This window comes from Pelobates fuscus, chromosome 4 (assembly GCF_036172605.1).
Source record: "Pelobates fuscus isolate aPelFus1 chromosome 4, aPelFus1.pri, whole genome shotgun sequence".
NCBI classification, from domain to species: Eukaryota; Metazoa; Chordata; class Amphibia; order Anura; family Pelobatidae; genus Pelobates; species Pelobates fuscus.
The window spans coordinates 86,306,017-86,438,002 of NC_086320.1; the positions used below are offsets into that span (position 1 = coordinate 86,306,017).

Genomic DNA, 131,986 nt, shown 5'->3' on the forward strand with positions numbered 1-131,986 from the left:
AGATTGATGATCTCAGCCATGGAGGCAGGGCCAGCCACGGCGAGACCGACTTGGCGTGGGGAAAAACGTGGGTTATATCACCTTTTCACTGTACAGACAGGATGGCTAGGGTTCCTAAATAGACACACCAACCCTCTAGTGCCAGGAATACAGGTTTGTATTCCTCACGCTATAGTGTTCCTTTAATATTTAAAGTGGAGACTCGTGTGAAAAAAATATTTAATATGCAATAGGGTGAATTTCAGGTATTCAATGGTATAATTTTTAGAGAAGTAGCTATTCCCCTTCAAGCAAAAATATATATTGTTATGATAATGCTGACATGTGAACACATGGTTCTGCTTGTAATGCTTAAAGGGACACTCCAGGCACCCAGACCACTTCTGCTCATTGGAGTGGTCTGGGTGCCAACTCCCAGTACCCTTAACCCTGCAAGTGTAATTATTGCAGTTTTTCATAAACTGCAATAATTACATTGCAGGGTTAACTCCACTTCTAAGTACCTCACTTCCTAGTTGCTAGCACAGGAAACCTGTGCTAGAGCGTCGCTGGACGTCCTCACGCTGTGTGAGGACCTCCAGCGTCGCTCAAAACCCCACAGGAAAGCATTGAAATTATTTTTCAATGCTTTCCTATGGGGAGACGTAATGCGCATGCGCGGCATTTCCGCGCATGCGCGGCATTTCCGCGCATGCGCATTAGGTCTCCTCGGCCGGTGGGCGAGATCAGTCTCGCCCACCGGCCGACCAAATCACAAGGAGGAGCGTCGCGGAGGCGGAGACAGCGGCGAGGGACATCGCCGCTGCCTCAGGTAAGTCACTGAAGGGGTTTTCACCCCTTCAGTAACCGGGGATTGGTGGGTGGGAGGGAGAGGGACCCTCCAGTGCCAGAAAAACGGATCGTTTTTCTGGCACTGAAGTTTCCCTTTAACTGGAGGAGCAGTCCTTAAACTCATTAAAATGTCAGACCAGTACCTTAAACTTCAGGATGTGACATAAACTGAAAAGCAGGAAACGAATGTATCCTAAGATTTCCAGATAGACCTAAAAGTATTCAAAACTACAATGTGTGCTGGCACTCAATCACGTCCTAGGTGCAGGTATTCGAGGTAAACCCCGTTAAAGCCTCATGAGCGCAATAAAAAAAATAAACATGAATACCGCACTCATAGACCTAAAAGTACTCAGTCAGCATTTCAATTGCAAATTTGTTGTGACCATTCTGTCTCATTGGGGAAAAATTAATCACAGGAGAATTTGCTACTAGGTACTAGAATAGTAAAAATAGACCAAGCTAAATTAAGGCAAAATGTGTGTTATGGAGAAAATAATTGTAAACAAGAAAAATGCAGACATTCACACTCCATTAAAATAAAATATACACCAAAAACTACTATACAGTAACTCTGTTTTAAATCTTTGTTTTATGCGTCCAAATAGGACAATAACCACCCCATGCAGGGGAGGATCATTTCTGATACAAAACATCCAAAAGAAGTTCAAGTGATCAAGAAAACAAGTTGGTAGCAATGCATGCATTAAAGAAATAAGTAAGCAACAGAATCTGTGTATGATCAACAGCTGAATCGATCCATTCACATTTTTGCTATTCTACAGCTTCAATGTTGAGTAGGTAGATTTTCTACCTTTTTCATCCTCTTGGTACCCACAGATTTTTACACCTGAAGCCCCTCTTAATATTTGCCCTACAGATTGGGGGCAATGCCGGTCTAGAGGCTTTGATATCATTTCCCATAGTTGATCCTTTATATTAGTGCCACGTTATGTTTGGGAATGCCACCCTGGGATCACACCCATGGGGAGCATAGTCAAAACTGTGCAAGCCGATGCTGATCCTCTTAAACTGATGGCCTTCGCAAGCTGAAAAAAGGGGGGTGCAGAATAAAAAAAGAGGTAAGGAGAAGTGTGGGGGAGGGGTCAAGGCAAAGTGAGGAGAGAAGAAAGATGAGAAGTAAATGAGAACTGAGAGGAGGAGAAGAAGACAAGGGGGTAAAACAAATTATGTCGTATGTTATGCCTGAAACTGGTGGCACATCTGCCCCCAGTTCGCCACGCTCTTCCGCAGTTACAAGCCTCTCCACTTCAGGCCATCTTTCCATCTATATTTCTCTCTGTCTCTCGCTGTTGTTGCTTTTAATGGGGATGTACATGCCTGCCACCAGAAAATAGGAACCACAATTTGCAGCTTTGAGGAGTCTGGGTATTACAGATGGTTTATAAGTTAGTGTTGGCTATACCTTCAGTTTGTATAACCTCAAATGAAAGAATGTTGTTACTGTGCAAATAAAAAACAGGCTTGACAGATCATTAGAGTGCCCACCGATTTCTGTTGATTGGTGATAATGTGAGGAGAAAGGATAGGTTAACCACCGTCTGGGTCGCATGAGGTTTGAATGTTGCAATCGAAGTGAAACATAAATAAACACAAGCAAACATTTTCAATCCACTTTAATGATACACCTTGGAGAATGGCCGTGAATATCTCTTTGCCCGGGCAAAGCTGCAGCCGCCTGAGGCTCTCTGCAGCCCTGACCATAACCACTTTCCAAGGCTCTGCCCCCCCCTCCAAAGCCAGGACCCATAAATATCTCTTCAACCAAATCCAACCTCCTGTGATGACCAGGAGGGCGACTTATATCCTAACGCCACCGGGGTTCTGGACTACCAAACTCGGTGGCCCCCCCAACGCCCACGGCCATCTCCAACATAAATTGAATCTCCAAATTAACCCCTTAAAACCGGAGGGCGTACTATTATGCCCTATTCTTTTTTTTTTACTTACCCGGTCACCGGCGATCCCACACCGGCGATCGCGGTTGTGGGGACTCCCAGGGAGTCCCCCGCGGCAGATCCTTCCTCCTGCAGCCCCCCCGGCCATGTGAGAGTGAGGTCCTTGCGAGGACCTCACAATCACATGGCCGGGTTAGCTGCCTGCTGCATTGCCAGCAGGGGGACTGCCTGTAATGACAGGTAGCCCCCCTGCTGGCTGGAAATAAAATAAAATTAAATAAAAATAAGTGTTCAAAAAAAATTATATACTAAAATCATATATATATATATATATATATATACATATACATATTACACATATACATACACACACATACACTGTCTAGGTGTATTTTACTATTAATATATATATAATTATATATATATATATATATATATTAATATCAAATTACACGTAGACTGATACTGATTAAATATATATATATATATATATATAATTATTGTTTTATATATATATATTTATATATAATATAAAAAATAAAATATGTAAATACGTAAAAAAATAAAATTGCAAAAATAATTAAAAATAAATAATTAAAAAATATATAGATGTGTGTTATTTCGTTCTAACTGTATTGTGATATTAATATATATTTATATCAAAATACATGTAGACCGAAATAATATATATATCTATATACATAAATATATACGTATATGTCACTATATATATACCTATATATAAATAAAAATATTTTAAAAAAATTATATATATACATATATATACACATACGTATATACCGTGTTTCTCCGAAAATAAGACCGGGTCTTATATTAATTTTAGTCACAAAAAACACACTAGGGCTTATTTTCAGGGTAGGGCTTATTTATTTACGGTAATTAATCCACCCCCTTTAATTAATCCACACACCCCCTCTAATTAATCCACACACCCCCTCTAATTAATCCACACCCCCTCTAATTAATCCACACCCCTCCAATTAATCTACCCCCTCTAATTAATCCACCCCCTCTAATTAATCCACACACCCCCTCTAATTAATCCACCCCCTCTAATTAATCCACACCCCCTCTAATTAATCCACCCCCCTCTAATTAATCCACCACCCCTTTAATTAATCCACCACCCCTTTAATTAATCTACCCCCCTTTAATTAATTCACCCTCCCTTTAATTAATTCACCCCCCCTTTAATTAATTCACCCTCCCTTTAATTAATTCACCCCCCCTTTAATTAATTCACCCTCCCTTTAATTAATTCACCCTCCCTTTAATTAATTCACCCCCCCTTTAATTAATTCACCCCCCCTTTAATTAATTCACCCTCCCTTTAATTAATTCACCCCCCCTTTAATTAATTCACCCCCCCTTTAATTAATTAATTAATTAAGTCCCAGACATAAAATGCAGGTATCCACTCACCGTTCAAAGAGTCCGACCACTGGGTGCCTCCGCTGGATCCTTCCGCTGAAGATCCGTGAAGGCAGTATGACGGCGCTGCGCACGTCGTCATCACGCTGCGCACATTGTCATCACGCTGCGCGATGCCGCGGCCGCAACGCTCCTCCCCCTCCTCCTCATAGAAGAAAGAAGTCCCGCCGAGCCGCAAAGGTAAAATGCCTAGGTCTTATTTTCGGGGTAGGGCTTATATTGCAGGCCACCCCGAAAATTCGGCTAGGGCTTATTTTCGGGGTAGGTCTTATTTTCGGGGAAACACGGTATATACATACATTAATTCTACATATATCTTTATGTAATATTTTTACAGAATTAGGTATCTTAATTAATTACAATTAGCGGGACCTGCCTGACAACCCATGCTGAAAGTATAGGGAATTTAATATGCTAGCACTATGGGGTACTGTTTTACTCGGGAGACTTCGCTGAACACAAATATTATATAAAAAAGAAAAAGGAAAGGAAGGACTAAAGGAAGCCCATATGGAGAGTAATATTGGAAAGGGAAGTCCCTACCTTTAATGATCCTAAGGGAAAACAATGGGTAATAGAGCAGATAGACAGGGAGGTGGTAATATACCAGTCAGAGGAAATTGTACACAAAAATAGATGCTCACTAAAAGTGGAACTATCTGGATAGTATCCTAATTGGAGGTAAAAAATCCCCCCCAAAAAAGTCTCATAATGAGTGGTCCAAGGTAGTAGAGATAACTTAATAAAGCCAGGGTTTAGAGGTAAAAAAAAAAGCCTCTATAAGGAGACACTGAGGAGTCCCAAAATCTGAGCCTAGACAGAAACCCCTGTGGAGGATAAACTGTCCCTAAGTACCTCAGCACAGTGAATAAACCACTAGTGCTTACTATAACCGAGGTCCCTACCTGTCTAATAACTTAAAACCAAAATAGATTGACTAACTTAATCCGTAAGTGCTACCAAAAGTGCTAAATAAATAAATAAATAAAGTCTAGCTCGACGCGCGTTTCGACGTTTCAGCACGCCGTCGTCAGGAGCAATGAACTATTGAGGTTCCCTGTAGCTGTTTAAATACCTCTAGGTGTAATCAGTGGTAACTGTTGCCGGCTGTGTAAAACACATAATTTGCCATGTGTGCTCGTTCCTTATTGGTCAGCCGCTTCCCTAATCCCGCCTCCTGCAGACCGCGTCATCTGACGCGGTACAGGTGTTCTGTCAGATTACTATACCTCGTCAGATTGCTATACCGAAAGTGACGCGGCCGCACCGGATGTGACGCAGCCGCACCGGACATGACGTTTCGGAGTAGGAGAAGGAGGAGCAGAGCGCCGCGCAGGCGCAGAAGAACAGGTAGGAGAAATTTTCCAACACGATACAGAGTGGGAGGACGCCTACTGCGTATGCGCGAACAACACACTGCGCCTGCGCCTGGAGCCACAAGGGGGGGGGAGGTAGGGGATCTAATGGGCCAGTGCGCACGCGCGCCTAAGTACTCCCGACGGGCACAGACAGCGCGCGTGCGCACCAGCGGGCAGGGAGATCGATTCTGCCGAATATTCATTCGATCTCCCTGCCCCACACTGCGCACGCGCCAACCCAGCCAGGACAGCCTCGGACACCGCCCATGCGCACTGAGGGGGTATAGAAATCTGATGGCCATATCTTCTGCTAAGAAATCTCCTACCCCCAAGTGCGGTGTCTGCATTCTGACATCTCTCAGGTAAGCCTCGCTCCCAACACTCTCAGCCATCAGCGGGGACTGTGCTGTATTGTGGGTAACTTGCAGTATGGGGGGGGGGGGGGTTCTGGACAGTATTGGGGGGAACTTTGCTGTATTGGGGGGACTGTACTGTATTGGGGGAGCTGTGCTGTATTGGGGGGGCTGGACAGTATTGGGGGGGTCTGGACAGTATTGGGGGGTCTGGACAGTATTGGGGGGGTCTGGACAGTATTGGGGGGCTGTGCTGTATTGGGGGGAGCTGTGCTGTATTGGGGGGGCTGGACAGTATTGGGGGGGTCTGGACAGTATTGGGGGGTCTGGACAGTATTGGGGGGTCTGGACAGTATGGGGGGACTGTGCAGTATTGGAGGGGTCTGGACTGTATTGGGGGGGACTGTACAGTATTGGGGGGGCTGTGCTGTATTGGGGGGGACTGGACAGTATTGGGGGTCTGGACAGTATGGGGGGGACTGTGCAGTATTTGGGGGGTCTGGACAGTATTGGGGGGACTGTGCAGTATTGGGGGGGTCTGGACAGTATTGGGGGAACTTTGCTGTATTGGGGGGGACTGTACAGTATTGGGGGGACTGTACAGTGGGGGGGGTTCTGGACAGTATTTGGGGGAACTTTGCTGTATTGGGGGGGACTGTACAGTATTGGGGGGGCTGTGCTGTATTGGTGGAGCTGTGCTTTATTGGGGGGGCTGGACAGTATTGGGGGGGTCTGGACAGTATTGGGGGGTCTGGACAGTATTGGGGGAGTCTGGACAGTATGGGGGGGACTGTGCAATATTGGGGGGGCTGTGCTGTATTGGGGGGAGCTGTGCTGTATTGGGGGGCTGGACAGTATTGGGGGGGTCTGGACAGTATTGGGGGGTCTGGACAGTATTGGGGGGGTATGGACAGTATGGGGGGGACTGTGCAGTATTGGGGGGTCTGGACTGTATTGGGGGGACTGTACAGTATTGGGGGGACTGTACAGTATTGGGGGGGCTGTGCTGTATTGGGGGGGGCTGTGCTGTATTGGGGGGGACTGGACAGTATTGGGGGGGTCTGGACAGTATTGGGGGGGTCTGGACAGTATTGGAGGGTGTCTGGACAGTATTGGGGGGGTCTGGAGAGTATGGGGGGGACTGTGCAGTATTGGGGGGTCTGGACTGTATTGGGGGGACTGTACAGTATTGGGGGGACTGGACAGTATTGGGGGGGTCTGGACAGTATTGGGGGGGTCTGGACAGTATTGGGGGGTCTGGACAGTATTGGGGGGTCTGGAGAGTATGGGGGGACTGTGCAGTATTGGGGGGTCTGGACTGTATTGGGGGGACTGTACAGTATTGGGGGGACTGTACAGTATTGGGGGCTGTGCTGTATTGGGGGGGCTGTGCTGTATTGGGGGGACTGGACAGTATTGGGGGGGTCTGGACAGTATTGGGGGGTCTGGACAGTATTGAGGCGGGGTCTGGACAGTATGGGGGGGAACTTTGCTGTATTGGGGGGGACTGTACAGTATTGGGGGGGACTGTACAGTATTGGGGGGCTGTGCTGTATTGGGGGGGCTGTGCTGTATTGGGGGGGGCTGGACAGTATTGGGGGGTCTGGACAGTATTGGGGGGTCTGGACAGTATTGAGGGGGGTCTGGACAGTATGGGGGGACTGTACAGTATTGGGGGGCTGTGCTGTATTGGGGGGACTGGACAGTATTGGGGGGTCTGGACAGTATTGGGGGGTCTGGACAGTATTGAGGGGGGGTCTGGACAGTATGGGGGGACTGCACAGTATTGGGGGGCTGTGCTGTATTGGGGGGTCTGGACAGTATTGGGGGGACTGGACAGTATTGGGGGTATGTGCAGTATGGGGGGGTATGTGCAGTATGGGGCGGTCTGTGCTGTATATTGGGGATGTCTGTGCTGTGTATTAGGGGGCTGTGCGTTAGATGTGGGGGGTTGTGCGTTAGATGTGGGGGGGGGGGGGCGGGGGCTGTGCAGTTTGTGGGGCCTGTGTGTTATATGTGTACAGCCCTGGTTTGACTACAAATCATTTTGTTTCAGAAATCTCAGACGCCATGGCCTGCTTTTTGCTAAGAAAGCCCAGCTATCTAGTCACTCACCAGGGGTGGATGAGAAACTGCACCCCAGCCAGAGGGACTGCCCCACATCTGCAACCAAAACTGTCTGTCACTGAATTCTGTAATCTCCGTGACATTGTGCATTGTGTATGTATGGTACTCCCAATTCTTACATTTAATACGGTGTGTCTCTCACAATCTTTGTGTCTGTCTGCTGTAAATATGTGGCACGCAAGTCTGCATGCACGGTGTCTGTTATGCCATTTTACTCTAACCATTATATTTTTGTGTGTGTCACAACTCTGCCAAGCATGTTCTCCTATGGGGCACGAAGTACATAAAGAGGAATGAAGAAGTCCACGTTTGAGGCTCGCGTCCAGGGTGGATTATTGAAGTGCCATCTGACACGTGACAGGTTTCTCCTGTTTGCACGGCGACTTCAACATTGTGTACTGTGATCAGAGGTAGGTAACCGTAGGCAGTCCACATGCTGTGAATTACATCTTTGCCAGCATTATGGGAGGTGTAGTCCAAAACATCTGGAATACCGAATGTGTATGAATGAAAAGTATGGTGTGTGTGAATGGTCAGTAACAAGGGTTGAAGCCTTGACGTGGCGTTACTGCTCACATGTGTATTCATGTGCCAATTCAACCAATGTGAGTCACTGTAATACTTATAAGGTAACCAAAAGTACTGTGATTGTGGAGAATGAAACGCCTGTATCACCTACACACTGTTTACACTGTGACCTTATCGCCTAAACACTGCTCATACTGTGACCGTATCTCCTAAACACTGCTTACACTGTGACCGTATCCCATAAACACTGCTTACACTGTGACCCTATCGCCTAAACACTGCCCATACTGTGACCGTATCTCCTAAACACTGCTCATACTGTGACCGTATCTCCTAAACACTGCTTACACTTAATTAACAGGTTATCGTTAATTCAAGACAAATTACTGTAAATGTAAAAATTGTTAAGAGTTTTAATCTTTTTAAAAGTTGCAATATACAAAAGTCAAACAATATTTTATTTCCAATTTAACAAAAAAGTGAAAAAGTATGTTATCCATGAATTAATTACATAATAATTGCACATGTGGCCGAATATCAGATATTGTTATTGTCAACCCCCTCTTACTCTGTCACCCCCCCCTCTCACTTTGTCACCTCACCTCATCACCCCCTCTCACCCACCACACTACGTCACCCCCTCTCACTCTGTCATCCCTACTTTCATCCTGTCCACCCCATATCTTACTGTCACCTCACCACCCCCTCTCACCCACCACACTAAGTCATCCCCCTCACACTATGTCCCCCCCCCTACTGTCACTCACCCTGTCATCCCCCTCTCACCCTGTCACCTCTCCTAATCCACCTCTCACTCTGTCATCCCTCCTTCCACCCTGTCACCTCACCAACCCCTCTCACCCACAACACCAAGTCATCCCCCTCACACTGTCACCCCCTCCCCCCCCCTTACTGTAACTAACCCTGCCATCCCCCTCTCATTCTGGCACCCCCTCTCACTCCGTCATCCCTCCTTCTACCCTGTCACCTCACCACCCCTCTCACCCACCACACTAAGTCATCCCCCTCACACTATGTCCCCCCCCTTACTGTCACTCACCCTGTCATCCCCCTCTCATTCTGTCATCCCCTCTCACCCTGTCACCTCTCCTCATCCCCCGCTCACTCTGTCATCCCTCCTTCCACCCTGTCACCTCACCAACCCCTCTCACCCACCACACTAAGTCACTCACCCTTTCATCCCCCTCTCATTCTGTCATCCCCTCTCACCCTGTCACCTCTCCTCATCACCCCCCATCACACTGTCACCCCCCTCTTACTCTTTCACTCTCACCCCCCCTCACTGTCACATCTATTCTCACACGGGCACCACTCTCCGCACTTTGGCACCTCCCTCCATACACACTGTCAACACTCTGGCACCCTCCTGCTCTTTTACACTCACCCTGCCACCCCCTGAAGGCAATCATTATACACACTGTCATAAAACAGAGCTTTGCCATAAACTCAGTGCCAAAGGCCACAGGCAGTACACAAACATACACTTGCTCAGAGAAACATACATACAGATACAAGGATACTCACTGCCAGACACACACTCTGGTAGACATTGCAACGATGTAAACAGAGACTAGCTCTCTGTATCCAGGGCTGGAAGCTCCCCCATCAATATATCTACAGCTTCTTATACACAAAGTCAACTGCTATTTTTTTTTTCTTTTCAATAATGGTGTTCGTGGTGGCCTCATGTATGAGTTTCGACTAAAGCCTCGCCAAGTCTAGAGCCGCCACTGTAGTACAGCCCTTCAGTATCCAATAGTCTCTTATGCAGGGACTCCTCAAATGGGTTTGCTCCTTCCCTCTGGAACTGTAAAAATAAAAAATAGTTACAACTCACCAAATCGTAACCAGAAAGCATATTACAATGTACTAATTTTATATTATAACAAACTACAATTTCAATGTTGAGGATTGGAGGCGTAGAATAGAAAGAATGGTAGAGCTTTTTCAATTTTGAATACAAGCATCTCTGTGACCCCTTTTAGTTTGTTAGAAATACCCCACAGTTTAACCCCTTAAGGACACATGACATGTGGGACATGTCACGATTACCTTTTATTCCAGAAGTTTGGTCCTTAAGGGGTTAAACATAGCGCAATCTGATAGTAAATGGTTCAAGTATCCACCATCGGCTGCCATTGTTAATACATAGACATTTTAGAGGGCTCTCAGTAAAATTAAAATGGTCAGAAATTTGGCAGGGAACTTTTTTGTAAAATTCAATATTGGTTAAAAAAAAGTTTTTTTCCCACCATTTTTTGAAGCTCAGCTTTGGCTCTAACTTAATCATTTCCTGACATTTAGGAGTATTCTGTATAACCTGCTATGTGGGGGGAGAACAAGCCGCGTGTAGCTGCAACGCTGCACCTAACCAAATAATTGAACAGGTTTTACATTATGGTAGATCATGTTAAAATGACATTGAATGTGTATTGTCACTTAAAACGTTTTTTGGGAGTGATTTAATAATAAACACATTTCTAGCAAGATTGGATCCATGAGGATTTAGAGTATGAATACATATTTATTTGCCTGATAAATATTTCATGCAGTGTGTGATATAACTGACCTTTATACTGGAGTAGGGCAGACGATATTTCCAGTCGAGCATTAGCTACATCTTCTGCAGAGGTCTTCACTGCCTGTATGGTTCTGGTCTGAAGAAACTCCTTGGCAAACTGTAATACATTATTACATTTGTAACAGCAATTCACATGTATGATGAATAGCTTTTACAATGGTACATGAATGTTTACCATAAAGATCAAAACTCCACAGCTGCTGGAATCCTCCTGGTTGCTGTGATGCAAAACATGGATATTCCATTGGGCTACTTCTTCTTCAGGAATATACTTCTCCAAGAACATACTATGAAAAAATAACAAGAAATTACACATAAGTTTTAATTGAACGTTGTGCACATCAGTTTAAGTGAAAAAAACTTTTTCCCAATACACACTCACCTCCAGTTGTGCTGTACTTTACATAGATAATTATGTTCATTTCCTAGTGGGTCCATTAGCACAATAACCTTCTTTGACATGATGACAATCTAAAAGATAATTCGGGAAATCACAAAATTTTCTTTATGACATTCATATTATTGGTGTATACAGCAGGTGTGTTCTGCGGTGTCAGAGGGATGTAGGTAAATATCTGTATATGTAACATAATTACATGAATTATAAAAGCACATGATAACACAAGTAAAGAAAGGTTAATTAACGTAGTCATATAGTAAATACCACTAGAATCCAGTGAGCCCCGAAGTTCACAGGGCACAGCCAGAGATCTTCCACAGGAATCCTCATCTGAAGAATACAGAGAAATCATTTTGTTTGTATTTTTTATAACATAAAATTGCATAACGAGGCAACAATGTGATTATTTGCTGAACTCATTACCATATGCTTACCCAGATTCCCCTGCAGTAGTAATATCACTGCAAATTTAAGATTTCTGTGGGAAAAGCAAGTCTTATGGCTTGACAGGTGTGTGTAGATCTGTGTTTAACAAAGCACTGACACATTATAAATACACATCTCTCTCTCTATGTATAATATGTGTGTGTGTGTATATATACAGTAGTAGTAGAAGGCAGTAGTAGTCAGAGTTGTGATAGGAGCACTTGGGCTGTGACTCCCAAGTTAGGGGAGTGACTTCAACAGATTCCAGGTGGGACATCTGAGATCGCTGTCCAGAAGAGAAGATATTGCGCAGAACCCTTCAACTCCCAGGCCTTTGGTAGAGGACCCGAGAATGAGGAATAAACATAACAACCAGGAGAGGGTGAGAAAATCAATTTTATTTTTGTTAATGTGTGTGCGTGTGTGTGTATGAATAGCAGTTATTGAGACAAATAACTAACCTTTCCAAGTCTATCCAATTTTCCAGAAAATAATGCCGATGAAACTACTGCATCAAACTGGTGAATAGGTTCCTGTTTAAAAAGATTCAGAGTAATAATGTAGAATAACAATGCAACAAACATACAACACAAGCATACACTAAGTCACACTTGCCTGATGCTTTCCAATCAGGTGATGAAGGTATGCATCAATCACCTGCATAATAGAGAAATAAAAATAAACAATTTTTTATTAGAGAATTTTGCTTTTTATACATTTTCTCCAGTGCAGACTCTTACCTCCTCAACCAGCCACTCTGTCCCATGCAGTGTTTTGAAAGACGACTTATATAGTTTGACTTGTCCGACAATAGCTTCCACCAGGTCGTCATCTTAAGCACTCCACGGCCCTTTAATGGAGGGGGGAAAAAACAAGAAACTTAAACCGCACTTAAGTTATTGTACTATTGGGACCCAAAGCTAATACAGGTCGAGTATGCCTTATCTTAAAATTCTAAAGTATTGGTTCCAAATACAGCAGCCATTCTGCATGAGCTCTCCTCATATATGCAAATATTCCTACATCAAAATAACCTATGTTCAAAAGCATTTGTGATAAGGGTGTCACTCAACCTGTATAGGTTCTTTGGTATAGTATTAACTTGTAGGGCTAATAAAACAAGAGCATAATGCCAAACAGCGGCAACTATAAACAAGGGCCAGAATGGCCAACTGAATGAAAAGGCCAGACCAACAGGGCACGGCCAATTGAATGACCAACAGGGTCTAAATAGAAAATGAAGACCTTTGCAAATGCTACCTCTGTCTTCCATGCTCTGCTGTAAATTCAAAGATGCAGAAGGCTTTAAAAAAAAAAAACAATATTAAATTTAAGCAACTACATTTAAAAAAAATATTGTACAAACAGAAAGAATATGCTGGGGATACAGAACAAGCACACTATATGCAATATATGTGTATGCAAGCTATTCAGGTAGGGAGTTTGGTTGTACCTCCGTAGTGCTATCCTGTCTCTTCTGGGCAAATTGAATCACCGAGGTCCTTTCACTTTGCTGCCCGGGGCATGTTGCTTGTTTACTCCTTCTATATGGCTTTATGTGGTTAATAGTCACAGTGTAAGCAGTGTTTAGGAGATACGGTCACAGTGTAAGCAGTGTTTAGGAGATACGGTCACAGTGTAAGCAGTGTTTAGGAGATACGGTCACAGTATGAGCAGTGTTTAGGAGATACGGTCACAGTATGAGCAGTGTTTAGGAGATAAGTTCACAGTATGAGCAGTGTTTAGGCGATAGGGTCACAGTGTAAGCAGTGTTTATGGGATACGGTCACAGTGTAAGCAGTGTTTAGGAGATACGGTCACAGTATGAGCAGTGTTTAGGCGATAAGGTCACAGTGTAAACAGTGTGTAGGTGATACAGGCGTTTCATTCTCCACAATCACAGTACTTTTGGTTACCTTATAAGTATTACAGTGACTCACATAGGTTGAATTGGCACATGAATACACATGTGAGCAGTAACGCCACGTCAAGGCTTCAACCCTTGTTACTGACCATTCACACAAACCATACTTTTCATTCATACACATTCGGTATTCCAGATGTTTTGGACTACACCTCCCATAATGCTGGCAAAGATGTAATTCACAGCATGTGGACTGCCTACGGTTACCTACCTCTGATCACAGTACACAATGTTGAAGTCGCCGTGCAAACAGGAGAAACCTGTCACGTGTCAGATGGCACTTCAATAATCCACCCTGGACGCGAGCCTCAAACGTGGACTTCTTCATTCCTCTTTATGTACTTCGTGCCCCATAGGAGAACATGCTTGGCAGAGTTGTGACACACACAAAAATATAATGGTTAGAGTAAAATGGCATAACAGACACCGTGCATGCAGACTTGCGTGCCACATATTTACAGCAGACAGACACAAAGATTGTGAGAGACACACCGTATTAAATGTAAGAATTGGGAGTACCATACATACACAATGCACAATGTCACGGAGATTACAGAATTCAGTGACAGACAGTTTTGGTTGCAGATGTGGGGCAGTCCCTCTGGCTGGGGTGCAGTTTCTCATCCACCCCTGGTGAGTGACTAGATAGCTGGGCTTTCTTAGCAAAAAGCAGGCCATGGCGTCTGAGATTTCTGAAACAAAATGATTTGTAGTCAAACCAGGGCTGTACACATATAACACACAGGCCCCACAAACTGCACAGCCCCCGCCCCCCCCCACATCTAACGCACAACCCCCCACATCTAACGCACAGCCCCCTAATACACAGCACAGACATCCCCAATATACAGCACAGACCGCCCCATACTGCACATACCCCCCCATACTGCACATACCCCCCAATACTGTCCAGTCCCCCCAATACTGTCCAGACCCCCAATACAGCACAGCCCCCCCAATACTGTACAGTCCCCCCCATACTGTCCAGACCCCCCTCAATACTGTCCAGACCCCCCAATACTGTCCAGACCCCCCCAATACTGTCCAGTCCCCCCCCCAATACAGCACAACCCCCCAATACAGCACAGCCCCCCAATACTGTACAGTCCCCCCAATACTGTACAGTCCCCCCCGATACAGCAAAGTTCCCCCCCATACTGTCCAGACCTCCCCTCAATACTGTCCAGACCCCCCAATACTGTCCAGACCCCCCCAATACTGTCCAGTCCCCCCCAATACAGCACAGCCCCCCCAATACAGCACAGCCCCCAATACTGTACAGTCCCCCCAATACTGTACAGTCCCCCCAATACAGTCCAGACCCCCCCAATACTGCACAGTCCTCCCCATACTGTCCAGACCCCCCCAATACTGTCCAGACCCCCCAATACTGTCCAGACCCCCCCAATACTGTCCAGTCCCCCCCCATACAGCACAGCCCCCCAATACTGTACAGTCCCCCCAATAACGCAAAGTTCCCCCCAATACTGTCCAGACCCCCCCAATACTGCACAGTCCCCCCAATACTGTCCAGACCCCCCCAATACTGCACAGTCCCCCCATACTGTCCAGACCCCCCAATACTGTCCAGTCCCCCCAATACAGCACAGCCCCCCAATACTGTACAGTCCCCCCCAATACTGTACAGTCCCCCCCCAATACAGCAAAGTTCCCCCCAATACTGTCCAGACCCCCCCAATACTGCACAGTCCCCCAATACAGCACAGCCCCCCCAATACTGTACAGTCCCCCCAATACTGTACAGTCCCCCCAATACAGCAAAGTTCCCCCCAATACTGTCCAGACCCCCCCAATACTGCACAGTCCCCCCCATACTGTCCAGACCCCCCTCAATACTGTCCAGACCCCCCAATACTGTCCAGACCCCCAATACTGTCCAGTCCCCCCCAATACAGCACAGCCCCCCAATACAGCACAGCCCCCCAATACTGTACAGTCCCCCCCAATACTGTACAGTCCCCCCAATACAGTCCAGACCCCCCAATACTGCAAAGTCCCCCCATACTGTCCAGACCCCCCCAATACTGTCCAGACCCCCCAATACTGTCCAGACCCCCCAATACTGTCCAGTCCCCCAATACAGCACAGCCCCCCCCAATACTGTACAGTCCCCCCAATACAGTCCAGACCCCCCCAATACTGCACAGTCCCCCCCATACTGTCCAGACCCCCCCAATACTGTCCAGACCCCCCAATACTGTCCAGACCCCCCCAATACTGTCCAGCCCCCCAATACAGCACAGCTCCCCCCAATACAGCACAGCCCCCCCAATACTGCACAGTCCCCCTCATACTGTCCAGACCCCCCCAATACTGTCCAGACCCCCCAATACTGTCCAGACCCCCCCAATAATGTCCAGCCCCCCCCAATACAGCACAGCCCCCCAATACTGTACAGTCCCCCAAATACAGCAAAGTTCCCCCCAATACTGTCCAGAACCCCCCCACTGTACAGTCCCCCCAATACTGTACAGTCCCCCCCAATACAGCAAAGTTCCCCCCAATACTGTCCAGACCCCCCCAATACTGCACAGTTCCCCCAATACTGTCCAGACCCCCCCAATACTGCACAGTCCCCCCCATACTGTCCAGACCCCCCAATACTGTCCAGTCCCCCCCAATACAGCACAGCCCCCCCAATACAGCACAGCCCCCCCAATACTGTACAGTCCCCCCCAATACTGTACAGTCCCCCCAATACAGTCCAGACCCCCCCAATACTGCACAGTCCCCCCATACTGTCCAGACCCCCCCCAATACTGTCCAGACCCCCAATACTGTCCAGACCCCCCCAATACTGTCCAGCCCCCCCAATACAGCACAGCTCCCCCCAATACAGCACAGCCCCCCCAATACTGTCCAGACCCCCCCCAATACTGTCCAGACCCCCCAATACTGTCCAGACCCCCCCAATACTGTCCAGCCCCCCCAATACAGCACAGCTCCCCCAATACAGTACAGTCCCCCCCAATACAGCAAAGTTCCCCCCAATACTGTCCAGAACCCCCCCCCCCCCATACTGCAAGTTACCCACAATACAGCACAGTCCCCGCTGATGGCTGAGAGTGTTGGGAGCGAGGCTTACCTGAGAGATGTCAGAATGCAGACACCGCGCATGCGCACTCGGGGGTAGGAGATTTCTTAGCAGAAGATATGGCCATCAGATTTCTATACCCCCTCAGTGCGCATGCGTGGTGTCCGAGGCAGTCCTGGCTGGGTTGGTGCGTGCGCAGTGTGGGGCAGGGAGATCGAATGAATATTCGGCAGAATCGATCTCCCTGCCCGCTGGTGCGCACGCGCGCTGTCTGTGCCCGTCGGGAGTACTTAGGCAGGCGTGCGCACTGGCCCATAAGATCCCCTACCTCCCCCCCCCTTGTGGCTCCAGGCGCAGGCGCAGTGTGTTGTTCGCGCATGCGCAGTAGGCGTCCTCCCACTCTGTATCGTGTTGGAAAATTTCTCCTACCTGTTCTTCTGCTCCTCCTTCTCCTGCTCCGAAACGTCATGTCCGGTGCGGCTGCGTCACATCCGGTGCGGCCGCGTCACTTCCGGTATAGCAATCTGACGAGGTATAGTAATCTGACAGAACACCGGCACAGACGGAGAGGTGTGACGCTGAGATCAGAGGGTGCCTGCATGTGGTCTGGCCAGTCTGACATCTCTTAACCGCGCCCCTTGTCGGCCGCGTCATATTACGCGGTCCTGACGTGGGCGGTGAGGCGTGCTGTGGGAGGTGCTCACATGCGGACACAGGGCAGTATCTGCCCACATAAATGTACTATAGTCGTCAAAGTGGCGATATATAACTATACATTATGATCAAAGAGTGAAGTGCTTAAATCACACTTTTGGGCATAATTGACAGTAATTGTAATATGTTATACTTGCATCAGTTTGAACACCTAAAGGATTTAGTGTCTTACAGTCCATAACAGCTGGAACAATAGATAATGTTATGTCAGATTCCATATATTCCCTGGTTTAAAGGTATAGTCATACATAGAAAACATAACATGACATGAAAAGAATATGTGCAAACTGTGGTGTATTTATTTACAGTGTAATGTATTGTATCCATATCAAAGGAATATTAAGGATATCCCTATGAGTTATTTACATCCAGAATGAGAGGAGAGAATAGAGATAAATTGAGCAAATTAAAGAAAGGCTGAGAAAGAGAAGCTCTCATTCAGGCCTGCGGGAGCAAGGGTTTTGAGTCTGTAGATCCAATAGGATTCACGCTGTCTCAATTTTTTATCACAATCTCCCTTCCGTTGAGTTTGTGGGACAGAGGGTGTCATCTATTTACTCACCTGCTCATGTGGCAAAAAATACGTTAATTCGGTCAAAAGGCCTCTGGAAACTCCAATTTCACGCCATCTAAAGACTTACCATCAGAATTCCGCTGACAAATTAAAATTCATGGGGATAGAACATATCCCACAAACTCAACGGAAGGGAGATTGGGATAAAAAATTGAGACAGCGTGAATCCCCAGGCCAAACACCCCTCCGTCAACTTCCTTACCGCATTCCAGAAGCAGTAAAAGAAAATATGTATAAAGAGATTAAGGAAATGTTACAGTTAGGAGTCATCGAGCCTTCAGATAGCCCATGGGCATCCCCAGTGGTACTAGTGCCGAAGCTAGATAGACGAGCTTTTAGACAAAATGGCCAGAGGCAAATATCTAACCACCATCGACCTTTGCAAGGGATTTTGGCAAATTCCTTTAGCCGAGGACGCCATCCATAAGTCGGCATTTGTCACCCCATTTGGTCTGTACCAGTTTAGGGTCATGCCATTAGGGTCATGCCATTCCTTCCAGAGGATGGTGGACCGACTATTAGATGGGTTTCCGGAATTCGCGTGCGCCTATTTGGACGACATAGCGATTTTTTTTTTCTTGCTTCAATTCTTTTGTTACCCTAATGTGTGCAAATGGGGACTTAACCTTAGCCATTGCTATCCCCAACTTCCTGGAGAAAGCTCTACCCATTGGAATAACCCTTGAAGCAAATGTTAACAGACCTAATAGTGATTGTAAAACTTTTAGTGTCACCTTCTCACAGCCCATTACCTGCTGGATTAGCGTCTTCATTTTCAGTATCTTATCCTCTGGCAACTTAAAGGAACACTATAGTGCTCTCAATTGTGATAGGTTAAGAGAGTAGTAGAGGAAATAAAATAATACTCACAAAGATAGAGCAGAGGTACTGCTCTATGGATAGGGGCTGGTGGTATGATCCCCACCTAGGATTTCTTGGAGTACTGGAACTTTAAAATTGCCAGTGGAAGTAAAAGTAACCAGGAAAGGTTAAAATGCCAGGAATAGGTAAAAAAAAAGTTTAAAGTGCATAGAGAGTGCAATAAAAAGAGGATTGGTACAATAAAGTAGCCAAAAAACTTTTATTGATCTAAAATACACAATAAAATACAGAATTAATAACCATAAACGCGTTTCACCATAAGTGGCTTCTTCAGAATGGGATAAAAGTAGTAACCTGGCAGGGGTTGTTTAAATAGGGCTATGTTAATTTGAAAATTGCGCCAAAAGTGTAATTGGCCAATCAGAGACAATTTTTAAAAACACTTTTAAAAATTAGGATTCAAAAGTATGGGAGTGATGTTATAAGGGTGATTAGTCCATTTAAATTATTTAAATGTAAAAACGAGGTGAGAAGGTTGTTTTTAAAACCAAAACCAAAAAAAAAAAAAGGTTGTTTTATAAAGTTCATAAAAAAAAAAAAGGTTGTTTTATAAAGTTCATAAATGTTGATTTTGACCTGTTCAATTTTATTTAAATTCCTCCATACAACCCTTATCTACATGCCTTTATTCTTTATGTTTGGACCTAACCAACCCTCATAATAATAATTTTAAGTAATTTTTTCATCTATGCCTTTCCATTTATGTATCTTGTATTCTGTGTTATCTTTTATTTAATTTTATTTTTACATTTATTTTCATTTAACATCTGTAATATATTATTACTCTGGGGTATAATATAACCCCTATTTAAATCATTATGTTTGGGATTATACTACCCCCTCTTCATGCATACTCCATTTACATATATATCTGTATCTCTGTACCTTTAAACCATCTCCTTATGTTTTTTTAGATATGTGAGGTTTTTTTTTTTTTTTTATGAACTTTATAAAACAACCTTTTTTTTTTTTTTTTTTTTTTTTGGTTAACCTTCTCATCCTCGTTTTTACATTTAAATAATTTAAATGGACTCATCACCCTTTTAACATCACTCCCATACTTTTGAATCCTAATTTTTAAAAGTGTTTTTAAAAATGGTCTCTGATTGGCCAATTACACGTTTGGCGCAATTTTCAAATTAACAGAGCCCTAGTTAAACAACCCCTGCCAGGTTACTACTTTTATCCCATTCTGAAGAAGCCACTTATGGTGAAACGCGTTTATGGTTATTAATTCTGTATTTTATTGTGTATTTTAGATCAATAAAAGTTTTTTGGCTACTTTATTGTACCAATCCTCTTTTTATTGCACTCTCTATGCACTTTAAACTTTTTTTTTACCTATTCCTGGCATTTTCCTTTCCTGGTTACTTTTACTTCCACTGGCAATTTTAAAGTTCCAGTACTCCAAGAAATCCTAGGTGGGGATCATACCACCAGCGCCTATCCATAGAGCAGTACCTCTGCTCTATCTTTGTGAGTATTATTTTATTTCCTCTACTACTCTCTTAACCTATCACAATTGAGAGCACTATTGCTGCTTTTTATTTTTCTATATTGGAGCCTTGGATCACCAGACGGTGCTGACGGACGTATCGCCGCTACAAATCCTATAAGCGGGGATTATACCGCTGTACGCTATCCACACCAGAGCTGGCCATAGCTCCCTCAAATGTGAGTTTTTTACCTCTTCTTATCTGCACACTGAACCACATCAAAATTGAGAGCACTATTGTCATTTTCTGTCTTTCCTTTCCGAGTTCTGGACTACCAGATGGTGTTGACGGAGACCCCCTCCCTACATATCCTATAAGCGGGGATTATACCGCTGTACGCAATCCACACCAGAGCTGGCCATAGCTCTCTTGAATGTGAGTTCTCTACATTTTGTTACCTATCACACCCTGAACTTTCATACTATACCATTAGTCGCCTCTACCTCTCTTGTATTTACATATACGGAACGGTCTACACTAGACGCATCCACAGAGGAACTCTATCAAGTATCCTAGACCATCTATTGGCACCCTATCAATACTTTACTGGACTATCTACCCTTATTTGGCGCAGCCCTTCCATATCTTTTTGTATCTATCCACCGAAGGACCCGAGGGGTTTTCCTTCATTTGGGTTGCTGCCTACCTTGACTAATTTTGTGATTACTAGCGCTGAATTCTTTTTGTGTTTACATAGAGAACTAGTCCCCAAAAATCCAAGTTAAAACTAAGATAGGGGAGTCGCCATCTCAACAGTGATATGTTAACTGACGGGAGGATAGGAACTAAACACCCGCTCCATGACATATCAGGGCAACTGGATGCAGTCATAACATACACCTGACCAGAAGGATATACTAACAAACCGACACAATCAAGCTCACATTTACTACACAATTTACCTTTGGAGCCACTTTCTATAGGAAATCACGAAATTGGAACCAGAATTATTAATTCCATAACAATAGAATTAGTTAAGCGAATAATTCCCTATACTGAGCTTCATAGCCTATGGGTCGAGTGTCTCTAATTATTGATGCTTTTTTGCTCTATGTGCCACATATTTTTGGTATAACCTCTCGTTTCTACTCAGCCTGTCATTATTGCAATTGCTTCTGCTTCAAAAGTACGCACACACCTACAATTGTTAAACCTATCTACATCTTAATGACTACTGTTATGAAGCTTGACGAATATCAAATGATCAAAAGACACTAATGCTCATTATTTGTACCATTATTCCACTTGTTTCTATGCACATGTACGCTGTTGTAATGTATGCATATGTTTCTGTACGCGCCTGAACGACAAAATAAAGAATTTACAAAAAAAAAAAATGTTTTATCCACTGTTAATGGAATTCCTAACTGACCAGCCACCCTTCTGAATGTTTCTAGCAAGTTCTTACAATTGTCACTATCCTTAGGGCTCACAAATACAAAATCATCCAAGTAATGCATTACTTGCTTCTGACCTGATTCATACAGAATAATCCATTCCATAAAAGTCGCAAAGGTCTCATAATAAGAACATGATAGCGCACAACCCATAGGCAAGCACTTATCGAAAAAATACTGTCCCTTGATTTTGAAAACCTAGCGAATTGAAGGATTCGGGAAGAATTGGTAGAAGTCGAAAGGCAGATTCTATATCCCCTTTTGCCATCAATGCACCCCTTCCACCCCTTCCACCTTATCAAAAGTTGAGTAAGACACTGAACTTTCTTCTCTAGAAATCATGTCATTTAAAGATCCTCCCTTAGGGTATGAGAGGTGATTTATTAGCCTATATGACCCGGGTTCTTTCTTCGGTACCAAACCCAGAGGGGATAACTTTAAAAAGGGGGGAACTCTCCCTAACTGTAACTCTCTACAAATCTTTTCTCAGGCTAAACTTGGTAACTCTAAAACGGATTTTAAATTTTCAACCCAACAAAATTCAACAGAACTATATACAGGTAACCTGAAACCATTTTCAAAACCTTCCTTAATTAATTTGGCTTTCTCCCGGTTTGGATAGATTGCGAGATAAGGTAGTAGTAACCTTTCCAGTTTCACTGGGCTCTGAGCTTTTTGGAAATGTACCACTTTGCTGACCTCTTTTTATAGCAGCGAAAATTAGATGCACACCTGAACAGGTAGCGCATTCGTGCCGGAATTTACAATTATTTAGCCACTTACATTGGGATTCGTTATAAGTCCAGCAAAAGCCTTTTTTCTGTGCAGCATTTGTAACCTGCTTATTGACAAAATTAGGCTGTCTCTGAGGTAACATCATGCTTCTGCATATTGAAATAGCCCACAGCACAATTCTGGATATTTTTCATCTAACACGCTAGAATAAATGCAAAAAGCTTGCAGCCAATTATTGAATGACCTAGGAATAAACTTTTTTCTCACCTCATCCCCTTTTTCCCTATCGGGTTTAGTAAATTCTCTAGCTGTGGGCAATAATGATAAAATATCAATATACTCCCCTTTCCATATCCTATCTTTTATTGACTAGCTTAAATGAAAACCCAAAGGAGAGCTTTCACAGCCTAACGCTTCTTTCATGCATGTCTCTTTAACTCTAACTTCTTCCCTCACAGAATGTGTCACTGTCGGATTAACTGTGACCACTTCTGTATCAGGCTCCCATACTCTCGCTAACTTAGGTGTCTGCAATAATTTAGTACGTTTTTCAAGTGAAGACACCACTTCCCTTAAAACAGTATTATTCACATTTGTTTGTAACTCACCCAGCTCATGACTGCAACCCGAGATATCCTGAGCTACTTCGCTTTCTTCCAGGGCCGGTACAAGGATTCTCTCCCCCCTCCCTCCCTGTAATCTTCTCTCCCCATCCCTCCCTGTAATCTTCTCTCCTCCCCTCCCTCCCTCCCTCCCTCCTTCCCTCCAATCTTCTCTCCCCCCTCCCTCCCTCCAATCTTCTCTCCCCCCTCCCTCCCTTTAATCTTCTCTCCCCCCCTCCCTCACTGTAATCTTCTCCCCCCCTCCCTCCAACCGTTCTCTCCCCCCCACTGTAATCTTCTCCCCCCTCCCCTTCCCTCCCTGTAATCTTCTCCTCACCTCCCCTTCCCTGTAGCGTGGCCAAGCTCCTCTCCGGTCTGCGACCCGGTTGGACTGACAGGAAGTGCACACTCAGTGTGCACTTCCTGTCAGTCCGGGCGGGTCGCGGACCAGAGAGGAGCTCGGCCACGCTACAGGGAAGGGGAGGTGAGGCAGTGCGGCAGCTGCAGTATTTAAAGGGCCGGCGATGGGGGCGCAGGGCGCCCCCTCCTATATGGCGCCCTAGGCGGCTGCCTAGTTCGCCTTATAGTAAGCGCCGGCCCTGCTTTCTTCCAATAGCCTAGGTCTATCCTCAGCCTCTTTATTGTTCTTCTTTTGTACGTATTTTTTGCTCTGTTTCCACATCCTCTTCTTGCTCTTTATTGGAGACGGTGAGAAAGTTTTCCTGGACCTCTTTGTTCTTGCCTTCGAATCCTGCAGGAGTCGCTATCACCAGATTTTCTTTCTTGCACTGGCCCTTTAATTTTTAGATGAGAATATACTGTTCCCTCCTCCATTATTTTTTTGTAAATCTGTTTATTGAGGTTTCAAAAAAGCATTTGTTGCAGTAATCGATACAATAAATGAATGAATAGCATGTCAGACGCGCAGGTCCTCGAATTTTCAAAACTGCCATGGAACATAAATATGTATTATAGAAGTTAACGGACAGTAATGCACCGGCCTGAGGGAGACCAGCCATGTCGCACACACTTATATGGGTCGACCAATAACATATAATATAACGCTTCATTGCCTATCACCTCCTAGTGTCAGTATGCATAACCCTGGGCGGGCTCAGAGTGTGTTACATGTCGCTGGTGCATCCTGCAATCCAGAGTGTCTGAGATATGTCAGCCGTGGGGATGTCACATTTATTCTGGGTCCCAGTCATAATCGATAAGGTTGGCTATGCAGGGGTGTTGTGTGGAGACCAGGCCCTCCATCAGATATGTATATGGGCTTGCGCGGTTTGTTACTGACATATCTACGTGTCTGCCGTGGAGGCAGGCATGTGTGTGAGAGAGGTGGATGTTGTGCCCCCTGTCCGTGTGCCGCCTGACCGGTCCCAACCAGGGTGCATGTATTCTGCAAGAGCGTAGGGTTATCGTGTCCGTGAGCGTGTTCGTGCGCAAGGTGTGTAAGCGAATGTCACAGATAGTATAGAAGAGAGGTGAATAGAGTTAAGAGATTAAGAAGAATGTGGGGAATATGAGAAGGGAGGGGAGGTAGAAGGTTGAGGAGAGGTAGGAGGTCTATGAGCAGTCCCGGTCAAGATCCGCGGGGTCGGACCCCTCTCTGTCCATCGCCATCCCGCTTGCTCTATTGTGGCCTATCCGCCACTTGACACGAACATAAACCATGGCCGCCACAGCTCCGCATTCCTGTCCTCCCTGCCAGTTAACGTGGCTTGAATTGCCTCTGCGCCCTGAATGTCCTCAACCCTACGGATCCATTCCCGAATTCCTGGTGCCTCTGTTTTCTTCCAATATAGCGGGATCAGGGCTTTGGCCGCATTAAGTAGATGGCGTAGGATAGATTTTTTATACATGGTTCTTGAGAGCTGCGAAATGTGTAGAAGGGCCAAAGCCGCGGACCATTCCGTCGCGTCTCCCATGATTTCAAATATCTTTTCTTTAATCAGATCCCAATATGGGGTTATCAAGCGGCATTCCCACCATATATGGATTAACGTGCCCCTCTCCTCGAGGCATCTCCAGCATGTGGGGGACGTCGTGGGGAAGATTCTGTGGAGCAGCACTGGGGTCTTATACCATGATGAGATTAATTTGTAGTTTGTTTCCTGGAATTGGGTGCTGATGGAGCTCTTATGTTGCCATAACAGGGCACTTTCCCATTGCTGATCCATGAAGGCGGTGTCCAGGAGTGATTCCCATTGTCTGCGGAACGTATTGTTCTCCGATAGATGTCCTACTAACAGGTGTTGGTAGAGGGTGGATATTGGTCTACTAAGTGTGGAGCCTCTGTCGCATCTCGTGTCGAACCATGTTAGGTCCCTGTGCAGCCGTACCTTGTCTCGCATTGTATTGTAGAAGTGTTGCACTTGCATGTATCTCAGAATGGTCAGGGGTGTCTGGGGCACCAGCCCCAGCAAAGAGTCCAGAGATCGTAGAGCTCCACCTCGTAGGATCGTGGAGAAGGGTACATATTCCCGACCCTCTGCAAAAGGCCACAGTCGTGGTGGGAATCCCCCGCCTATCGCCGGGTTGTGGGCGACGGGGAGTAATGGGCTTGGAACAGGGGAGATATGGGGTTGGTCTCTCACGCGGTTTCATTAAAATGGTGTCTGTTTTTATTTATTATTTATTATCTGGTTTGTTTAATTTGTAAATATGATCATCTGAAGGACATAGAAAGCCTTATGCCCCAGATGAAAGCCAGAAAGGGGGATAGACACAGTCCACTCTTGGAGTCTCGCATTGCCCCATACTGTAGCACAGTTGAGCAGTTACGAGACAGGTGGTATTAAATCTCCTCTGGACGATTTATCAGCTTATTCGGTCTTTACTGTGAGTGTAGAGAGCAAGAACCTGACAGGATATCCCACCCTCTCTCTACGCATAGTGCTGGCTGAATGCACCAAGCTGACAGACTGAGCAGAGGAAGATTATATAATATGGGGCTGCACAACAATGACGGTAAGTGAGAGTGGTTAAGAAGGTGGAGTGAGCCACCTAGTGGTAGAAATAGAGCATGAGAGGGAAGACAGACAACATGGATAAACAAATCAAAAGTAAAAAAAAATAGATGAGGTAAAAAATATGGGGAGAGTGGTGGACACAAGTAAGGTATGGAGAGATATAGGGTGAGGGACACATATGGATATGAACAGGGGGCAAAGTTCGGTATGGAGGGATATGGGGAAGGGATATCAAGTATCGAGTATGAACATGAACATCAGAAAGTAAGCTCTCCTCCTACGGACTAGTTGTTCACAAAAGCATAATAAACTGTTAAACAGTTAATTGGCTAAACTGGTAAGGCAAATGATTTTGCAGAAAATGTGGTTCTCCTACTGGCTGTCTCTTGCCACTGTAGTTCTTTCAGAAAGAAGCATTGAGGAACATTGATTGAGACAATCAATTTCTGTATGGACCAAAGAAAAAGTTACCTGCGCTCTCTCCTAAATCTCTGTGTATATTTAAACAAATGGAGGTAATTTAGTTACTCCAATGGCCATTGGAGGGAATGCATGCCTACCAACGTCAAGGCAAACCCCCTGAGGTGGGTCCTACATTGACCTTTCACCTTGCTTCCTTGAGCTGCTGGCAAATATATCTCTAATGAGACAGAGAGGGGTATTTTTTATATACACCCCTATACAAAACAAGTCCTGCGCTCACTCCCATCACTCCTGGGCGGCAGCAACAACCACAGTACACATCAGCCCCAATACATACAGTAAAAACCAAAGAAAAAGTTACATGCGCTCTCTCCTAAATCCCTGTGTATAATTAAACAAATGGAGGTTATTTAGTTACTCCAATGGCCATTGGAGGGAATGCCCGCCTGCCAATGTCAAGGCAAACCCCCTCAGGTGGGTCCTACCCTGACCTTTCACCTTGCTTCATTGAGCTTCTGCAAATATATCTCTAATGAGACAGAGAGGGGTATTTTTTATATACTTATTAACCCTTAATAGGGAACACATGGGATGGGCGGCAGCATTGTAACATAGCTGTGTGATACAAAAAGTGAATACAAATACAAAAAACAAATCCTGCGCTCACTCCCATCCCACTCCCATCACTAAGGGTTGGTTAATGTTTGGTTTCAATACATAGATGATATTTTCTTTTTTTGGACAGGGAATGTTGAAGAACTGCTGCTTTTTTAAAAAAAAGGTTAGATTTAAGCCTGGTTACCATTTCATTTACACTTAAGTTTGATCCTTCTAAGATACACTTCTTGGATGTCATGATGTCATGATGTCATGGTTTGACCTATTACAAAAACCTACTGACCGTACATCATATTTGCATGCTAGCTCTTTCCATACGTCACACTTTATCAGACATTTGCCTTATGGGCAGGGCCGGACTGGGAAAAAAATTCTGCCTGGGCATTTTTTTATCACAGCGGCCCACTAAGAAGGTGGCGGGGCAGAGAGGGCGTGTTTTGTCATCATTAATGACAAACACGCCCCCTCTCAAAGTGAGCATGTTGGTTCAATGCTCTTCCAGGGCAGACCATGCACAGAGCTCTGCTGAAGAGCTCTAGCATGAGAATAAAGCCCTGTATTTGTTCTGCACAGCGCAAGCAAATTTAATAACATGCTTGAACTGTGTTTCCTTGCAACTTGTCTCTGGTGTCTCTATAAATGGATACCAGGAGACAAAAAATGCCAGGAAAGAGTATTGTGCATATGTTTGGAGCCTGCTTGTGGTATTACGTGTGTGTAGAGTGAGCTGATTGTGGTGTGGTATTGTGTAATAAGGTCGGTTTTAGTTGTGGTGTTCGTGGTGTAATGTAATGCATATGTGGTTAGGGGCTGTAGAGAATGTGTGTATAGGGGATGTAGCAAGTGTGTGCATACAGGCTATAGTGTGTGTGTGTGTGTGTGTGCATAGGTGATGTAGTGTTTTTAGAAAGTGTGTGCTTAGGGGTGTAGTATGTGTCTGCTTACAAGGAATCTAGTGTGTGTATAGGGGATCCAGAGAGTTTAGTGTGTGTATATTTATATATATATACACAGTGGCGTACTGTAACGAAAATATACCCCAACACGCAGGATTCAACTCAACAAAAGACAACACAGAGGGAAGATACGTCTACCGGACCTTAGAATGGCCGGACTCGACGTATATGAGAGGAGTACAGAGTCAGGAGCGTTCCGAGGTCTAGGGCACAAAGAGACAGCGTAAACTAGGACTAGCCGGGGTCTGGTACACAGAAAACAGCAAGCCGGCAAACAAAACAGATAAGGATAAAGAGATAACGTAGTCAGAAACAAAGCCAAGGTCAATACCAAGGAACACAACTGAACACAACAAGCGCTAAAGGGAACTGAAACAGAAACCACGATAGGGCAAGGGACTAAGGGAAAAGGGTAAGTTTAAATAGCTTGTAAACTAATGTGATTGGCTCCTGTCATATCCACACACCCAAAAGGTAAGTGTATGGGGAGTGTGGCATGACAGGGGCCAATGGGAGCCTTTTGGAAATTTAGGCTCCCACTGTCTCTTTAAGAGCGCGCCCGAGACTCGCGGAGCGCTCTTAGATTCAGACGGGACACATGACCGCTTCTCGCGGTCACTGCCCGCCTTCCTATTGAAGCCGTCGGATGAGCCGCGCGCGGCTCGTGCAGCAGCAGGACCGCGCGTGGCTCGAAGAGAGGACCGCGGCCGGCCCCTGGATAAGGTAAGTAACGCTACAGTACCCCCCCCGAGGACACGCCCTCTGGGCGGGCAGGGCCAGGCCTGGCAGGAAAACAAGAATGGAATGAACGTACAAGGCGGGGAGCGTGAACAGCATCAGCTGAAATCCAACTGCGCTCCTCAGGCCCATAACCCTTCCAATGTACCAAGTACTGAAGTCGACCCCTAAGGAAACGAGAGTCAAGAACAGCAGACACTTCCAATTCCTCATGACCCTCCACAGAGACAGGAGAGGGAGGAGGAGTATGCCGGGTATAGCGGTTGCGCACGTAAGGCTTCAATAATGAGGTGTGAAAGACATTAGGAATACGCAGATTCTTAGGCAGACCCAAGGCATACGAAACAGGATTAACCTTATGTAGAATACGATAAGGACCAATGAAGCGGAGGGCCAATTTCATAGAAGGCACCCGGAGGCGTATATTCCGCGTGGAAAGCAAAACCCTGTCCCCCACAACATAAGAAGGAGCTGCTCTGCGATGCTTGTCAGCCTGAGCCTTCTGGCGGGCAGCGGAATCCACCAAAGAATGCTGAACCTGCCCCAAGTATTACGCAAACCAGCCAAATGCTCATCCAGAACTGGCATGCCCTGTGAGGAGAACGCAGCCGGAAGAACAACGGGATCCTGGCCATAGACAACGTAAAAAGGGCTTCTGCCGGAAGAATCATGAGTGGCGTTATTCCGAGCAAATTCAGCCCAAGGAAGCAGGTCAAACCAATTGTCCTGATGGTGAGACACAAAACAATAAAGGTACTGCTCCAGAGACTGGTTGGCACGTTCAGCAGCTCCATTAGACTGGGGATGGTAAGCGGAAGAAAATGAGAGAGAAATACCCATTTCCGAACAAAAGGCTTTCCAGAACTTGGAAATAAATTGGCTACCCCTGTCGGACACAATAGATACGGGAATACCATGTAACCAAAATACTTCTCTAGCGAAGATAAGAGCCAGTTCCTTGGATGTGGGCAACTTGTGAAGAGACACAAAGTGAGCCATTTTGGAAAACTGATCTACTATCATCAGGATGACTGTGTTACCCTTCGAAGGGGGTAATTCAACAATAAAATCCATTGACAGGTTAGACCAAGGTCTCTCGGGAACGAGTAATGGATGCACAGCCCACAAGGAACTCTACGAGAAGATTTCATACAGGCACAAGTAGTACAAGCATCTATATAGTCAGTGACATCCTTGCGTAAGGAATCCCACCAAAAATACCGAGAAACAGCTGACACCGTTTTGGAAATACCAGGATGTCCAGCAGTCTTAGTGTCATGATACAATGACAGAATATCCCGTCTCTGGGGAACATCAACGAACAGTTTATCATTAGGCCTCTCGCTAGGTGCCATGCTTTGTTTCGCTTGTATGGCCTGCAAGAGGGACGAGGAAATAGACAAAATAGTAGTAGCTATTATCCTGTCTGGGGGAATGACAGGAGTAACATCAATCTCCTGTTTTGTCAGCAGTTTCGAACTGTCTGGACAGAGCGTCTGCTTTAGTGTTGCGATCACCTGGCCTATAGGTGATAATATAATTGAGATGAGACAAAAACAGTGACCACCTAGCCTGCCTAGAAGACAATCTTTTAGCCTTGCTAAGGTAGGATAGGTTCTTGTGATCCGTAAATATGAGGATGGGATCCTTAGTGCCTTCTAACAAATGTCTCCATTCTTTAAGTGCTAAAATAATAGCAAGGAGTTCGTGATTACCCACATCATAATTCTTCTCTGCTTTGGACATTTGTTTAGAAAAGAAGCCACAAGGATGCAATGGCTTTTCAGGCGACTCTCTTTGGGATAAGACAGCACCTACCCCGATATCGGAAGCATCAACTTCAAGAATATAGGGCAGTGAGGGGACAGGATGCTGTAAAATAGGTGCAGAGGCGAACGTAGTCTTAAGAAATTCAAAAGTCTGAAGTGCCTCGGTAGACCAGACACGAGTATTGCCATCCTTTTTTGTCATACGGGTGATAGGCACTACAATAGAGGAAAAACCTTTAATAAAGCGCCTATAATAGTTAGAGAATCCAAGAAAACGCTGAATGGCTTTCAAACCTTGTGGTAGAGGCCATTCTATGACAGCAGAAAGCTTCTGGGGATCCATACGAAAACCTTTAGCAGAAATCAAATACCCCAAAAACTGGACATCGGATTGGTCAAATAGACATTTTTCCAGTTTACAATAAAGACCATTAGCAAGAAGGGTCTTTAGAACTGTTGTAACATGTCTGTGATGAGTATGTAAATCTGTAGAGTATATTAATATGTCGTCCAAGTACACGATTACAAATGTGTGAATAAAGTCTCTTAGGACGTCATTAATAAATTCTTGAAATACTGCTGGAGCATTACATAGACCAAATGGCATAACAGTATACTCGTAATGGCCAGATCTATTGTTGCATGACGTCTTCCATTCGTGGTCTTTCTTAATATGTATTAAATTGTATGTACCTCTAAGATCCAATTTGGTAAATACAGTAGCATGTTTGAGCCTGTCAAACAATTCTGTGATTAAAGGTATAGGGTATGCATTTTTGATAGTGATTTTATTTAGGCCTCTATAATCGATACACGGTCTTAAATCACCTTCTTTCTTTGATACAAAGAAGGACCCCGCTCCAGCCTGAGAAGAGGATCTCCTAATAAACCCCTTTTCTAGTGATTCCTTAATATATTCCTCCATGACACGGTTTTCTTGAACAGATAATGGGTACACCCTGCCCTTTGGGGGTATAGTGCCAGGCAATAAATCAATAGCACAATCGTAGGGTCTGTGAGGCAGTAATTTGTCAGCCTCCCTTTTATCTAAGACAGTCTTGAGAAATAAGTACTGAGGGGGTATAACCGTAGACAAAGGAGGAGTGGTAGGAACATTAATAGAATTCAAAAGGGGTGACTTCAATAGTACAAGACTCGTGACAAGCTTCGCTCCATGATTTTATTTGCCCTGACTCCCAATCGAAAATGGGATTGTGAGTACGTAACCATGGGTACCCTAACACGATGTGAGAAGAGGGAGATGTGATGACCTGGAACCGAATGGTTTCAAAGTGCAAAACCCCTGTATACATGTGTAACGGTACCGTTTCATGAGTAACAACTGGAGAACTTAGTGGTCTACTATCTATGGCCTCAACGGCCAAGGGTATCTCCTTCTCTCTGATGGGAATGTTGTTTTTCTTAACAAACCCCGAGTCCATGAAATTATCAGCTGCCCCAGAGTCAACTAATGCTTGTATGTGTTCAGCTATGCAACTCTCTCCCATATATAAAGAAACAGGGAGAAGCAAACGGTTAGGAGGCATAGATATCACACCCAAGGCCATTCCCCTATAAGGTCTTAGGTGTGAGTTTCCAGGAAGCACGGGGCATTCTTTTATCAAATGGTCTCTCCCACAACAGTATAGGCAGAGTCCTTCCTTTCTCCTATGCAATTTTTCAGTATCAGAGAGTTTGGCAACCCCTAATTGCATGGGTTCCTCCTCTGATACTTTGACAATCTCAGGTTTATCAACTCTGGGGTTAATAGGTGTAACCAAATGTCTATTCCTGTTTTTAGTATAGAGCCTGTCACGAATCCTATTATCTATATCAATGAGGTAGTCAATAAGGTCCTCTAATGCAATTGGAAGCTCCCTAGCTGCTACCTCATCCAATATAGTGTCCGATAAACCTTCCATGAATGCAGTAGTTAGCCCATTGTTGGTCCAATCTACCTGTGAAGCAAGGGTACGAAACTGAATGGCATAGTCAGCAACAGACCTAGAACCCTGTTTAATTCTCATTAATGTTCTAGCGGCATTCTTTGACCTTTTAGTTGTGTCAAAAGTTCTACGAAAAGCCGTAAGGAAACTATTGAAATTATGCACCATAGGTCCATTAGCCTCCCAAATAGGATTTGCCCACTCAAGTGCTTTATCGGTAAGTTGGTGCATAAGGAACCCCACTTTAGACCTATCTGTGTGAAAGGAATGTGGATACATCTCAAAATGGAATTCTATTTGATTAATGAAACCTCTGCATGTCTTAGATTCCCCTCCATACCTAGGAGGAGGTGTTAAATGAGCCGAAGTATTAGGCAAAGTAGATACTTCAGGAGGAAGGGGTGTAGGAGGGTTAGGTGTGGTTGCTGGAATAGTTCTAGATAAGAACGTATGGACAGCCTGGGCTATCTGATCCATACGGTGATCCTGCTCTACAAATATAGCCTCATGAGAAGCCATCTGCTGAGCTAAATCTGCGGGGTCCATGGCCCTATCGTAATGTAACGAAAATATACCCCAACACGCAAGATTCAACTCAACAAAAGACAACACAGAGGGGAGATACGTCTACCGGACCTTAGAATAGCCGGACTCGACGTATATGAGAGGAGTACAGAGTCAGGAGCGTTCCGAGGTCTAGGGCACAAAGAGACAGCGTAAACTAGGACTAGCCGGGGTCTGGTACACAGAAAACAGCAAGCTGGCAAACAAAACAGATAAGGATAAAGAGATAACGTAGTCAGAAACAAAGCCAAGGTCAATACGAAGGAACACAACTGAACACAACAAGCGCTAAAGGGAACTGAAACAGAAACCACGATAGGGCAAGGGACTAAGGGAAAAAGGTAAGTTTAAATAGCTTCTAAACTAATGTGATTGGCTCCTGTCATATCCACACCCCCAAAAGGTAAGTGTATGGGGAGTGTGGCATGACAGGGGCCAATGGGAGCCTTTTGGCAATTTAGGCTCCCACTGTCTCTTTAACCCCTTAAGGACACATGACATGTGTGACATGTCATGATTCCCTTTTATTCCAGAAGTTTGGTCCTTAAGGGGTTAAGAGTGCGCCTGTGACTCGCGGGGCGCTCTTAGATTCAGGCGGGACACGTGACCGCTTCTCGCGGTCACTGCCCGCCTTCCTATTGAAGCCGTCGGATGAGCCGCGTGCGGCTCGTGCAGCAGCAGGACCGCGCGCGGCTCGTGCAGCAGCAGGACCGCGCGTGGCTCGTGCAGCAGCAGGACCGCGCGCGGCTCGAAGAGAGGACCGCGGCCGGCCCCTGGATAAGGTAAGTAACGCTACACGTACATACCGAGGTCGCAGGGGTCACGGCATGTACGCCACTGTGGCCAGCCTCTTCTCCTGGGGGGCCCAGGAGCCGGCCACCTCAGTCTCCCCCGAGGCTGGCCCTGGTGTCACACGGCGGATGGGCTGGCGGGCGCGCAAGGAAGCAGTCTCCCCTGAGTGCTTCCTCTTCAGCTCCCTCACGCACTGCACTGATACCGGAGCCAGAACATGACATCATATTCCGGCTCTGGCATCAGTACGCGGCGAGCGAGGGAGCTGAAGAGGAAGCACTCAGGGGAGAGTGCTTCCTCGCGCGCCCGCCAGCCTGCCCGCCGGGTGATACCACTGGACCCCAGGGAATACCCTCAGCTCTCCCAAAGGTGCCCACCGCCATGTGTTGCGGCCCCAGCCCGGCGCAGAGTAAGCGTGCGGGGGTGGGACCCACGGATCAGTTTTCGCACCGGGGGCCCCATGGGTTGTGTGTACGCCACTGTGTATATATGAGTCTAGTGTGTGTTTGAAGGACCCAGAATGTGTATAGGAGTTCTAGTGAGTGTGTGTGAGAACCCCCCCTCACACACACAGCCCCATCACACACACAGAACCCCCCCAACACACTGCACCACACACATACACAATCCTTCCAAACACATACAATAGGGGTTCTGTGTGTGTGTGAGGGGGCTCTGTGTGTGGTGTGTGTGAGGGGGTTCTGTGTGTGATGTGTGTGAGGGGGTTCTGTGTGTGATGTGTGTGAGGGGGCTCTGTGTGTGATGTGTATGAGGGGGCTCTGTGTGTGATGTGTGTGAGCGGGCTCTGTGTGATGTGTGTGAGGGGGTTGTGTGTGATGTGTGTGAGCGGGCTGTGTGTTTGAGAGTGCTGTGTATAAATGTTAGAATGGATTGTGTGTGTGTGTGTGTGTGTGTGTGGGGTGTAAATAAACAAATAAAAAAATAAGCAGGCATTATATGCCCCCCCTCCCTTCTTACCTTTAGCCTGGGAGGGGGGTGTCAGGATAGGCACAGGGATCCAACACGCAGAGTACAAACAGGTAATAGGTACGTATACCGGACCTTAGAATGGCCGGACTAACGTAGGTGTAAGTAAAGAATGGTCTAGAGACAAGCCGAGGTCGATGGAACGAGAGAGCAGGTAAGCGAGAGACAAGCCGAGTCAAGGGTAATAGAGGTAAGCGAAGTATAACAAACAAGCCGGGTCAAAACCAAAGAGACAGAATATATAACAAGAGCACTGAGTGACTAGACAAGCTAGAACCACGACAGGGCAATGAACAAATGTAGAAAGCCCTACTTTATACTCTGGTTCCAGATAGGTAAGCACGCCCCCGACAAGTCCTCATTCGTGCTCGGGACTTGATTGACAGGTCGGGACGGGTTGTCGTCATGACGTCGGCTGCTGAGCGCCGCGTCATAAAAGGAAGTGGATCCCTCGCGGCCGGCGTGTAAACGACCGAGGGAACCGCGAGGAACGAGTGATTCAGCCCTTTTGGGAGGAAGAACGTCCAAGTGTCTCACCTCCTCAGAGGTAGAGACAACAGGTACCCTGACAGTACCCCCCCTCTCAGAAACGCCCACCGGGCGGAAGGAACCGGGATGGGATGGAAAACGGGAGTGAAAAGCCCTGCGGAGGCGAGGCGCATGCACATCCTCCTGAGGTACCCAAGACCTCTCCTCAGGTCCATATCCTTTCCAATCAACCAGATATTGTAACTTCCCCCTAGAGATTCGAGAATCGATGATGGAGTTGACTTCATATTCCTCCTGTCCCTCAACCTGAACAGGACGAGGGGAGGATACAGTGGGGGAAAACTTGTTACAAACTAGAGGTTTCAACAAGGAAACATGAAAGGAGTTCATAGAAGGAACCTTTAAGCGAATGTTTTTGGTACTCAACCATACTCTATCACCTGGAACAAAGACTGGAGCCGCCCTTCTATGCTTATCAGCGTGTTTCTTGAACAACATAGAGTTATGCAGAAGAATTTGTCGAGTCTGATCCCACAACTTCCTCAAATTGGCAACATGAACATCAACCGACGGTACCCCTTGGGAAGGAGAAACCGAGGGAAGAATGGAAGGATGAAAGCCATAATTCATGAAAAAGGGGCTAGAACGAGTAGAATCACAAACGAGATTGTTGTGTGCAAACTCCGCCCAAGGAATCAGACCAACCCAATCGTCCTGGTGTTCGGAAACAAAACAACGCAAATATTGTTCAATCTTTTGGTTGGTGCGTTCAGCAGCTCCGTTAGACTGAGGATGATAGGCAGAAGAGAAATTCAATTTGATACCCATTTGAGAACAGAATGATTTCCAAAAACGGGAAACAAATTGGGAACCTCTATCGGAAACAATTTCGGAAGGTATCCCATGTAAACGAAAAATCTCTCTTGCGAATATCTCAGCCAATTCAGGAGAAGATGGAAGTTTAGGTAAGGGCACGAAATGTGCCATCTTAGTAAACCTGTCAACCACCGTGAGAATCACAGTCTGTTTTTTAGAAGCAGGTAAATCGACAATGAAGTCCATGGCCAAACAGGTCCATGGTTTCTCAGGGATCTCCAAGGGATGCAAAACCCCACATGGAAGTGTCTGAGGTCGTTTAGTCTTCATACAGACCTCACATGCTTCAACAAAATCCCCAATATCTTTACGTAATGAAGGCCACCAGAAGTCTTTAGATATTAGGGAACACGTCTTGCGAATGCCAGGATGCCCAGCCACCTTACTGTTGTGAAAGCATTCTAATAGTTCCCGTTGTAGCTCAGGAGGAACAAAATACCGTGCCCCGGGGCCCTGTCTAGGAGCCAGATGTTGTAACTTCATGATCTCGGCAAGCAACGGAGAATGAATCCTGAGACTCGTGTTGGCGATAATATTACACTTGGGAACTATAGAAGACAAAACCGTCTCAGATATAGTAGAAGGCTCATGTTGGCGAGACAAAGCATCGGCCTTAGAATTCTTAGAACCAGGTCTATAAGTGAGCACGTAATTGAAATGAGTGAGGAACAAGGACCAACGAGCTTGCCTGGCGGACAAGCGTTTAGCCTCCCCAATATAGGACAAGTTCTTGTGATCCGTCAAAATAGTAACAGGATGTAAAGTCCCTTCCAATAAATGTCTCCACTCCTTCAAAGCCATGATAACAGCTAGTAGTTCCCTGTCACCGATGTCATATCTGCTTTCAGGCCCAGACAATTTCTTGGAAACAAAACCACATGGATGTAACGGTTTATCCACACCTAACCTTTGAGACAAGATAGCACCTATACCTGTCTCTGAGGCGTCTACCTCGAGTAGAAAAGGCAAAGTCGTATCGGGGTGAACTAAAATTGGCGCAGAAGCAAAAAGTTCCTTGAGTGTCTTGAAAGCAACGAGAGCTTCAGTAGACCAATTCTTAGTGTCAGCCCCCTGTTTGGTCATATTAGTAATAGGAGCAATAATAGAAGAGTACCTTTTAATGAAGCGCCTATAATAATTGGAGAATCCAATAAACCTCTGAATGGCCTTGAGACCCCTGGGTAATGGCCAATCTAAAATAGATTGGAGTTTATCCGGATCCATCTTAAAGCCTTCCCCAGAAATCACGTAACCAAGAAAGTTTATCTGAGATTGGTCAAAACTACATTTCTCCAATTTGCAGTACAACCCATGTTGTAGGAGTTTGCGCAATACCCTTCTGATTGTCTGTGGTGGGTCTCAATTTCTCTAGAGTGTATTAGTATATCATCCAAATATACAATAACACAATCATGTTGAAATTCCCTAAGAACTTCATTGATCAGATCCTGAAATACTGCCGGTGCATTACAAAGCCCAAAGGGCATTACCGTGTACTCATAATGCCCATAACGGGTATTGAACGCTGTTTTCCACTCGTCTCCCTGCTGAATTCTCACCAAGTTATACGCCCCTCTGAGATGTAACTTGGTGAAAATCTTGGAACCCTTTAAACGATCAAAGAGCTCAGTAATCAAAGGAATCGGGTATGCATTTCTAATAGTTATTTTATTCAAGCCTCGATAATCAATGCAAGGTCTTAACGTGCCATCCTTCTTATTCACAAAAAAAAAACCTGCCCCAGCAGGGGAGGAGGATCTCCTAATGAATCCTTTGTCTAGGTTCTCACGGATATACTCCTCTAAGACTAAGTTCTCTTTAGTGGATAAAGGATATACATTGCCCCTCGGAGGCATAGTACCAGGTAGAAGGTTAATCTTACAATCAAAGGACCTGTGTGGAGGCAAAGTATCAGCATTCTTCTTGTCAAAAACTGCCCTTAAATCCAGGTACAAGGGCGGTATTTGCATATCTGTAGACTGGGTAGAAATAACCGGTGTATTAACTACGCAAAGTGGTGAGACTTTCTGTAAACACCTGCTCTGGCAACCCTGACCCCATGAAGTTATCTCCCCTAGTTCCCAATCAATAATAGGGTTATGTTTCTTTAACCATGGATACCCCAGGACTATAGGAACAGAAGGAGACGAGATAAGCATAAGAGATATAACCTCCTCGTGTAAGATACCAACAGTCAAGTTAACAGGTATGGTCTCACGAGAAATAACAGGTTCAGATAATGGTCTACCATCAATAGCCTCAACGGCCAGAGGAGTATCCCTTAGCTGGGATGGGATAGAGTGTTTAGTAACAAAAACTTGGTCGATAAAGCTCTCAGCAGCTCCGGAATCTATCAATGCCATAGTTTTTAGTACTCCCTTCTCCCAAGCTAAAGAAACAGGTAGCAAAAGTCTGTGCTCTTTATAATTGTGTATAGAGGACAAAATAGAAACACCCAAGGCCTGTCCCCTAGAGAAACTTAGGTGCGAGCGTTTCCCGGGCGATTAGGACAATTTAGGCGTAGATGCCCTCTTACTCCACAATACATACACAACCCCTCCCTTCTCCTGTACTGTCTCTCCTCTTCTGAGAGGCGAGTATTGCCTATCTGCATAGGTTCTGAAAAGACTGGAATTGTGGATTGAGAATTTTGAAATAAGGGAGCAAGTTTAAAGGAAGATCTACGAGTACTATCTCGAGTGTTCTGTCTCTCTCTTAAACGTTCATCAATACGAGAAATTAAAGAAATTAAATCCTCTAAATTTTCAGGGAGCTCTCTAGTAGCAACCTCGTCTAGAATTACATCTGATAACCCGTTTAAAAATACGTCTATATAAGCCTGTTCATTCCACTTAACTTCTGCCACCAATGACCTGAACTCTAGTGCATAATCCACAAGGGTTCGGTTATCTTGTCTAAGGCGCAACAGTAATCTAGCTGCATTGACCCTTCTACCCGGAGGGTCAAAAGTTCTTCTAAAGGCAGCGACAAAAGCATTATAATTATAGACTAACGGGTTATCATTCTCCCACAGAGGATTGGCCCATCTCAGAGCTTTATCAATGAGTAGAGTGATAATGAATCCAACCTTCGCCCTATCTGTAGGGTAGGAGCGAGGTTGTAATTCAAAATGAATACCAATTTGGTTTAAGAAACCACGACACCTCTCCGGAGAACCCCCATAACGTACAGGAGGGGTAATACGGGAAGAAGCACCTACAGTGGCTACTTCTAGACCTGAACTTACAGGAGAGATGGACGTAGCTCGCATCTCCTCTGGTGGATTACTAGAACGAGATAATAAGGCCTGCAGCGCTAGAGCCATCTGGTCCATTCTGTGATCCATGGCGTCAAACCTAGAGTCGGAAGAACCAACCTGAGTGTTTGTACCAGCAGGATCCATGGCCCTGTCGTAATGTCAGGATAGGCACAGGGATCCAACACGCAGAGTACAAACAGGTAATAGGTACGTATACCGGGCCTTAGAATGGCCGGACTGACGTAGGTGTAAGTAAAGAATGGTCTAGAGACAAGCCGAGGTCGATGGAACGAGAGAGCAGGTAAGCGAGAGACAAGCCGAGTCAAGGGTAATAGAGGTAAGCGAAGTATAACAAACAAGCCGGGTCAAAACCAAAGAGACAGAATATATAACAAGAGCACTGAGTGACTAGACAAGCTAGAACCACGACAGGGCAATGAACAAATGTAGAAAGCCCTACTTTATACCCTGGTTCCAGATAGGTAAGCACGCCCCCGACGAGTCCTCATTCGTGCTCGGGACTTGATTGACAGGTCGGGACGGGTTGTCGTCATGACGTCGGCTGCTGAGCGCCGCGTCATAAAAGGAAGTGGATCCCTCGCGGCCGGCGTGTAAACGACCGAGGGAACCGCGAGGAACGAGTGATTCAGCCCTTTTGGGAGGAAGAATGTCCAAGTGTCTCACCTCCTCAGAGGTAGAGACAACAGGTACCCTGACAGGGGGGGGGGGGGCGGCACTCGCAGTTGCACACCATCCCTGGTGGTCCTAGTGGTTAGTGAACTCTAGCCTGCGGCAACACTCCGGACCCTGCGAGAGGAACCCGGCGGAGCTGCAAGATAGAGCTCCGTCGGGTCCTCCTCTCCCTCCCCAGCCGCAGGTCTATTCAAGTGGGCCAGTGAGGGAGATATTTGATCTCCTCACCGGCCCGTCATTGCAAACAGCGGGGCCAGCGCTAGGATAGTGCCGGCCCTGCATAGACCGGCAGAGGATGTCCTGTAACCTCCCCTGCCGGCCTCGGCCCATAGCCACCGCGGGACAGTTCGTTAGGACACGACGGATAGTATCGAATGAGGGTGGTTTTGACAAGAGGTATGAGCTTTTTCCTCTAGGGGAAATGGGACTGAGACATTGGTGGAATGTAAGAACAGGGTCAAGTTGTTATCCAGAGAACAACTGTTGCAAAAGAGACCAAGGGATAAGAATACCAGTATTCCGTGTGTAACTACTTACTCGACACAATCACAAGAAACCAGACACATTGTAAATATGCATTGGAAAGTTTTGCAGTCTGATCCAAGGTTCCGATTATGTTTTAATGAAAAAACTTTATTTTCATTAAGGGGTATAAGAATTTTCGGGATCGATTAATGCGGAATGTGGATTTGGAGGAATCAACTGTTAGAAAGGAAACATGGCTCAAGGCGACAGCGGGTATGTATCATTGTGGACACTGTATTAATTGTAGTGGGGTGATAACGGGGGACTTTTTTTGTACACCCTAGGACTGGTAAAAAATATCCAATCAGGGAATTCTACAATTGTCAAACGGATTTTGTGATGTATATGCTCAAGTACCCTTGTGGCCTGGCATACATGGGTGAGACCACAAGAAAATTCACAAACAGGATCAGGGAACATAAGAGCATTATTAGAACTAATAAAGTCCAATCCCCAGGGGCCTGACACTTTTTTAGAGAATAAACATACTTTTCCCAATTGAGATATATGGTTTTGCAATCTCTTAACCCCTTAAGGACCAAACTTCTGGAATACAAGGGAATCATGACATGTCAGACATGTCGTGTGTCCTTAAGGGGTTAAACCCATGGTGAGGGGTGGATCAAGGGAGATACTGTTGAAGTGACGTGAGTTACATTGGATAGATGAGCTTCAGACGTCATACACGAGAGGCCCCAATGAAGAGCGAGATCTCTCTCCATTTCTGTGTTAGGCTTTGCATAATGTGGTAATCTTCTCTGCCTTGTATAGTTTTTATCTTTATTGATTGATTTTATTTTCACATAATTCTTTTAGACTTCGATGTTGTAATATATGACTGCATATGATTTTGAATATACGGACATTTAGTGTTCCTGAAGAAGCTTTATGGAATTTGCATGGGATGCTTTGGATACAATACTTGGAAGCTCTTTCAAGTTTTCTATGATTTACTCGATAAAGCTACTTGGGCCAATGACGTGTGGAACATCATGATATGAGTTCACTATACAGCAATTTTGTGTGCTGGTTAAAAGTTGTTATTCTGGTCTGATTATTTATATTTGATAGTGTACATTATAGATGTTATGAGCATATCAATCGTTAGATTGGTAACAACAATTGTATGGAACGTATAGCTTGCAGCCCTAGGATATACAGTCATATTCAGTATATTCAAAAACCTTTGATTTGGGTATTATGATGTTGCGGCTCTATGAATGTTAATTTATGTATTTTACCCAGACTCTTGTGTATATAGAGGATAAGATGATTAATACTTTAGCTATTCACTTCATGGTGCATGATAGTGTTTTTTATGTGTATGGATATGTTTTGGGATCGATTACGGATTTGATGTCACTTCCGGTTTCGGGCCTGCTGAATTACTGATGGCCATCAGCTGTATGGGAGCTATATAAAGGGATTGTGATAAGTTATGATACAAACACCCTTAAAAAAGGCAGCCAGTAGGTGCCAAAACGTTGGGGCTATTGGGGACTCGTGTTTCAGCCACTATAGGCTTGTGAGAATTGTAGTAATTATTATTGTTTATTTAATTATGCCTTTACATTGTCACTTTGTATTTTTGCTTTATTCTTATTGTACCAAATGTTGGTCTAATAAAGTATTTGCATAACTTATCTAGTGTTTCTAGTGTGCATTCTCTTTTGTGATATATTATCATTGCCCTGGCATATTATCAGATTATATTTCAGTCAGTGTATATTATCATTGTTTTGGCAAATTATCAGTGTCAGTGTATATTGTCATTGTTATGGTATATTGCCAGTGTTATAGCATATCAGTTAGTGTATATTTCAGTCAGTGTATATTATCAGGAAAAGGCAGGAATTTTAAATAACTATTTCTCCTCTGTATATATTAAGGAAGAACCCATGGCCAGGGCCGGTGCAAGGATTTTTGCAGCCCTAGGCACAGTGCCTGTAGGCAAAAGCCTACAGGCACAGGCTATAGACACCAGAATCACTACATTATGCTGTAGTGCTTCTGGTGACTATAGTATCCATTTAATGTGAGGTAAATTAGAGATTAGTGCCACTGATAATATATTGGATTGCCTACTTACCACCAGATGAGGACAAGAGGCTGATGATGGGCTCAGTCTGGCTCCACAGGTCTGGTGTAGAAGAGGCTCTCTGGAGACTGTTTTTAACAGTGCTCACAACAATTAACGAACAGGAAGCAGCTCCATTTTTTAGGGCCCCTTACACAGCTCAAGGTCTGGGCCCCCAGGGGGCATACGCCTACAATGCCCACCCATAAATCCACCTACATGGCCCATCCATGAGTAAGGGATGTAGTGTGTTTATAGGGGATGTAGTGTGTGTTTGCGTGTAAGGAATGCATTGTATGTTTCTCTGTGTGCAAGGTTTGTTTCTGTGTATGTAATTGAATGCAGTGTGTGTCTGTAAGGGGTGCATTAATTATGTAAGAGAACGTAAGGGATGCATTGTGTGTTTCGGGTGTGTCTGTGTGTGAGTAGGAATGCATTGTATGTTTCTGTGTGTGTGTGGGGGGGATGCATTGTGTATGTGTGTAGTGTAAAAGAAAGGGTTTGTGGGGTAGGATAGGGACTGAGAGGGGAACAGCTCTTTATTTTTTTTTTTTAAAATTCATAGTGCTCTCCCCTCCGGTCAATTATTGATTTCCCCTTCCCTTCTGTCCCTCCGTGTTCTCCCCTTCTGTCACTTAGTGCTCTCCCTCGGCCCCCTGTCCCTCTGCAGTCCCCCCTTGGTGGTCTTCTCACTCCCCCCTCCCCCTCTTAGTGGTCCTCCCTCTCCCAAACCCCTTAGTAGACCTTCCCCTACTCCCCCCACCCCCTTAGTGGTAATCTCCCCACCCTTAGTGGTCCTTACCCTCCTCCCCTCTCCTTAGTAGTCCTCCCTCCCTTAGTGGTCCTCCCTCTCCCAAACCCCTTAGTAGACCTTCCCCTACTCCCCCCACCCCCTTAGTGGTAAATCTCCCCACCCTTAGTGGTCCTTACCCTCCTCCCCGCTCCTTAGTAGTCCTCCCTCCCTTAGTGGTCCTCCCTCTCCCAAACCCCTAGTGGACCTCCCCTCCTCCTCCCTCAGTGGTCCTTACCTCCCCACCCCCGTTCCCCCTGTGTTCCTTCACCCCCTCCCCCAGTGGTCCTGACTCACCCCTCCCCTAGTGGTCCTTACCCTCCCCTAGTGGTTCTTACTTCCCCCTCCCATAGTGGTCCTTATCCCCCCTCCCTCCCCTAGTGGTCCTTATACCCCCCTCCCTCCCATAGTGGTCCTTATACCCCCCTCCCTCCCATAGTGGTCCTTATACCCCCCTCCCTCCCATAGTGGTCCTTATACCCCCTCCCTCCCATAGTGGTCCTTATCCCCCCCTCCCTCCCCTAGTGGTCCTTATCCCCCCTCCCTCCCATAGTGGTCCTTATCCCCCCTCCCTCTCCTAGTGGTCCTTATCCCCCCTCCCTCCCATAGTGGTCCTTATCCCCCCTCCCTCCCCTAGTGGTCCTTATCCCCCCTCCCCTAGTGGTCCTTATCCCCCCTCCCTCCCCTTGTGGTCCTTATGCCCCCCTCCCTCCCCTAGTGGTCCTTATCCCCCCTCCCTCCCCTAGTGGTCCTTATCCCCCCTCCCCTAGTGGTCCTTATCCCCCCTCCCTCCCATAGTGGTCCTTATACCCCCCTCCCTCCCATAGTGGTCCTTATCCCCCCTCCCTCCCCTAGTGGTCCTTATCCCCCCCTCCCTCCCATAGTGGTCCTTATCCCCCCCTCCCTCCCATAGTGGTCCTTATACCCCCCTCCCTCCCATAGTGGTCCTTATCCCCCTCCCCCTCCCCTAGTGGTTCTTATCCCCCCCCTCCCCTAGTGGTCCTTACCCTCCCCTCCTGCCCATGTAGCGTGGCTGGGCGGCGCGGAACACGGGACAGGAACCTCTGTTTCCTGTACCCGGCCGCCGGCGGAATGACAGGAAGTGCTCACTCAGTGAGCACTTCCTGTCATTCCGCCGGCGGCCGGGTACAGGAAACAGAGGTTCCTGTCCCGCGCTGCCCGGCCACGCTACATGGAGAGACCGGCAGGAGGGAGCGCTCTGCGCTTCCCTCCTGCCGGTCACTCAAACCCGGCCGCCCTCCATGCAGCAGTGCTGCGCCGCCTGCTAAGTTGTGCCCTAGGCGGCTGCCTAGGTCGCCTTACAGGTGGCGCCGGCCCTGCCCATGGCAATAGATGTGCAAATGATTGCTACTAAAAACTTGCAGAATAATTGTAATTGTAATTGTAATTGGTTAACTCAAGACAAGGTGCTGCAGCAACTAAAGAAAGTTAATATAAACAGAGCTCCAGGGCTTGACGGTATCCATCCACGTGTACTTAAGGAACTAAGTGTAGAAATAAGTGAACCTCTGTTTTTAATCTTTCAAAATTATTTTCTTTCAGGCAGTGTTCCGGAGGATTGGAGGAAGGCAGATGTGGTTCCTATATTCAAAAAGGGTTCAAAATCCTTGCCTGGAAATTATAGATCTGTGAGCTTAACTTCTGTGGCTGGTAAAATATTTGAAAGGTTATTAAGGGATAATATTCAAGAATTCCTTGAGAAGAACATGGTTATCAGCAAAAATCAGCACGGTTTTATGAAGAACAGGTTGTGTCAAACTAACTTGATTGCATTCTACGAAGAAGTAAGTAGAAGTATAGATCAGGGTGTTGCAGTGGATGTGATCTATTTGGATTTTGCCAACGCATTTGATACAGTTCCACACAGAAGATTAGTGTTCAAACTCAAGGAAATCGGTTTAGATGAAAATGCTTGTTCTTGGGTAGAACATTGGCTTAAAAACAGAATACAAAGAGTTGTCGTTAATGGTAAATTTTCAAGCTGGACAGAAGTGGCAAGTGGTGTCCCTCAGGGGTCTGATCTGGGACCCTTCTATTTAACATGTTTATGAATGATCTTGAAGACAGCATTGAAAGTCATGTTTCAGTGTTTGCAGATGACACAAAACTTTGTAAAATAATACAATGTGAGCAAGATATTACTTTGCTGCAGAGGGATTTAGATAGACTGGAGGACTGGGCACTCAAATGGCAGATGAAATCTAATGTTGAAAAATGCAAAGTTATGCACTTCGGCGTAAAGAATACACAAGCAACATATACCCTTAATGGAAGCGAATTAGGGATAACAACACATGAAAAGGACTTGGGAATTGTTATAGACAATAAACTATGCAACAATGTGCAATGTCAATCAGCAGTGGCCAAGGCCAGTAGGGTATTGTCATGCATGAAAAAGGGCATTCATTCTCGGGACGAGAATATCATTTTGCCTCTTTATAAATCACTGGTAAGACCACACATTGAATATGCTGTGCAATTTTGGGCACCTGTTCTAAAGAAGGATATTATGGCACTAGAAAAAGTGCAGAGGCGAGCTACAAAATTAATAAAAGGAATGGAACATATCAGCTATGAAGAAAGGTTAACAAATTTAAACCTATTTAGTTTAGAAAAACGTCGCCTGAGAGGGGATATGATAACATTATACAAATATATTCGGGGCCAATACACACCATTGTGTGGAAATCTATTCACAAACCGGACTTTACATAGGACACGAGGCCATGCGTTTAAACTGGAAGAAAGAAGATTTCGTGTAAGGCAAAGGAAAGTTTTTTTTTACTGTAAGAACAATCAGAATGTGGAATTCTCTGCCTGAAGAAGTGGTTTTTATCAGAGTCCATACAGATGTTCAAACAGCTAAAAGATGCATACTTGCAAAAACAGAAGATTCAAGGATAATCTTTCAATGTATGGTAATAACTGCTTGATCCAAGGATAAATCTGACTGCCATTCTGGGGTCAAGAAGGAATTTTTTTCCTAGCTTGTTGCAAAATTGTGCTTCAAACTGTTTGTTTTTTTTGCCTTCTTTTGGATCAATGAATGAAAAGAAATAGGAGTGGCCAATCGATAATGCGGACAGAGCAGGGGGTAACCCTAATAGTAAATTGGAACAAAAAAGAGAGAAATCTGTCCTATAGGATATAGATCGCAGTGTATGCAATAGGTAATGAACAGTTAAAATACCCTTTAATAGAGTGGGGTAAATACAGTGAAAACTAATATAACGAAAAAGGTAAAGAGGAAAGTGCAGAGACACACACGGAAAGGAAAAATTAGTGTGTCAAAAAACAACTAAATACTACGTGTAACTACTATAGGTGCCCTAATGTCATAAACTGGGCAAGTACTGTAAGTGCCGCAATTAATCTATATGCTGGTAATTAGTACCACAGCGGTAACTATGATCGGTATGGTGACAAGTAACCCAACAGTAGATGAGGCAGATAACAGTAAGGGATATCAAATATCACGGGGTAACGGTAGTAGTATACGTATAGTTTTAAGATAAAACAGTACCGATGTCCTACATAGAGTCAGTACGTCCCCAAAGATATCTCAATTGGAGAGTAGGAAAGCCATGTATTGACATGGAGAGTACCACCGACCAATCTTTAGCTCAAACCACCGGTCCCTAAATGGAACCATTTACTAGGGTATACAATCCTAGTGGGCAGTGTGAGAGAAGAGAGTAGTCGGGTATCGGTTTAGTGGAGGGGGTGAGCCGTATACCGACTAGAAGAATGTCAGATTACAGTGTGCCTCCCTCCGGGTTAAGCATACATACCCATAAAAATTATGGTCAATGAAGGAAAAGGTCGAGGTTATTCCCCATAGTTGCCGATGTTAGGCGAACTGTATGGGTAGATAAATTTTAATATCACAGGTTAGTCGTGTTTCTTAGACTAACTTGTTTTGACCTATGGTTGCCAGTGTCGGACAGACCAAGGTGGTGACCCGATAGTAAAATCGAGACAAGAAGTATCCTTACTCGACTACCTTACTATAGTTGGCTATCATTGCTGGTGTTTGGATATACAGTAGACGCTACCAAGTAGCCCTCTGTTAAGTGTATAAATGTCTGTATGATAAGCAGAATGTTTAAGTACAGGGAGGGTAGAATGGTGCCTTCGTGGGTACCAGGTATAGTAAAGTGGTAGGAGACAAGGAAGAGGGAAGGGTATGTAATAAATGTTTGCCCTAATAGTTCCTTTTCAAAGGTAAAGTTAATATTGTTGTAATAAAGTAGTATCCTGGTTGATACTAAAGGTTACTGTTCGTCCGGAGCTTAATTAGGCAACCCGTATGTGTGAGGTAGTAAACCGGGGTGCTGGATGATAATAACAAGTATCGCTCGAGTACAAGGTTTTGGTCAACCAAGAGATTTTCGTAATAATGTCCGAGGAGTCAGGGTAACCTTGAGGTGGTCTCAATATAGTCGGGACGGTTCATCAGTACAGTATTTCCACCTTTGTCAGCTGGTTTGATAATGATTTCTGTCTGTTTTTGGAGATCTTTAAGGGCCTGCCGTTCCATAAAGCTGAGGTTGCTACTACCGAAATTGTGGGTCGGAGCGGATTCAAGCTCTTTCAGTGACATCTGGACGAAAAGGTCTACATGTGGTGAGTCGGCAAAGTTTGGTGTGAAATAACTTGCTGATTTGAAACTCGTGAGGGGTCTCGAGAGATCACTTTCGACCAGGAGGGTGTCCAATGTTCTGGATAATTCGTAGTCCTCTACTGAGAGACCCATTTCGTTAGCCATCACTTGATCCTTTTTGGCGTGAAAGATGTTCAGGGCTAGTTTCCGTCCAAACAGATTAAGGTCCTTAGACCAGGTAAACTTATTGCAGGTAGGTGTGGGTACAAAGGATAGTCCCCGATTCAATAGGGATAGGTGGTGTTTGTTTAATGGAAAGTCTGATAAGTTGATGATTTTGTTAGAGGCTATTGTCTCTGGGTACGGTTCTGGTTCTTGTATCCCCAGCGATCCCTGTCTCTCAGGCGTCCCCGTTGCTGTCGCGGTTGATCCTGTTCTAAAAAAGAGTTTGAGGAGGGATTGGTAGAAGTCTGAGAGTTTGCAATATCAGTGGATACTGGGATATCCAGAAACGAAACTATCTTATCAGGGTTTTTGAGTATGCTTTTGTTACTGGTATTTGAAGAGGACCTAGGGTCCCTTGAGCGGTCACTGTTGCGATTAAAGGGTGATCTCCGTCTCCTTTGTGGAGGTTGATCCTGGTCGGACCAATCCGTCTCGCCTGAGGAGGAACCCTGATAGTTATTGCGCCTTCTAGAGTATTTGGTAGAAGGCCTGAAGATTGTGCCGTTTTTGAAATCCTTGAAGTCCCGCTGAAATTTATTGTGTTTTTTGATTTTTAGATGGTGTCTGAAATTATTGATGTTCTGTTGTAATTTATTTTCCATTGGTATGAAAAGAGCGTCAGTGTTGTGGTTTTTTTATTCCAACAATGTCATTTTTGAGTTTGGAGTTGATTATTTCAAAATTTGTAGATTCCAGTCTAACCAGAAAATCCATTAGTCTGGTCGAGCAGTCAAGCAGGATAGAGTTCCATTCGCTTAACTGCTCGTCCGTCTGGATTTTATCTGGTAGTAATATCTCTGGGCGAAGTCCTCTGGGAACCAATTTCTGTTCCAAATATTGCTTCAGACTGGTTAATTCCCAGAGGCTTCGAATTTGGTCCTGATATGTTTTTTGAATGTTAAAAAAGGCAGTATTAATGTCATCAGTGATTGCAGCATTAAGGTTGAGTGGATTCGTAGAAAAAACGTTAGTTATTTCGTCATGGCCTAGGTTATGGTCCCCTAGACGGTCCAGAAGGTCAGTCATTAAAAGATTTGTATTCGGGTGTTGCCGTACAGAGCTTAATATTTAATAACTGTTCTTGTGTTGGTACGATAACCCAATCTAGTTTAAAGAGGCCAATTGGTATTAAAACCTTGGAAAAAATGAATGAAAAGAAATAGGAGTGGCCAATCGATAATGCGGACAGAGCAGGGGGTAACCCTAATAGTAAATTGGAACAAAAAAGAGAGAAATCTGTCCTATAGGATATAGATCGCAGTGTATGCAATAGGTAATGAACAGTTAAAATACCCTTTAATAGAGTGGGGTAAATACAGTGAAAACTAATATAACGAAAAAGGTAAAGAGGAAAGTGCAGAGACACACACGGAAAGGAAAAATTAGTGTGTCAAAAAACAACTAAATACTATGTGTAACTACTATAGGTGCCCTAATGTCATAACCTGGGCAAGTACTGTAAGTGCCGCAATTAATCTATATGCTGGTAATTAGTACCACAGCGGTAACTATGATCGGTATGGTGACAAGTAACCCAACAGTAGATGAGGCAGATAACAGTAAGGGATATCAAATATCACGGGGTAACGGTAGTAGTATACGTATAGTTTTAAGATAAAACAGTACCGATGTCCTACATAGAGTCAGTACGTCCCCAAAGATATCTCAATTGGAGAGTAGGAAAGCCATGTATTGTATTACTACCAGATAAAATCCAGACGGACGAGCAGTTAAGCGAATGGAACTCTATCCTGCTTGACTGCTCGGCCAGACTAATGGATTTTCTGGTTAGACTGGAATCTACAAATTTTGAAATAATCAACTCCAAACTCAAAAATGACATTGTTGGAATAAAAAACTACAACACTGACGCTCTTTTCATACCAATGGAAAATAAATTACAACAGAACATCAATAATTTCAGACACCATCTAAAAATCAAAAAACACAATAAATTTCAGCGGGACTTCAAGGATTTCAAAAACGGCACAATCTTCAGGCCTTCTACCAAATACTCTAGAAGGCGCAATAACTATCAGGGTTCCTCCTCAGGCGAGACGGATTGGTCCGACCAGGATCAACCTCCACAAAGGAGACGGAGATCACCCTTTAATCGCAACAGTGACCGCTCAAGGGACCCTAGGTCCTCTTCAAATACCAGTAACAAAAGCATACTCAAAAACCCTGATAAGATAGTTTCGTTTCTGGATATCCCAGTATCCACTGATATTGCAAACTCTCAGACTTCTACCAATCCCTCCTCAAACTCTTTTTTAGAACAGGATCAACCGCGACAGCAACGGGGACGCCTGAGAGACAGGGATCGCTGGGGATACAAGAACCAGAACCGTACCCAGAGACAATAGCCTCTAACAAAATCATCAACTTATCAGACTTTCCATTAAACAAACACCACCTATCCCTATTGAATCGGGGACTATCCTTTGTACCCACACCTACCTGCAATAAGTTTACCTGGTCTAAGGACCTTAATCTGTTTGGACGGAAACTAGCCCTGAACATCTTTCACGCCAAAAAGGATCAAGTGATGGCTAACGAAATGGGTCTCTCAGTAGAGGACTACGAATTATCCAGAACATTGGACACCCTCCTGGTCGAAAGTGATCTCTCGAGACCCCTCACGAGTTTCAAATCAGCAAGTTATTTCACACCAAACTTTGCCGACCCACCACATGTAGACCTTTTCGTCCAGATGTCACTGAAAGAGCTTGAATCCGCTCCGACCCACAATTTCGGTAGTAGCAACCTCAGCTTTATGGAACGGCAGGCCCTTAAAGATCTCCAAAAACAGACAGAAATCATTATCAAACCAGCTGACAAAGGTGGAAATACTGTACTGATGAACCGTCCCGACTATATTGAGACCACCTCAAGGTTACCCTGACTCCTCGGACATTATTACGAAAATCTCTTGGTTGACCAAAACCTTGTACTCGAGCGATACTTGTTATTATCATCCAGCACCCCGGTTTACTACCTCACACATACGGGTTGCCTAATTAAGCTCCGGACGAACAGTAACCTTTAGTATCAACCAGGATACTACTTTATTACAACAATATTAACTTTACCTTTGAAAAGGAACTATTAGGGCAAACATTTATTACATACCCTTCCCTCTTCCTTGTCTCCTACCACTTTACTATACCTGGTACCCACGAAGGCACCATTCTACCCTCCCTGTACTTAAACATTCTGCTTATCATACAGACATTTATACACTTAACAGAGGGCTACTTGGTAGCGTCTACTGTATATCCAAACACCAGCAATGATAGCCAACTATAGTAAGGTAGTCGAGTAAGGATACTTCTTGTCTCGATTTTACTATCGGGTCACCACCTTGGTCTGTCCGACACTGGCAACCATAGGTCAAAACAAGTTAGTCTAAGAAACACGACTAACCTGTGATATTAAAATTTATCTACCCATACAGTTCGCCTAACATCGGCAACTATGGGGAATAACCTCGACCTTTTCCTTCATTGACCATAATTTTTATGGGTATGTATGCTTAACCCGGAGGGAGGCACACTGTAATCTGACATTCTTCTAGTCGGTATACGGCTCACCCCCTCCACTAAACCGATACCCGACTACTCTCTTCTCTCACACTGCCCACTAGGATTGTATACCCTAGTAAATGGTTCCATTTAGGGACCGGTGGTTTGAGCTAAAGATTGGTCGGTGGTACTCTCCATGTCAATACATGGCTTTCCTACTCTCCAATTGAGATATCTTTGGGGACGTACTGACTCTATGTAGGACATCGGTACTGTTTTATCTTAAAACTATACGTATACTACTACCGTTACCCCGTGATATTTGATATCCCTTACTGTTATCTGCCTCATCTACTGTTGGGTTACTTGTCACCATACCGATCATAGTTACCGCTGTGGTACTAATTACCAGCATATAGATTAATTGCGGCACTTACAGTACTTGCCCAGTTTATGACATTAGGGCACCTATAGTAGTTACACGTAGTATTTAGTTGTTTTTTGACACACTAATTTTTCCTTTCCGTGTGTGTCTCTGCACTTTCCTCTTTACCTTTTTCGTTATATTAGTTTTCACTGTATTTACCCCACTCTATTAAAGGGTATTTTAACTGTTCATTACCTATTGCATACACTGCGATCTATATCCTATAGGACAGATTTCTCTCTTTTTTGTTTCTTTTGGATCAACAGCAAAAAACAAATATGAGGAGGGCTGAACTTGATGGACGCAAGTCTCTTTTCAGCTATGTGACTATGTAACTATGTAACTATCATTGCTATGGGATATTATCATTGTTATTGTATATTATCAGTCAGTGTATATTATCATTGTTATTGTATATTATCAGTGTCAGTGTATATTTCAGTCAGTGTATATTGTCATTATGGCATATTATCTTATCATTGTTATTGTATATTATCAGTGTCAGTGTATATTTCAGTCAGTGTATATTGTCATTATGGCATATTATCAGTTAGTGTATATTATATTATCATTGTTATTGTATATTATCATTGTTATTGTATATTATCATTGTTATTGTATATTATCAGTGTCAGTGTATATTTCAGTCAGTGTATATTGTCATTATGGCATATTATCAGTTAGTGTATATTATATTATCATTGTTATTGTATATTATCAGTGTCAGTGTATATTATCATTGTTTTTGTATATTATCAGTGTCAGTGTATATTATCAGTTAGTGTATATTATATTATCATTGTTATGGGATATTATCAGTTAGTGTATATTTCAGTGTATATTATCAGTGTTATGATATATTATAAGGCCAGATGTTACTGTTCCCGTGTTAGTGTGACTGGCCCTCCTCCCCTCCCCTCCCCCTATCTCACTCACACTCACCCAGCCAGCTTTGGTGTGGTAGGGACACACAAGGTAAGTGGGTGTGAGCTGGCTGACAGTGTGAGGAGGAAGTCCATGGCCCGGGCTCCATTCCTGTCGCTCTGCCTCCATAGTGTGAGATCAGTAAGAGCGCTGCTCATTGATGCAATGCGGTCTCTCTGGCTGTAAATTGAGGAGGAGGAGGAGGGGGAGCCAGCGGCTGATGGCTCAGTGCCAATATAACTTATCCTGGAAGCTGCGCCGAGCGCAAGCATGTATCGGGAGGAATGGCTGCTCCAGGAGACAGTGTGCCATCATCGGCTGCCTGGCCGTCCTGCTGCTCGGCGCTCTGCTGCTCTACTCGCGGTCCCTGGCCTCCACTCTGCATGGACACGGCCAGCCTGTCAACACCAGACCTATCATCGGTAAGAGACCCGCCCAGGGGCCAGCATGGACAGGCATCCCTGGGATTGCAGGATGTTGGGTATCACAATGTATCACTGGCTACCACTGACCATCTGAGTGTCATGACTCTGTATGATGACCAGGGACCACAGCACCAGAGACAGAGGTGTAGTGATTGGCCAATCCAGACATTAAAATTTAAAATGCATTTAGTAAGATAACAGGAAAGAGAGAGTGCTGAGAGAGAGAGAGATCACACTACATTTGTGATCCCAAGTCTTCTAATAAAGAAGCCCATATTTTATTGTATCACTATAAATAGTTACACTAGCTTATCTCCTTAATTTACAATTTCTCTGTTACTAAAGTAGTCTGTTCTAGGCTGATTCACTTCTAGCAATCAATTTCTATTTATTGTCCTGCTATTACTATCACTAATTCAGTCTATTTATAAAGAAATCTATTCTAAATGTTACAAAATTTCAAAATGATTTATAGATAGTATTTATCCTACTATAGGTTGAATAAAATAAAATCCAGATATTTCAGATAAATGTTGGAATTACTGTGGAATGATTGGCTCGCGTTCACATGTTTTTTTGGTATTGAACAAAACACAATTTTGGCAGGAAATACATAAATTAATCCAAAAAGTAAATTCTAATATTCCCGTACTCACAAAAAATTGACAAAATTACAATTGGACATATCCTTCTACCTGCTACTACGGTCATCCCCAGATACTGGAGGTCACCAACAATCCCCACTATTAAAGAAGTTTTTAATTATATACTAGAAAATAAGGGGTACAAATTGGTTCTCAGGCACTCCCCTTCCCCTTTTTTCCTTCTCGGTTTCTTCTTTCTTTGCCCCCCCCCCCCCCCCATCCTACCCCCCCCCCCCTCCATTTCTTTATCTTTTGTTTTATTTATTAACATTGCAATTTAATTGCATAGTTCACTTATACCAATATGTTATCACAATGAAATGGATTATAAAGTGCCTGTTCAATACTTTCATAATTGATTTACATATGGACTGCATACATTGATATTTACTCTTTTAATGTACAAAATATATGGTATTTTCTTTTTTATTGTAAAAATTATTGCCCTTGTAAAAATATATCTTTAATAAAATATATTTGAAAGAAGAAATAAAATTGGTAAGGTAAGATGACTAACATTTTCAAGGAGGATAGTGTATCTACATATTGAATGATACAGAATAAATGGTATCAGAATACAACATGATTTGTTTGTTTTAACTATTGTATCTTTTAGCGTTTAACAGTAAGCCTTAGAACAAGCTCTAGTTGTATTAGACTTTACTTTCAAAATAAACGTTTTCAAGTCGTTGTGTTCTTTAGAGCTGTATTTACCTTTATTAATACATACTGTGCAGTTAGTAATTTTTATATTTTAGTACAACTTGTTCATCTAGCAAGGAAAACAAATTAACAATACTCAATTGCTCCTGTGCCTACAGGTAGCTTTTCCGGTAGTACTACTTTAGTGTACATGGCAATTACAGTGTTATTTGAAGTGCTCTCTGATGGATTGTTGAATTCTTTTCAAACCAGATTTTGTGCTGGTCATTATTTGGAACTTTCGGAATTTTGAGGTTGACAATGGCGAATTGACAGCAGTAACTCAAATTATTAAAACTTGTGGTGCTCTGTCTGCTTCTGTAAAATTACAATAGTATTCTAACAGTGTTTTCATAAAAAAAAAACCTGGTTCTCGTTAGAATAACCCTTTCTGTGGTGGTATTTCCCTCAAACTCAAACAAATAGAGAAAAGAGCAAAAACTTATTTTACATTCTTTTAAGTTCTCCCCTTAGCCCAATCCTCCCTGGTTTCAAAGTGAAATGCTGCACATACAGACTCTAGAAATATGCATTTTCGGTTGTTGACGCTAATCAAATGCTTGTTGGCAGATGGCATTTCCCATTGCCTGAAGGGGAAGGTAGACTGTCACTCCTCCTCGCCGAGAGGGGAGGAAAGTCAAAAGGGGCAGATTGTTGGGAGGACAGGGGTAGCAGAAGGAGGAAGCTATGCCACCATTGGCTGTCTGCTGCCAGCATGCTGTGTCTGCTGGCATCAGACGCCAGTTTTGCACAGAATTTGTTAGCCAGCCCAAAACTCTTGACTCCCAATAACACTGCCCAATGAGGAATTACACTTTCGGTCATTGATGAGCTCAGCCAAAGAAACGGAGCTTGAGCAGGAAGACTGCTGTGGAGGCTGAAATGTAAGTAAATCCTCTTTTTAACTCTGGCAGCACTGGCCCTGCTACCTAAACAGTAATTAGGGCACTATAGCATTAGGAATACATATTTGTATTCCTAACACTATAATTTTCATTTAACCCCAAACCAAACTTCTGGAATAAAAGGAAATCGTGACGTAACACATGTCATGTGTCCTTAAGGGGTTGAAGGAACACTATAAGGTCATGAACCCCATCATGTATTCTTGACCCTATAGTGTTAAAACCACCATTTAGGAAGCTTGCCCATGCAGCGCGTGGAGATGCTGAATGGCAGTGGTCACTACAGGTGTCCCTAGGGGGCAATGTAAATACTGCCTTTTCTCAGAAATGCCTGAAGGTAATGATTATGCTCACCACATTAAGCTGTAGTTGTTCTGGTGACTATAGTGTCGCTTTAAGTTTTGTTAAAGGACCACTATAGGCACCCAGACCACTTTAGCTCAATGAAGTGGTCTGGGTGCCAGGTCCATCTAGGGTTAACCCTGCCTGCTGTAAACATAGCAGTTTCAGAGAAAGTTTACATTTTGGTTAATCCAGCCTCTAGTGGCTGTCTCATTGACAGCCGCTAGAGGCGCTTCTGCGCTTCTCACTGTGATTTTCACATTGAGAAGACGCCACCGATCAAAGAAAATCATTGAGAATGCTTTCCTATGGACTGACTGAATGTGCGCGCATTCGGCGGCAGAGGGAGGAGAGTCCCCAGCGCTGAGGGAGCCCGGTGCTGGAGAAAGGTAAAATATTAACCCCTTCCTCCCCCTTCAGCCTGGCGGGAGGAGGGGCCATGAGGCGGGGGGGGTGGGGGGGCGACGACTTATTAATACTATAGTGCCAGGAAAACAAGTTAATTTTCCTGGCACTATAGTGGTCCTTTAAGGACAACTACACATGAAATGCTTATTCTGTTTATACATACAAGATTACCTTGTTGCACTCACTTGTACTGGAATCAGAAACAATAAGTTCCATTCTCACCTTTCCACTTTCATTTACTAAACACCAAATTGGGAATTGAAGGCTAAATTTCAAAATTTAGGCTAAAATAGCTAACAGGGGTTAAAGACAAGTTGGATAATTTTACCAAATCAGTTATTTTGGCCTAAACCTTGCAATTAGTTTTTCAGTTCACTACAATTTATTAACTGAATACATTTATTTTAGACTTTGTAGAGGGAGCATTCCATAATCCCTACTTCTACCTTGATGTCCGTGTTTTTCTGTATTTTTTTTCCTCTTGTGTTCAGCTTAGTAGTTAGGGGCTAGAATTAGGTTTAGTGTTTATGGTTACTGCAATACACATGCACACATTCCTTGCTACTATAGGTCTGTTGAATGTGCACAACCATTCTCACTGAAAACAACTGGGCAAATGGAATGAAACCAAAGAGGTTTCATTCCCTCCGTGGTTTCAGCAGGGATAGTTGCAAATGCAACAGCAAATATTACTTTTACATTAATGCATTCTAAAATAATTTAAAAAAAAAAATCTTTAAAATGGGGTCTCAATGCCAGCTTGAAGTGTTACTTAAAGAGAAAAATTAAAGGAAGAAACCCTTCAACTGCGCTACCAGCTGAACTGTCATTTCAAGACATAACTAAATAGCTAACAAAGGCCACGATATCGTTTTTTTGGGGATAAATATCCTTTTTTATATTTATTCATTTATTTTTGCTGTGCAAACGAGTACATTCAGACTTGCGATGCCACAACAGCAATGGCATGTTTCCGATCACATACACTGTGATATATTGGCATGGCATAGAAAGCAATTGCACAATTTTATGTGACTAAAAATACAGTAATAATAAATCAGGCTAGGTCATCAAGTCTAACTATAAGGCAACTGTCATGGACAGTCTAGGCTTAAAGGACCACTCTAAGCACCCAGACCACTTCAGCTTAATCAAGTGGTCTGGGTGCCTGGTCCAGCTAGGGTTAACCCTTTTTTTTTTATAAACATAGCAGTTTCAGAGAAACTGCTATGTTTATACTGAGGGTTAATCCAGCCTCCAGAGCCTCTAGTGGCTGTCTCATTGACAGCCGCTAGAGGTGCTTGCGTGCTTCTCACTGTGAAAATCACAGTGAGAAGACGCCAGCGTCCATAGGAAAGCATTGTAAATGCTTTCCTATGCGACTGGCTGAATGCGCGCGCGGCTCCTGCCGCTCATGCGCATTCAGCCGATGACATCGCAAGGAAGGAGGAGAGGAGGAGGGCGGGAGGGGGTCCCTGAGGGTGGGGGCACCCTCAGGGCACTATAGTGCCAGGAAAACGAGTATGTTTTCCTGGCACTATAGTGGTCCTTTAATATTTATCAAAAACGAACTTTAAAACAAGTAAGGCTAGCTGAACAGGAAAATCACGTTCCAAAGTGTTTTTCTTTTTTTCTTTTTTCTAAAAACACCTTTGACACAACTGGGCAATCCCTAAATCCTGGACTGGTAGGCGCGCCTTGAGGATTGGTTTGGAAACCACTGAATTAAAGTAAAGAGTACTAAATAACATGTTAATGTAACTTCCATGAGAAAAATTTGTTTAATTTTTTTCCACTAGAACTAGGGATATAAACCTACTGCTGCACTACACCAGGTAGAGATCATAAGAGTAGATACAATTAAAATATTAACAAAGCACTTGTCAAAAATATTCTATAAGTTGTGGCAAAGTGTCTATGCCACAAGCCCCTGGAGAAGCCTGCTAGCTAGCCCCCTGCCCAAGGACTATGGTCCGTATACAAAAAAAACATTCGGGAGTTAACCTGCCTGGCCTCCCTAAGAGACTTCTCCGCAGTTCCCCTGGTTCGGTACCTTTCCTCTCCCAAATTCAGCCAAACGCTCGCTCCCTGGCAGTCATTCGCACGGACCAACTCATGAACATACTTCAGCGGTACTTAGTCGCGATCTCTCTGGAACTGTTTTTGGCTATGCGACCTTGTGGTTCCCGGTCATATTGGTCCAGTGTTTTGACCCCCTTGCCGACCTGCCAGGAGAGCATTTTTTGGAGGGAAGGTGCCCAAGACTGTAAGGAACAAACGCTCCCTGAGAGCCAGGAGGAGTACCCCTTAGTTCGTCACAGGAGCTCCCGAAAGTTGGGAAAAAGCACTAATCGCCCTGCAACTATTTTGGGTTTAGTACCACATGTGCAGCAGGTCAGAACTTTGCCCTTGTGGCATATTCCCATCACTACATGGATCTGAGCACTATTTGGCCAATTTAGATGCTCAGATCAGGGTTATTCAGGGATATAGGACATGTGGGGGTATTTATGTGTATTGAGTTTGTTTTTGGGGTTTTTGTGTGTGTACCCTCTGTGACCTGGAGGTAATTAGTTTACTGGTTATCAATTCAATTTTATCCTAGACACAGAGATGCCTGGGAGGGGTTATGTGGAATACAATGAAGAACCTATGCAGGGGGTCTGATTTATAAATGTGTGTGCTTTTGGCTGAATAAGCCAGTTCATTTTGTACCCTTCATTAAGTCTCGAATGATGTTTGGGTATGTGAAAGTTATAATCACTGCTTAATAATGGGACCTGGGAGAATCTACAGCGGAGGTACCACTCTGGTTACAGGCGCTCCATTACAAACCTAGTGAACGTTTAGGGAAGATCATGGGAGTATGTGCAGAATAACATTGATAGGGGGCATCCCTCCAGCCCTCCGTGTCTCGGAGGCCAAGTCCTTTCCCCACCAGGGGTAGTCGGAAAAGCTGAGTGGTAGCTGTTGTTGGTGGTGTGATCCTCCTGGTCAATGCAGAGGGGCCCTGCCTCAGGGCGGAGGTATGCAAACAGTAGAAAGATGAGATGCTTGAACAATAGCATCATCCTAAGGGGCTCTCGCATCTCCGGAAGTAAGGTTCTCTCTCCCTCTTCCCGCTGTTTTGTCTGGGTGGCTTTAGCACGCTCTCGCAGCCTAACCCAAAAGGCCCGAAATATCTAGTCCAGACGAGATTCAAAGAAGTCGCAATGAGGTTCCTGAGATGGGCTTACGCCGTGCAAGACAGGTGGAAGGGCATCTGCCATCTTGTATAGTTGGAGTTGCGGAAAAAGTGCAGCTTGTAATGAATGGTAAGTGCAGCTTGAGGCAGTCCAGTGGGGACCAGGATATGCCCCACCGGTCTGGGGGAGAGGGGTTAGGAGGGCAGCGGGACTCTATAGCTGCATAGTGATCTGAAGGGTGAAATTGACTGCTACTCCCCAACTCTGTCCCCAGTAGGCCGTAGCGGTGGATCTCTGGCTTCTGGGAGGTTAAAAGTCTCAGGTAAGGTCTCAATATGCTTGACCAGGAACCCCCGATAGGAGAAGTGGTCTTTAGTGGGAGTATTAGCTTATTAGTCGGGAGTAGCACTCTAAAATCAGCCAAAGAAACAGGAGCTCGTGCACCACATGTCTGGATATCTCGAAGGTTAGCCTCCGCCTCAGATATATATATATTTTATATGTTATGTTTTTTAATATTCTAAAATAATCATTTTAAAATGTTCTACAAAACATATGAAATTATTAGAAAAGCTTATCTTAAATCAAAATATTAGATATTACTTGTGCTATTTATTTTTTCTTTTTGTGCTTGTGCGATATGTAGGTTCCAGAGCACCCATGATCATGCCCATCATGCGATGGTAATGTTGTCTACAACATGGAAGTACAGTGGAGTACAATTTTTAATTTTTTTACTTCCATTTCAATGCAGTAGCATTTACTGGAGTGTGGTAACAACTAAATTGAGTTGGGTGTTCCTTTAAGTTATTACTACAGTGAAACACACAAAAAAAGAAAAATGAAATATGTTTTTAAAAACTGCTTTTATTTATAATTCTATAAAATATTGAAATATTGTTTGTATTAAATATTATTGTATTTTTTATCAAAACACAGACCTGAAGCTAATGCATTGGTGTCTATTGCTATCCTAAGAATTTTCTAAATTGCCCCATTTTTACAACTCTCCTTGTAATTATTGTGCTTGATAGCAACATGTTTTAGGAAAGAACGTAGCAGATAACAATGAGTCAGTTCTTTTGCAGACTGGTTCTACCAGTTACAGTTGCTCTGAACTTTATATTGGTTTGTTTTTCAAAGAAAAATTGTATATACAGTGGGAAAGAAAAGGCAGTAAGCAGCTCTAAACACCTAATATGTGCTATCCCTTACACCACCATAAAAACATAAGCATACATACAAAACAATAGGTGGAACCGCTTGAACCTTTGATAATCTGTAAAACACACTGGTATATACAAAATAGCGTAGTATATCTATACAATAATGTGCAATATGGAAAATAAATGGTAGTTACACTCACAAGGTTGGAGTCATACCATCATATGACTCTTTTAGTATGCTCCTTTGGACCATTCAGAGGTTGTCCAGACCCTTATGCAGCCAAAATCTTGGTTATCTTCTTTATATTTTTAGTTGATGTTTCAAAATAAAGTTGTAGGATATCCAAATATTCTCTGAATAAAGTCATTTCTTGAGAGAATATTTGGATATCCTACAACTTTATTTTGAAACATCAACTAAAAATATAAAGAAGATAACCAAGATGTTGGCTGCATAAGGGTCTGGACAACCTCTGAATGGTCCAAAGGAGCATACTAAAAGAGTCATATGATGGTATGACTCCAACCTTGTGAGTGTAACTACCATTTATTTTCCATATTGCACATTATTGTATAGATATACTACGCTATTTTGTATATACCATTGTGTTTTACAGATTATCAAAGGTTCAAGCGGTTCCACCTATTGTTTTGTATGTATGCTTTTGTTTTTCAAAGAACCACGTAAAATCTTAGTTTAAAGACTGTGGAACGATAATGTTTAAAAAACATGTTTTTAAGATTTGTAATGCCATAATATCAACTGCAATGTGATATAAAGGAGCAGTCCAATTTGAGATGCCATATATCAAGGGTACCCAAATGGTAGATCCCCAGATTTTGTAGAACTAGAACTCCCATGATGCTTTGCATGCCTTTAGAATGACAAAACATCATGGAAGTTGTAGTTTTAAAACATCTGGGGATCTACCTTTTGGGCACCCCTATATCAACAACCGTGTGATTTAAAGAACTACGTACATTTCTCACTCTGTTTTGTGAATGAAGAGCTACTCAGACATTCAATAGTGCCCTTATTCGAGACTTCGTGTTTTAAACCCTGACTGTAGGGGATAGGAAGAGCTAACGGGCTGCGCATTCAAGACTTGGAGGTTAAACCGTTTCTGATTAAGTTGTTATGGTGCCTCCCTTGAAACATATCTTCATTGCATTCTAGAAGATATCCAGAGCAGGAGGTCATGTTTTTAAAATTTGACTATAATGCTGCCTTCTTAATTATTAATTTAACTAGGAATTGGGAAGGTTGATAGAATAAATACTTAGGTCTCAATAATGAATAGCCTAAGTGGCAGAATCTAAAAAGCATATAACCCACTCAATGTGCCCTCTTGCAGATGCATTCATATTAGAAACATTTCTGTGTTTTGTTTTCCATTAACTTAAAAGGAACATTCCAGCATTATGAAAAAAACCTGTATAATGCTGAAGTGTACAAATTGACATTTAGATTACTTCTCCGAACGTTGCAGTAAATAAAGAGTTAACTTGCCTTAAATCCAGCGTAAGATTGTCATTTGCCGCAGTTATGCTCTCCAAGATCTCCTAGTAATCTGGTGCTTCTCATTGCGAGAACATAAGGTGACTAATTCTGGGCAGACAGGCCTGTACAGCAGGTTCTGGGCCCCATATTCTCACGTTGAGTTGTTTATACACATGATATAGACACAAATCAGCAGAAATGTACTTGATAAATCATTAAGGACATGTTTTATTTTTCTATGAATTACAGGACTTGGCATAAGTAGTTACTTTCTTTTGTATGGAAATGCTTGTCAGAGAAGTGGTGGTGCGAAGATATTAATGACAGATTTTGTGTAAATACACAAGATGTTAACCATGCATGACGTGCACCACAAATCAGTAACCCGAGTTTGTTAACAAATGTACATGACTTATGTTGTCTGAATTCTTATTTTGTTAATATAAATTTTAATTTATTCAGCGCAGGTTGGTACAATAGACACAACAAAAGCTGCTAAATAATATAATAATAATAAAAATAATAGTGAATTGTTAGTCCTATTACAGCGATCCAGTATTTAATTTCACATCTTAAATTGTATTACATAGACATTCTTGCCTTTTACAGAGGTGTTTTTGCAGATAAGGGAAAGGGACACGAAAGGCACCATTACCACAACCACCAATCCGGTGGAGTGTTATCCAAGAAAATAGTTTTTTTGAGGGGGCTATATTGCATGATTACGGATGAATGGTTTAAGACTCATATTGCTCCTTTTAAATATGGGTCCTAACTCAAGCCCTTTATCTCTCTTACCTCCAAGTAAGGTTGTTCAAAAGTTTTTTAAATTCTGACTAGCTGCATATGTTTGCATATGTTTCCATTAACATCTGCACAGTGTTTGTTTAAAAAAATAAATAAAAAAAAATCATGGACGCTGTTAGAGGCTTGCATTCACTTGCACAGTTCTGTCTTCTTTATTCTGTTTGGTTTTTCCATGAATGAGAAGCAACATGTGGCTGAATGGTTCATCAATGTGATTCTTTGGCTCATTTCTGTGATGGATTCCAAAGCATGTAGATATCATGCGGTTGTTTGTATGCTAATTATTTCCTTCATTTATGGGAAGCTATTGGTTGTGTGAGATATTTCAGACACTAGGTTGAAGTGGACTGAATATAATCTGTATGAGAAAACACGTGAAAGAGACTCGAGACTGTCACATTGGGGTTTCGATTTAATGTAGTAAAATATTTCATAATAAAGCACATTGAATAAATTATATATAATATGGGTAAGTACGTGATTTACAGAATTCATTTGTGTTTTACTTTTAACATTTGTCTAATGGCCATATGTTGATTGTGTCTTGCCGTTTCAGGAATATTGACACAGGAGACAATTTTTGAAGAGTGGGAATTGCATGGCTCATCGTACATTGCTGCCTCTTATGTGAAAAGCATTGAATCTGCAGGAGCAAGAGTCATCCCTATAATGTAGGTTTTGTGATCAAGTAGAGAGTGAGTTGTGGTGTGTTAGGAAATGACATGCAGATAAATGCGCAAATCTCTAAACCCGGTCAAGTAAGGGTCATGCGCAGATCTCCAACTCTGTGCAGTTCGGATCTTTTTTCACTCCTCTCCAAAAGAACCAAAAAAAAATGTTTTCTAAAGATAAAATCATTATGAAATGCTTATAAAAAACCATTGACATTACAACCTGTTATAAAGATATCGTGAGACAAAGTAGGGACTACTTCAGCACCCGGGGTCTTTGAAAAATATTTAAAGACCTCAGGAGGTGACAGAGCCATGTTAAAGGAACACTACAAATGCAATACTTATAACGGTGCACTGTAGTATTATAGTGCCAAGAGTGCCTTTGTATAGTACTCTGTGACGGTAGTCACCATCACCTGGAGCTTCAGACAGAATATTTATGTAGGTCACTGGACTATTCTTATGTTTTAGTCACACTGTACCCATGAAAGATGCAGGGTGTGTATTGTTGTTTTGTTGTTGTATGTTTTGTATGCTCTCCTGTCCTGCTGATGCTTGCTACCAAGTTGGTGTATTTGGCTGTGGAGCCTGCACAGCGCCACCTGTTGGTTGCAAGGATCTAGCAACAGTGGTATGCACTACCTGAATAGCAAGGATTGCTAGTTTGCATATTCAGGTAGATTTGCATATTGCGAATTCTGAAGGCAGGAGAGATGTTTCGTGTTTATTATTGACTTCCACACCCCATTATAAATATGTGGTAATGTTATTATAAGTTCCTGTATGTTTGGTTTTTTATATGATTTGGTTAATTGTGTTTTATTGACTCGCGCTTGCAGGACCTCTCGCGGGCGGCTCCTTTCCTATGGAATAGCCTGCCTATCGCCATCAGACTCTCCCCTAGTCTTCAATCATTTAAGAAGGGCCTTAAAACCCATCTCTTCAGGAAAACTTATGGCCTCCCAGAGTAACCTCTACAGGGCCGCCATCAGGGGGTGACAACCATGACGGTTGTCACGGGCCCGGCGGTCCTGGGGGGCCCGGACTGCACTGCTAATGCTCTGCATATCCGGGCCCCCAGCCCTTCAATCTGCACATATATATAGCGAGTACCGCTATGTATACATGCCTCTGCGGGCCCTTCTGTCTTCACACTCACCTCCCACTCCGGCATTCTCGCGAGCGGCTGTAAAGCGTTGCCGCGGCTGTAAAGCGTTGCCGCGGCAACGCTCCGCAGCACGCAATGCATGCCGGGCTCATTAAGGAAGTAGAGCTGGAAGGGAGAGATGAAGACTGCAGGGCCCTTCTGTAGAGTTGAAGGCTGGACCAACTGCTGAGCCACCGACTGGACCACCAGGGAATCCAGTGTCCCCCCTCCCTGGCTACAGGTAAGAGGCAGGGAGGGGGGAAATACTTTATTTTTTTTTAAATCAAAATTGAAAGGAAAACAAAATACCCTTACTGCATTTATCAAACATAAAGACACATTCACCTCAAAAACACAAACTGCATTCACAAACTGCATTCACTAAACAAACACACACAGCATCATCTACACAAACACACAAATGCATTCACTACACAAACACACACAGCATCATCTACACAAACACACAAAATGCATTCAATACACAAACACACACAGCATCATCTACACAAACACACAAAATGCATTCAATACACAAATACACACAGCATCATCTACACAAACACACACAGCATCATCTACACAAACACACACAGCATCATCTACACAAACACACACAGCATCATCTACACAAACACACACAGCATCCACTACACAAACACACACAGCATCATCTACACTAACACACAAAATGCATTCACTACACAAACACACAGCATCATCTACACAAACACACAAATTGCATTCACTACACACACACACACAATCCACCACACAAACTGCATTCACTTCACAAACACACACAGCACATTCATTATACACAAAGCATTCACTACACAAACACATACAGCATCATCTACACAAACACACAAACTGCATTCACTTCAAAAACACACACACCACATTCACTATACACAAATCATTCACAACACAAACTGCATTCACTACACAAACACACACAGCATCATCTACACAAACACAAATTGCATTCACTACACACACACACACACACACACAATCCACCACACAAACTGCATTCACTTCACAAACAGACACACCACATTCACGATACACAAAGCATTCACTACACAAACACACACAGCATCATCTACACAAACACACAAACTGCATTCACTACACAAACACACACACCACATTCATTATACTCACTGCATCCACCACAAAAACACACACTTTGCAGTCACTATACACTGCAGCAACTATACACATTGCATCTAATACAAACACTACATCCACAACACAAACATACACTGTTCATCCACTATACACACACTACATTCACTACACACTCTGCAGTAACTATACACACACACACTACATGCACTACACACACACTCTCTGCATTCATTATGCACACTCTGCATTCACTATACACACAAACAGTGCATCTGCTACACAAACACACTGTATTCACTACACACACTACATCCACTACACAAACACACATTCTGCATTCACTATACACCCTCTACATCCACTACACAAACACGCACTCTGCATTCACTATACACACACTACATCCACTACACAAACACATTCTGCATTCACTATACACACACACTACATCCACTAGACAAACAGGCACTCTGCATTCACTATACACACACACTACATCCACTAGACAAACGTGCACTCTGCATTCACTATACACACACACTACATCCACTAGACAAACATGCACTCTGCATTCACTATACACACACACTACATCCACTAGACAAACATGCACTCTGCATTCACTATACACACTACATCCACTACACAAACACACTCTGCATCTAATAAACACAAACATACAATCTGCATCCACTATAAAACACCACATCCACAATATCCACACCCACTTTACTCAAGCACTTTGCATCCATTATACGCACACTAAATTCAGTGCAAACACACTTCATCCTTGTGGGGGCACTCGGAGGCGGGTCATGAGGGCAGACACAGCCGGGCTCAGGGGTGGGCCCCGGGGGCCCAGACTTTGGGCTGCGTCAGGGGTCCCATAATTTCTGATGGCAGCCCTGAACCTCTACCTTACATACCTGTCTCTTGCTCTCTCCTATAGGGCATTGTTTTACTCTCTCCTCCAGCTCTGCTTCACTCCCACCCTATTTGATTGATATTTCCTGTCCTAACATGTCTTATACCCCACCTCCTAGAGACTGTAAGCTCGTTTGAACAGGGTCCTCTTCAACCTATGGTTCCTGTAAGTTTTCTTGTAATTGTCCTATTTATAGTTACATCCCCCCTCTCATAATATTGTAAAGCGCTACGGATCTGTTGGCGCTATATAAATGGCAATAATAATAATAATAATAATAATAATTGAGTTGATGTAACGAACATATGTTAGTTCCTTGTGGAACTTGTGTCCTGTGTGGATTTTTAGGGATCCCAGTGACAGAGTGTTCGGACCTGTTGGCTGGCTGCATGATCCCGCTAGCCCTGGGATAAATCAAGAGAGCTAGGCCTGACAACCGCAAGTGCCTTTGTAAAGGCAATAGCAATCACTGTAAGCAGAGCTGCAGAGGAATTGGCAGAGGGGACGAAACCCGCCTGGAAGGAAAGCTGCAGAGGAATAGGTAGAGGGGATGATACTTGCCTTTTGGGTGGAAACACTCCAGATGGACCCCAGTCAATTGTCGGTGAATGGGGCGGAAGCATTCCATAGTCCCTGCAAGCAGCTATGAAGTGGATAGGTTGGAGGTAGTCGGTCGGAGTACAGGAGCTCTGTCGCATACCCAAATCATTTTAGAGTGTTTTGACTTTTACCTGGGGTCTGCCAAGCCTATTCCTCACCTTCACACACTACATCTGACCTTCCATTTTACTGTTGGCTGTAGTGACTATGGTACTTGCAGTGTTCTTATAATGCTGATGCTTGCTACCAAGTCGGTGAATTTGGCTGTGGAGCCTGTACAGCTACAATACGCTTACATTAAAAAAAAAAAAAAGAAGAAATTTCATGTGTAAGCGTAATGTAGTTGGATAATTGTTCAGGATCGCTACTTCCATAAAGAAGGGGATCTGAAAATGTATTTTACATTCAATCATGTCATATAGTATTTTCTATTCCAAATAAATAAGGAACTGCACTCATTTCCATCACTCTGAGCCAGTGTGCAACTGAACCAGGACTCAGCACCAGGTACCAAATACAATATGCAGAAAGTACAAAGAGCTTCAGGTTCCACAATGTTTTTACCTACATGGTCTTTGTTCAGCTTGACAAAGACTGTGTAGGTCTAAACGTTGTGGTGTGACATTGGGTTTCAATAAATTGTTGTTCTGAACCTAGATGCAATACTGACGCCGGCCAGTAGGTGGCGCTGTGTGTGGAGAGAGACAGGGATAGAAAGTTACAGCATCTCCCTCCCTGCCTCTCTCTACTCACTGATCCACAGGGGAGCAGCTCTGCACAGAGAGTCCAGCCAACAGCTCCCTGTAATCCTGGTTAACGCCAGCACTCCTGTTCCTGCCTGGGTTAACGCCAGCAATCCTGCTCCTGTCTTGTTAACCCTCCTGCAAAAACTGCTCCTGTCTTGTTAACCCCTGCAAAACCTGCTTTAACTTTGCTCAAGCCTTCACATCATTCATCTAGTGTCAACGCTTTTTAAAAGACTTTACTTTTCACATTAAGGACTTATTTCTCAAGATACTGCCTTATTTTCTGCTTCTGTTTTGCATTGGGACTTTTTCAATTATATTTACTTGCCTTATAATAAAGACCTTGAATTTAAAGACTGTGTCTGTCCAAATCTCTGCATACTGAGCCCATTCACCCCAAACCCGTGACAGAAATAATCATCTCTGATATTCTTAATGGAGCATATCGTGATAGTGGTTGGAGCAACAATAGCTTCTGCTGCAATTTTGCACATGTTTTCAAGCTATAAATAGTTGTCTGTGGTGTGTTTGACATTTGCAATTTATATGGAGACCAGAGAATTTGAGACTTTATTTTGGGGGATGTGGCCATGCTGTACCTTGTTAAAAAGATTGTAATACAGGATATAACATGGTCAGACCATAACCCAATCATATTGGATTACAAAGACGCTTTTGATAAGTTTCGTAAAGACTGGCGATCGAGCGATTATATATTATATAAAAATTATAATATTAAACAGATAAAAAAAATAACCAAACTTTTTTTTGTGGAAAATGATAATAAGGAAACATCAGATTCTGTAGTATGGTGCGCTTACAAAAGCTTAATTAGAGGCAACTTGATGGGGATGGCAGCTAGAATGAAAAAGAAAGAAGCTAAATGAATATAAGAAACATAATAAAATAATACCTTCTACAGAAATAGCAAAGAAAATCAGAAATAGAACAGAACTTAAATGTACAGTTCTCCAATAAAATAGCAAAAACTAGAATTTTTCAATCTAAATAGTATCAAAAAGGCAATAAACCTGAAGCGCTTATGACTAGTAAGTTGAAAAAGGAAAAAAAATAAAAGTGATAACTAGAATTAGGGATAAAGATACATACATAATGGCCCCATAACAAATAGGTGGAGCATTTGAATTTTTTTATAGAGATCTATATAGTCTACCACAGGATTTATTTGGTAATTGAAGAAATCAAAAAATTCTTTGAAAATATAAAAATTCTCAAAATTCAACCCGACGAAATAGAAGTAATAAACCAACCCATATCAGAAACAGAAGTTATTAAAGCAACAGATAAACTTAAAGAAAGAACTGCCCCAGGACCAGATGGCTTTTCAAATAGATTTTATACAATTATGAAAGATCAATTAAAAGAAGAACTGGTGAATGTTTTTAACTAGATGATAAATACAGGAAGATGCCCTGGAGAGTTATTGAGAGCAAATATCGTTCCAATTCCAAAACCAGATAAAGATCCAGAACTGATAAGTAATTTTAGACCAATTTCATTGATAAACACAGACCTAAAAATATTCTCGGCGATTCTTGTGGATCGACTGAAAGTTGTCATACCAGATCTTATTGACAACGACCAAGTTGGTTTAATTCCAGGTTGGTCGTCAGTTAACAATATCCAGAAAGTAATAGACATTTTGGAGGCAATAGAGACTAAGGGGAACCCACTCATGCTCATATCAATAGACTCAGAGAAGGCGTTTGATAGGGCCTTTATGTCAGCCACATTAAAACAATTTGGATTTACAGGCCCAATTTTAAAAGCGGTTTCTGCTCTCTATGACTCTCTACAGGCACATGGGATCTGGATTTACCTCTCAAATTTTTAACATCAACAATGGGACAAGACAGGGATGCCCTCTATCACCATTGTTATATATATTAGTGTTAGAACCTTTAGCCATTTCTATAAGACAAAATAAAAAAATTATAGGCTATAGATACCCGCTAGGGCAGATTAAACTAAATATTTATGCGGATGATATATTACTGATACTTGAAGAGCCAGAAACTTCTATTCCGGAAATGTTAAAGGAGATAAATAGCTACTCTAGAGTATCCGGTTATAAAATAAATTTAGATAAGTCAGAAGTCATAGCTAAGAACATGTGTAAGAGATCAGTTAATAATCTTATAAAAAATTATGGACTCCCAAACAATGAAATACTTGGGAATAACTATTATATCATAGGTAAAAAAAAGTTAATAGAAGCTAATTTCTTACCCTTATTAAAACAAACTAATAAAAACCTACGTGGTTGGGATTCTCATGGTCGGGCAGAATCAATATACGAAGGGCCTATATCTTGCCAAAATGGATCTCAACAAAAACGGTATAACTGAGGCAAGATCCAAATCACATGTAATTAGAGATCTAACAACTTGGTGGGATATATTTAGAAAAAGAGTTGGATTAAAGAACAGAATTATAGATTCACTACCAATTACAGTGATTAACGATATGCTGGATAATATTAAGATGAACTCTTGGAAGAGCAAGGGAATAAACAAAATCATAGATATAACAGAGCATCATAAAATTAAGCCCTTCCAACAAATAAGAGAAGCATTCTGTATCCTACCGAAGGATATCTTTAACTACCTTAGAATTATAGGGTTTGTCTAAGCGTATATGATTAAGAATAGAGAGTGTAAAAATATGCTATCTTAATCTGTTAAAGTTTTATATAAGTTAAGGCATGATAAACTTTCCGGAGCAATTGAAAAGTGGGAAAAAGATCTTCATAGACAACTAGAGGAGGAAAGTTGGAAAAGCTCTTTTAATAAATTATATAAACATGTCCACTGCTTAAATTTGACAGATTTAGAGTTTAAACTTTTGAATAGATGGTACTTAACACTGAATCTTTTAAATAAAATATACCCAAACACATCCGACAGATGTTGGCGGTGCAATATTGATGAGGGCACTTTATTACATATATGGTGGTACCCCCAACCGATATATATTTATTGGAAAGATATCATTACACTAATTGACTTTATGATAGGAAATAAATTGGCAATTGAGCCGGGAATAATTCTATTAAATTTAAATAAGTCAGAAATGAAGATAAAGGATTCAATGTTAATTTTACACATCATCACAGCAGCTAAATTACTGATAGCAAGGAAGTGGAAAAATTTACAAATTCCATCTATACGAGAAGTGATAGCACAAGTAATTTGGCAAGCAAAAATGTAAAGAGGCATCTTGGTGAGCTTAAAAAAATGTTATACACAAATAGAATATTGGGACAACTAGATGGATAAATAAGATTTTTTCTTAAAAACGTCAAAGGGTCTCTCATCTAGAAAAACGGAAAAGAACTGGGAAGTGGATAAAAAGATGAATAGTATATGTAATGTGGTGGCAATAAGACAGGATCAGACGGGTTAATCGGGCGTATAACAATATAGATGACGATAGTAGTTTGATCAAAGAGACGAAAGGGCTCTCTCTCTACAAATAAAGATAAGGGACATTAGATAAGTAAGTGAGTTTATTAGGGTTATGATAGGGATAATTAAGACAGGGATGGGGTAAGGGCGGGGGGGGGGGGCAGAAATAGGGAAATATAGGAGGAAATAAAGGTTAATCCCATGAGTTTTTTTGTTTTTTTTGCTTGAGTTATGAAAAGAAGAAGGCCTTTTATTGTGGCCAGCCTAAGGCACACCTGTGCAATAATCATGCGGTCTAATCAGCACCTGTATGATGAATGGATTATCTTGGAAAAGGAGGAGTGCTCACTAACACAGATTTAGGCAGATTTGTGAACAATATTTGAGAGAAATAGGCCTTTTGTGTACATAGAAAAAGTCTTAGATCTTTGAGTTCAGCTCATGAAAAATGGGGGCAAAAACAAAAGTGTTGTGTTTATAATTTTGATCAGTGTATAAAACCGTGGCCAAAAGGCAAAGACATGTAATTTAATTTGATTCAGTTAGATTCAATTTAGCAGCTTCTGTGATCTGATTATATTGGTCACATATCAACTAAATGGCTACTTATTGGTTTGATATTGGCATCAAAATAAATTCATCCTCTAAATTTGGCACCATAGCTGCTAATATGTTTCAGTTTGATATGCAAATAAAATTACAAATGATAATGCAAAATTAGGGTTCTCACCAACTTCAAATGAATCAAGTATAGTGGGATTCCGTTGTATCTTTTCTATTCCTTGATACACAGGTATCACCACTGGAACTTCTTGCAGTAAATCTTTGCAGATAGACTAGACCCTATTTCTTGATCTTAATCTTGTTGTGTCAGATAGCTTGGTGAGCTGCTGTCACTTCTTTGCTTGTTTTTTTGAGTTTCTGTACCTTCATGGATCAGATATGTATAAAACTTTATTTGTGCCTTTTTTTTCCTTTTCCGCTTGACATTTTTCCCTTTTAATTCCCCCTTTTACTTTTAAATTATCCCAAAAAGTAAAAATAAACTAATTATATATACATTCAAAGGGGTAGGGGTCTAGTTTATTATATATTGTTTTTCTTTGTCACTGAATTAATATGTTAGCTTTTTTTTTTTCCTTAACCCTTTTCCCTTTCTCTCTGAATAGCCTTTTCTTTTTGGGAATGGCAGCAATTTAGAGGAATTTTCTCTCTTTCCTTTGGGAAAACTGCAATCTCCTTTTTTTTTCAAATTGTTTTCCCTTCGTTGTTCTTCTTCCTCTTTTCCTTTTTTCTTTTCTCTTTTCTCTATTTTCTTTCCTCTTTTTTCTCTTTTTATTCCTTTTATACATATTGTGAGTCTTCCTGTTTCCAATTACCCCTGTCTGGTTTCCCCCATCAGTCACTGACAAATCTCCACAGAAGGGTGGACTTGTAGCATAGAATAAACCGTCTATAAATCTATTATATTAAACTTTCTTGTTCGGAACTTATTCCTCAAATTATATAAAGTAGCTTTATTAACTCATTAAAAAGCTTAAATAAGGTAGTTTTTGTAACTCAGGAGTGTCTTGCTTCCAGACTTCAAAGGGAAGGCATTTTCAAGTGAATTAGTTCTGAGCACCAGATATTTATGCAATATATCTCCTCCGATCTCCTCACTCAAGAGCTCCGCTCGGGACCATCTTGGAACCCTCACTAGGGAGAGAAACTGATGTGGCAGCTCTCCAGTTTTTCAGTGCCGATGGAAGGTATTACCTGCATGCTGCCACCCGTAGTGCCGCAATCACGGTCTCGCTTGCTGGATCCACTCGTGCTGCAAGATGCTACCCTGCCTCGTCCGGCTTGCCGTAGGCTTCCGGCTTGCTACGTCATCACGTAGACTTGAAGGCCTGCATACTTAGTATTTTAATGGGAAATGGCTTCTGAATTAGTCTTAGGGAGGGGTTAATAGTGCATTAACTTAGTAGGTGAAAATAACCAGCGTATTTATTATGTATATATGTTTCTATATTTATATATTATCATTATGACATTTTAGTAAAATTGTGCAAACGTGATCTTTTAGAGCAGACATTTTCGAGCACACTGAGATATGTAAGTAACCATACATGTCAGAACTGTTTGTGATATATGTGACCGACGACAGTACATTTCAGAATGATATATATTCTTTCAAAATTACTTTTTTTAAACATTTATTCCACGTGTGACTTAGTGGTTATGGTGCTTGGAGTTTCTTTAACACTGTTAGTATTAGTTGTACAGCAGCTATCATAGAGCTACAACTCTCAAGTTTTGTCAACTATAAGACAGGCAAAGCACCATGGGAGTTGTAGTTCTACAAGACCAGTAGACATTTTGTCTATTCATTCTATAAACAGTTTTAGCACTTAAAGGTAAGCTCTAGGCAACGTAATGTCTTCATCTTAATTTTCTGGTTCCTGTTCCATTCACCAATATGTTGTTTCAGTGAGTGTAATGTTGGCAACTGTACAATCTCATTTACTACATCTTTTATGCTATTTTTTTTTAAAGGATCAATCTTCCTGAGGAAGAATATGTGAAGATATTCAATTCCATTAATGGGTAGGTATTGACAAAAGTTGTTTTTCGCATATTACAATACACTATCAGCCACAACATTAAAACCACTGACAGGTGTAGTGAATAACTGATTATATCATTACAATGGTACCTGTTAAGGGTTTGGATATATTAGCATCTCTAAAACAGCAAGTCTTATGATGTGCTCCTGGTATGCAATGACCACCAAAATTGATTCAAGGAAGGACAATCGGTAAACCGGTGTCAGGGTCATGGGCGCGCAAGGCTCATTGATGCATGTGGAGAGGGAAGACTATCCCATCTGGTCCGATCACACAGAATAGCTACTATAGCTTAAAATGCTGGCTATGATAGAAAGGTATCAGAACACACAGTGCATCACAGTTTACTGCATTAAGCCTTTGTAGCCGCAGATTGGTGTGTTCATGATGACCCCTGTCCACCATTAAAAGTGCATTCAATGGGGGCATAAGAGTTAAAACTGGACCATGGAGTGATGGAAGGTTACCTAGACACATTTTCTTTTAGATTGGGTGGATGGGTAGGTGCCTGTGTGTCTTTGCCAGGGGAAGAGATGGTAGAAGTATGCACTATGGGAAGGAGGAAGTGTTATGATCTGTGATTTGTTCGGCTGTCAAACCTTGGGTCCTGGCATTCGTGTGGATGTTACTTTGACACATACCACCTACCTAGAGATAGTTGCAGACCACGTACACCCATTCATGGCAATGGGTTTCCCTGATGACAGTGGCCTCTTTTAGCAGGATAATGCACTATGCCACACTGCAAAAATTTGTTCAGGAATGGTATGAGGAACAGGACAAAGAGTTCAAGGTACTGCCTTGGGCTCCAAATTCCCCAGATCGTAATCCAATTGAGCATCTGTTGGTGCTGGAACAATACATCTTAAGCTCTTCTGGTGTCCATGCCTCAATGCATCAGAGCTGATAATAGGCAGGTGGTTTTAATGTGGTGGCTGATCAGTGTATGTGCTATGAAACAATGAAGTAGTTTGGATGTTATGTTTTTCATTAGAAGTTAAACTAAACTGTTAACAAAATGTGTTAATTCTCCTTCATCCATATGCAATGCATACTTCACAACAGTCCCGGATTCAGAGGGACAATGCCAAGTTTGGGTTCCTGCCCCCCATTTTGGGTTTGTTACCTGACATCCCACTTCTGGTGAAACCAAAGACAAATTCCCTTATAAGTAGAGCTGTAAACAGACACCAAAGTGGTGGATGTTCAAACATAGGATAAGGGACATCAATTAAAAATAAAAGATTCTTTATTAATAACTACTTTAATGCCTTCAAATTACTTTCTTAGAGTAGACATCTAAGCCCTCAGTTTGTCTCCTCACTCTAACTTTTTTACCCTTAGCATCCTCTATAGTAGGCTTAGCTTCCTTCTTTTTGATATCACTGTTTCTGTTTTTTCACTTTCCTTTTGGAGGCCAGTGTTTCGAAGGCTTTTTAAGTGTTTATAAATAAAGTCTTTCTAGTTTTCAGTTGGTGTCCCTTATCCTGTGTTGTGAACATCCACCACTTTCTTCTTTTTTTGGTTATTTCAGTGTTATGTTCTATTTTTGGGATTAAGTGTGTAAGCAACACTTCTTAAGTCCACTCTCTCCACATCAGGTGCCCTTTGCTTTAAATTCCCTGCTCACACAGTGGAGGTACAGTATTCTTCCTACAAAAATGGCAAATGTATTGATTAAAGAAACACTCCAAGCATAATTACTACTCTTTTCCTTCTGGTTATTGTAGCTGTAGTGTTTTACTTAAATTGATGAGCTAGAAACCCACCTCTTCAGCTCACAGTTCTCCCAAAAACAGTAATTTTACTTACCGTAAATTCCTTTTTTCTTAGTATAGTGGCAGTACTTACAAGTGGGATGTTCCTTCCGGTGTTGGACAAGAAGCTCCCCCTTCTTTGAATAATATAGCTGTGCTCCGCCTGCTGCCTCCATATAACCTGCAAGATTGAATCACCCGCCAGTAATAAAAAAGAACCAAACGGAGACAGACTAATGCAAAAACATTTAATCAAATGAAAGAGGAGGGAAAGCCAGTACTGCCACTATACTAAGAAAAAAGGAATTTACGGTAAGTAAAATTACTGTTTTTCCCTTCGTATAGTGGCAGTACTTACAAGTGGGATATAGCAAGAACCCTGCATACAACAAAGGGTGGGGACTCAGCAGGCCACAGCTTGCAGCACCTTACGCCCAAAAGCAGCCTCAGAAGATGAAAATATGTCCAGCCTATAATGCTTGATGAATGTATGCAAGGAAGACCAAGTAGCTGCTTTGCAGATGTCTTCAGGTGATGCTGCTGCTCTTTCAGCCCAGGAGGTTGCCATAGCCCTAGTGGAATGAGCCTTCAACGGGAATCTGAGAGGAATCCCTTTGGAGTGATAAGCCAACTTGATGGTATCTGTAAGCCACCTAGCCAGAGAGGGTCCGGAAACAGCACGACCCTTGTACTTGCCTTGAAAGTAGACAAAGAGATGATCTGAGGATCTAAACCCTTGAGTCCTCTGAAGGTATATCTTCAGGGATCTTCTAACATCCAGGAAATGCCACTTTCTTTCCAGATCCGATGTAGGAGATTGACAAAAGGACGGCAGAATAATAGGTTGGTTAATCGCAGCCCTAGAGATAACTTTAGGCAAAAAAGAAGGCCTGGGGTGCAGGACCACCTTTTCCTGATGGAAAATGGTGAACTCCGGAGAAGATGACAGAGCTCGGATCTCACCAACTCTCCTAGCGGAGGTGATAGCCACCAGGAAAGCCGTCTTGAAGGTTAGTAGATTGATGGGGACCTCAATCAACGGTTCAAACGGAGGTTCACAAAGGGCTTGAAGAACCAGAGACAAATCCCAGGTAGGAAAAGGCACTAATCTGGGAGGCCTCTTTAATCGTATGGACTTAACAAACCTTCGGACAAGCATGTTTGAGGCAATGTCACGAACCAGGAAGTGACTTAGAGCCGAAATTTGGCCCTTGAGTGTAGAGACCCCTAGGCCGGCTTCAAAACCATCCTGTAAAAAAGAAAGGATTTCCGGGATAGACGTTCTGGCAGGATCCGAACCTCGAAGAGAACACCAGGTTCTGAATTTCACCCAGACTCTGAAATAGATTTTCGAAGTGGACAAGCGGACAGAGGATAACAAAACGTCACATAAGTGTTCTGAGAGACCATGACCCTGAAGGATCATCCTTGCAGCAACCATGCTGTCAGGCGAAACATTTCCAGGGTTTCTACTGGAAGAGTCACATTCTCTAATAAGGTGGAAGAGATCGGGAGAGACCAACGTGATATGGTCATATTTTCCACTTCTGAGAACCAACTTCTGTTTGGCCAGAAGGGCAGGACTGCTAGAATTCTTGCCTTCTCCCATCTTATCTTCTGAACAATCCGGGGAATAAGAGCGACAGGCGGGAAAATATAAGCCATGTTGAAGTTCCAAGGGATCGACAGACCGTCTAGGACATCTGGGTAGTCTCCTGCTTGGAGAGAAGCGAATCTCTGCACTTTTCGGTTTCTCCTTGTTGCCAACAAGTCTATCTCTGGCCTGCCGAAGCGGGAAACTAGCTCCAAGAAAACCTGGTTTGATAGCGCCCAGTCTGCCTGAGACCAATGACTTCTGCTGAGGTCGTCTGCAATAATGTTTAGAGACCCTTTGATATGGGTAGCTGAGATTGCGAGAAGATTGGTTTGGGCCCAAGACATTATACGGTAGCAGAGATTTTGGAGAGCTTTTACCTTCGTGCCTCCTTGGCGATTTAAATAAGCCACAGTGGTGGCGTTGTCCGACTGAATCCTCACCATCCGATTGGTGATGACTGAACCGAAGGACACCAGTGCCTTCCAGACCGCTAGTAATTCCCTGAAATTTGAGGAGGCGCCTGCCTCTTCCTTGTTCCAAAGACCTTGATGGAATTGAGAACCGAGATGGGCGCCCCAACCAGTCTGGGAGGCATCTGTGGTTATCGTAATCCACTGTTTTTGTGCAAAAGATAGGCCTTTTGAAATGTTGCTCCTGTCTCTCCACCAGTTTAGCTGTTATTTTACCTTTCCGGATAGGTGGAAGGGAGAGTCTAGATCTTCCTGTTTTCGAGTCCATTGTGAAAGAATGTCCCATTGCAATGGTTTTGATTCTGCTTTTGCCCAAGCCACTGCTGGGATTGCAGAAGTGATGAGGCCTAGCAAACTCATAGCATCCCTGATTGAGCTTAGGTTTCTCAGCAGCTTTAATACGGCTTTTAAGATCCTCCTTTGTTTCTCTATTGGTAAAAACAGAGACAGGGACTGTTATTCTACCCGAAGGCCCAAGAATTCCAGACTCCGTGACGGATTCAACTTGGATTTTTCCAGGTTCAGGATCCAACCGTGATCTTTTAAAACCTTCATCGTAATCTTGAGATGATATTTTAGCAGTTGTTTCGATTTGGCTTTCAAGAACCAATCGTCCAGGTATGGAACAATCGAGATACCTTTCAGACGTAAGACTGCTGCTACGGGTGCCAGGATCTTCGTAAAAACTCGAGGAGCTGAAGACAGGCCAAAGGGCAGAGCCTTGAATTGCAAATGGAGAATCCTTCGCTTTCTTGTAAGAACCGCAAACCTGAGAAACTTCCAGGAAGATTCTGAAACCGGTACATGTAGATAAGCATCTATTAAATCTAATTTTGCCATGTGATCTCCTTTTTGTAAAATGTGCGTTACAAACAGAATACTTTCCATGCGGAACTTCTGGTACGGTATGCAGGTGTTGACTTGTTTTAGGTCTAGTATTGGCCGAAAGGATCCGTCTGGTTTCTGAACCAGGAACAGTCGGGAGTAAACACCCTGGAATTCCCAACGTTTGGGTACCTTCTCTACCACATCTTTTCTTAAAAGAAGAAGAGCTTCTGTTAGGAGTGCTTCTGTTTTTGTCCTTAAAGGATATACTGATAGTAGGAAGGAAGGTTGTGGTTTTGTTGAAAACTTTATTCTGTAACCTTCTGAAATTGTTCTTATAATCCACCCATTTGATGTACTCTATTTCCACTCTTGGGCGAAGAACCGAAGGCGTCCTCCCACTCTTTTGGCGTCAAAACTTCCTCTTTTTGTCTTGCCTGTTGGATTCATGTCTAGACCACTGGCTGCTGTTTCCACCTTGTTTTTGAAACCTTCGAAACCGCCCTTGGTAACGAAAGGATCGCTGACCCTTATACTGAAAACGTTTATATCCCTGTGATCTTGTTTCCAGAGGTAGGGCTTTCTTTGTATCCGACATTTGTTTAATAATGTCTTCCAAAGGTGTTCCAAAAAGTTTGTTCCTCTCAAAGGGTAATTCACACAAGGCAGCCTTGGATGCTGAATCCGCTGTCCATGTACGTAGCCAAAGAGCTCTTCTGGCCACTGACGACAATCCCATGATTCTTGCTGCTAAGCGCATAGACTCATCAGAGGCATCCAAAAGAAATTCATTAGATAACTTTAGTAGGAACATAAGATGGGAAGGATCTGAATCTGATTTTCCCATAAGAGATTCTTCCAGGGTTTGTAGCCAAACGCTCTGAGCCCTGAGAACCGCTGAACCTGCAATACCGGCTCTGCATTGGTACCCTGCGGCCTGAAATATTCTTCTACATGAAGTTTCGGCTCGTTTATCCATTGGGTCTTTGAGTCCTGAGACTTCGCCAATGGGTATAGTGGTTTTCTTAGATAGTTGGGCAATCTGAATATCTACTTTAGGAAGATCCTCCCACTTTTCTTCCGACTGTAGTTTGAACAGCAGTTTAAATTGTTTGGAAATAAATGCACGTCTTTCAGGATTCTTCCATTCTCTATGAAGGAGATCCAAGATTTTAGGTGACATCGGGAAACCTTTAACCTTACCCTTGGTAGGTTGCGTTTCTTGTACAGCTGATGTTACTTCCTTAATAAATTTTTTCAGCTCTTCTGGTGGGAAGCCTTCCTCCACACTGGAAGCTAGGCTGGAAATATCTGAAGGCGAAGAAATAGAGCATTCTCCTGAAGAAACGTCAGACACCGAAGGAGATCTATTCCTTCTACGTTTCTTAGGCTTCTCCTGTATAGCCGTCTCTTGCTTCACAGAATCTTTAAAAGACTCAAACGTCTGGGACAAATTTTCCTGGAACCAGCCCAGGAAGGATGCCATATCAGTCTGCTTAGCTTTTTCTAGCAATTCCACAGAGCACTGATTACACGTCTTTTTGCGACATCCGTCAGGCAGAGGTACAGCACATTCCAGACAACATAAGTGCTTAGATTTGCTTGTGGCTTTTTTAGGGACAGATGCTGACATCTTGTCCTTATCCGCTTTGTCCGGGGGAATAGGACTGGACATATCTGTGGATCAAACAACAAAAAATGTTTCAATAGAAATATAAATATAAATATACATATACGCATGCAAAATAATAGATGAATGAAAGGAGAGATCCATAAAATCTCACCTTAAATCAACTAAAGTCCGTGTAGGAGGGCTGGTGACACGGAGAACCAGAGCTGTACACCCACCCTTGGGGTCAGCAAGGTTCTGCACAGTTTATATATCAGAATTTAAAAAAAAAAAATTTTTAATTTTAAATTTGGCGCCAAACAACCCCGATTTCGCGCATGCGCAGTTGCGCGATTCCGTGTTTGGTGGAACGCAACGCCTCCCGGCGTGCGTTCCACCACTGTGCGCATGCGAAAAGCAATCGAGGAGGACCGCCCGGGAACTCATCTTTAGCAGCCACAAAAGGGAAGTACCCGGTCGCGTTCCGTAACGCTAGACCGGAAGTACTGCGCCACTCAGTTCCCACCCGGGGAACCATCGGGCAATTACCTCCCCGATCAGCAGCCTGTGCTGATCGCACCTTCTCCACCTGAACTGGGGAACCTGTCCGTCCCGTTGCCGGGACAAGAAGAACTGGCGGGTGATTCAATCTTGCAGGTTATATGGAGGCAGCAGGCAGAGCACAGCTATATTATTCAAAGAAGGGGGAGCTTCTTGTCCAACACCGGAAGGAACATCCCACTTGTAAGTACTGCCACTATACGAAGGGAAAATTGTAGGATGATCAGAATTTGCTGAGAAACTTTAGCCACTCCTTGTTACATACATATGCACGTATGGTACATATGCCGATTTGACTGAACAGGGGTACGGTAGGTTACATTCTCTGTTTAAAAAAAAAAAAAAATGTAACTCAAATATTACCACTGTCTTTGGCGATGAAATAGGGACACAAAAATTCTTAATCTGCCCTATGGGAAAGACCCTGGTTACTGTCATTGGCAGATGGTATGCCATTACTGCAAATTTAGAGTCCAGTAGATAACAAACGTGCACAAATCCCTTTTAGCTGCTCCGAATCAAATGCCTATTTATCTGGTGACTAATTATTTGGCACACTGGATATTTTTTTTTACCAAATCTGCCTTTTGTACTGATTTTTTATTTTTTTTGCCTAAACCACTGAGCAGAGCCAATGTTCAGACCAGTGTTTGAGAAACTTTCTATGTTTCCCAGATTTCTTGAATTTTAAATGTTCTAATTCATTAACATATTCAGCCATCATGAGTTCTGGTATTAAATTACAAAAACTAACATTTAAGGTATCTAGGAAACACAAAAAGGGTCTCAAACACCGGTCAGTGCACTTAGCTTTGCACGGCAGTTCTTTCAATAAACACAGTATTGTTGAGAATTTATAACCATACTGCAAACTTTAGTTCGTAACAACTAAATCAAATTCAGCTGGCTTTGCAAATCAGCTACTTTGACCAATATTTTCCCAAATTTGGTTTATATTACCTCCCCAATGAATTGATTAGTGAATAAACCCCAAAATATGTTAATGCATTAACCAGTGAGGCAGCAAATTTATGTATAACTAAAGAACTGTCACTTCTAGAGACCCTCTACTTATTGTGTGTACGACACTGCAGGATCTAATTTGCATCTAATGCCCTGTGTTACCCATGAAAATTAAAATAAATCAAACTATGAATATATATATATATATATATATATATATATATATATATAAAGACAATAGCTGAACTGGATATTTTTTCTAAATCTGAACTTTGTACAGATTTTTTTTTTTTTTTTTATTTACTTAAAACACATTCAGCAAAGCCAATGTTCAGACCAGAGTTTGAGAAACTTTCTATGTTTCCCAGATTTCTTGAATTTTAAATGTCCAAAGAGGAACTGTCACTCCTGATTTTAACACATACAAATCACTAGCTAAAAGTTAGTTATTGGTGTGCTTATTAAAAAAAACAAAAAACATATTTAAATTTAATGTAATATTCATGATTTGCCAGGGAACACAAGGCAAAGGATGCAAATTAGATCCTGCAGTACCGTATACACAACACACACAATAGGGAGAGGGTAAGAGCTCTCTAGAAGTGACAGATCTTTCATTCAGTAACTGAATTTGGGAATATCAATGTATCTAAAGAGTAGAAATGTAGTTACATTCAAATTGGCTGCTTTACTGGTTAATGTATTATACATTTTGGGGTTTACTTACTAATCAGTTCATTGTGGGGGGAAGAAGGTGGATAAAACCAAAATTGAGAAATGTTGACAAGTAGTTGATTTGCAAAGCCAGTTGAATTTGATGTATTTCTTGTGGCCTAAGGTTTGCAGTTCGGTTATACGTTCTCTGCAATACTGTGTTTATTGAATGAACTCCTGGGCAAAGCTAAGTGCACTGACCGGTGTTTGGGACCCTTTCTGTGTTTCCTAGATACCTTAAATTTTAGTTTTTGAAATTTAATACCAGAAATCACGATGACTGAATATGCATAAAACCACTGATGAATCTCATTGTATACAAGAACTGTAATTTAGTTACATATAACTTTATTTCTTCACTAGGTAATACGTTCGAACTTTAAAATGATCAAGGAATTTTGGTAAAAAGAAAACCAATTTGTAAAATTGAGGGCAAAACAGCAAAGTTGACTGAATTAGAAAATATTACAAATACTGTTCTTTAGGCCTAAAATTTGCATTTTGGTTTGCAGTTCACTGCAGTTCATTGTTTACTTGATAATCCATTGTATGTTGTTTTCTCGAAATTGTATTTGAAACATTACATTAAGTTTAAATTTCTTACATTTTAGGATTCTCCTTCCAGGTGGTATTGTTGACCTTAGACACTCGGGATATGCTAAAGCAGCCAAGATCTTTTATGACCTGGCCCTAAAGGTACCTTCTTACTGAAAAATGACTCCTCCTTCTGTGTAACAGTGTCTCAAATTATTATTATTATTTATAAAGCACCAAAAAGTTCCGTAGCGCTGTACAATGGGTGGACTAACAGACACATAATTGAGATCAGACCACTGGACGTACAGGAACAGAGGGGGTTGAATTTTTGAAGGAGTGGAGATTATGTGAAAGTCTAACAGAGAGGGGAAGGGCGTTCCATAGGAACGGTGCAGCCCTAGAGAAGGCTTTAAGGTGAGCATCAGAGGTAGGAGTACGAAGAGAGGTTAGACATAGGTCTCAGAGCGTATGGGCCTATTTGTGTATTAGTGAGGATAAGTAGGTCGGACCAGCATTGTATATAGATATGTAAGCAAGTATCAGGATCTTAAATTGAGTCCTATATCTTAGGGGAAGCCAAAGTAGGGGCTGACAAAGGGGGGAGGCGTGGGAGGTGCGGGCGGACAGGAAGATGAGATTGTTTCATTGCGCGTATGCCATATCATTTTATAAATATGATCCAGGAAGAGTACTGAGAGCTAGTTATGTCATAGATTCCAAAGTTTCAGGTAGGCGTATGTACAGTTTATACATTTTACTGTAGGAATAATCAGCATATGAATAAATAAAAAAATATACTAATTGAAGATCACATTCACCCTCTCTCAGATGATGACTTAAAACAAAGATAAGTGCAGCATTTTCAGCACTATAAAATGGAACTATGTCATATTATTGTCAAAAGCGTTAATATTATAAGTTGTACGCTGAACTTAAAGGGACTCTCCAGTGCCAAGAAAACATATCCTGCAGTGCCCCTTCCCTCTCCCTGCAGTGCCCCTTCAGTGACTTACCTGAATCCAGCACTGATGTCCCTCGTCGCTGGCTCAGGCTCTGCCCATGCTCCCCCCCGCCCCCCCCCCCCAACCTCAGCCGGTGGGAGAGACCTAAGGCGCATGCGTGGCAATGGCCGCGCGCACGCATTAGACCTCCTCATAGGAAAGCATTATCCAATGCTTTCCTATGGGCATTCCGGCGACGCTTGAGGTCTTCATGCATAGTGTGAGGACGTCCAGCATAGTTTAAAACACTGTTCGTGTTCTAAGAACACGGAAGTCCCTCTTGTGGCTGTCTGATAGCCACTAGAGGAGGACAACCCTGCAAGGTAATTATTGCAGTTTATAAAATCTGGAATAATTATACTAGCAGGGTTAAGGGTGGTGGGAGTTGGCACCCAGACCACTCCAATGGGCAGAAGTGGTCTGGATGCCTGGAGTGTCCCTTTAATTTTTTTGTGCATGACATTGTATAGGGTTGGTTTATAGGCTTTGTTACCTCTACGGTCTAAGAAGTCTCAGAGTATAAATTGCTTCACAAATAGCAACATTTCCTTTGTAACATACTCATTTTGCTCCAGGCTAATGACAATGGTGACTATTTCCCGATCTGGGGAACATGTCTCGGATTTGAAGAACTAACTTATCTTACAAGTGGGGAACTGTTACTAACATTGACCGATACAGAAGATGTTTCATTACCTCTGAAATTCAGTCAAGGTGTGTATAAACATTTCTACTAAATGTTCTTACATAGATATCTGAATAGGAGTGTCTTCATTTTTAAAACAAATTATCCATATGTAATACATATTTAGAGATGTAGATATAGGAAATTAGACATTGGTCAGTGTTGATAAAAAAAATATACTACATAATTTTGTTTTAAAGGAGCACTCTGAAGTGGTTATAGTGCAGGAGTTCAAGATTTTTTGCTGATGGCAATCAGCTGTGTGAAGGGGTATATATACATGTCCAGGTAATGGGTTATACAGATACCCTTGAGAAAGGCATCAAGTAGTGTGCCGAAATATTAGGGGTTTAGTGATTGTGTGCCCTGGTAGGTAAAAGTGTATTTTAGCGTATTTTACTATTTGCCGTTTCGTTCAGGTTTGATTTAAGCAAAAAAAACAACTAACTCATATAATATTTGCCTTACCTAGAATGTGGGGGTAAAAGTGTATTTTAGAGTATTTTATTATTTGGATTTAGTTATCTTGCTTATTGTGCCACTTAATCACACCTGAATGAAACAGCAAATAATAAAATACGCTACAATACACTTTTACCGTATTGCTTTGTTGTATATATTTGTTCACGGTGTCTTTTGTTTTGTACTTGTATATTTATCTTCATTTATGTGAATAAAGTATTATTATATAATTTAATATTACATATACCGTATATACTCGAGTATAAGCCGACCCGAATATAAGCCGAGGCCCCTAATTTTATCCCAAAAAACTGGGAAAACTTATTGACTCGAGTATAAGACTAGGGTGGGAAATGCAGCAGCTACTGGTAAATTTCTAAATAAAATTAGATCCTAAAAAAAATACATTAATTGAATATTTATTTACAGTGTGTGTATAATGAATGCAGTGTGTGCGTATGTTTGTGTGTATGAGTGCAGCGTGTGTGTATGAGTGCAGCGTGTGTGTATGAGTGCAGTGTGTGTATGAGTGCAGTGTTTGTGTGCATGAATGCAGTGTGTGTGTGCATGAATGCAGTGTGTGAATGCAGTGTGTGCAGGGCCGGTGCAAGGATATTTGCCGCCGTAGGCAAAAAATTTTTTGCCGCCCCTCCCCCCCCCATATGTCCTGACTTCCCCTCCTCCTCCCTCAGTGGTCCTTACCTCCCCACCCCCGTGTTCCTTCACCCCCCCCCCAGTGGTCCTGACTCACCCCTCCCCTAGTGGTCCTTACCCTCCCCTCCCCTAGTGGTCCTTACTTCCCCCTCCCCTCCCATAGTGGTCCTTATCCCACCCCCTCCCTCTCATAGTGGTCCTTATCCCCCCCCATCCCTCCCATAGTGGTCCATATACCCCCCCTCCCTCCCATAGTGGTCCTTATCCCACCCCCTCCCTCCCATAGTGGTCCTTATCCCCCCCTCCCTCCCATAGTGGTCCTTATACCCCCCTCCCTCCCATAGTGGTCCTTATCCCCCCCCTCCCTCCCATAGTGGTCCTTATCCCCCCCCTCCCTCCCATAGTGGTCCTTATACCCCCCCTCCCTCCCATAGCGGTCCTTATACCCCCCTCCCTCCCATAGTGGTCCTTATCCCCCCCCTCCCTCCCATAGTGGTCCTTAACCCACCCCTCCCTCCCATAGTGGTCCTTATACCCCTTTTTTTTGTTATTATACATTTTTTTATTATTATTATTTTTTTATTTATTTATATATATATTTTTTCGTCCCCCCTCCCTGCTTGATATATGGCAGGGAGGGGGGCTCTCCTTCCCTGGTGGTCCAGTGGTAGTTCAGTGGGGGGGAGAGGGGGGCTGGCAGAGCTGTAACTTACCTGTTCTGCAGCTCCTGTCAGCTCTCTCCTCCTCTGCGCCGTCCGTTCTGCTCTTCTGTCAGCTTACACTGTAAGTCTCGCGAGAGCCGCGGCTCTCGCGAGATTTACACTGGGAGCTGACCGAGGTGCTGAACGGACGGCGCAGAGGAGGAGAGAGCTGACAGGAGCTGCAGAACAGGTAAGTTACAGCTCTGCCAGCCCCCCTCTCCCCCCAGTCTGTATTATGGCAATGCAAATTGCCATAATACAGACCTTGACTCGAGTATAAGCCGAGTTGGGATTTTTCAGCCCAAAAAATGGGCTGAAAAACTCGGCTTATACTCGAGTATATACGGTATATAAATAAAGTATTATAATAAATTAGATAGTTAGATGAGGTGATATTTAAAGCATCTGATAAAGGGGGTAACACTGTCATCCTAAATAAATCAGACTATGTTTCGATGGTGCATAGATTAATCGAGGACAGTGACACATATGAAGTACTTAGGGGGGATCCTACCAAGAAATACTTAGCGGAATTAAAAAGTATTCTTGACACAGCGTTGTCCCTCTATTTGATTTCTAAGGAGGAATATAACTTTATATTCGTAAAAAACCCCGTAACTGCCACATTTTATTCTCTTCCAAAAGTACATAAACAAAAACCAATACTAAGTGGAAGGCCTATTGTTTCTGGCAGAGACAATCTGACTCAAAATGCTAGCTTGTATGTAGACCGGATACTGAGGAAACTGGTGTTCGAACTTCCTTCATACCTAAAGGATACTAAGCATACACTGAACATTATAGAAGAAATCAAAATTAATGGTGATGCCATTTTATGCAGTCTCGATGTTGAGAGCTTATACAGCTCTATACCACACAAAGTGGGTTTGCAACATCTTAGAGCATCTCTGGACATGAACCCGGTTGTCTAGACAAGACATAATGAATTTGTTCAGGATTTAATGCAGTTTATTTTGACACACAATCATTTTATTTTCCAAGGAAAATACTACCACCAGGTGAGAGGGACAGCTATGGGGACAGCTTGTGCCCCCTCATATGCTATCCTTCACTTGGGTTGGTGGGAAAGAACCATGGTGTTTAATGACAATATGGAGAAGTACACAAGACACATCAAATTATGGAAAAGATACATCGATGATGTATTGATTATATGGACAGACACCTCTGATCTCTTTCTAGAATTTGTCAAGTTCCTTAACTTTAATGACATTAATTTGAGATTGACTAGCGAAATTGGGGGAAAGACAATTAATTTTTTGGACATCATCATTACGTTGACAGATGAGGGGTATCTTAGATCTACACTTTTTCGCAAACCAACAGCGACCAATAATCTGTTGAATTGGACAAGTTACCACCCACCCTCACTCAAAAAAGGAATACCAATTGGACAGTATTTGCGTCTTCGACGCAATTGCTCTACTTTAGAAGATTTCAAACTAAAGGCCAAGAATTGACAGCATCAGTTCAAAGAAAAGGGATACCCAAATAGATGCATAAAAAATGCATATAAAAGCGCATTACTTGTAGACCCTAAAGATCTTCTAGTTGAAGATTCCAATTCAAAATCATCACAAGAGATCATTAGGTGCATAGGGAATTTTGATGCCGGCTGGCATCAAATTATCAATATTTTGGAAAGATTCTGGCCCCTTTTGCACCAAGATCCACACCTACATAGGGTGATAACACCCCGTGCATCTGTGACAGCAAGAAGGGGGCGCAACATTAAGGATATTTTGGTCCCTAGCCACCTTAAAAATGCCCTCAGAAACCAACATGGTTGAAATCTCCAGTCATAGGCACATATCAGTGTGGCAGGTGTAAGACATGTAAATTTATACGTCGACCATCTAAAACTTTTCCAGATTCAACATATACTCAGGAATTTAAGGTTAAAAACTTCTTTAATTGTCAATCTAAAGGCCTGGTATATTTACTTACATGCTCCTGTAACAAACTTTACGTGGGCAAGACATCCCGCAATTTCAAGTTGAGAATAGGGGAACACGTTAATTCAGTGAACCCCAAAAGATTGATAGACACCCCAGTCTCTAAACATTTAAAATTACATCATGGTGGTCTATCAGACGGGATTAGATTTTGCGGCATTGAAAGAGTTATGCTGGGACCAAGGGGTGGTGATTTAGACAAAAGACTCTTACAGAGAGAGAGCTTTTGGATATATAAGCTTAAAACCCTCTCACTCCTTGGTCTCAACAAAGGTTCGCAAGGACCCCGCGATCACATGGCCGGGGGGGGCGGGGGGGCAAGGGTGGATCGGGCAGTGGGGGTCTAGATGACTGGTATTGTCCTTTACACATAATTCACCTATCGGTCATGTATTTCTATTGTAAGTGCTTAGAACAAGCATGTCAAACGCAAAGTCTAGCATGGGCCACATAAACAAGGTTTAAGTTTATGTGGGACGCAATTTTTTTTTTACATTTTCATAGAAACGTAGGTTTATTTTGAAAAGTACAGTATATAAAAAAAAAACCCTCTCTACTAAATCCCAGTCCCAATATACTAAATCCCAGTAACCCTCTCTAGCCAACAAGCAGGCTCCACTCACATTGCCACTGCCAGTATGCGACTCCGGAGTCCGGCCTCTGGTATACCCCAAATGGCGCCATCCGCACCCTGTGCCAAATCTGATCCTCCCGCTACTTCTTGAAATCCTGTAAAGGTGGAGCACGTCGATGTCATGTCGGAATTTGACGTGGCGTTGTGTGCCTCCATGCACCTCCAGGTACTCCACTGTCCAGTCACAACCATTGCAACACTGACCAACACACACACACACACACACTGATAGACACACACACATAGATACTCACAGACAGACAGACAGCCACAGACAGACACACACACTGACACACACACTGACAGACACACTGACAGACACACTGACACACACAGACACACACAGACACACACATACTCACTGACACACACTCACTGACAGACCCACACACACACAGACACACATACACAGACACACACACACATTCTTGCACTCACATCATTTTATTTATTGCACCCTGCCTTTGGGAGCTGGTGTGGACCCTCTTCTATCTGGAGATTTCCTTCCTGCTCTTCACTTCTCCCTCGCGCGCAGTTTAGTGATGCCGGGTGCCAGAATATGACGTCATATTCCGGCACCACTACAGAAGGCGCGTGCAAGGGAGCAGTGAGGAGCAGGAAGGTTGAGCTCCCTCGCTGACGCCAGGAACCTCTCCTCCCCGGCCGGGTAACTTTTAGCATAGTAGGCACCTGCAATGTGGAGAAAGCAGGTGCCTACTCTGCTTTAACACTAAGCATGCACTTGTAGCTCGCCGGGCCGCAAACATGTCCATTGTGGGCCGTGAGTTTGGCATGCTTGGCTTAGAATAACTACTGTCTGATATCTTGTAAAAACATGTATAATGTCAAGCTTATGTGCACTTTACACCTAACGCAAATGTTTATCTTTTAATCTTTATGTATTTTCCCAGATGCCTTAAGAAGCAAGTTATTTAGAAATATTCCAAAGGATCTGTATGATAATCTTTCCAAATTACCCATAACATCAAACTTTCACTCCTGGAGCTTGTCTGTGCAGGTACATTGCTTTTTAACATTAATTGGCTTAGAAATGTGCTCTCTTCTCCATCATTCGAACTCATTACATTAGAATATATACAAAACAGCAAAATAAGGTGTGTTTGGCGCTAAAAGAGAAATGCACAAATTCCCAATGCCACTGATCACCTAATGTGGCATAACAGGAAGTGCTAGAACATAATAAACAATAAAATACTTAGATCTGAGTTGCCAGTGAGATACAGGAATAACAGATCTATATAGGAGACAAAAACATGGATGCTCGCATAGTGAAATATAGTTGTAAAATTGTATTAATAGCAAGATCCACTCAGAACTACTCACATTTACCAGAGCCACTTATAGCAGGCTCTGGCTGTGTAGATGTATAGGTAAGTAAACTGTATCCAGCTCCTATGGCTACCACGCAGACCAAGTAAGGAATCCCCAGGATGCAGTGGATAGAAAGACAGGATACTTTATTTCTCAAAATAATTAAAAACACAACGCCTGTGTTTAAGAGTGTAATTTAGGAGTTAAAGGTTTATTCCAGTCTTTTTCAAATCTTGCTTTATTTTCTCTCCTTTTTTATTTAATTATTTATTTTTTAGTGCACCTCTTACTTTGTTTCTCCATGCTTTTAAAAAACATTAAAACATTTTTTTTTTGTCTGCGAACAATATTTAATGTTAAGATACTGAAATTATACAACACCTTACTAATAACAATATTACAAGAATGTAAATTAAATCGACTATCTTAAAATTACGTTTTCTGTTTTTTAACTGAACTGGAGATAATATATTTGACAGCTCTGAATTTAGATAGTAAAGGTGACAAATAGTATATAAGACAATTAAGTGGACTGTGTTATTCGGAAAATTTGAGGTAACCTTTATTGTGTAATGTTTGCCTTGTGATATTTTATGCAAATGATTGTAACCCCTACCCCTTTCTTTTGGTAACCTTCCCTTAAATAATAAAAAAAAATATATACTAATAAAAAAAAAAAAAAAAAACATTTAAAAATAGTAAAACACTTACCTTGAATCCCACACCGGACCAAGTTCTCTCCGATCTCTTCCATACCTTCTCTGTTGTCACTCCGCATCATTCAGTTAGGGTCTCTGGTCCAATCATAGATGGGGAGGGAGTTCTGCACAGAGAGAGTGAAGCAGCTAATAGAGGAAATGAAGAGGAAGAAAGGGCGTGTTCCACGGAGAGAGTTCTGCAATAAATGAAAGGGGAGCAACTGAGTAAGTGACGAGGGAGGAGAGGGTGCTCTATAGAGGGAGTTCAGCACAGAGGGAAGGAAGTAACTATTACAGGAAGTGACAAGGAAAGAGGAAGGGCGGCACAGAGGCAGAGAAGGGGTTAATAGGCTTAGTGAAGGAGGCAGGAGTCAGGGCTGCTTAAAGGGAGAGCATGGGTTACTAAACTGAGTGAAGGGAATAGAGTCAAGGCTGCACCGAGGGAGAAAAGGGGTTAATAGACTGAGTGAAGGGGAAGCAGGCAGGGCTGCACAGCGGGTGAGAAGGGGTTAATAGACTGAGTGAAGGGATAGCAGGCAGTGCTAAAACTAAATGAAGGGGAGGGAGCGAGCTTCACATTACAGGCAGCTTTGCCTGACAAGTGAAGAAGGTGATGAGGACAGACACAATTTATGCATAGCACCAAGATTAGGCAGTCCTGGAAAAGAGTCCGTGCGCTGGGCTTGTAACCAGCCCCTGGCGCAAAAGTGGAAATATCTTTGTATGTTCAGGGATTGAATGCTGCTTAAATTGCATGACTGCTTCTAAAAGCAGGTTGAAGTACCCTTCTATCACTTTGTTAATGCAGCCCAAGTCATACCTCCTCTGGCTGAGACTAACACAGCCTCCCTACACACTTCCTGAAAAAGAGTCTTCATTTCTAGCTTCCTTCATTGCACAGAGTGTTTAATTTAGCATTTCTTATCTCCGGGTCTGTCAATAGCATGAGATAATTAAAGTTCAATAAACAAAGAAGGAAATATCTTTTTGAAGCAAACTCAATTTCTGATTGAATCTTAAAGGAATTCGTAGGGTAAAGAATACAAATCTGACCCCCTCTTTAGTCACTTACCTGATTCCACCACCGATATCCATCGGTGCTCCGCCTCCTTCAATGTCATCCGATGGCAGGGCTAATGTGCATGTTCGGTGAGCGCATTAAGCCAGAGTGTGATGATGTCCAGCGTCAGTTAGGCACGCTAAAGTTGGTTAGCAAGCAGGAAGTGCCTTTAGTGGCTGTCTTATTCATTCAATGTAATTATTGCAGTTTCTCAGAAGGTCAAACTCTGAACCTTAACTTACTCTATTTCTTTTAAAGAGAGTTTTCTCCCCATGGCATCCAAAGAAGCACAGCAGTGAGTAATGTGTAAAACCCTGCTTAATGTGGCACTCCGAGCACCATTACTACTTTTATGCATTTGATAGTTTTTGGCCTTATCAATATGCTGTATTTTTCTGCACGCTCAAATCTTTAAAGTTTTTGGATAAAATAAATAAAATGTTTTGCAGAATGCTGTACCATAAGCTTGCCTCGATAGCCACACCCCCTCACTCCAGAAAAAGACTTCCTTATCAAACAGGTATGCATACAGCTCAGCCACTGACAGTGCTGAAATATCAGAACAACAAAACAGCTTGCATTAGAAGAAGAGGACAGCCAGGGAGGTAGTTAGGATATCACTACCTGTTTGTTGTTCCACTGACTGTCTGCACCCAACTTGTGAATTAAAAACAGCTCACTAAGAGCTGTTCGGGCTAAGACTATCTAACTAGCATACCTTTGAGAAATCTTTTGGTGCAGCATTCTGCAAAACATTTACTTTATTTTTATTTTTTTGTGCAAAAATTATAAAGATTTGAGAAAGCAAAGAAATACAGCCTATTAACAAGCCCCAAATCTATAAAATGCATTAAAGGATCACTATAGTCAAAATATAAAAGCAAGAAAGACCTTAGCCTTCTTCCTTGCTTTTATATTAATTTCACCTTTAAAAAAAATAATTATATTTATTCTATTATAATAAAAACTTACCTCCGTTCCAGCACGAAATCCTCGGCAGGCCACGCCCCCTTTTCCGGCAAACCAATGATTTAGCAGGACTCAATCAAACTCTTCTCTTGACGAAGCATCATCGCTTTGTACTGCGCATGCGCAGCTTCGCGCTGCTCCAATCACGTTCTTCATAGAGCGCCATTGAAATTAATGCCACTCTATGAGAGAACACTAAGCGATTTACCGCGTATGTGCGTGTTGTGCGAGTTCTATCTATCTATCTGTATCTATGTATATCTTATCTATATCTACTATCTATCTATATATCTATCACTATGTATATCTATGTATATCTATCTATATCGTATCCATCTATATCCATCTATCTGGATCTATATCTATCTATCTATCTATCTATCTCTCTAACTCTCTTTCTCTGACTGACTCTCACACTCTTTAACTCTCGCTCTAACCCTCTCTTTCTCTAATTCACTCTTGCTAACTTACTGTCTTGCTCTCTAACTCACTCTCTAACTCACTCACTCTCTTGTTCTCTAACTCTCTCTCTATATATAATCCTCTCTCTATAATCCTCTCTCTCACCCTCTCTCTCTATTCTCTCTAACCCTCTCTTTTTTTAACCCTCTCTCTCTCACTCTCTCTCTAACTCTTGTTCTAACCCTCTCTTTTTCTACCTCACTCTTTATCTCTATCTCTCTTTAACTCTCTCGTCCTCTCTCTCACACTGTCTGACTCTCTCTAACTTTCTCTCACACTCTCTCTAACTCTCGTTCTAACCCTCTCAAACTCTCTCTCTAGCTCTCTCTCTAGCTCTCTTTTGCTCTCTAACTTTATCACACTCTCTGACTCTCACTCTCTCTTTCTCTCTCTCTCTCTCTCTCTAACTTTCTCTCTCACTCTAACTTGTTCTCACCCTCCCTTTCTCTAACTCACTCTCACACTCTGTGACTCTCTCTCTCACACTTCCTCTAACTCTCGTTCTAACCATCTCACACGCTCTCTAAATCTCTCTTGCTCTCTAACTCTCTCACACTCTCTGACTCTCTCTTACTCTCTCTCTCTCACACTCTTAACTCTTGTTCTAACCCTCTCTTTCTCTAACTCTCTTTCTCTAACTCTCTTTCTCTAACTCACTCTCTCTCTGACACTCTTTCTCTGACTCTCACTCTCTCTCTGACACTCTCACTCTCTCTGACACACTCTCTCTCTCTGATACTCTCTGACACTCTCTCTAACTCTCTGTCTAACTCACGTATTTCTAAACTAAGTTTACTTCTATGTGAAGTCCAGTAGATCTCTGGATCCTCCTCCTCGGTCTCCAGCCTCCTGTCTTCTGCCATCAGCAGCCTGTCAGCCAGAGCTTATGATGTGCGTGCATGAGATCCTTATCTCACACACTATAGGCTCTGACCGTAGACAGCCTCAGGGGTTACTGTAGGACACTGCAGGCACATTCACAGTGCCTGCAGTGTTCTGATACTATGTTTGAAGTCTTCATCTAACCATGAAGATGTCAAAAATGAGTACTGCACATCAGGCAGGACTTAACCAGGAAGTCCCTCTAGTGGCCGTCAGAGTGACTGCCACTGGAGGTGTTCCTAGGCTTTTTAATGTACACTGTCTTTTCTCCTAAAATACAATGTTTACATTTAAAAAGCCTGCAGGGATCTACTGTACTCACCAGAACAACCTCATTAAGCTGAATTTGTTCAGGTGACTATGAGATGTCCCTTTGAAGTTGTATTGATGCAGTACTAAACTCAAAATTGTGAAACAAATTTTGATTTGCGTCACTGATCTTAGGAATACAATTATGATTATTTTACAGCCCTTTTAAAATATGTAATACACTATATGTATTAATGCTTCCATGAAGATAGAATGTTATCTTTTAAAATAGCTGATGTAGATTTTTTTTTCTTATGAAAACCTATTGTTGGTTTGATAAGCAAAAATAGAATATTGTCTGCCACAAACTGTTAGTAGTTTTTTTTCTTGTCTTCATATTTGTGAAAACTGCAGTTTCCTGTAATATGACAAATGGAAACAACCTAATTTTACAAACTCAATAAATTCCATTGTGTATACAGAAGCAAGAAGGGATTGAAACAAATGATTATGTAATAATACTAATAATACTCACTGCATGAGAAGGCTTTGTAAGTAAACAATGTCTCTTTAATGAGTCTTATTTTAACCCCTTAAGGATGGCGGGTGTACTATGACGTCTTTGGGGACCCGGCTCTAAATGCTGGCAGGCGGCATAGTACATCCCCGCCGTCCAAGGGGATCTGCTCGCATCCAAGGCAGTCCCCATGCTGCCGATTTGGCCCTCTCAGCCCCATGTGTTCGCGAGGTCCTTGTGAGGACCTCACAATCACATAGACGGATTAGCCGTCCATAGCAGTGCCAGCAGGGGGACTGCCTGGAATGACAGGTAGTCCCCCTGCTGCCTGTAAAAAAGTTCAATAAAGGTTAAAAACAGTGTAAAATAAAATAATATATATATATTTATATATATACACACACATACACTGTCAAAGTGTATTTTAATGTAAAAAAGTTCAATAAAGGTTAAAAACAGTGTAAAATAAAATAATATATGTTAGATCATATATATATATATATATATATATATTATGTATATTATCTAAGTATGTATGTATATATATATATATATTAATATATATATATATATATATATATATATATACATACTTAGATAATATACATAATATATATATATATATATATATGCAGGGCTGCCATCAGAAATTTTGGGGCCCCTGACAAAGCACAAGGTCTGGGCCCCCCCCCGACCCCTCCCTCCCGGGCCCGCCCACGCCCTACCTAGTCCGCTAACAATGATGCGGGACTGAATGTGGTGTGTATAGTGGAAGTGAATTAGAATGTGTGTAATGGATGTAGTGTTTGTGTGTATTAGATACTGTTTGTGCAGTGAATGCAGAGTGTGTTAGTGTAGCGGATGCAGTGTGTATAGTGAACGCAGAGTGTGTTTGAGTAGTGGATGTAGTGTGTGTACAGTGATGTAGTGTTTGTATGTACTAGATGAAATGTGTTTAGTGGATGCAGTGTCTGTAGTTGATGTAGTGTGTGTATTAGACGCAGTGTCTGTGTATAGTGAATGCAGAGTGTTTCAATTTGTGGTGGATGTAGTGTGTGTACTGTGAATACAGGATGTTTGTGTAGTGGATGCTGTGTGTACAGTTAATGCAGAGTGTGTGTCAGTATAGTGAATCCAGAGTGTGTGCATAGTTTAGTGAATGCAGAGTGTGTGTTAGTGTGTAATGAATGCAGAGTGTGTCAGTGTTATGAATGTAGTGTGTGTGTTAGTGCAGTGAATGCAGAGTGTTTGTAAATGTGTAGTGAATGCAGAGTGTGTGTTAATGTGTAGTGAATGCAGAGGGTGTGTTAGTGTGTAGCGGATGCAGAGTGTGTGTTAGTGTAGTGAATGCAGAGTGTTAATGTGTAGTGAATGCAGAGAGTGTTTGAGTAGTGGATGTAGTGTGTGTACAGTGATGTAGTGTGTGTTTGTGTAGTGGATGTAGTGTTTGTATGTACTAGATGAAATGTGTTTAGTGGATGCAGTGTCTGTAGTGGATGTAGTGTGTGTATTAGACACAGTGTATGTGTACAGTGAATGCAGAATGTTTCAATTTGTGGTGGATGTAGTGTGTGTACTGTGAATACAGGATGTTTGTGTAGTGGATGCTGTGTGTACAGGTGATGCAGAGTCTATGTTAGTGTAGTGAATGCAGAGTGTGTGTCAGTATAGTGAATCCAGAGTGTGTGCATAGTTTAGTGAATGCAGAGTGTGTGTTAGTGTGTAATAAATGCAGAGTGTGTGTTAGGGTGTAGTGAATGCAGAGTGTGTCAGTGTAATGAATGTAGTGTGTGTGTAAATTTGTAGTGAATGCAGAGTGTGTGTTAATGTGTAGTGAATGCAGAGAGTGTCTTAGTGTAGTGAATGCAGAGAGTGTGTTAGTGTAGTGAATGCAGAGAGTGTGTTAGTGTAGTGAATGCAGAGAGTGTGTTAATGTGTAGTGAATGCAGAGAGTGTGTTAGTGTGTAGCGGATGCAGAGTCTGTGTTAGTGTAGTGAATGCAGAGAGTGTGTTAGTGTGTAGCGGATGCAGAGTGTGTGTTAGTGTAGTGAATGCAGACTGTGTTAGTGTGTAGCGGATGCAGAGTGTGTGTTAGTGTAGTGAATGCAGAGTGTGGTAATGTGTAGCGAATGCAGAGTGTGTGTCAGTATAGTGGATGCAGTGAGTGTGTTAGTGTGTAGTGTATGCAGAGTGCATGTTGTATTAGTGAATGCAGTGTGTGTATTGTATTAGTGTATGCACTGTGTGTGTTAGTGTATGCAGTGTGTGTTGTATTAGTTTATGCAGTGTGTGTGTTTGTGTATGCAGTGTGTGTTGTATTAGTGTATGCAGTGTGTGTTTGAGTAGTGGATGTAGTGTGTGTACAGTGATGTAGTGTTTGTATGTACTAGATGAAATGTGTTTAGTGGATGCAGTGTCTGTAGTTGATGTAGTGTGTGTATTAGACGCAGTGTCTGTGTATAGTGAATGCAGAGTGTTTCAATTTGTGGTGGATGTAGTGTGTGTACTGTGAATACAGGATGTTTGTGTAGTGGATGCTGTGTGTACAGTTAATGCAGAGTGTGTGTCAGTATAGTGAATCCAGAGTGTGTGCATAGTTTAGTGAATGCAGAGTGTGTGTTAGTGTGTAATGAATGCAGAGTGTGTCAGTGTTATGAATGTAGTGTGTGTGTTAGTGCAGTGAATGCAGAGTGTTTGTAAATGTGTAGTGAATGCAGAGTGTGTGTTAATGTGTAGTGAATGCAGAGGGTGTGTTAGTGTGTAGCGGATGCAGAGTGTGTGTTAGTGTAGTGAATGCAGAGTGTTAATGTGTAGTGAATGCAGAGAGTGTTTGAGTAGTGGATGTAGTGTGTGTACAGTGATGTAGTGTGTGTTTGTGTAGTGGATGTAGTGTTTGTATGTACTAGATGAAATGTGTTTAGTGGATGCAGTGTCTGTAGTGGATGTAGTGTGTGTATTAGACACAGTGTATGTGTACAGTGAATGCAGAATGTTTCAATTTGTGGTGGATGTAGTGTGTGTACTGTGAATACAGGATGTTTGTGTAGTGGATGCTGTGTGTACAGGTGATGCAGAGTCTATGTTAGTGTAGTGAATGCAGAGTGTGTGTCAGTATAGTGAATCCAGAGTGTGTGCATAGTTTAGTGAATGCAGAGTGTGTGTTAGTGTGTAATAAATGCAGAGTGTGTGTTAGGGTGTAGTGAATGCAGAGTGTGTCAGTGTAATGAATGTAGTGTGTGTGTAAATTTGTAGTGAATGCAGAGTGTGTGTTAATGTGTAGTGAATGCAGAGAGTGTCTTAGTGTAGTGAATGCAGAGAGTGTGTTAGTGTAGTGAATGCAGAGAGTGTGTTAGTGTAGTGAATGCAGAGAGTGTGTTAATGTGTAGTGAATGCAGAGAGTGTGTTAGTGTGTAGCGGATGCAGAGTCTGTGTTAGTGTAGTGAATGCAGAGAGTGTGTTAGTGTGTAGCGGATGCAGAGTGTGTGTTAGTGTAGTGAATGCAGACTGTGTTAGTGTGTAGCGGATGCAGAGTGTGTGTTAGTGTAGTGAATGCAGAGTGTGGTAATGTGTAGCGAATGCAGAGTGTGTGTCAGTATAGTGGATGCAGTGAGTGTGTTAGTGTGTAGTGTATGCAGAGTGCATGTTGTATTAGTGAATGCAGTGTGTGTATTGTATTAGTGTATGCACTGTGTGTGTTAGTGTATGCAGTGTGTGTTGTATTAGTTTATGCAGTGTGTGTGTTTGTGTATGCAGTGTGTGTTGTATTAGTGTATGCAGTGTGTGTTGTGTCAGTGTATGCAGAGTGTGTTGTGTTAGTGTATGCGGTGTGTGTGTTGTGTCAGTGTATGCAGAGTGTGTGTTTTGTCAGTGTATGTAGTGTGTGTGTGTGTGTGTGTGTTTTGTCAGTGTATGTAGTGTGTGTGTGTGTGTGTGTTGTGTCAGTGTATGTAGTGTGTGTGTGTGTGTTTTGTGTCAGTGTGTGCAGTGTGTGTGTTTTGTCAGTGTATGTAGTGTGTGTGTGTGTTGTGTCAGTGTGTGTGTTTTGTCAGTGTATGTAGTGTGTGTGTGTGTGTGTTGTGTCAGTGTATGTAGTGTGTGTGTGTGTAAATGTCCAATGAGGAGGGCGAGGGGGGGCATTCTAACATTATTAAAAAAAAAAAAAATTAATTAATTAAATTGTTTCTCCCCCCTCCCTGCTTACCTGTGTCTAGGGAGGGGGGAGATTCCATCCCTGGTGGTCCGGTGGCATGGTGGGGCCCCCCGGCTTCCTGTTACCGCAGAGGGGGCCCAGCACACAGCTTCTCCTCTTCTCTCCTCCAATAACTCTCGCGAGACCCGCGGAGCGTTGCCATGGCAACCGGGTCTCGCCAGAGTTATTAGCAGGGAGGAGAAGAGAAGAGGCAGTGTGCTGGGCCCCCTCTGCGGTAACAGGGAGCTGGGGGGCCCGCGGCTGCACACATAGATAGCGATATTTGCTATCTATGTGTGCAGGGAGGGAAAGTGGGGCCCGGGACTGCCAGAGCAGTCCGGGCCCCCCAGGGCCGCCGGGCCCGTGACAACTGTCACGGTTGTCACCCCCTGATGGCGGCCCTGTATATATGATCTAATATATATTATTTTAGTTTACACTGTTTTTAACCTTTATTGAACTTTTTTACATTAAAATACACTTTGACAGTGTATGTGTGTGTACATATATAAATACACACATATATATATATATATATATATATATATATATATATATATATGTATATATATACACACACATACACTGTCAAAGTGTATTTTAATATTGGTTACATTGCCTTTGAGACCGTATGGTAGACCAGGAATGAGAATTGCCCCCGTGATGGCATACCATTTGCAAAAGTAGACAATTTAAGGTATTTCAAATGGGGTATGTCCAGTGTTTTTTTAGTAGCCACTTAGTCACAAACACTGGCCAACATTGGCGTTCAAATGAGTTTTTGGCATTTTTTACACACAAGCAAATATTAACGCTAACTTTGGCCAGTGTTTATGACTGAGTGGCTACTAAAAAGGATTGGACATACCCCATATGCAATACCTTGGGTTGTCTTCTATTGCAAATGGTGTGCCATCATGGGGGTAATTCACATTCCTGGGCTACCATACGGTCTCAAAGGCAACGTAACCAATCTGGCGAATTTCAATGGGAAAAAAATGAAAAATGTAACATGCTATGTTTGAGCCTGTGACTTCCCAAAACACCATAAAACCTGAACATGGGGGGTACTGTTTTACACGTGAGACATCGCTGAATACAAATATGTGTATTTTATTGCAGTAAAAGCAAACAGTATTATGACATTCACAGTTAGAATGTCATGCAGAACTAGAAAAATAACATTTCTTAATTTCTCACATTTCTTTATATTTTATTCAAATTAAATTATGTTTCATAGCTAAATATTTGATGTTAAATGAAATCCCTATTTCTCCTGAATAAAATGATATATAATAAGTGTGGGTGCACTTAATATGAAAGAGGTGAATTATGATTGAACAGACATATAGTCAAACTCCAAGTTTTGTTTCCGTTTTGTTTTGATTAAAACTTGTACATTTGGCTCAGTCCTTAAGGGGTTAACTATCACATTTCTGTACAGCTTAGCATTATTTTTTATTTCAGTCCTTGTGTATTCCATTGCTGTTGCTTGAAGTACTGCTAGTTAAGCTTGACATGCGTTAAGGTGGCATACTCCCATCGACTTACCATTTGTGGTTATGTATTTTATGTTTTCTCTGCAGAATTTTACAGCTAATGAGAAATTGAAAAAGTTCTACAATGTTTTGTCAACAAATTCCGATGGCACAGTGGAATTTATTTCTACATTTGAAGGTACTTCTTAATGCTTTTTTTTTTTTGCTGCTAATTGAATATTTTTTACACACAGCAGAGTAAAAACCTAGAGTTAAAGTACTGTATCCACAGCAGTCTGTATACACTTAGTGCACTGGGGAAAGGGTTAACCCAGCACTCAAAATCCACCTGTACACATTTAATAATGCAGATACTATATTTTTTGAAAGATAAAGGTAAAAATAAAGGTGAAAAATAAAGATACAAATCTACAATATTGGAATTACAAAACAACAAACCCACTTTGAATGTTATTCCAGTGAGTTTGTAAAAAGTATAACAAAGAGGCAAACATGTATTCCTGATCCTATAGTGTTAAAATACTATCTAGCCTCCGAAATAGAGTAACATCTTACCTTTATTTTAGTCTGCTGACTCTGTCTCTGATCTGCCTCCTTGGCTGACATCATTAAAAGTGATGATTTTAGCCAATCACAAGGCTTTCCCATAGCAAAGCATTGGATTGACTGAGGTTCTCAATTTTTCTGACAACCTCAGCCAAACGCCGCCCTGTTCAATAAGCATCTCCTCATAAAGATACATTGAATCAATGCATCTCTATGAGGAAAGTTCAGTGTCTCCGTGCAGAGGATAAGGACACTGAATGTCAGTGCTGCACAGTATGTAGCACTGCCCCAGGAAGCACCTCTGGTAGTCACCCACGGAGTGGCCACTGGAAGTGTCCCTAGGCTGTAATGTAAACACTGTCTTTTCTCTAAAAAGACAGTGTTTGCTGTAAAAAGCATGCAGGGAATGATTATAGTCACCAGAACAAATACAACAAGCTGTAGTTGTTCTGGTGACTATAGAGTCCCTTTAAAAGTAAATGTCCTGTATGTTAGGCTATGCTTTTTTGTATATTGACATTGGGTCTATTCACATGGAACCCTCTGTGCAATCTGTCTAATCTATCTCATATACACCTTCTCCGGGATAACTAATTTTCCTTCTAAATATGCTTGTTTGGCTATTTGATTTTGTTTTCGTTTATATATAAAGACAGAAATATGGAATATGATCCATAAACGATTCTGGGTTTGTCTAGTAGTGTGAAAACTGTAAGTACATTAACGGGACACTCTAAGGATGATTATTATTAGTGCACAATGTTCTGTAGTGGTTAAGAAATTTTAGGGTTCAGCACCCTTTTTGTCAAACTATTTGAGCGGTGTGACAAAACGTGAGGATCTCATAGAACCCAAAGATCATTCCCACTCCAGAGACTATAGAATAATTTCACTTCCTCAATATCCATACTTAATAATAAGATTGCAAGGAAAGGTTGACAAGGCTGAGAGTTTCATGTACTTGTCTTAAACTATGTTGAATGTTTTAACCCTCTAAGACCGCAGCCAAATGTACAAGTTGTGATCAAAACAAAACGTAAACAAAACCTGGCATTTGCGCTATATATCTGTCCAACCATAATTCACCTCTTTCATATTAAATGCACCCCCCCCTTATTATATATCATTTTATTCAGGGGAAACAGGGCTTTCATGTAATATCAAATATTTAGCTATGAAACATAATTTAATATGAAAAAATTGGGAGAAAATAAGACATTTACCGTATTTTTCGCTCCATAAGACGCACTTTTTTTCCCCTCAAAAGTGAGGGGAAATGTCTGTGCGTCTTATGGAGCGAATATGAAGCTTTACTTACCTGTCTTGCAGCGTTGGCCGGCAGCACAGGGCGCACCGCGGTAGTGGAACTTGAATTTCATGTTCCGGTTTCCGGCGGGACTGAAAGGAAGTGTGCACAAGCTGAGTGCGCACTTCCTTTCAGTCCCGCCGGAAACCGGAACATGAAATTCAAGTTCCACTACCGCGGTGCGCCCTGTGCTGCCGGCCAACGCTGCAAGGCAGGTAAGTAATTATGGGACAAGGGGAGGGGGACAGTATGGGAGAGAAGAATATGGGGAGGGGGATGAAGTCTATGGGGGGGATGAAGTCTATGGGGGGGATGAAGTCTATGGGGAGGGGGGGAGATGAAGTCTATGGGGAGGGGGGGAGATGAAGTCTATGGGGAGGGGGGGAGATGAAGTCTATGGGGAGGGGGGGAGATGAAGTCTATGGGGAGGGGGGGAGATGAAGTCTATGGGGAGGGGGGAGATGAAGTCTATGGGGAGGGGGGGAGATGAAGTCTATGGGGAGGGGGGGAGATGAAGTCTATGGGGAGGGGGGGAGATGAAGTCTATGGGGAGGGGGGGAGATGAAGTCTATGGGGAGGGGGGAGATGAAGCCTATGGGGAGGGGGGGACATGAAGTCTATGGGGAGGGGGGAGATGAAGTCTATGGGGAGGGGGGAGATGAAGTCTATGGGGAGGGGGGAGATGAAGTCTATGGGGAGGGGGGGAGATGAAGTCTATGGGGAGGGGGTGGGTGAAGACTATGGGGAGGGGGTGAGTGAAGACTATGGGGAGGGGGTGAGTGAAGACTATGGGAGGGGGGGACACTATGGGACAGGGGAGAAAAAAAATATTCTGTACAAACTGTCCCATAGTAAGAAACACTATGGGACCGTTTGTTCAGAATATTTTTTTTTCTGGGTTTGTTCCTCTAAAAACTAGGTGCGTCTTATGGTGAGGTGCGTCTTATGGAGCGAAAAATACGGTAGTTATTTTTTTAGTTCTACATGACATTTTAATTGTCAATGTCATAATACTGTTTGCTTTTACTACAATAAAATACACATATTTGTATTCAGCAAAGTCTCACGTGTAAAACAGTACCCCCTATGTGCAGGTTTTATGGTGTTTTGGAAAGTTACAGTGTCATATATAGTACGTTACATTTGAAATTGAAATTCGCCAGATTGGTTACGTTGCCTTTGAGACTGTATAGTAGCCCAGGAATTAAATTTGCAATAGAAGACAACCCAAGGTATTGCAAATGGGGTATGCCCAGTCTTTTTTAGTAGCCATTTGGTCACAAACACTGGCCAAAGTAAGCGTTAGTATTTGTTTGTGTGTGAAAAATGCAAAAAAACGCCAATTTTGGCCAGTGTTTGTGACTAAGTGGCTACTAAAAAAGACTGGACATACCCCATTTGCAATACCTTGGGTTGTCTACTATTGCAAATGGTATGCCATCATAGGGGTAATTTTCATTCTTGGGCTACCATAGGGTCACAAAGGCAACGTAAGCAATCTGGCGAATTTTAATGTGAAAAAAATGAAGCACAAGCCTTATATTTGACGCTGTAACTTTTGAAAACACCATAAAACCTGTACATGAGGGGTACTGTTGTACTCGGGAGACTTCTCTGAACACAAATATTTGTGTTTCAAAACAGTAAAAAGTATTGCAGCAATAATATCGTCCGTGTAAGTGCTGTTTGTGCGTGAAAAATGCAAAAAACTTCACTTTTACTGGCGATATCATCGTTGTAATACATTTTACTGTTTTGAAACACTAATATTTGTGTTCAGCGAAGTCTCCCGAGTAAAACAGTACCCCCCATGTACAGGTTTTATGGTGTCTTGGAAAGTTATAGGGTTAAATATAGTGCTAGCAAATTAAATTCCCTATACTTTCGGCATGGGTTGTCAGGCAGGTCCCGCTAATTGTAATTAATTAGGATACCTAATTATGTAAAAATATTACATAAATATCTGTTTAGAATTAATATATGTATATATATATATACATACGTGCATATATATGTATATATAATTTTTTTTAAATATTTTTATTTATATATATAGGTATATCTATATATAGTGATATATACGTATATATTTATGTATATAGATATATATATTATTTCGTTCTACGTGTATTTTATATATATATATTATCAAAATACAGTTAGAACGAAATAACAAATCTATATATTTTTTAATTATTTATTTTTAATTATTTTTGTAATTTTATTTTTTTACGTATTTACATTTATTTTTATATTCTATATAAATATATATATAACAATAATTATATATATATATATTTAATCAGTATCAGTCTACGTGTAATTTGATAATATATATGTATAATTATATATATATATATATATATATATTAATAGTAAAATACACCTAGACAATGTATGTGTGTGTATGTATATGTGTAATATGTATATGTATATATATATGATCTAAGTATATCATTTTTTTTTTTTAACACTTATTTTAATTTTATTTTATTTTATTTCCAGCCAGCAGGGAGTCCCCCTGCTGGCAATGCAGCAGGCAGCTAACCCGGCCATGTGATTGTGAGGACCTCACTCTCACATGACCGGGGGGGGGCTGCAGGAGGAAGGATCTGCCGCGGGGGACTCCCTGGGAGTCCCCCTGTAACGGACCGTTTCACTTACAAGAGGGTAAAACCCAGTTTAGGCGATAATCCCCTTTACAGATGCACAGGCAGCTACTGCAAACACCATTCTCCCGACTGGAGACACACGAACACTGAATCCGAGAAACCGTTTAAATTCTCCCAAGCATATGAATGCTGTAGACCATTGAATAGGAACCATACGAATAGGCTTGTACTCCTAGCAGTCAACTGGAACAGCATGCAATAAATCCTTCCCCCCAATAATGAGACGACACATCACTTTGAGGGTAAAACAGGAACTCTGGACTGGCTCATCCAGCCTGGCCTTTATTTCCAACTCACACATACAGGCCACACCCAGGGGGAGGCATAAAAGAACCAATGACATAGATGTTACCTCCCACACATCCCCTCCCCTTAGTGTGACACATAATCCCATTATGCATGCAGTTTAAAATATACTTTTACACAACTTTCATAACTTTAAAACCATACATCACATTCACATAAAAATACATACCCACAATCAATCCATTCAGGGGAACAACATATAAAAAAATGGCATGAATCCGACCAGGGGTTCAAAAGTTACTAAAAGTATCTTTTGTCCCTCCTGGCTGGCAGAAAAACATCCCCACAATGCACCCTGGTTTCCTCCCTTCTGCCCTGGAGTTAATTGGAGAAGTAATCCAATTATCCAGGACTAGAGGCAGACTCCATTAACCACATGGTTGCAAAACGACATAAAACACTTTAAAATACATAAAGTCACATTTACACATAACACACAGACATTTCACCTATCCCCAGATAGCTGGGATCTGCGCGCACAAAACTACCGAATAGTGCGCAGATCCTACTCACACAGTACAATTGCCATGGAGCTAAAGTCTTTCCCATAGTCTTTCATTATATGAATAGGCTCCATGGGATGGCTATCTGGGGTATCACATTCCCATAAAGTCTGGTCCATAGTCCAAAGGCAAGAGGCGGGCAATCAGCCCCCTCCAAGGACACGTGGCGAGCTGCGGGGGGCTCCCTGGTAGTCCCCCCAACCGCGATCGCTGGCGTAGGATCGCCGGCGACTGAGTAAGTAAAAAAAAACCGGAGGGCGTAAAATTACGCACGGCGGCGTTTAGAGCCGCTTAAAAAAGGACGTAATTGTACGCCCTCCGGTCTTAAAGGGTTAATCCAATTATATGATATGACAATCCATTAACAACTTTTGTTCCAACTGCTAAAGCTTATGTAATGGAACCGCTGGCACCCCGGGTATTTTCCGCTGACGGATGCTCCTAGTGCTTTCCGAGGACTCCAAGCACTCTGCCTGACACCATAACCACTGCAGACCCCTTGGTTGGGGTCTCGCCGTCTCCACCCACTCTGGACCCAAGACCAGGGTCCAGCTTCCAGTAGGTGGACCTCTCCGAATTCCAGAGAGCAGGAACAGGAACAAGCTCTTAGCAGAGCTTAGTGATTATACCCTGGGGAGTATAGTGATTATAGCAATCCCCAGAGTGTAGTTCTCCAATCCCCCAAACATGAGCGCAAACTTCATGAAGTTCCAAGATGATCTGAAATTTTAATGACCACACACTGGCTTTTATGCAAGTCCCCATGCAAGGGGACATCCCACAGGGTGGGACACTCTACAACCAATCATATACAGGAAAACCGTAAAACACACCCAGCACAAACATACAATCCCTCCCCTCTGCCTGTGATATATTTACTGAACACAATGGGTTAATGTAATTTATCACAGGCAGGAAAAATACACTTTTTATACATGCACTGTAACTTAAAAAATATGCATCACATTCACATAACACATATTCAGAATCAGCATACTTTAAATATAAACATAACCAAAAATCAGACAAATCCCCCCAGTACATAAAAAGTTAGGTGGAAGTCTTTTATGACCAACCGCAAGCACATTTTCCTGCCCAAAACAGTTCCATAGATTTGGGCTGTGCGGTCTGTCTATTTTATGCAGAAAAATGACTTAGTCCTATTTGAACGTGCGTTCGAATTTTCGAACGGGACTTAGTCTCTGCAGCTGAAAGTACAGTGTAGGAGAAGGTAAGGGTCAGCGGTGTTCGCGGAAATGTGTAGCCGATTTCAGTTCCATGAATTTGGCTACACATACCGCTGATCTCGTTCGAATTAACAAAGATGGTCGCCGCCACGTGTTGGTTTGCACGAACAGCGGCCACCCAGCGCTCGGCAATTAACCTTCAGTAACCTCACAGCCTGGGAGGTAAATTGCCTGCACACTTCCACTTCTGGGTGGTCCGCCTGTGTGGTACTTGGTTCAGTAAGCCCCATTTACTGAACCAAGTGGGAGAAAGCCAGGAACAAAATATTTTAACTAAGTCTGGGGACACTGGGGACACCGTCTTAAAGGGGCATTGTCACACAAAGTCTCAATATGTCCCCAGACAGTTCTTAAAGGGCCAGCATGGTCCCATACAAGTCCATAAGCCACAATGCAGTTCTTAAAGGGCCAGCAGCAGCATAATAAAAATCCATTAGCCCAAATAATGTTTGTAAAGGGCCATACAGCCCAGGGCCATAGTCATGAGGCAGAAGGCTGGCAATCAGGCTCCTCCAACAGCCAGGGGAAAAGGGCAGCTTGTCACCTAAAAATCCGGTGACAAAAAGTGTTTCGTCAGAGCTTACTTACCTGTAATCCTTAGCACATCAAGATCTTGTCTATAGCAACTGGTGTACATTTTTCACACCAGAATGCCTTTTGCCAAATGCTGATGTGGAGGAAATAGTAAGTGCTGCTCACTGGGAGTAAGTGTTTGCACATTCAACATCCAGAAAGCTAAAGTGGTTGTGGTGCCTAGTGTGCCAATTTGTTATGGGTCACTCTAAACACAGTAACAAAGTTACAGTATTGCAAAATATATGATGCAGATCATATCCCCCTCTCATTCTTAGCTCTGAAAGTGGTTTCTCTGCTAAGCTCTGAATTGCTACAGCTATTAGACATCTCACATCTGAAAGATGGACCATTTATGGTTGTGTCCACATTTTTTATTTTTTATGAATTATTTTTTTTAATCTTTTTTTTTTTGTCTTTCCCATTTTCTTTTTAAACCAATCCTCTTTTAGCATATGATTATCCAATCTATGGAGTTCAATGGCATCCTGAAAAAATTTCGTTTGAGTGGAAGATAGCACCTGGAATCTCACACACAGCAGAGGCGGTGTATGCATCATTTTATATGGCCGAGTTCTTTGTTAACGAAGGTAAGGCATGTAATAGACATATATACAATGTACTTTTTTTATGTTCATATTTTCTCTCTTTCAAATTATTTATACACTTATAGCAGAACTGTCATATAGCTTTCTATATGTTGTGGGTTGTGCTGTTTTTCTAATTGCCAATCATTTTAAATTTATAATAATGTTTTTGCACAAACATATTATGTTTTATATATTGTTTTAAACTGAGTTTTAGAATTTTAATTGCTTGCCTAGTTGTCCTAGCACAGCACACCATCTAAATGAACCTAACGCAATCCATTCCATGCATGCAGGCACATGTATCTTTATAGAGGAATTGCCCAGGCATGATTGACGTTTCTCTGCTGATGCCGGAGTGCGAACACACAGAGCATTATGAGGCGGTTGTATCTCCTGCCTCTTGTAGTACAGAAGTGCTATGGAACCAGTGTTGTACTAGTACAGGGGTGCCAAAAACATCCCCAAATGTTTTAAAACTACAGCTTCCATGATGCTTTGGCATTCTAAAGGCAGGTAAAGCATCTGGGACTTGTAGTTCTACAACTTTCGGGGATCTACCTTTTGGGAACCCCTGTACTAGTGGGTGCTCAAAGTGAAAAGTATACCTTTTTATCTGTATGTATTTTTATTGTGTAGTCACAGAACCATATACAGTCAAGAATATATAATTGTATTGAAATGTAAACTGCACATTTTGTATGAAGCAATAACGGACATAAATACCATATTTAATTAGTCAGCAAATTGTAATAAAGCTGAAGGAATTAATCTAGCGGTGTCTCATTCTTCGTTCGCCAGAATAATACTCACAGCAATAAGGGATGTGGGGATACCTAGGAAGAGGGTGTGGGTGGTCACAAAGCAAAGGGCAAGAAAAAAGCTGCCTCTCCCCACAGGCCCTGTCCAGCAAGGCCAGACAACTCTGCCGTCCCTAGATCAGCAAAAAACACCCAATAGCCAGTGCTTGAGCTGGATTATTGTCAATTTGATCTTGAGTGTTATTTAGAAGTGTAGCAATGACTCAATAGTTTGGGGAAATATCAGAAGTTTGAATATATTAATAATTTAGTATGTAATTATTGTTTGATCTTATCTGTGCACTTGTTACCATTTGAATATAAATAGGAATAGCACTGCAAAATGCTATATTGTTGCCATGACAAAGTCACATTAAACCACTAACAAGTTTGAGTAACTTTGTGTCTTGATAATTAAGCCATCACCTAGGCACTCTAATTATATATTTCAGCTCTTTTTATAAAAGAGCAAAAGTTCAAAACACAGAAGTGGAAGATTTCTGTTGTTTTGTTATTTTTATTTAAACAATAATCTGAATGAAAATAAAGTCTGCACTTTATGTACTATAACAACCTATACTCCTTCAATTAAACATGAAATGAAAGCCAGTGTGTCTTTCTCCTATTAACAAAGATTGAGGTTCTTCAAGCCCTATTCATTCTAGAATACCAGTGCCAGTAAGGTTTGACCTCAGTTGTTAAATTTTCACGAGAGCGGTAAAGACATGTTATTTAAATCACCTTGATATCATTATTTTAAAAATAAAACACAATAAACACTATCTAGCTCACCTGCCTTCCCCACTTTTCCCCTAAATATAGTAAAATCTTACCTTTATTCCAGTCTGCTGGTGTTGCCTCTGCCCCTGATCTACCTTCTGGGCTGTCATAATCAGAAGTGATGATCTCAGCTAATCCAGTGCTTTCCGATAGATTTGAGATTGTCAATTCTGATGATCTCAGCCAAGAAGGCATGCCCGTAGCATAGCCAAACGCCACCCTGGTAAATCAGCATCTCCTCATACAGATGTTCAGTGCCTCCATGCAGAGGGTGGGGACACTGATTGCCAATGCTGAACGCTTTGCAGCACTGCCCCAGGAAGCACCTCTGGTAGCCATCTGAGGAGTGCCCAGTAGAGGTAATGTAAACACTGCATTTTCTCTTTGTTTACTGCAAAAAGCCTGAATGGAATGATTATATTTACAGAACAAATACATTAAGCTGTAGTTGTTCTGGTGAATATAGTGTCCCTTTAATGATTCAGTTGCTCTAAGGAAAAAAAATGTTCTGCTACTCAAGCAAGCTCTATCTGTTCTTTGCATCAGGTAGCTATAGAATGACATACATCTTTATGTCACTGACCTGCATTTTAGCTGATTGTTCTTATTATTAAAAAAATTGTTGCACAATACTAATTGTAATTTTCGACTCTTTTACAGCAAGAAAAAGTCTACATAAATTTCCAGACACCACGCAAGAAAATGAAGCTCTAATCTACAATTACTGCCCAAAGTACACTGGAAAAATCTTTGACCAAATGTATTTTTTCTGAACATTTATTTTCATGTGGCTTTGCTATATCTTTTTTTCCCCTTCTGCATCTATTGCAACTCTGCGAGTAACAAATGAATTTACACTGATCTATCTGATTGCATTTCTAAAGAAGAAAAACTCCAGTAACTTTTTGCTTGGTTTCCCAAGAATTTTTTTTTTCACTGTATAGAGCACATATTGTTACATTAAACAAAACAAGCCAAATGCATTTAGGCAGGGGCGTATTAGCCGCGAGGCAAACAAGGCATTTGCCTTGGGCGGCATTTTCCAGGGGGGGCAAAAAAATCCGCCCCCAAATGCCCAGGGCAAATGTCTTGTTAGCCTTGCGGCTAACAGACATGCTGGGCTGCCGGCGGGCTGCCGAGTGGTCGGGCGGTGCTGGTGGGCGGCCGGCGAGAGAGCACTTCCTCTGAGCTGTCTGCTCGGCTCCCTCGCGCGCCGCAGAGTGAGGCTGGGAGCCGGAATATGATGTCATATTCCGGCTCCCAGCCTCACTCTGAGGCGTGCGAGGGAGCTGAGCAGACAGCTCAGAGGAAGTGCTCCCCCTGCCAGGCAGTGCCGCTCGCCCAGCAGCCACTGGACCACCAGGGAGGAAGAGACCCCCCCCCCAGCATTCCCAAATGTAAGGAGGCTGGGGGGGGGGGGGTGTTTAAATAAATTTTAAAAAATGTGTAATGTGGGTGGGTGAGAGTGTTTGTGTGTCTGTTAGTGTGTGTCTGTTAGTGTGTGTGTCTGTTAGTGTGTGTGTCTGTTAGTGTGTTTCTGTTAGTGTGTTTGCCTGTGAGTGTGTGTCTGTTAGTGAGTGTGTGTGTCTGTTAGTGTGTGTGCCTGACTATGTGTGTCTGTTAGTGTGTGTGTTTGCCTGTGAGTGTGTGTGTATGTTAGTGAGTGTGTGTGTCTGCTAGTTTGTGTCTGCTAGTGAGTGAGTGTGTGTCTGTTAGTGTGTGTCTGTTAGTGAGTGTGTTTGTCTGTTACTGAGTGTGTGTCTGTTAGTGTGTGTGTGTGTTTCTGTTAGCGAGTGTGTGTTTCTGTTAGCTAGTGTATGCGTATCTGTCAGTGAATGTGTGTGTGTATTTAGAATGCAGGGCGGGGGGGAAAGGTTGGGTGGGGGTGGCGCGGGCGGGGGGGGGGGATGCCTGAGTTTTGTCCTGCCTAGGGCAGCACAAAACCAGGATACACCACTGCATTTAGGATATAGAGTACAGAACAGCATGTATTCCACATTAATGCTATCTACTAAGTGTTGCATTTTCCTGGATAATGTTTAAGAATCTTGCTACCTATAATGCTCTGGTTTACTGGATTTCCAGATTTTTGTGCCATAAAAAAGTGAGTCCTTCTGGTTGCTTGTCTGTTTCTGTTTCTATAAGTCCATTGCAATGGCTGTCCTGGCTTGGACTCAGCTGGGCTGTGATTTCATTTTCTAAATCTTTAAAGGGACACTATAGTAACCAGCACAAGTAAAGCTTAATGTAGTGGTTCTGGTGACTATAGTCAGTGCCTGCAGGCTTATGTTGCTGCTTAGGAGGCAATGAATGTTACCCGTAGAGGTGCATTGATTCAGTGCATCGCTATAAGGAGATGCTGATTGGTGCAGCACAGAGTGCAATAACCTTCCAATGCCTTCCTATGAGAAAGCATTGGATTGACTAAGATCTTAAAGTCTGATTATCTCAGCCATGGAGGCGGGGCCAGCTACAGTGAGATTGATGCGGTGTGGGAGAAATGGTGGGTAATATCACCTTTTCACTGTACTGCCAGGATGGCTATGGTTCCTAAATAGACACACCAGCCCTATAGTGTCAGGAATACAGGTTTGTGTTCCTCACACTATAGTGTTCCTTTAATATGCATTTAAAATGGAGACCTACATGAAACATTTTTTTAAAACGTGCAATAGGGTGAATTTCAGTTATTTAATGTTTAGAGAAGTAGCTATCCCCCTTCAATATGTATTGTTATGATTATGCTGCTGACATATAACATTGGTGCACACGTGGTTCTGCTTGTAATGCTTAACTGGAGCAGTCCTTAAACTCAGACCAGTAAATTAAACTTCAGGATGTGACACATAAACTGAAAAGCCGGAAATTAATGTATCCTAAGATTTCCAGATAGACCTAAAAGTACTCCATCAGCATTTCAATTGCAAATTTATTGTGACCATTCTGTCTCATTGGGGAAAAAATAATCACAGGAGAATTTGCTACTAGGTGCTAGAATAGTAAAAATAGACCAAGCTAAATAAGGCAAAACATGTGTTATGGATAAAATAATTGTAAACAAGGGAAATGCAGACATTCTGTAATTTTGTTTTAAATCTTTATTTATTGGTTCCAAATAGGACAATAACCATCCCAAGCAGGGGAGGATCATTTCTGATACAAAACATCCAAAAGGAGTTCAAGTGAACAAGAAAATTAAAGAAATAAAGAAATTAAAGAAATAAGTAAGCAACAGTCTCTCGCTGTTGCTTTGAATGGGGATGTACATGCCTGCCACCAAAAAATAGGATCCACAACCTTTGCAGCTTTGAGGAGTCTGGGTATTACAGATGGTTTATAAGTTGGTGTCGGCAGCAACTATACCTTAAATTTGTATAACCTCAAATAAAGAATGTTTGATCATTGTTGTTACTGTGCACATGAAACACGGGCTTGACAAATCATTAGGGTGTGCACAGATTTCTGTTTGGTTCTGACTGGTGATAGGAGAAAGGATAGGTTAAGCACTGTCTGGGTAGCACTCTAGGTTTGCTGGTAGACTAACGTACCTACAATAGTGAGCCTTGTGGGTGGCATTCTCAGAATATGAGAGTAGGTAGTACTGTTGTGATGGTAGATGATCATGCATATTATATGTTTGAAATGGAATTAGCTGCTGCAACTATTCTGCAGTGGTTTTCAGCTGGTTACGGAATTGGTGCAACCAGAAGCAAACATACAAACAAGAGAACTTTATTTCATTATTATTTTTAAAATGTTTAATGAGACACAGATACGCTTACTAAGATAAAGCAAAGGGGAAACCTAGACAATAGAAACTATTGGACCACTTTAAGTAGTCCTACACCTGTCTCAACATATATTTCAATAAAACACATTGAAATTTGTTTCATACATTTTGTTATTTAAAAATTATTATTTTTTGTGTCAATCTTTCTTTTTTTTGAGGCATAAAGGATGGGATACAGAAGTAAAAGCAGGGGAAAAGTTCGAGTGGTTTACAACATGGGGTTAATACATCGGTATCGTTAGTGCAGCACATTTCCAGGCTAGTGATGCCTCTTTTTTTAAAAAAAAAATTGTTGTTAAACATAAGCAAAACCACAGTAGATAGGGGTTAACAAGAGTAGCATAGCCTAGTTACTATATCATTAAGTAAACTTATGATACGTTTATAACCGTTTATGTAGATTCGTCCAAGTAATCTTGTCGTTAAACACCAGCAAAACCACAGTAGTTAGATGTTAACAAAGGTTGCATAACTTAGTTACTATATTATTAAGTAAACTAACAATTAGGAGTACGTTGGTGCTTGCACATGTTTATATTTAGCATGCATTTGATCTAGAGTAATCACAAATTAGCTTCTGTTGAGTGTAAACAAAATTTGTGTAGATCAGGCAAAATAGGTAAAACAACGCTAGTAATCAGACTGCTTAAGTATTAATTAAGATTGAGTAACATGCTGGACAATACGTGAAACAAATGAACGTTAGTCATTAATCAGACAGAAGTTAACTGCAGGAGAGAGTCCCAGTGTGCAGGTGTGTGAGGCTGATGTACTAGACCTCCGACCTGCTTGCACCTCATGGTAGCGGACAAGTGCGTAAGTGGTGTGGCAGGTTCAGCCAATGCCCCGCTTGCACAGGAGTGTTGCAGCCAGGGAGAATGTCCAACTGGAAGCCGCTTTGATCATCTTCACGTGAGTCAGTTTAATCCCTTGGATAGGCTTGCTCGGGTGTGGGTGTGCATTAGGGTTCCGCCCTGGGTCTCCGTGGTCTCTTGTGTGGGTTTTCCCCCTGGTGAGTGCTGGCCTTCCGGAGGGCGATGAGGCTGCAATGGGGTAGTTCCTGCTGGGGGGTAGTTCCTGCTGGGGGGTAGGACGACTCGCCGCTGGTCTGGGTCTGCGGTTTAGAGGATTGTGTCGGGTAGTTCGCCTCCTCCTTCCCACCCACCTAGCTTTGCCGGTGTCCCGTTCAGGAGCTGCAGATCTCAGCAATCAGACGATTTTGAGCGTTTTTGCACGGAGCTTTTCTGGTGTGCGACCGCTCAGCCTGGCTGCCAGGCTTTGCTCCATTCAAACAATTTTGATTGTTTTTTTTTTTTTTATAGTGTTGGGGCACAAATACGTATAACTTGTTATGATATTAGGATTTATGATATTATTCTATTCTACAGTCAATGACACTTCAACTTCAATCTTGAGAGCGAAAATTCCAGTATCTATTAAGGATTTTATCCAATATTTTGTGTTTGGAACTAAAAAAACTGATTATTTAAAATTTTTTATATTTATATATATAAAATTTATATTTTATATATATAAAATTCTGACTGTACCCTGGTCTCAATGGGGCGAGATAGAGTAGTGCTGACATAGGCCAATATGAAATAAAGACATTAGTGAAACTGTCTGCACAAACTCTGTAGATTCATTGGCTATTGCTGTTTTTAGTATTTTAAAAACACTTTTTTTAAAAGATATTAAACTCTAAATATGTTGTCTCCCTTTTATGGAGAGAGAGAGAGCTAAAATTCACTATGGTACAATATGTGCCTGCCAAGCATTCATTAATGCATCTGTTACAGCGGATCTCAACTGTTTCTAGGAAAAAAACAAAATGGAAAATAGTAGAGACAAACTATGAAAATAATGTTAGGAGATTTGTATTAAAGATTAGATCACCATGTACATTTTTAAAATATACATGAAGCAGAAAATCTGTTCTGATGCGTACCAGTTGGCTGAAGAATATCAGATAAAACTAGGCTGACATCCATGAAATAAAGTGACTTGTTCAATCGCTAAATGATACATTGGGGCTGTGTGCTCGATCTTTGAATTTATTCCATGAGAATTCTTCCAAGGGAAATTCTTTAGAGGCTCGTTTTATATTGATGGATATACAGAAACATATTGGTAGTAAATATCTTGTACTTTAAATCTATTTCACAAATTAATATTTCCTGTATGTATTTTAACCATTTTGTTATTAGCCTAATATTAAAAGAGAATTCAAGCACTGAAGTACAGCATTCCATCTGATTCTCATAGGAAGGCCTGATGTGGCTATCAAGCAAACTGAATAAACATTCTGGTCTCCGGGTCTAACAGGCTGAGAAATTACTGGAAAGATTAGAGGATCTCGTGACCAGCCGACCTATTATCATTTACTTGTTTTTCTGGTACTGACCAAGTGGCCAGCAACAGAGATATCTGAGAAGCATGGCTAAGTAGCATTTGTTTCTTCATCTGGAATATGTTTGAGAGTATATAAGTAAGTAAGTATATACAACAATAATTGTCCACAAATCTGCCTTCTAGGATTCTAAGCATCTAATGATCAGTACTGGTCCATCTGTACATATTTGAGGTACACCCTCTCAAACAGCTACTACCACTATGCTCTCTGTGCCTCTATGCTATGACCAAGACAGCACATCAAAATAGAATTGACAAGTAATCGTCAGTATAGCTCATGATACTTTAGTTTATCTTATTTTATCAACCTATTTATCTGTTTAGTTAAGCATGTTTAAAAAAATAACAAAACCTGTGCGTACTCTCATGCCACTGTCAAAATGTTGTGAACCTAGTGAAACGCTGTTGTGGCGACCGCTAACTATACTGTACTCACCCGCACAACAAAAATAAAGAATTACAAAAAAATAAAAAAATAAAACTTAACTTGCATTACTGTTTGTCAATACATTTTGTTGAGGTTTTTGCTTTAAAACAGAGCTTTATAGTTACATAGTTACATAGCTGAAAAGAGACTTGCGTCCATCAAGTTCAGCCTTCCTCACATATGCTTTTGCTGTTGATCCAAAAGAAGGCAAAAAACCCAGTCTGAAGCGCTTCCAATTTTGCAACAAACTAGGAAAAAATTCCTTCTTGACCCCAAAATAGCAGTCAGATGTCTCCTTGGATCAAGCAGCTATTATCCCACTAATTAGAAATTGTATCCCTGTATGTTATATTTTTGCAAGTATTTATCCAATTGCAATTTAAACATCTGTATAGACTCTGACAAAACCACCTCTTCCGGCAATGAATTCCATATCCTTATTGCTCTTACTGTAAAAAATCCTTTTCTTTGCCTTAGATGAAATCTCCTTTCTTCAAGCCTAAATGTGTGACCTCGTGTCCTATGTATAGCCCTGTTTATGAATAGATTTCCAGATAATGGTTTGTACTGGCCCCGAATATATTTGTATAATGTTATCATATCCCCTCTAAGGCGCCGTTTTTCCAAACTGAAGAGATTTAAATTTTTTAACCTTTCTTCATAACTAAAATGCTCCATTCCTTTTATCAATTTTGTAGCTCGTCTCTGCACTTTTTCTAGTGCCATGATATCCTTCTTTAGAACAGGTGCCCAAAATTGCACAGCATATTCAAGGTGTGGTCTTACCAGCAATTTATAAAGAGGCAAAATTATATTTTCATTTCGAGAATTTATGCCCCTATTTATACATGACAAAACCTTACTGGCCTTAGCAACGGCAGATTGACATTGCATATTGCTACCTAATTTGTTGTCTATAACAATTCCCAAATCCTTCTCGTGTGTGGTTATCCCTAGTTCACTACCATTTAGGGTGTAAATTGCTTGTGCATTCTTAACCCCGAAGTGCATAACTTTTGCATTTTTCTACGTTAAATTTCATCTGCCATTTTAGTGCCCAGTCCCCCAATCTATCCAAATCCCTCTGCAGCAAGGCAATATCCTGCTCACATTTTATTACTTTACAAAGTTTTGTGTCATCTGCAAACACTGATACATGACTTTCAATGCCCATTTCAAGATCATTTATAAATATGTTAAATAGAAGCGGTCCCAAAACAGAACCCTGAGGGACACCACTTACCACTTTTGTCCAGCTTGAAAATTTACCATTTATGACAACTCGCTGTACTCTATCCTTAAGCCACTGTTCTACCCAAGAACAAGAATATTCATCTAGACCAATTTCTTTTAGTTTGAAGACTAACCTATTGTGCGGAACCATATCAAATGCCTTGGCAAAATCCAAGTAGATCACATCCACTGCAACACCATGATCTATATTTCTACTTACTTCTTCGTAGAATGCAATTAGGTTAGTTTGACATGACCTATGTTTCATAAAACCATGCTGATTATTGCTAATAACACAGTTCTTCCCAATGAATTCCTGAATATTATCCCTTAATAGCCGTTCAAATAATTTCCCAGTCACAGAAGTTAAGCTCACAGGTCTATAATTTCCAGGCAAGGATTTTGAACCCTTTTTAAATATAGGAACAACATCTGCCTTCCTCCAATCCTCCGGTACAATACCTGAAACAAAAGAATCTTGAAAAATTCTATACAGAGGTTCACTTATTTCCCCACTTAGCTCCTTAAGTACTCGTGGGTGGATACCGTCAGGCCCCGGAGCTTTATTTACATACATTTTCTTTAATAGCTGTAGCACCTTGTCTCGAGTTATCCAATCACAAGTTATCTGCAAGTTTGTTGCAGCAATCATATGCATATCTCTTGCCATAGGATCCTCATTAATATATACCGAAGAAAAATAGTTATTTAAAATTTCTGCCTTTTCCTGGTCTTCATTGACTAACAGACCCATCTCTGTTTTCAGTGTACCTACACTTTCATTTTTTGTTTTTTTAGAATTAATGTACTTGAAAAAATGTTTGGGGTTGGTTTTGCATTCTTTGGCTATCAATTTCTCATTTTCTAGTTTAGCCACTTTAATTGCCTTTTTGCAAGTATTATTGGCTTCCTTATATCTTATATAGGATGCATCTGATTGGTCCGATTTAAATGCTTTAAAAGCCCTTTTCCTCAGGACAATATGCTGAAAGGTTTGTTAAAAAACTGAAGTCAAAATTCTTTATATATATATATATATATATATATATACACACTTTTCTCACACACATTTCTTCTCTCTCTCTCTCTTTCTATGTATACATATGTTTGTTACATACTTCTATCTATCTATCTGTAACAGACTTATAGAAAGAGTCATGACTGAGAAAGCCTGCCTCATCACACTACATGTTAGGAAGGGGGGGGGGGGTAGATTCTCCTATTGCTAGACCTCCTAACAATCTTTTTCCACCATCATTCTCCAAATTCTAAATACAATCACCCTACCCCTTATTTTAATAAAGCTACAGAACTTCATTAACTGGAATTCTCCTAATGTTCAACTTTCCAACCCTTACTATCCTAACCCTAATTCTCGAATCCTGAAGCTTTGATAATGTTGTGGTTGTGCTGAATCAATAATATACAAAAAGTAAAGAAAGCTAATCACACAGCTGATTAAGGGTGACAACGTGATTGAAATGTGTCACAATTGATATATAATAAGTAAGAAGAATATTGTATTATTCACTAAACTTGAATTGTAGCAAACTTACACAAGAATTGCAAATTTCTGGATGTGAAGCAGCAGCTAGTTGGTCTCAAACTTTTCCACTTATACACAGAAAATAGAAAGGAATTCAATAGTTTAATACAATTATCTACTCGGATACAGATGATGCAGAAGTGACAACTCTTGTGATAATGCTTATATACTTATTTTCAATTGTTTAAGTACCCCCAATTGATACATGCTGATCATCTTCCAGTATTGTAATTCGAGCTAAAAAGGTTAAAAAAAACTGGCTTGGCTTGAATAGCTCATCCCTTTAGCCATTAGGCAAAGCCAATTTAGCTGCTGTAAAGTTGAGTTCCTCTGCAATCTGGAAAATATTCTTTCTCCTGCAGGGTCTAGCAAGCTATTAACAGAGCAGGAGATAAGAAACTCTAAATTAAACAGAATTTGCAATAAAGGAAGTGTAAACATTAGATCTCACTTTACAGGAAGTTTAGGGAGGAGTGTCTAGGACTGCATAAACATAGTGATTTATTTCCTAAATGACAAAGAATTGAGAAATAATACTGCAGGGGCATGACCTATTCACCAAAATGGCTTAATTAAGCTAAAGTTGTTTTGGTGACTATAGTGTCCCTGTAATGCAACTCACTGTAACATATTCCTCAGAGGCCGTGCATCTGTATAACTGACTCCTGCAACATGTTGATGGATGCAGGCTGCTGCGGATCCACGACCACCCAAGTTGATGAGGACGTTGACGTGCGTGTGACCTCATGCGGGAGACATGTCCGCACGTTCTGGGGTCAAAGGCCGATTTCGGCCAATCAAAATTATAAAGGACTTATTTAGACGCAATTTAACTTTTCCTCATTGCCCTGTCGTGGGTTCCCTTAGTGGTTCCTGAGCGTTTATTTCTGGGTATTTGACTTTGGCTTTGTTTGACATCCCTGTATTCTGGTGTCCCTGACTTTTGGCTTTCCCTTAACGTTGCGTCCCGTTCTGTGACCCTAACCTCGGCAAGTATCCTGACTATTCTTTGGTACATTTAAGGCCAGCCATTCTAAGGCCCGGTAACAGGTTACCTTTTAGTCCTAAGTGTGATACAATTCTACATGTTGGATCAATCAGTAATCCTGACACTCACCAGATGATTGGGTCTACACCAATATTATTATACACAGATTTGGTATTTCGGGTGGGTGACTTTGTGTAACGATTGTAATATTGTTCTTATCTAGAGTTATCAGACAAGCACTAATCATCCTCCAGCCATAATTTGGAAATTGTGTCTAAAGGGGCTGTGTTTATATGTAAGTGTGAATGAATAGGTATCAGTACAGAGTAGAGATAGGCAATCTTTGGCACTCTAGATGTTGTAGACTACGTTTCCACTGATGCTTTGCCAGCATTATGGCTGTAACATTATTATGGAAGATGTAGTACACAGCATTAAAATGCTGACAGTTGCCTACCCCTGGTATAGAGATTGTGCTCCATTGGTATATATATATATATATCTATCACACAAACTACAATAGTATGTGTAAAAGATATAAAAACAAACTTAACTTTGTGACAGCTTCCCAGCGGCAACTTATCCACATAGGTGCCTGGTAGAACAAATGTATACAAAAGATAGGGGGAAACCGCTGTCTATACCTATAAAAGATTAACAGTACATAGTGAAGACCATAATATGCATGTTACAAAAGACACGCTATCAGAAGCACTCACAAGATGTAGATAATGAATGTGCATTCAAGGTGCCACACTACTAATCCTGTAGGGGGGTTAAGCTGGATCCACTGGATTCAGAGATCCGGAAACCAAAGTAGAGCAGGAACAAAAGTAGCAGTGTAAAAAGTATTCATTTGTAAAAGGCACTGGTCCAACGAGTTTCGTTCGATCAGAACTTCATCAGGGACCTGATAGCGTGTCTTTTGTAGCATATTATGGTCTTCACTATGTACTGTTAATCTTTTATAGGTATAGACAGCAGTTTCCCCCCATCTTTTGTATACATATATATATATGTTTATTTTTTTAATCTTTATTTTCAAGATGTAGAAAGTAAAAAAAAAAAATCTGAAAGTATGATATGATATATAATTTTGTGACTATACATTATGTTCAAAGAATCAAAGTTAATGGATATAAGCAAGATGTATACAAGTTGAAAGGGAATTCAATAAGCCCATCAAAAAAAGAAGAATGTGGATTAAGGAGAGAAGAAGAATAAGCAGAGAGGAGGAGATGAGGTGTGAATTCAGATGCGAAAGGATGAAGAACAAAAAGGAGGTGAGGGCAGAGAGAGTAATTTCCCAGGAATGCATTAGATATCGGTTAATAACCGAAACTCCTGAATAAAGCACGGAGTGGGTACTTTAATGGGCACCTCTAGTAATGAGTCCGACTCAAGAAACGGGTCACAAAACGAATTATTCTTAGAACATTTTATCGTGCATAGAAGCTATCAGCAGCGGTTCCATTGATCTGAGCCCCCTACTAAGTGAAACCAATCCACGCTGTTAGAGTTAAAGAATCCCTCCAGGGTAGAGGGGAAGGGGAACCAGTGATTTAGCAGCATGTATCAGATGGTGCAGGAGAAAGTTTTGGATGACTGAATAGAGACAGATGTTTGAAGCAGAATCAATCAGTATTTTTAGTACAGTTTAGTACAGTTCATTTTACTACCATTATCATTGTAACCATTAACCAGTTGTCTAGTCTAATCTGTTACAATAGATGATATATGAACCCCAGCACAGATAACAACATCATTATTGGGAACCTTTACCAGAAATATACATATATTGTTAGATATTATACCTATTCAAATATCCAACGCATAGACCACATAATTAATTGTCCCATTAAATAATTAATTTTCCCCTTATGTATGTTTTAATCAAAAACAGTTTGCTTGTCTTTCATATAAATATAAATTAGATTTACAAAAATAGTGAGAATCACTGTGTAAAAATAATAAAATCTTGGCATTGCTTATTAAATGCACCAGATGGCAGTATTACTTCATATTACTTTCTTCTTGAGAGCGTGTTACAACTAGGCCTATTTACTGCATAGAAAACTAAAAGTATCAATTATTTAGATTTAATGAAAAATCCAATAACATTGTGTTGCTGGGGAAAACTCCCAGAGAACACATTTTCAATTGCAAAGCTTTTGTTGTTTGGACTGGATTGTTTTTATGTAATGGCACGTTTTATAATTTAAAATATTATTAGCACAGACCTTTTAGTGTTCACTATATTGCCTCACTGATGTCTAAACCATTGGGCTGATGCATTGCTAACCAATAATAATTTACAGAATAATTTTTAATATCAAGACTGTCAAGGTGAGATGTACAATGTGCAATTTACAAACATGTTCTTTTCTGTGATTCTACCATACTATAAAGCGGTCTTTGTATTGCAAAACATTATTTTTCAAACAGGACACACCCCTAATAGAATCCTAGAGAACTATTCAGCTGGTGAACAGTGGACTGGTTACACCATGCTTCAGAAGAGTACACAAATCATTGCAGCTTTATTAGTTTAACCGACCCCCCCATGAGGAACTGCACCACAGGTGGAGCAATTCCTAGGAGTAAGAACGTTGGGGTCTGAAACACATTAGGCTTTGGCTCTGCCTTGTGTGCAGTTACTCATGCTGAGGTTGTTCATACTAATAAAGTTGCAATGATTTGTATACTCTGCTTAACCCCTTAAGGACGGCTGGCGTGCTATGCCGTCCTTGGGGACCCGCCATCCTTCCCACTTACCTGCTCGCTGGTGATCCCCCGCCAGCGATCGCGATGGGGGGACTTGCCTGGCATCCAAGGGAGTCCCCCTGCGTCTGATCCGGCCCTCCTGGGCCATGTGATTGCGAGGTCTTTGGGAGAACCTCACGATCACATGGACGGAATAGCCGTCCATAGCAGTGCCAGCAGGGGGAATGCCTGAAATGACAGGTAGTCCCCTTGCTGCCTGTAATAAAGTTAAATAAAAGTTAAAAACAGTTTAAAATTAAATAATATATATATATATATATATATATATATATATATATATATACAATACACAAGATCTTGTGTATTGTTTATTGTATAATATGGCCCCCAGCAGCACCCCATTTAAGCATGTTTAGGTGAGTGCAACCATCCCCCCATGTTTTCCTATATATACATAAAATAAATAAATATATAAATACGTTAAAAATGAAAAATAAAACAATAATAAAAAATAAATAATTAATATATATATATATATATATATATATATATATATGTAATTTCGTTCTAACTGTATTTTGATATTAATAAATATATTGATATCAAAATACACTTAGAACGACATAATATATATATATATATATATATATATATATAAATAAATACGTCCCAGGTCCCAGCACTCAATGCTCCCGGTCTTTTAATGCTCCGGTGCTGTCTCCAACCAAATTTTATACGATACCAGTAGAGAGCACTCAGGAGTCTTTTAAGGTAAATTTCATCTGTTGCTTTATTGAGCAATTACAAATTCACACAACGTTTCAGTCTGTAAAATACTTTTTTAAGACAATTGTGTATGTGAGATGGATACCTTATATACAAAAAATGCAGTGATCCTATTTGGAGGTGAACAGATGAAATGTAACAACGGATCAGAGTGATGTCATTAATGACGTAAACATGTTTGAATTACGTAATAAATTAGTTAACCCTATGTGTAACCGGTATGTGAAACATACTCTCGTGTAGATGAGTCAGAAAGTAATAAAAGATGAATAACTATAAAAATAAAGTATATACAAATGTTTCAACCCTAACCAAGGGAACATAGATACATAGTACATATCGTAATTAGCTAAATATTAACTCAGTTATATAGCAAAATATTGTCAGTGTCATTTTGAAGCATTATACGATATGGACTACTTCCATCATGGAGTTACGGCAAATAACTGTACTATATAAATGCATTCTGTAAAACATAGCTCAATCATATATTCTCTTCTAGGTATAAAACTATATAATGAGTTCTTCTCATTTAAACCAGATGGTGATAATGTTTCCAACGTGTATATCCAGAAAGCTTCACATCTTAGTAACAGGTTATCACGATCTCCTCCTCTGGGTGAGATGGGTATGTGATCTATTCCCATAAAGCGAAGTGAGCACAGGCTATGTCCCATCTCAAGGAAATGCCGGGCGACTGGAGTGCTTGCAGTGCCGCTCAGTAGTGCCGAACGTATAGTAGATCTGTGACCCCGCATGCGTTCCCTTAGGTCATTAGATGTCTTGCCCACGTAACTGAGACCACAGGGGCATATAATTCTATACACAACATGTGTGGTCCTGCACGTAATCCGGCGTTTAATTGTGTACACCTTTCCAGATTTTGGGTGACAGAAGGTTTTACCCGGTATCATAGAATTGCACGCCAGACAGTTCAAACAGCGAAAACATCCTGCTGTTGTCACTTTCTGTAATGACTGTGTTGTGGACACTATATCTGTGTGCATCAAATAGTCTCTCAGATTTTTCCCTTTTCTGTAACTCATAATGAGATGTTTTTTAAATACAGGAGGCAGGGATGAGTCATTGTATAGAACGTGCCAATTTTTTTGAATGGTATCTCTGAGTTTTTGGGACTTTGGATGAAATGCCTGAGGGAAGATGAATCAATCACCGATGTCTTGATGAATCCTGTTTTCTGCAATTGATTCTATTGTCTTTGTGTATGCCACATTCAAAACCGTTTGTTGGAATTTGTTTGTTGGAAACCGTTTGTTGGAATTTTTGGGACATGTCCTGAATCTGTATCTTCGCCCAGCTGTCATCTGAGTTATTGCACAATACTCTTATGAATTGGGAGATAGGCAGTGACTATTTTATTTTTCTAGGATGGAAACTTGTTGAATGCAGAATAGTGTTCCTATCCGTTGATTTAGAAAACAAAGTATAGCCCAAGCGATTGCCTTTGATGAAAATTTGAAGATCCAGGAAATTGATATAAGTCATACTCGACTGGTAAGTGAATCTCACAGGTGTAGGAAGTGAATTCAGTGTGTGCATCATGTTAACAAACTTTTCCTCTCCACCAGTCCATAGAAGAAGGATGTCATCTATAAAGCGGAGGTATTGTAATATATGTTCTCCATAAGGCCCAAGGATCTGTTGTTGCTCAAACACAAACATGTATGTGTTTGCATACATGGGGGCCATAGGAGCCCCCATTGAAGTTCCTGTCTGTTGTATATAGAATTTTATTTCAAATCTGAAATAATTCAAAGTGAGGCATAGCTTCAAAAGTTCCAGTATATACTCCAGGGGGGGATTCACCACACACAAATTCTGTAGAACTCCTTTGATTGCTAGTATATAGTGATGTCCCGAACAGTTCGCCGAGAACTGTTCGCCAGCGAACATAGCGTGTTCGCAGTCGCGAACACACGCGATGTTCGGTCCGCCCCCTATTCGTCATGGAGGTGGGAGGGTCTGGGAGGGAGGGTCTGCTGCTGATTGGCTGGAATTTGTCTGCTGACTGTGAGGTACAGGGTCAAAGTTTACTCAATGATGACGAATAGGGGGCGGACCGAACATCGCGCGTGTTTGCGACCGCAAACACGCTATGTTCGCTGGCGAACAGTTCTCGGCGAACTGTTCGGGACATCACTATATACTAGCAATCAAAGGAGTTCTACAGAATTTGTGTGTGGTGAATCCCCCCTAGCTAGACACATCAATCGTTGCTAGTAAAATCCCCTCTGCCGGTACTGTGATGTTGTCAAGACGTTCAATAACAGCTACAATGTCTTTGACACAGGTAGGCAAAGACAACACTGGAGTTTTAAATATCTTGTCCAGCCATTTACCGATGGGCTTCAATAAACCACCAATTCCTGAGACTATAGGTCGTCCCGGGGGTGAATGGGGTCCTTATGCACTTTTGGAAGTGTGTACAACACCAGACACCTGGGGTGAGTTTCATGTAAGTACTCAAATTCTTGTTGTGTTATATAGTGGTTTTCTACCCCTCTCTGTAGTGTTGCAAAAATAGTTTTCCCAAATTCCACGGTTGGATCTATTTCAGAGCATTTGTACACTTTATCATCTGAACGTTGTCTTAAAATCAAATTTCTATAGTCTTGATATTGCATAAATATATAGGTATATATCACTATATATATATATATATATATATATACCTATATATAAATAAAACTAATAATAAAAATATATATATTTTATATATGTATATATATATATATATTTTAATTCTACATATATTTATGTATTTTTACATAATTGAGTCATTTTATTAATTACAATTTGCGGGACCTGCCTGATAACCCAATCAGAAAGTCCAGAGTATTTTATTTGCTATCACTATATTTAACCCTGTAACTTTCCAAAATACCATAAAAGCTGTACATGGGAGAGGGGAGGGGGGGGGGGGGGGGGTACTGTTTTATTTGGGAGACTTCACAGATCACAAATATTAGTGTTTCAAAACAGTAAAATGTATTACAACAATGATATAATCAGTAAAAATGCATTTTTTTGCATTTTTCACACACAAATGGCACTTACACTGACGATATAATTGTTGTGATATGTTTTACGGTTTTGAAACACTAATATTTGTGTTCAGTGAAGTCTCCTGAGTATAACAGTGCCTTTCATGTACAGGTTTTATGGTGTTTTCAAAAGTTACAAATATAAGGCTTGTGTTTCAGTTTTTCACATTGGTTATGTTGCCTTTGAGACCATATGGTAGCCCAAGAATGACAATTACTCCCATGATGGCTTACCATTTACAAAAGTAGACAACCCAAGTTATTGCAAATGGGGTATGTCCAGTCTTTTTCAGTAGCCACTTAGTCACAAACACTGGCCAAAATTGGCGTTCAGATTAGTTTTTTTGCATTTTTCACACACAAACAAATATTAACACTAACTTTGGCCAGTGTTTGTGACTAAGTGGCTACTAAAAAAGACTGGACATACCCCATTTGCAATACCTTGGGTTGTCTACTATTGCAAATGGCATGCCATCATGGGTATTCTCATTCCTGGCTACCATACGGTCTCAAAGGCAACGTAACCAATCTGGTGAATTTCAATGTGAAAAAACTGAAAAATTTAACATGCTGTATTTGACCCTGTAACTTCCCAAAACACCATAAAACCTGTACATAGGGGGTACTGTTTTACACATGAGACATCGCTGACTACAAATATGTGTATTTTATTGCAGTAAAAGCTAACAGTAGTATGACATTCGCAGTTAAAATGTCATGCAGTACTAAAAAAATAACATTTCTTAATTTCTCACATTTTTTTTATATTTTATTCATATTAAATTATGTTTCATTAGACCAGAGATCTCCCTCCCCAATATACTGCAAGCCTTTAATACATTCGGAACCATATCCAATCTAAAAATAAATTACTCCAAATCCTACATCCTGAATGCTGATTTACCCAATACCCGAGCCTCCCCTCTCTGCGCTAGCTTCCCATTCCAGTGGGCAGAACATAAAATACGCTACCTGGGTACGTGGCTGACCAAGCAGAGGGAGGACCTATACAGGGAGAATTTTACCCCTATGTTAAATATATTCAAGAGAGAACTAACTGAATGGTCCTACCCGCATATTTCGTGGCTGGGAAGGATTCAGGTAATTAAAATGAACCTCCTCCCACGCCTACTCTACCTGTTTCAAACGCTCCCCATAACAATCCCCAAAGGATTTTTTACTGCTCTACGCTCGATGACGAGTAATTACATATGGAACGGGAAAAGACCACGAATTAAGTTCCAGGCCTCGGCCGGGGATGCTCCTCATTAGCACAACATACCCTACGGGTATGGCACAGAGCGTCCCGGGTACATGGTCTCACCCGGCACCCTTCGCCCCTGCTGCCCCTAATCCACAACCATGACTTCCCCCCAGGCTTCGATCCGAACGCCTTCAGAGACGTCATTCGCAAGCCCATCCCCAGACTACACCACATATACACACACACTGGCCGGAAGTCACTTGCTAACCTGACAGAGAATACGCCCCCCACATTCCTACAAACCTTCAAGTACAAACAGCTATCGAACTACATAGACTCCCTACCCGGGGGACGAGCCCACGCTAGGAACCCGACTACCTTCGAAGAGTACTGTACCCACCCAGACCCTCTGCCCCACAGCATATCTCTCATATACTCACTACTACAAAGGGAGACTCCGACAGAGACTCCTGCCTTCAAGGGCACATGGGAAACTGCTCTGGGGAGGACATTTACCGAGACAGAGTGGCAAAAAATATGTTATCTCACACACCACTGCTCTACTTTACCAAGACACAGGAGACAGCATTTAAACTGCTGAGCCACTGGTACCGTACCCCACATAAACTCCATGCAATAGACCCCTCACACTCCGACTTATGTTGGCGATGTGGAGAGGCAAAGGGTAACACACTACATTTATGGTGGGAATGCCGCAGAATTAAACCATTCTGGAAGGGCATACACGCCATCCTGGAGAAGTTCTCAGACGCACCTCCACCACTGGAGCCAGCGGCGATGCTACTACACCACACACCATACCCAGATCCCGATACAAAAAACCCATGACTATTAGGATCCTCAATGTAGCCAAACAGGTCATACCACAATATTGGAGACAGGATAGGTCCCCTCCCCTAAGGGCATGGTTCAACCAAATGGAAGAGCTCAGGGCAATAGAAGAATTACACTCGGGAGCGACTAATACCACTGCAAAATACATGGAGATATGGACACACTGGATGGTATCCACCGCACGGACAGACTTCGCCACCCAACTGGACTTAGAAGACCCACCTGACGGTACTGACGCCCCTGACTGACCCCGCCACCCTGCCCACCCATTCCCCCACACCGCCAGTATTTCCCCCCCTCTCCCCAACCCGCTCCCCCCTCCCCCCCCTAATTTCTCCTGCTAACTTCACTGGAGCCGCGGATCTATACTCCGAAGACACTGGGACATGTCTGACCACTCGAAAGTGGAATCACGAGCTCTGAATGGCACCCATCACACGACAGCTATAGGGACTCGGGAACCACTGACGCAACACTGACCAGTCCCCCCTTCACTCACTAAACCAGGGATGCACACACACGCTAGACATAGATGCCCTGACGGGAACTGGAGGGACGGCGGAGTGCAGCCAACCGGGGGGGACACGCAACAACCACAATGAAAATTAACCACTGTATTGCTGAATAGGGACCTGAGAGTCCATCATTGATGTGGGCCTGCGAGCCTGAATACTTACTTACTTTGACGTACAAGCCCTGGCACCTGTTGTGCCCTACTTCCAATACTTTCGAAGAGACCTGCGAGTCTCACTGTGAATGTCAGATATGTCTTCACCACGATACGCTGAAGAGACCTGCGAGTCTCACTGTGAACTTAAATTGATACTGCTAATAAAAATATATTTACAAAAAAAAAAAAATTATGTTTCATAGCTAAATATTTGATAGTAAATGAAAGCCCTGTTTCTCCCGAATAAAATGATATATAATAAGTGTGGGTGCACTTAATATGAAAAAGGGGAATTACGGCTGAACAGACATATAGTCAAATTCCAAGTTTTGTTTACGTTTTATTTAGATCAAAACGTGTACATTTGGCTCAGTCCTTAACCCCTTAAAACCGGAGGGTGTTCTATTACGCCCTATTCTAAGCGGCTCTAAATGCCGCAGGGCGTAATAGTATGCCCTTCGTTTTTTTTTTTACTTACCCGGTCGCCAGCGATCCCACGCCGGCGATCGCGGTTGGAGGGACTCCCAGGGAGCCCCCAGCGGCACATCCGACTTCCTGAAGCCCCCCTGGCCATGTGAGAGTGAGGTCCTTGCGAGAACCTCACAATCACATGGCCGGGTTAGCTGCCTGGTGCATTGCCAGCAGGCGGACTAACTGTAATGACATGTAGTCCCCCTGCTGGCTGGAAATAAAATAAATGAAATTAAAATAAGTGTAAAAAATATATATATATACTTAGATCATATATATATATGCTATATATATATATATATATATGATCTAAGTATATATATACACATATACACACACACACATACCCTGTCACAAATTCGCCAGATTGGTTACGTTGCCTTTGAGACCCTATGGTAGCCCAAGAAGGAAAATTACCCCTATGATGGCATACCATTTGCAATAGTAGACAACCCAAGGTATTGCAAATGGGGTATGTCCAGTCTTTTTTAGTAGCCACTTAGTCACAAACACTGGCCAAAATTGGCATTTTTTGCATTTTTCACAAACAAACAAATAC

At 42.1% G+C, this 131,986-nt stretch overlaps 1 protein-coding gene across 1 annotated transcript; it reads left to right on the forward strand.

Annotated features, from left to right (window-relative positions):
• The first annotated feature begins 53,611 nt into the window (after positions 1 to 53,611).
• Positions 53,612 to 112,381, forward strand: LOC134608513 (gamma-glutamyl hydrolase-like). Its single transcript, XM_063451364.1, has 9 exons — positions 53,612 to 54,001; positions 64,221 to 64,335; positions 74,860 to 74,910; positions 84,038 to 84,122; positions 85,540 to 85,678; positions 90,988 to 91,094; positions 102,021 to 102,111; positions 109,539 to 109,676; positions 111,914 to 112,381. The coding sequence occupies exons 1-9, from the start codon at positions 53,740 to 53,742 to the stop codon at positions 112,024 to 112,026; spliced, it is 1,101 nt and encodes a 366-aa protein (XP_063307434.1). The 5' UTR covers positions 53,612 to 53,739; the 3' UTR covers positions 112,027 to 112,381.
• Positions 112,382 to 131,986: the final 19,605 nt, after the last annotated feature.

Excerpts from the sequence above, each read along its gene's own strand:
- LOC134608513 (XM_063451364.1), top strand. The coding sequence starts at position 53,740 with ATGCAATGCGGTCTCTCTGGCTGTAAATTGAGGAGGAGGAGGAGGGGG. Across the intron at positions 54,002-64,220 it reads CAACACCAGACCTATCATCG|GAATATTGACACAGGAGACA; the intron begins GTAAGAGACCCG and ends TTGCCGTTTCAG. Across the intron at positions 85,679-90,987 it reads ACCTCTGAAATTCAGTCAAG|ATGCCTTAAGAAGCAAGTTA; the intron begins GTGTGTATAAAC and ends GTATTTTCCCAG.